The following is a 102,035-nucleotide window of genomic DNA, read 5'->3' as shown; positions in this document are numbered from 1 at the left end:
GGGGAGGGTCCCATGGGTCCCATTTACTGGGGGAAGTTAAACACATTTACTCGGGTTTCAGCCACCGACAATTAAACAATGTTTACCCCATGATTCAGGCACCTTCCCTGGCTTGTAAAGTGCAGTTATGCGCCCTGGAGGTATTGCACAATTTACAAAATGTATACCCAGGATTCAGGCACCTTCCCTGGCTTGTAAAGTGCAGTTATGCGCCCTGGAGGTATTGTACTATTTACAAAATGTATACCCAGGATTCAGGCACCTTCCCTGGCTTGTAAAGTGCAGTTATGCGCCATGGAGGTATTCTGCTATTTTCAAAATGTAGCACTCTGTTTATTTCACAGCTCCAGGAGAGACCAGGGGAAAATCACCTCCCTCTGCCCGCTCACAGAGCCCCCAAGGACGGACTAATGACCTCCAACATGGCCCCCTAACAGTGGGACTCTGTTTATGTCACACCTCCAGGAGAGACCAGGGGAAAATCACCTCTCTCTGCCCGCTCACAGAGCCCCGAAGGACGGACTAGAGACCTCCAGCAGCAGTCCCTAACAGTGGGACTCTGTTTATGTCACACCTCCAGGAGAGACCAGGGGAAAATCACCTCCCTCTGCCCGCTCACAGAGCCCCCAAGGACGGACTAATGACCTCCAGCATGGCCCCCTAACAGTGGGACTCTGTTTATGTCACACCTCCAGGAGAGACCAGGGGAAAATCACCTCTCTCTGCCCGCTCACAGAGCCCCGAAGGACGGACTAGAGACCTCCAGCAGCAGTCCCTAACAGTGGGACTCTGTTTATGTCACACCTCCAGGAGAGACCAGGGGAAAATCACCTCTCTCTGCCCGCTCACAGAGCACTGAAGGACGGACTAATTACCTCCAGCATGTTCCCCTAACAGTGGGACTCTGTGGATGTCACTAATAGGCGCGTTCACACCAAGTACTTTTCCCACAGTAGTTCCTGAGAACTTTAGTTCATGAGAGCTCTTTTAGTTCTGATGAACTAAAGCAGATCGCGTTCACACCAAAATGAGTTCCTGGGGGTGGATTAGGCAAATGAGCCGCTGACGTCACTTCTTCTTCTTCTGCTTAGCTTTTCCTGGCAGGCCGCAAACAACTTCACGGCGAGTACAGTAGGTGGCGGTATGCACCTTAAAGTTGCAATCCGCCAAAAAACCGAGAGAAGAAGAAAAAAAACTTCCGCTTCCGCTGTATGCTTCTGTTTACCTTCCGACCTCAGTCAGACACGCTATGGAGTTGACTGAAGTTGTGGTTTTGGTGCTGAGTTATTTAAGCCAATAACTCAGCCACAAATACAGATCGCGGTTAAGAAGCCTTAACAAAAGGACTGGACGGCGACAAGCACACGCTATGGACATGTTTCGTCGTAGGACAGCTGAGGATGATGACCGTTATCACGCCCAAAGAACAGCAATGGTACGTTCAGTAAATCACATTAATACTATCTAATGTAGGATTTATGGAGTTATGTAGGGCTAATTTGTGTCTTTGTATGTGTTCCAGATATGCGGTGCTTGATGAAGCGAAACTACTGCAACATGGACAATATCAAAATCCAGGTGGCAGCATGTTGCGTATTGCATAACCTGTGTGAGCGTCGTGGTGATGAGTACAGGGAGGAATGGACTGCCTTACCGGCGACCCAGCTTGATGACAACCATTCATATTTGTTTGTTTATTACAAATTAAAGTAAAATATACACAAGTGTCTTGATTAAATGATTGTAGAATAAGGATTTTGGACGTGTGCCCTGCAGCCATGAATTGCATTAAAAGCAGCAAGAAACTTTGAATTGATTTCATTTTATACACATTTATATCTGAGTAGGCAATATCAATATAATCAATTACTGTAGTACATGTCATTCATTTATTTGTGATATAAAGTCTGTGCCTAGGTGGTGCATATTCTGGAAAATCAATTGAGAAACAAAAAGAACAATCTCAAATTGTTTAAATGACTTCTGATTTGTCTGACCATAGGAAAGAGTTAGATAAGAAATAATACCACTAACATGTCTGTAGTATTGCACAGTAAATAGGCTCAGCAGTTAACACCTTTATTATATATCCTCCTATGTTCCCTTACTATAATTAATTAAAATATTGAACTCACAACACTGTTAATTACAAACTTAACCATTTATCTTTCTATAAATAGTGTTTGTGTTGATGGACGCCATTTTGAAATACAATTGAATGATCTTTTTCAAAGACACATATATGGGGTGGGACACAATAAATAAAGCTTCGCCAGTTTCATGGTGTCATGATGGTATCAGAATAATCACTTACATGTGATGTATAGGATGCTACACAGGTCACCATAAAGATAAAGTGTCAGGAGAAATAAGCAAGATACATTTTCTGTTTAATCGCAATGTAGGTTCTCTTTTATTTATCAGCAGCAGATCAATAAGTGTCAGTAGTATCAAAACAATATAATAACAGTGGCAATATATATATATGGCTATATATATATATATATATATATAATAACAATAGATAGGCTCAGCAGCACACACCTTAGTGCAAAGTGAAGTGTCAGTATTAATAACAGTGGCATATATATATATATAATCACAATAATACAAAATTAACTCTCCCAGATGTAGGCAATTTGGGGTGAAGTGTCTTGCCCAGGGACACAACGACATCCTGACTGCAGTGGGGTTTGAACCTGTGCTCCCCTGATCCGAACACCAACGCACCAGACCACTGCACCACACGCCTCCCAACAAGTCATTGTACAGTTTATCAACAACGACAAGTTTTTCTTAATTTTTGTATTGAAGGCCTGTTGGATTTAATCAGCTTGCTTAGCACTGCCAGAAGCCCAGCCTGAAAGGTATTTTGTTGCTCCACCTCGATTCCTGGGCCTTGTGTGAATGCAGCAGCCGTTCGTTGTGCATCTCCTTGGCACGCAGGTCCTCATTCTCCTTGCTGACCATGGCACGGCAGTCCATCGCCATGATGGTGTCAAGGAAGCTGTCATCGCGTGCCCACTTTCCTAAGGTGAAATATGCAAGATACAAGATCAGTTTAATCGCAACAACGACACAACATTGTCCAAATACCAGAAGGGGAGCAGCCCATAACAGAGAGCCCCCCACGTCAGAGTCATCACTGTGGGCGATCTCCACCTCTGAGGCCCAATCCCAAACCACTCCCTCGACCCTACCCCTCCGTGGCGGAGTGAACTCCGTCTGTAGCCACACTCGCAGCTCAACGAGGCTCCCTCCTGTCAGATGGAGGGAGTAAATACAGCGGCAAGCTTTGGGACAAACTCCCCTCTCTCCAGCAGAAACAGGAAATGCCGTAACTGTATGTAACAACGGTTTCAAATCAGCTTCTCTTAGACAAAAAATGTAAATTAATAACTCAAATAAAACTCCAAACATCTTTCATTGTGTTACTTTTTCTGTAAAGCTCTTTTAGTTTTAAACCTGATGTTTATAAGTTTCTTAGTTTTTGCAACAGTCTGTAAATATACATAACTTTATAATAAAATGCACACATTTACCTTTTTCTAGACTAAACACAGGTATGATCCTAAGTTAAAAAAATATGAGGTTATCATGAGGTTGTTAACATCGCAATTTATCAGTGGATGTTTGCTGGAACTACTTTTTAACAGCGTGTTTCCTGACGGACACACACAGCGTGACTCCGGTCAGGTAGAGACCGGTCTCAAGTCAGCACCGATGCAGACTCGCTGTTTGAGGGCTTGATAGCCCACTCCCCCTCCACACCTCTCCACACTCGTTGGTTTGGAACAGCACTTAATGTGGCGGACCCTCCGCGCGAACGCGCAAACGGAGGGGTAGTGTGTAGGGGTAGGGTGTAGCATGTCGTTGTGTCCCTGAGACACTTCACCCCAAAGTGCTCCTGTGGGGATTGCCCACAGTATTGAGTAGGTAAGCTTTGGATAAAAGCGTCTAACAAGTGACATGTAATGATTCAAAAAGCTTTTGGTGGCCATATTGAATAACAAACCAATGTGGTTTACTTGTTATGCACAGTTTAGCTGCTAAATGTTACCTTTACAAAGCTACGCTGAAAACACAGCAAAGTTCATATAACGGTATTAGGTTAGTTGAAACTAATATTTTTATAGTTAAACTCAACACTTTTCTTTGTGCTCCACATATCTAAATGTATAAAGTGTGTTTTCACCTCCGTTCCCTCCTGTTTGCTGCAGTATGGCAGCAGCGGTCAGGATGGGATCCTCTGTGATCAGATAGTGGTCCTGATGGTGTCCGCTGACCGGGCGCAGGCTGCCTACTCTCAGCGGGGGGGAACTGAACGTGGAAACTGTGTTTCTCTGAGGGATCCTCCATGTAGTCTGAGAAGCCTTCTGAGGAAACAAGGTCAAACTATTTAGGATAATACTATGAGAAGGAACAATGTTAAGCCAGTAAATAGAATTTCAATTACATTTCTACTTAAATGTGCAAAAATATTAGAACATCAGTCTATGTGGCATGCAGGTAATCAACTGTTTAAGCTTTTACCATTAACATGTAGAATGAATGTTGCAAATTACTTGAAACTATAGCAACTACAATCTGTTGTTTACCTCTATGCATTAGCCACAGAGGTAGCATTATGTCCAGCTAGCATGCTAATTGCTAACGATATATTATCGTTTTATCCCAGAGGGGAAAACTAGTTTCTAATCCTGAGAGAAACACCTCGCCTGAAACACACGATTAGTGCCATGAGTTAGTGAAGCAAATTACAGAACATTGCACACTTATTCACAAGTCAAAACGTGTTCATAGCGGGCATGGATGAGAATAGCTAGCTAGCTAGATGTTATTAGCCAGCTTGGACCTAACGTTAGCAAGTTCTACCGTGGCTAGCTCGATCTACTGAGCAAATAAAAGTACATCTAAGACCAGTATTGTGCAGATTAAAACAGTGCAGTGCATGTATTTTATTTTACCTTGGTAGTCGTCCCGACATGACTTTGCCAGGTCTGCTAACTTTGCAGAGCCACAGAAACTGCATTCAGTAGAAGCTTCGGAATGTGGCGCTTCGCGTCCTCCGAGTCAATCGCCAGAAGCGCCGACACATCCTCATCACTCCACCGCTCCAATTGATTTATTTAGTGTTGCTATAATAACTGCTTTCACAAAAGGAATCTCTTCGTGTGTGCTGCGAAGCGAGGAAATACAATGGCCGCTTACAACAAAAAATTCAGAGTCAAACGGGCGTGGTTTGCATTCCGCACAGCCAATCAGACGTACGAACTAGTTTCTCCCACGAAAGACCCTGCTCTGTGGCAGGGACTGAAAAGCGAGTCTCGCGAACTAAGTTGAGCTACTTTAGTTCCTGGGGCTTTTTGGTGTGAACGCAAATATATCGTAGTTCTGATGAACTATTGTGGGAAAAGTACACCAAAGTACTCCGGTGTGAACGCACCTATTGACCTACTCCCTGGCACCACTTCCCCAAAAGTCGGCTCTCGCCAAAGTAAATTGATGTACTCAGGGAAATGCAAAACAAAGTCACGCCTGGTTTGTTTTTTACTAGCTTGGGTCACATTAGGGGGGGTTTCCAGAGACTATTGGAAACCATCTTTTTGTGAAGGCAGAGAAATGTGAATTTTGTGTCCCGGAAGTATTTTTATTGGGGGGTTTGTGCTCAAAGGAGGAAGCTTCCAGATGGATCCAGCAAAGGTCAAGGCTGTTGCAGAACGGCCTCAGCCTTCATCCCGCAAACAGAAAGTTATGTTTAATTAGTTTTCCCCTTTTTGTTATTATGCTGGAAAAAACTAAATGGCGGCGCGGGCGCAGACAGCAGCAGTGGCTTTTCGCTCTCCCGAATCTTTAGTGTTTTATAGTGTTTTTAATGATTCTTCAGTATGTTTGTCACGTATGTTGAGCTCACTTCAACTACCCCGGACCGACAGCTCAGTCAGGGGTATACAGTACAGTGGCGAGTTCTTGCTGGACAAGAAAACAACAACAACCCACACACTGGATGCTATGCTTGCAGCGGAACTTAGCGGCCTCGGAATACTCTGCTCGCCCTTGCCCTCGAGTGAGGTGAGGTTTTCACGGATTCATGGCTAAATGACAACATCCCAGACTCTGCCATTCAGCTCGACCGGCTAAGATTTATGTTCGTGAAGTGCAGGCCTTTCCATCTCCCAAGGGAAATCAACACCATTCTGCTAGCAGCTGTTTACATCCTCCCCACCTCTAATGGGTAGTGGTGGTCTAATGGATAGTGAGGTGGGCTGAAGATTGGAAGGTTGTGAGTTCAAATCCCGCCTGGAACACCACCACTAGTGTGCCCTTGAGTAAGGCACTTAGCCCTCAGTTACTCCAGGGAGAATGTCCCTGTAATCGGTAATTGTAAGTGTAAAGCGTCAGTGTTACGGCTGCTTTTTCTGTCTGCTCGTTAACCTGTCTGAGATTGTTTGCAGCTGTGTGTGTGTAATATGTAAATGAGCTGTGTGGTTGCCCCAATGTCGTTGGCTGTCATCTCCTGGTCCTCCTCCGAAGACACTGATTGGAGCACGCCGGGCCCGACGCTCTCCAATCGCCGTGCAATCCCAGAGCACACCTTCCGGAGATGACTACAAACTCGGGAGGCTCTGCTGCGATCAGACGCCTCATACCTTTTGCTCTTGTGTCGTGGACACTACAGACTGTGTTTGGTGTGATTATATATGTGTCGAGTGTTGATATATGTGCTTAGTGTCGAGTGTTGATATATGTGTTTAAAGTGATGTGTTTAGTTTCTTTTGTTAGCTGTGTTTTCCTGCAGCTCCTTCCATTAGTGCTGATTGGAAGTGATCTCAGGTGTGATAACTAGGCTCATGTTTTAGAGTCCTCTTTCTGTTATTAGCAGTAGACCTGCGCCCTTTTGGCTTCTTTGTTTAGCTTAGGTTACCTTTGCTCCCTTTTTGTTGTACACCTTTTGTTGTTATTTCATTAAAACCCTATTATAATTACTTACCAAACCATCTGGTGTGTGTTACCTTACTCATCCCTAGTGGGTTCACAACATAAATGGGGGCTCCTCCGGGATCTTTTCACTTGAATTCTGGGGTTATAAGTGGGTTTAAGTGGTAACACTTTGAGTGCAGTTCACCTGAGTATGGCATCTTTTAATTTGGAGTCCTTTTTTATCTGTCCTTCATTCGAGCAGCTAGATCAGTGTCGTAAGGAAGACCTGGTAGAGATTGCTCAACACTTCAGGCTCACTGGGGCAAGACAATTATTAAAAGCAGATCTAAAGGCTGTCATTGTGGATGAGTTGATGGAAAGGGGTAATCTTGTGCTGCCTGTACCGTCTGATGCTTTGCCTAAAACTGGGAAGACTCAGAAGCTTGAGGCGGAGCCTTCAGCTGCTCAGGCAGAGGGTGGTGACAGTGAGGACGACGGGCGGTTTACACCACCGCTCACGTTGCCTTGCCATGAACCCCTATCCCCTGGTAGCTCCGTAGACTCCCGAGAGGGGGCTAAACTAAAGGTCCATCTCGCACGTCTCCAGTTAGAGGCAAAGGACAGGGAGCAGAATAGACAGGCACAGTTACATCAGTCCTTATGATTCCGGTAGTCCTTCAGAGTCCTTAAGAGTCCTCCAGAGTCCTCCAGAGTCCTTAGTGTCCTTATGGCGCATTTCCACTACACGGTCGGCCTCGGCCACACTCGGTACGGCTCGGTACGGCTTGGCCGCGTTGGGCCTTAACAGGGCCGACTCACTTCATGCTGCGCTTCCATTACAGTTTAGGAACTGGGTAGTAACGCAGTGTAGGCGGAGCCGTGACGTCATCTTCAATGAGAAATCCAGAAACACAACACAGCCGTTAGCTGTGAGCACTCAGAGCTCACAGCTCCTTATATATGTTCAGAAACTCGACAAAAGTTAAACAAGTACACACCACAGACTGCCTGTGTCATGGTGAATACAGTCGCTGCTTAATTTATGTCTGTATAGGCCGTTGTTGTGAGTGTGGACGGTCGGAGCATATACTGCGTTAGCTTAGCCAATCTCCATCTAGAAAAACACGAATTTTAAAAGGTTTTTCGCCTGCCGTCTGTCTGCAGACTTGACAAAGCATTAATTCATGGTTTTTACTAACCGGTATCAGTATGTTGTTACTTCGGCATCATTTTGAAACGTGTATTACAATTAAATCACGGTCAAATATGTCCATCTTGTTGTAGTTCTAGCCCTCTTGCCAGCGCTCCTCTCTCTAGTTTAGCATACTCAGCCCGACTCAGCCCTGTTTGTTGGCCCCGATAGAACCACAATTTTCTAGGGCCAGAAAAGAGGGGAAAAAGTGGCCCCGCGCCGTGCCGCGCCGGAACGAGGCCTAGTGGAAGCACAACCAAAAAAGGGGACGGCACGACACGGCACGCTTAAAGCGAGCTACGCGCTGCAATGGAAATGCGCCATTAGAGTCCTCCAGAGTCCTCCAGAGTCCTCCAGAGTCCTCCGAGTCCTCCAGAGTCCTTCGAGTCCTCCGAGTCCTCCGAGTCCTCCAGAGTCCTTAGAGTCCTCCAGAGTCCTTAGAGTCCTTAGAGTCCTCCAGAGTCCTCCAGAGTCCTCCGAGTCCTTAGAGTGCTCCAGAGTCCTTAGAGTCCTTAGAGTCCTTAGAGTCCTCCAGAGTCCTCCGAGTCCTCCGAGTCCTTAAGAGTCCTCCAGAGTCCTCCAGAGTCCTCCAGAGTCCTCCAGATTCCTGAGAGTCCTCCAGAGTCCTCCAGAGTCCTTAGAGTCCTTAGAGTCCTCCAGAGTCCTCCAGAGTCCTCCGAGTCCTTAGAGTGCTCCAGAGTCCTTAGAGTCCTTAGAGTCTTTAAGAGTCCTCCAGAGTCCTCCAGAGTCCTTAGAGTCCTCCAGAGTCCTCCAGAGTCCTCCAGAGTCCTGAGAGTCCTCAGAGTCCTCCAGAGTCCTCCAGAGTCCTTAGAGTCCTTAGAATCCTTAGAGTCCTTAGAGTCCTTAGAGTCCTTAAGTGTCCTCCAGAGTCCTCCAGAGTCCTTAGAGTCCTTAGAGTCCTCCAGAGTCCTCCAGAGTCCTCCAGAGTCCTTAGAGTCCTCCAGAGTCCTCCAGAGACCTCCAGAGTCCTGAGAGTCCTCCGAGTCCTCCAGAGTCCTCCAGAGTCCTCCAGCGTCCTTAGAGTCCTCCAGAGTCCTCAGAGTCCTCCAGAGTCCTCCAGAGTCCTTAGAGTCCTCCAGAGTCCTCCAGAGTCCTCCAGAGTCCTTAGAGTCCTTAGAGTCCTCCAGAGTCCTCCAGAGTCCTTAGAGTCCTCCAGAGTCCTCCAGAGTCCTCCAGAGTCCTCCGAGTCCTCCAGAGTCCTTAGAGTCCTTAGAGTCCTTTGTGTCTTAAGGGAGGAGGTGTTACAGCTGCTGTTTCTGTCTGCTCGTTAACCTGTCTGAGATTGTTTGCAGCTGTGTGTGTGTGTAATATGTAAATGAGCTGTGTGGTTGCCCCAATGTCGTTGGCTGTCATCTCCTGGTCCTCCTCCGAAGACACTGATTGGAGCACGCCGGGCCCGACGCTCTCCAATCCCCGTGCAATCCCAGAGCACACCTTCCGGAGATGACTACAAAGCCTGGGGACAATTATCACTCTGGAGGCTCTGCTGCGATCAGACGCCTCATACAAAATGCTCTTGTGTCGTGGACACTACAGACTGTGTTTGGTGTGATTATATATGTGTCGAGTGTTGATATATGTGCTTAGTGTCGAGTGTTGATATATGTGCTTAGTGTCGAGTGTTGATATATGTGCTTAGTGTCGAGTGTTGGTATATGTGCTTAGTGTCGAGTGTTGATATATGTGCTTAGTGTCGAGTGTTGGTATATGTGCTTAGTGTCGAGTGTTGATATATGTGCTTAGTGTCGAGTGTTGATATATGTGTTTAAAGTGATGTGTTTAGTTTCTTTTGTTAGCTGTGTTTTCCTGCAGCTCCTTCCATTAGTGCTGATTGGAAGTGATCTCAGGTGTGATAGGCTCATGTTTTAGAGTCCTCTTTCTGTTATTAGCAGTAGACCTGCGCCCTTTTGGCTTCTTTGTTTAGCTTAGGTTACCTTTGCTCCCTTTTTGTTGTACACCTTTTGTTGTTATTTCATTAAAACCCTATTATAATTACTTACCAAAACCATCTGGTGTGTGTTACCTTACTCATCCCTAGTGGGTTCGTAACAGTCAGCTAAATGAAATGCAATGTAATGTAACAACAAAGACAGAGAGGAGGCACTCTGTGAGCTAATCAGCAGACAGCCATCTCATCATCGCTGGGGACTTCAACCATGCAAACCTGAAAACGTTCATGCCAAAGATATATCAACATGTTGATTTCCCAACAAGAGAAAACAGCATCCTGGATCTTGTTTATACCACAATTAAAGGCGCATACAAGGCTCCCCCTTCCCCCACATCGGACTCTCTGACCACCTCACTGTTATGCCAAAACCGGCATACAGACCAGTTTCCAAGGAGAGGGCCACGGGCTGCTGAGGGCCCGCAACATTGCTTCTCCACCTGCCTCTTCATCCTCCATCCCTCCACCTGCCTCTTCATCCTCCTCCTCCCTCTTCATCTTCCATCCCTCCACCTGCCTCTTCATCCTTCACCCTCCCTCTTCATCCTCCATCCCTCCACCTGCCTCTTCATCCTCCACCTCCCTCTTCATCTTCCATCCCTCCACCTGCCTCTTCATCCTCCATCCCTCCACCTGCCTCTTCATCCTCCACCTCCCTCTTCACCCTCCCTCTTCATCTTCCATCCCTCCACCTGCCTCTTCATCCTCCATCCCTCCACCTGCCTCTTCATCCTCCACCTCCCTCTTCACCCTCCCTCTTCATCTTCCATCCCTCCACCTGCCTCTTCATCCTCCATCCCTCCACCTGCCTCTTCATCCTCCACCTCCCTCTTCACCCTCCCTCTTCATCCTCCATCCCTCCACCTGCCTCTTCATCCTCCACCTCCCTCTTCATCTTCCATCCCTCCACCTGCCTCTTCATCCTCCATCCCTCCACCTGCCTCTTCATCCTCCACCTCCCTCTTCACCCTCCCTCTTCATCCTCCATCCCTCTTCACCCTCCTGCCTTCACTAATGTACATTTATTTTAGTAATTTTAGTTTTAGTAAATTGCATAACATTACATTTAGCTGAGGCTAAATGTGCAATCAGCCATGGAGTTACAATCTCAGGAGAGCATGACTCCTGCAAATACGGGATCTACACACAAGCAAAGTGCAAAATGATTTATTTTATTATAATAATATTATTACTAATATTAACTCCTTAAACAAATCTTTGAATGTGTACTGGTTGCACAAGCCTCCAGTTTTCCAGGTGGTGGTGTATGTACCTGTAGCTGTTTGCAAAGAAGAAAAGAAGAAGATAATAAAATCAATGATTGTTATGGAGATACCCGGACATATCATTTATTTCTAGAAGTAAACAAAGACAAGCAAATGGTGTTAAACTTTGGGATCAACATAATGACCGTCACTGCCTGATTGGTGTGTGTTTTGGACTGATGCGGATCCTCATGAATGTAACTGGCTGCAGAGAGTGTTTATGAGCCTCAAGGTGTTGGATTGTTTCAAATAAATGTTCCACTGCAACAGATTGTATTGCAGTGTATTATTTCATAACCTAGCAACTGAGTCCAAAGTTCAGAAGCTCATAAAGCAAGACGCTCAGAGTGAAACTCAGATAACAACACTTTTATTCAATTTTAACTTAACCCTAACTTATTATTCAGCTTTAGCAAGAAATGTTGCTTGCTGTTGGAGAGACATTAGCACACTGACTACTACTCAGAAGTTCAGTGCAGGAAATGAATTAGATGTTATTTTATGAGCCTGATCTATTAATGATTTACAGGCTTTGTCCTTGCAGTCAGAAGAGGCAGAGAGAGAGAACAGGTATGTGGTCTTCGTCGAACATTAAATCCAAAAGAGATTATTTCTTAGAATGGGTCTGCATTTTAAATTAGGGTCTCTCTAAAGCACAAGAAAAAGAAAAGAGAGTATTGTTCACGTGTTTATGTCGGAGGGAAAACTGCGGTCCTAACACTAAAAAGGTAACTGTGTACAGAGAGTCTTTCCTTTATTAACGTCTCCGAGATATTAGACTTTGTAACATGGCATTAAGTGTAACTAAAATATCTTACAAATAGGGAAGCTTCTAAACACATTTAAATTCACTTTTCTAAAGCTACTAAAGTGAAAGTATAATGGTGTTTTTAGTGAACAATGAACAGACAAATACAACTGTGGAAAATTGAAAGTACACTCTTGGTTTATATTTATAAGAGAAGTTCACGAAGAAATACAATTTGAGAAGTGAAGCTGCTCTCACAGGTGTGTTTTAGGATATAATATAAGGAAATATGGTATGTGACTTACAAGTTGAACACAGAAGACGGCAGCAAAGTTTTACTTTTAATTTATTGGAGCTTTCAGCAAAAGTGATATCTTATAAATAACCATTTTAAAGATTTTTCTCCTGTCACTTTACATTTCTCCTGTTCAGTTCCAGCGCTCTATGATGGATTTCCACACAGACGGAAAGCCCCTTAAATCTCATGTCAGAACAATCACTGTTTTGGTTTTTCTTCTTCTCCTAACACACCACTGTAGAGGTAACTAACACAAACATACAATCTTAAAAAGTCACTATTAATTATTAGGGGAGTAAGTTCATATTCATAATTATCGGGCAAGAATTGCTTGATAAGTGTTTCCCCACAATATGTTGTTTTCAGGAAAAGGCTAAATAACCGTAAGAATGAGAGAATACAGTTTATCAATATCATGATTGTTTTCTTTGCAGACTTGTATCTATGTGAAGCTTTTTGTGATGACATAGTGTTATTTGTGGCTCGATACAACTTCGCAAAAATGTTTCAGAGGGGAGATGTTGCTAATCACTTAGCCTGCTTCTAACCACTAAGCTGTAGCGACCTTTATTTAGTCGTGAAGCTTACGTTAGGTCACAAGGCCAGATGCAGTATAACCTGAAAAGTTATTTTGGACTTGTTGACGCCAAAAATATGTTGCCTATAAAGCAATTATATGGGGTAACCACTAGGGCTACCAACATTCCCATCTGTTTCTTCTGTCTTCTATCAAAACGGTTAAATAGAAAGATCCCTGTGCTGACGTTTTATTGGACAAGATAAAACATCCTTTGAATTTCCAGGTCAGACACAGCTGATTGGCTCACCTCAGCCAATAGTAGCAAACCTTGGTGATGACATCATTTTGCCGTGTTATCTGGAGCCGGCGATAAATGTTGCCGATTTGACGTTGGAGTGGACGAGGCCCGACATGGACCCCAGATTCGTTCATGTGATGCGGCTTGGGCATGAACTTGTGGAAATGAAACACAAGTTATTCACGGGAAGAACTTCAATGTTCACCGATGAGCTGAAGAACGGAAACATGTCTTTGAAACTCTCCAACGTACAACTCTCCGATCAGGGGAAATACAGATGTTTCATTCCAAAACTGGACCGGCAAGCTTTTGTTCAACTAGTTTTTGGTAAGTGAGCAATGTATGTCATGATCCATGTTTTGCAAAGTCCTTACTTTTACCTCTAAGAAAGGTTTTTAGTCTTAGTCTTTTCCCTCTAGAGTTCATAGACGAGAGTATCGGAATGCAGTTGAAGTTTTATCGAAAGCCAAATGGGACATACTCTTTTCTCTACTTTATAAAATTATACTTATCTCGGAGTTTCAGGAGACTGTAAAACTGCTGTTTGCAATTTAGGGGTTTCCTGTGTAGCGCATGTTCTTGCTAGAGTTTGAAGATGAGAGCCTTGCAGTAGGAGGGGTATGGAAAGCCAAAAGTGACATAAGTTTTCCCTTCATTACAACGTTTTTTTTCTCCAGCAGGGCATTAAGCCATAACACTGGAAAACTACTATTTTACATTACATTACATCACATGTCACTTGTTAGACGCTTTTATCCAAAGGGACTTACATACTCAATACTGTGGGCAGTCGCCACAGGAGCAATTTGGGGTGAAGTGTCTCAGGGACACAACGACATGCTGACTGCAGTGGGGTTTGAACCCTGATCCGAACACCAACGCACAACCCACTGAACCACACGCCTCCCTATTTGAGGATGAATACTCAAAAAACTATGCTTTTAGAATTTATAACTATAGCAGCAATCTAATGCAAATCCTTTCTCAAAAGCAACTCACAATAGGTGTAATCCTGCAAGTGCATTAGTTGTTTATTTGTAGTTTGATCACTGAAAACAATATACGAATTATAACAACAAATCCAGAGTAACTGTTTCTTTAGATAAGGTGTTTGGGGCAGAGTATTAAACTTCAGTTTTGTCTGTGTCTAACATCCAAAAGTAGTTGGTCATCCAAGCTTGTATGTCCGTAAGGCATCTAGCCTGATCAAAGGAATCAATAGAATGATCACCTGCATTGATAATGGATAGTGGGCTTTCAGTCTGCAAATGGATATATGTAGACTTTCTGCTGTTGTGATATCAATTGGGAGCTTGTTCCACCATTTTGGAGCCAGGTTAGCAAACAGGTGTTTTTATTGAGGGGCACCTGGGTCTCACTCGCTATGAGGGAGTAACAAGCCCATAGACTCTTACATGAATATGTGGGTGGAAATACAACTTAATAACTCAATAACTCTAACACTTCCTGCTTTGTTTTCCACATCAGGTCCTTCCTCTCCGCCTGTCATCAGGTTATCAGGGCTGGACGGTCAGAGTGGAGGAGTGGTGCTGCAGTGTGAGTCTGCAGGCTGGTATCCGGAGCCTGAGGTGTTGTGGCTGGACGCTGAGGGAAAGCTCCTCTCTGCTGGACCTCCAGAGACAGTCAGAGGTCCTGATGACCTCTATACTGTCAGCAGCAGAGTGACAGTGGAGAAGAGACCCAGCAGCAGCTTCACCTGCAGAGTCCAGCACCACAACACCAACCGCACCACACAGACGCTATTCCATGTTCCAGGTAGATATCTGCAGTTTCACCTGCAATGATTCTGTCTCACATGAAGTCTAGTTTTATAAAAGGGTGTTTTGTCTTTTATTGTTTCAGATGATTTCTTCATAGTCCCTTCTAGTTGTTCTGCTTCTGTTGCTGTTAGCGTGTTGTTTGGATTCATGTTTGTGATCGCTGCTGTCCTTTTTGTCTGGAAATGGAGACAACACAAAGTTGGTAAGAAAAAAATACATTGGATTTATAAATAATGGATTCAGCTGATGACAATATACTATGCATATCAATTAGTATTCAGATTATGTTATTCAAATGTTTTTTTTAAAGTGCTATACTTTTAAAGTATGTAGATGATTCTGCTCCTTGTTGGGCTTTAGTAGCATTCTTTAAACTGATCACGTCAGTATTTAACAGGTAAGGTGTTGATCACAAATAAAGAGATTTGTTATGAGACTTGATTTGATACCCAATTTTGGACTGAAATATCTTTCAAGTACCTTCCTAAAATACATTAAAATGTTTATTTTACGGTCAAATTATTTCACACAGAGAAAAAGAGAAACCATTTAGATGAAGTTGATATAGGAGAAAAGAAGAAACTCTCTAAAACTAGAGGTCAGTTTGTGACTGAAGAAGAAGGAGGACAGCTGATGACAGCTGACACTGTACCAATGGAGGATTTGAAGGGAAAAGAGGAAAAGAAGAACAAACAGGTAAGTAAAGAAACAAGACAATACCTTTAGAGACCCTTAAAACAGTTTGGGTGAAAGTAATGAAAGTTATACAAGAAGATAGAGGATCTGCCAGAGATGCAAGGAAAGCATATGTGTGCGTGTGTGTGTGTGTGTGTGTGTGTGTGTGTGTGTGTGTGTGTGTGTGTGTGTGTGTGTGTGTGTGTGTGTGTGTGTGTGTGTGTGTGTGTGTGTGTGTGTGTGTGTGTGTGGTTCACTTAATAACTAACTAATGTTATGAGTAGATTACTGTCAATCCAGCTTTGGTTACCTCTCAGTGTTTGCACATTGAAGGAGTCAGTCTCGCCCTCATGTGTATCCTTCTGAATTTCAGAAGGGACCCAGAAAACAGGGACACGGTCATAGAATAACATGCCAAACAATCATTTTAAAAGTTAAAGGTGGGGTAGGTAATTTTGGAGAAACCGGCTCGAGATCGCTAGAATTTGAAAATACACAGCCGGAAGAAATCTGCTACTTCCTTACAGAGCCCCTCCTCCAACACACACGAACGCGCACATGACCAATGAGGGCACGAGATAAGTTTGTGCACAGATGGAAGGCTGACAGGCAGGTAGGCCATCCAGTTATTTTAGCCGGGCCGGCTCAGATGATTGGTCGTGCTTTTTACAGTACTACGGCTTCCACAGATGACATTTTTTGTCAAAGCACTTAAGATATTCATTGCTATCGGGATGTTAAGAGCATTCCATGGAATATAACAAAAAGTGTATCTCGAGCCGGTTTCTCAAACTTACCTACCCCACCTTTAAGATAATAAAATGTAAAAATAGATTAACATGTCTCTCTTAATCTCTCCTTTTCTCCGCAGTTGGAAAGAAATGAAACTGCTCAAGCCAAGTCTTCTTCCTCTTCTTCGGCAAGTAGTTACTTAGAAGTACAATCATTACTCTCTTAAGGTTTTCTGATGTACATAAAGCTGTTTATGATAAAGGGCTGTAAAGAAGAGCTGCTGAAGACAGAAGCGTACATTTGACCTTTAGAGCTATTTGGTTACTGTACTTGCACATTTCTCAGGAAACCAACCCTAAGATATATGTAATAATGGTCATGTTGTTGTGCATTCAGACACATTCTCTAATACAAAACATTTCTGTCATCGTCTCCTCTCTCTTTCAGTTAAAATGGCCGCTGGTTTCCAGACAGAAGTTTGAGGAGGAGCATCAGAGGAGGGAAGGAGCTGAGAAAGAAGTTCACGTCCTGGAGGAGAAGCTGCTGCAAAACAACAGAGAGGTTTGTGTTGTTTTCTCTTCTGAAAGTCATTCACAATGAACTTACTCCTGCTTGCGATCAATAAGAGGTACTGTGACCGCTGAACCAAAATCATCAGTTCAAATGAAATGAGGAAAAGTAACAGCTGAATGTATATTTTGTTATCATTTATTAAGACTAATGAACAGCTGAAGGAGGCACAGGGTCAACTGGAGAGCAAGGAGAAGGAGGTACACACACACTCACACACACACACTCACACACACACTCTCACACACACACACACTCACACACACACATGCTAACATTTCCACTATAAAACTGTCTAAAGGTATTTAATTGTAATCTGTCTGTATCTCCTCTCATATACTGTATACTTGTTGCTATATAAATATGGCTGCCAGTGTCCAGTAAAACACACACACTGCTCCACTCAGTGTGCTGTTTTCTCTCTAACTGTATTTCTCTGACAGTCATCTCTGTGTTGATGTTTGTTGGTGTAATAGATTACATTTCCTCATGAGTTCATTCTCTCACCTCTCATTAGGCTGAAGCTCTAATCCTACATTACTGTTTCTCTTCTGCTCCCCCACAATGTAACGAGAAGCTCAGAGATATGATGACCAGTAAAGAGAAGGAACTGAAGGACCTAAAGGAAGAGATGGAGAGCAAGGTTTACACACACACACACACACACACACACACACACACACACACACACACACATAAAAACACCATCAATTGACACATTTAGAGGGAAGAAGAAGAAGAAGCTGTGAAATGCTGCTGGTCAAGACCCAGGAGGATAATCTTTAGTTTTCTAACATTTATTTTCAATCTTATCTTTTACATATTACATTACATTACATGTCACTTGTTAGTCTCTTTTATCCAAAGCGACTTACATACATTCAGTACTGTGGACAATCCCCACAGGAGCAATTTGGGGTGAAGTGTCTCAGGGACACAACAACATGCTGACTGCAGTGGGACTTGAACTTGCTATCCCCTGCTTCGAACTCCAGCCCACTATCCACTGAGCCACAGCCTCCCCATAGGATGTCGATTTGTTGCTGAGTCCAAACTGATTAAAATAACCAGTGAAGAAAATCTTAGACACCAGATGGGTTCAACTGGAGTGACACTGTGTCACAGTAAAGTATTTATTTTCCTGTGGGAGAAAATGTGATGCAGAACAGGATAATATGTTCACTAAACAAAGTTCCACTGTCTTTATCTCTCTTTACATCTCAGTTTGAGAAGAAGCTCCAGGAGGAGAAGAGAGGAAGAGAGGAAGCTGAGAGAGAACTGAAGGAGGAGGTGCACACACACACACACACACACACACACACACACACACACACACACACACACACACACACACACACACACACACACACACACACACAACACACACAGACACACACACACACACACACACACACACACACACACACACACACACACACACACACACACACACACACACACACACACACACACACACACACACACACTGGTTGTTCCTCACTCTTCTCCTCTGACTGAAACACAAAGACAGCTCTGTGACTTATCTCCGTCTGAAAGTCCAGCTCTAAAGAGTTTATCTGGAGGTCTCTCTTCTTCTGTCTGTGTCTCCTCTCAGGTGGAGAGACTACAGGCTGATCTGCAGAGAGGAGGAGATGAAGGAGGAGAAGAGGAGGAGGGAAGAGGAGATGAAGGAGGAGGGAAGAGGAGATGAAGAAGGAGATGAAGGAGGGGATGGAGACAAAGAGAAGAGAGGTTCATCTTTTATTAATAATGATAATGATTATTTTAAACCTATTTGTCTGTTTTCACTTTAAATCTCATAATTACTGCTTCATTTAAATGTGGGACAACATCGGCAGCACAAAGAGTCAACATTTAAATATGAAATAAAGCAACTGGGTTTTATCGACTTTTCAACTTTCTGAATATTAAATATTTCATGTTTTATATCCTGCAGGGACATTACTCAGGTTTTGGTATTCAAAAAAAGATGTTATTTTTTTCCAAACTATATCAATGAATTCATGTTTTGATTTTAAACATCTGTGTGTTTGTCAGCTATCGGACCAAAAAGCAGTCGACCAATGGAGGTTTGAGAACCAGCTGAAGGAGACACAGAGTCTACTGGATATCCAGAGAAAGGAGAACAGCAGAGAGAAGACAAAGGTACACACACACACACACACACACACACACACACACACACACACACACACACACACACACACACACACACACACACACACACACACACACACACACACACACACACACACACACACACACTCTCTCTCTCTCTCTCTCACACACACACACACACACACACACACACACACACACACACACACACACACACACACACACACACACACACACACACACACAACACCACACACACACACACACACACACACACACACACACATACAAACACACACACACACAAACCAACACACTCTCACTCCCTAAGCGTCCAGGAGCGACGCTTGGTCAGGGTCCCGAGGCGTGCAGTTGTGACGCTCCGAGGCTCCTTCAGCTTCATAAACGGACGCAAAGAGCTTTCAACTGATTGAAATGTATTCCCATCTGCGGCGGTATTTGACGCTCAGGGAAGCACCGCATTCGTTTATGTCGGCGGTTGTTTAAAGACAATGTGAGCGTCCATTCCCATTGGATAACGGAGGATTGTACACCCGGAAGTAAGTTTTCCCCTTACTGTCGATTGATTTGACAGAGATATCTCCACTACTCATCAACTCAAAAACACCAGATTATCTTGTTAATTACACAACATTGATTGGTTTAAATTGTGTGCAATGCTTTTGTGTTTTTCCCCTTCGATTCGGAGAAACAAATATTTTTTCGGAGTTTAAGATGGCAGAAGACACTACACTACCCAGAATCCCCAGCTATTGTTTAGGACTACACCATGTGCTCTGTTTGACAAACCCCGTGATTAGTTCTCAAACTCTGTGATTGGATGTTGGAGTGGCAGTGCGGCGTCAAACAGCACTTTGAAATGGAATGAAACCCATCGACATCACACGATCCAAATCAAGACTTGAACGTGTCCTACCCCCCCCCCCCCCCCCGTATTTCTCTGACAGTCATCACTGTGTTGATGTTTGCTGGTGTAATAGAGTTAATTCTCTCACCTCTCATCTGGCTGAAGCTCTCATCCTACATTACTGTTCCTCTGCTTCTCTCCTCAGTATAACGAGCTGCTGGTGGAGAAGAGCAGAGGAGAGGAAGCACTGAAGGACCTCAAGAGAGAGATGGAGAGCAAGGTTTACACACACACACACACACACACACACACACACACACACACACACACACACACACACACACACACAACAAACTGAACAACGGATCATCACTTCTTCAACTTACAGACAAAGACACAACTGTGCTCTAAAAATGCTGCTCAAATCTGTCATTTCAAGAGTCTTTTAACTCATACTCTCTTACCTTAATCAGAAAGTTGTCTCATCTTCTCTCTCCTCTCAGGCGGATGAACTATTAGCTAATGTTGAGAAGCTCAAAAAGGAGAAGCAGAGGAGTGAAGACGAGCTGAAGAAGGAGCTGGAGACAAAGACAACAGAGGTTAATCTTTTATTGATGATTTTACCTTTCACCTATTTGTTTGTTAAAAGTTTAAATCTAACAACAACTGCTTTATTTGATCATAAAAACGATATTAGTGTAACTAAAAGGAGCTGTTGATAAAAGGAAAGGGATAAAGAAATGAGCACAGGGCTCTGTAATTAAACTGAATGTGAAATATTTCATGTTTGATGTTCAACAGGGACATTAGTGATTTTTTTGCATTTCTGTTAGAATTGTTATTATTATTTCAAGTCCAAAAAGGCAACATTTCACGTCAATTTAATTGCAAATATTGTGTTTCATTTTAATCAAAGAAAACTGTCTGTTTGTCAGCTAGCGGACCTGTGCTGTTTTCTCTCTAACTGTATTTCTCAGTCATCACTGTGTTGATGTTTGCTGGTGTAATAGATTACTTTTCCTCCTGTGATTACATCCTGTGAACTCAGTGATAAAACTTCAGCCTAAATATCTGAACATCATCAGCTGATTCATCCGGACATTATACACACACACATACACACACACACACACACACACACACACACACACACACACACACACACACACACACACACACACACGCCATACATTGACACATTTAGAGGGAAGAAGAAGAAGCTGTGAAACCCAGGAGGATAATCTTTAGTTTCCTCCTGGGACATTTATTTTCCATCTTATCTTTTACATATGTCCAAACTGATTAAAATAACCAGTGAAGAAAATCTTAGACACCAAATGGGTTCAACTGGAGTGACACTGTGTCACAGTAAAGTATTTATTTTCCTGTGGGATAAAATGTGATGCAGAACAGGATAATATGTTCACTAAACAAAGTTCCACTGTCTTTATCTCTCTTTACATCTCAGTTTGAGAAGAAGCTCCAGGAGGAGAAGAGAGGAAGAGAGGAAGCTGAGAGAGAACTGAAGGAGGAGGTGCACACACACACACACACACACACACACACACACACACACACACACACACACACACACACACACACACACACACACACACACACACACACACACACACAGGTTGTTCCTCACTCTTCTCCTCTGACTGAAACACAAAGACAGCTCTGTGACTTGTCTCCGTCTGAAAGTCCAGCTATAAAGAGTTTATCTGGAGGTCTCTCTTCTTCTGTCTGTGTCTCCTCTCAGGTGGAGAGACTACAGGCTGATCTGCAGAGAGGAGGAGAGGAGGAGAGGAGGAGGAGGGAGGAGGAGAGGGAAGAGGAGCTGATGGAGACACCAGAGGTTCATCTTTCATTGATGATTTTAGTTTCCACCAATTAGTTTGTTAAAGTTTAAAAAACTGCTTAATTTGATCATTACAAATATATAAGTACAAATAAAATGAACTATTGATTAAGATGATGAAATAAAGTAATCAGCACAAAGCTCTGTAGTTACAATTAATAAGGAATAATTCACGTTTGATTTCCAACAGGGACATTACTGATTGTTTAGGTCAAAGCATTTTATAAAGTCCAATAAGACGTACTTTCATATACATTGGAATGCATTTTGTGTCTGATTTAAATCAAAGGAATCTGTTTAAATGAACAGCCAGCTAATAACAAAGGCACACACACACACACACACACACACACACACACACACACACACACACACACACACACACACACACACACACACACACACACACACACACACACACACACACACACACACGGATAAACAGCTTAGTATTTTCAAAGAGTATTGTGTGTATCGTCTCCCTCTCAGGTACAAACTGTGCAGGAGAGCTTCAGCTCGGAGAATCAGACCTCTGACTCAGGATTTAATATGGAGAGCAACTAACATGGTAAATTCATCCGTCTCAGAAACACTTCCACTGAGGTAATGTTGTTTGTGTGGATACATTCTGCAACCCAAGATAATGATCTGTTGATTATCCTAAAATCCATTTTCACTTGTTTTCATGTCATCTACAAACCCAGTGGGTTAAGATATCACATTCATTTTGTTAATCTCTCCCTCCCTCCCCTTATTTAACTTCCTGCAGGACAAGCAGCTGAAACACTGGGTGTTAAATCTGCATGTTAACGACATTAACACATTTATCATGTACAAATGTAATCAATGTTTCAACCTCAAGGCTGGAAAACTGTCACTGTTAGTCTTTTCTTGATTTCTCACTTTATGTTAATTGTTTCCTTTTCTTATTTGTTTCATTCAGAACTGAATTATTTGTTAAAACATAAGAATATATAACAACATACATTATTATTTTCATTATTTCATAATTTAATGATTCTGCTTGTAAATCTGTGATTTTGTATTTTAGAGATGTGGGTTCCAGGTCATGTTCACAATAGTTCTGACACTGAGCTGGAGTGGTGGGACCTGAAGCCCTGGAGCTCTGGAGACAGACTGAAGTTCGTCCTCGAAACCGACACTGGAAAGATGCAATATGAACGCTGTATGACATCCACTTAAACAGAATAATGCACCTCCTCTGTTCTGCTCTGTTGATCTTACTCCACTTTTATTAGAAGTTTCAAATAAACTCTCAATTGCAAAAACACATAAAGCAGGAGTTTCAGGAAGTACCTCAATCTGAGATGAGATGAGTCATGAGAGAAAGTTCCTCATTATAAACATTATAAACAGGAACAGCATGACTTCCTGCTCAAACACAGCTTGCTGTGACGCTCAGTGAAGACGAGGAGATCAACCATTTACAGACACACTTTTATTATTCTGATATTCAACAATTTAAAACATGTTTTGTGGTAAACAGATCTTCCTTTGATTGATGGCCACTGCTTTTATATTTTACTGAAAATCTACTCTTTTCGTAAAAAAATTATAATTTAGAAATCTCAGAAATGGAAATGTTTGAAATTGTGTTTTATATTGATAGGTTCAGAAGCTGATGTGCAGCTTTGATAATGTTCGCTTTGGGAAATACCAACTTCCATGTATGTTTTTGGGGTGCTACTTACAATTTACATATTATTTTTTTTAGCGGTATCTGTGAAATATATGTTTGCTAAATCAGTTGTGTTCATTCAAATGTTTGTTGTTTTTTATTAAAATGAACTGTTAAGATGAGTCTGGTTGTTTTTTTTTTTTTAGCACAGTTATGTTAGCAGCTCAGTGAGGCTGCACAGCTGGAGCTATAGGCTAAATGTAGCATGCTAAAATGCTAAAATGCTAACAGCGACAATGCTACCGTGCTTGCAGGAATTATCATGTTCAACCCACAGAGTTATGTTATATTGTCATATTTTTGTCACTGTTGGGTTCATTTTTGCTATTTTTACAAAGACAACATAATAAAAAGGTGAGGCTGAAGAAGTATTTTGTTTAACTTAATTACAATTGTGTTCCTATATTTCCTAATATATATTACTCAATTTAACCTTTAAGTTACGTCATGAAACTGTGAACGTTTTGCTGTTTCTACAAAGCCTCCTAAAAGCCTCTTCTACATATTCACATACATTTAAATAAAAAAAATGTCTGTGGGTTGTGTCTGAGAAGCTGAAAGTATCTGTAGTCTAAAATAAAACTCAGAACAACATACACTCATCTCGCCTTTTAAAATAAATGCATTCCAGTCAGTATCTCTGTGGTTTTTAACTTTGTCTTGAGTGTGAGAAAGTCTAGCAGCTGCTGCTCGTACCATCATGTGACACAGAGAAGTTACACACCTCACACACAACCTGAGCAGAAGAAGAGATACAACGCTGAAGAAAGTGATAATGTCCTCGGCTCGTGGTGTTCTTTATCTTGATAACCAAACTCTGATCTTTTTACATGAGTTATTTCTGTGTGACCCTGAGTTTCCCACAATGCAGCAGTCCCACCAGCAACAGCAGCAGAGCCACCATCACTACGGTGAACACAGTCCTTAAGACGAGGAGGACATGAAGGGAGTGATCCAAGGAGGGACCCCTTACGCAAAGAAAATATATTTCCCCATATATTAACTGTCAATATATTGCATTATTTTGTTTTCTGATTTACTGGTTAATTGAAAAGATTTAATAAAGGAAATCTTGCTGTTGGCTACACCAAGTGATACTGATTAATAATCAACATGAAAAACATATTTATTCATATCTACAAAATATATTGAAAATATATTGAAGATATATAGAATAATATATTGTGTTAATATATTACAATATATATATATTGAATAATATATTGTGATAATATATTGTAATATATGGGATAATACATCAGTAATTGCCGCTTTCCATATATTGAGTAATATATGTAAATATATATAATATATTGGTTGTGTATATATGTGAACATACATTTACTATATATTAACATTTATATGGGGACATGTACTATATATATTCACAAATATATGGGGATATGTATGTACTATATATTCAGTTTTATATGGGGACATGTATGTAGAATATATTCACAATTATATGGGGACATGTACTATATATATGCACAAATATATGGGGATATGTATGTACTATATATTCAGATTTATATGGGGACATGTATGTAGAATATATTCACAATTATATGGGGACATGTACTATATATATTCACAAATATATGGGGACATGTATGCGCTATATATTCAGATTTATATGGGGACATGTATGCAGAATATATTCACAATTATATGGGGACATGTATGCACTATATATATTCAGATTTATAAAAGACCATGTACGTACCATATATTCTGAACATGAGTGCAATATATGTTCACAATGAGGAGAAATGCATGTTCTGATAAAAAAAATCTTTCATTTAATTTCAAACCTTTATTTATGCAGGTGAATCCCATTGAGATCATTGATCTCTTTTTCAAGGGTGACCTGCTGCAAGTAGGTTCCACATGAATACATATAAACATAACAGAAAAACAAAAAAGGACATCATACAGCATATTTACAGTGACTACAGTTTACATAGCTAGTAACATTTACAGGTTCCAACAGTTTCCGATTGGATAGCATCTATCCTTGCTTTAAAAACATTTAGTGGAACCAAATTGCTCAGACTGTTCCAAGTTAGCGGAGCTGCGCATCTAAATGCTATCTTCCCTAAGACAGTCCTAGCAGTTGGCACATTTAATAAAACCACAGCATTCGATCTCAGGCAGTAGCCACTTACAATTCGCCGTGAGATCAGGGAGCAGATGTAGGAAGGAAGTTTCCCTAACATGGCTTTGTATATAAAAATGTACCAGTGACTGAGCCTCCGTACAGTTAGTGAAGGCAAACCTGCCCTTGCATACAGGGTACAGTGATGGGTTAATACTTTACAGTTTGTCACAAATCTCAGTGCACTGTGATAGGCGGCATCTAACTTGACCAGGCAATTGGCAGGTGCATTCATATAGATCAGATCACCATAGTCCAGCACAGGTCAAAAGGTCACAGTGACTAGCCTTTTTCTGGCCTCAAGTGAGAAACAGGACTTGTTCCTGGAAAAGAAACCTAGCCTAACCCTCAGTTTTTTAAGCAGGTTATTGACATGAAGTTTAAAAGTGAGACAATCATCAAGCCAGATACCAAGGTATTTGTAACAGGTAACCACTTCAAGTTTTATCCCTTGCGTAGTTACAATATCTAAAACAGGCTCTGGTGTCTTTTTAGTTTTTGAAAAGAGCATTACCTTGGTTTTATCAACATTTAAAAGAAGCTTAAGCGCTGAGAGCTGAGTCTGAATAATGAGAAGCTTAATTTGTTTTTTTCTATCAATGTGTAACAGTTATCAAAATACTCATTAAAAGAAGGACAAGGAAAGAATAAAAGAAAAGGCCTATAAACAACACATTATGTAATGACTCAAGAACATTTTCATGTAATTATGTAATAAAACCCACATTTTGTAATAATCTGCTGCATTCTGTAACAGCCTGAACGCAATATAAAATAAATTTCCCTGCATTTTGTAATAAATTATTACATTTTGCAATGGTTATTACAAAATGCGTGAGTTGCCCTTTTAAAAAAACTGTAATATTCATTATGTAACCATAACCAAACTGTAAATATATCCCAAAATTGATGTTGATATACATGTTGGCTAATGAATATGGTAACACTTGATCTAGTTTTGGCCAATGAAAGATATTCTACTGAAATATTTTTAAATTATGAGTAAGGATGATTCATGGTTGAATAAATAAATAAACAGTTGTAATGTTATTGTTTGCAACTCATTTTGTAATAACCACAGCAATATGTAATAATATATTTCAAAATGTGGCGACATGTATTACATATTTGCATTGAACTTGTTTACTACATAATGGGCAAATTATTACAAAAGGAGTTGTTATTACATAATGAAGGGAAAATGTATTACATTTTGTATAGGTATAGTTAATAAATGATGCATTGTTATTTCATACAGGGCCAAAAAGAGCAGTCTGTTATCCTATTTAACAATCTTGTTTTTTGTTTCAACTGGTGACAACTTTAAACATGAGCTGATCACTCATTAAAACAAGGTCCGGAACAGGGCCAAAAAAACAGTCTTGTACCCTATTTGATCGTCAATCTTGTTTTTTTCGTGCCTTTACTCACAAATTCTTGTGTTAATGGATGTTCTTATATCTGATGTCTTGGTCCCTGGATGGTGGTTTACTACAGCATCTGTGGAACAGAACAATTACAAATAATTAGAAGTTCACAAAAGACAGCAGGAATTATAACAATATCCATAATATCTATATTAAAGCATGGGCTGGCTTGGTGAATACTGTGGGAATACAAATAGTGGAAGAATAGGCTTTGTACATTTTCGTCTGAGTGTGGCGCTACTGGTTGGTATATTTTATGGAATTTGGACCAAGCATCTGCATCTGTGACAGTTCTGTTTAAAACTTAAAAAAATGTAATTGCATTCATCTTTAAAGGTGGGGTAGGTAAGTTTGAGAAACCGGCTCGAGATACACTTTTTGTTATATTCCATGGAATACTCTTAACATCCCGATAGCAATGAATATCTTAAGTGCTTTGACAAAAAATCCATAAAAAAATATCATCTGTGGAAGCCGTGGTACTGTAAAAAGCACAACCAATCATTTTAGCCGGCCCGGCTGAAATGACTGGATGGCCTACCTGCCTGTCAGCCTTCCATCTGTGCACAAACTTATCTCGTGCCCTCATTGGTCATGTGCACGTTCGTGTGTGTTGGAGGAGGGGCTCTGTAAGGAAGTGGCACATTTTTTCCGGCTGTGTATTTTCAAATTCTAGCGATCTCGAGCTGGTTTCTCCAAAATTACCTACCCCACCTTTAAAAGACTACTTTTATTGAATGAGAGTTTTACCTAGCACAATGAGCCTGGGGTGGTGGGAAGGGAGAACTGGGCCTCGGCATCGGCATCGGCAGGAGTGGTAGTCGCCTATGAGTATTAGAATTTAGATGAACAAAGGCATAGAAAAACCCTGAAATATGTACTGACACAAAGCTACAACCCTCGATTTTGTAAGTAGTAGTAGTAAATACATACGTATATACAATATACAACAATACGCATAATGCAATTAGCAGTACCAGTAATAAAATAACTGAATAAATAGTAGTAGAACCTTTAATTAGCCAGGAAAATCAATTAAGAACAAATTCTTATTACAATGATGACCTGACAGGAGGAAAAAGGCGTCCTGAGGGGATGGGGTTTGGGAGGAAAAAAATAAAAAGACAGACTCCGGGCACTACAGAACCCAGGAGACAACACAATGACACAGAGCAGAGATGACAGGCATAGCAGTTAAACATATACAATCTCTAAAACAATATTGCTGTGGTTCAATCTGTCATTAAAATAATATAGAACATTCATCCATTCAATCCTTCATGGCAAGGATAACTAAGCTGAATAGTGAATAAAGTGATATGTGAAAAGTTAAATTACAGTGAAATTAAATGACAGTGCGTTCCTTACCACTGCGATCTGGCTCCTCTGTCCTCGTATATTTTGGGTCTGATTCCTCACTACTGATGTCTGCCTCTGCATGGGCCCTCTCTCCTTATTTATTCTGTCTCAGTCACCACTGCTATCTGGCTCCTCTGTCCTCTTGACTTGTGGTTCTGCAGGCTTAGTTCGACCTATGAATTTCAACAATGCTCCTGTAAAATATATAGATATATAGTATTATGGGTCAACATTAAAATAACATACACTGGAGAGCAAAATGTGAAATGCCATTGACTGTAGGCTACATATTATCCACACAATTGTCAGCAGGGGCAATAACAACTAAAATGTGAACTAACTTGAATGCATTAGTCCACAACACATAGCCTAACGTAGAGTAGAGAATGAATGAATGGTTTCTGCAAAATACACAGAAATAGAAATAAGGTTCAAATTACAATAACTAACCAGACGATGGTTATTAATAATAAGCAACAGCAATACTAATTGTTGCTAAAACACATTAGACACGTTGCAAACACACGGCTAATAAAAGCTAAGTTAGCATCTCATCCACACACTATCAGAGCTTAACTTAGCTAACTAGCTAGCATTAGCTCAATTCCTGAACAACATAGAAACTAAAAACGGGACATCAAGACTCATTAACACACTGACTGAGCAGGACACTATGCATACAATCTTATAACATTACCAACACTAAAGATCTGCATATATGCTCACATTCTTCACGAACGCATTCTCTCTGTGACGATGGTAATTATGCATGTGACGATGCCAATAATGTCCTGAACGCACATGTGTAACCAGCTCGAAGACCCGTAGCTGAACTACTTTAGCTGTCCCTAAATGTGCCTGACTAAAACACGAACGATATAATGCAGATCAAGGAGAACAAGGGGAATTTACAAGACATAGACTAACTGTGGTTACATTACTTAACTAGCTCATCGTCGTCACCAGTCAGAAAATGTCCGTTAGCCGTGGGGCTAGTTTTCGCTATGTTAAACTTCATTGACTTATGCTAAAATGTTAGCGATCTAAAGGTCCGCTATTTTTGGCTGTTTTGGGTCGACTTCAGTTGACTGTAAAATCGAAAATCTTCGAAATTGAATGTTCACAAAGCTGCGGACCGGTTATACACTCATACACGAGGGAACTAACATAGCTAATTTAACTAACGTTAGCTAATGTAGCTGGTGTAGTGCCGAGAGACGGGACATACGGATTAAGCAACTAGACTACTTATAGTGTACATGCAGAATTATTTCAATTTAAAATAGTTTTAAATGCTCACACACATACCTGACTCTGGTGCTGTATTTTCCTCTCGTTTCTTTTTAATTTTCCGTTTCGAAGCACCTGATGAATGCTTTCTCTTTGACACTCAGCGACAGAATCAACAGACAGAGGCAGCAACGCAGATTTGAATCTGCCAATCAGATCAATCTATTGCTGGAGAGAGGGGGGGGCTCCCCGAAATCAGCCGGAAGTGGCGCATTCGAATACTGTTTGGGCTGTTCACAACTGTAAAGGAAAGTAAAACTATACTTACCTTCAAAACCTCTCTTAAAGAGCACCTTCGGGGGAAAGCATTGCAAAACTGGCCCCGGTAATGGTACAAATCTCAACCTGTCGTACAATGGACAGCTTCCCCCCCCCATCTATGTATATACTCGCATTTTAGACTCTGTTACTAACTGTATATCTGTAGACTTGGTATGTCTTAAATGTCCGGTTAGGATGTATTAGAACGAAATCTAAAATGAAAATTGTAAATAAGCCATCTGTATGTAAAAAACCACCTGTATGTAAATTGTAAATAAGCCATCTGTATGTCAAATATGTCTTATATGTCTTAAATGATATGATGAATTGGAAATGGGGGACCCTGATGTAAACAAGACGAAAGTCTTTCTCTGGTCTGCATCCCCTTAACAATTGTATGTTTTGAGCTGTACTGTACTGTACCCAATATACAAGCTGTTAATAAACTTTTCAATCAATCAATCAATCTGTCTGCCGTGGATGGGCTGCGTTCCACTCCAAATAGCCGGTCGGCCGTAATATATGCATAGATATATATGCGTGCATATATTCATATATATATGCGTGCATATATGCATATATATATATTTATATATATATATTTATATATATATATATATATATATATATATGAATATATATATGCGTGCATATATGTGTGTGTCTATATATATTTATAAACTGTATATTATTTTCCATCATTCAATGGACAATTTGTACTTTTTTTATATGTAGGCTACCATCAAACATATGTTCATATATAAAGTGGGTAACTATACAAAACGAAGTGAGATAACTGTTTATGAATATCTGTTCAATTTTATGTAAACTCATGAAAGATAAATGAGTGTTTCAATAAAACTATTACATATAAATGTATAGTGCAGTTTTTGTTTTCATTGCAATATATTTTTTTTATATGTATCAATATATAGCCATACATGGTCCATGCATATATTGCAATATATTTAAAAATATAAGGACTACTTTCCCATATATGGAAATGTATGATCCAATATATTGTATTATATTTACCAATATATTACAATATATTTTTGTTTCATAAGGGGCTGCTGGTGGGACTGCTGCATTGTGGGAAACTCAGGGTCACACAGAAATAACTCATGTAAAAAGATTAGAGAGAGTTTGGTCATCAAGATAATGAACACCACGAGCCGAGGACATTATCACTTTGTTCTTAGTCTCTTCTTTTGCTCAGGTTGTGTGTGAGGTGTGTAACGTCTCTGTGTCACATGATGGTACGAGCAGCAGCTGCTAGACTTTCTCACACTCAAGACAAAGTTAAAAACCACTGAGGTACTGACTGACGCATGCATTTATTCTAAAAGGCGAGCTGAGGATATGTTGATCTGAGTTTTATTTTAGACTCCAGTTACTTTCAGCTTCTCAGACACAACCCACAGAACATATTTGTATTTAAATGTATGAGAATATGTAGAAGAGGCTTTCAAGAAGCTTTGTAGAAACAGCAAAACATTCACAGTTTCATGGCGTAACTTGAACGTATATATAACAGAATTCTTTGGGTTGAACATGATAATTCCTGCAAGCATGGTAGCATTGTCGCTGTTAGCATTTTAGCATGCCAAATGTAGCATTATAGCTCAAAGGACAGCTGTGCAGCCTCACTGAGCTGCTAACATAACTGTAGAAACTGTAGACATGTGTTAAAAAGCAACAACAGACTTATCTTTACTGTTTATTTAATAAAAATACCAGGGTTGCCAACTCTCACGCATCTGGCGTGTGACACACGCTTTCACTCTCAACCTCACGCTCTCACGCTGCCCAAACTATTCTCACGCCAAAAACAAGAATACCGAAGACTATAAACGGTTTTGAAAACTTTTGTCACGTAGTGATCGTCTTCTCAATAGAACATCTTTGATAATGTCTTCTGGCCAATCAGAATCACGATAACGGCGTGGTGTTGTTGCAGGAAGTCCCGACGGAGAATACTTTTGCGGTAGTACATCTCTATACATCGATACAACATTACGTGTTAATAGAAATCAACACGTAATGAAATAAGACCCCACGGTTTGATGATTGATAGGTGTGTGGGCTGTCTTTCATTTTGACACACAGAACAATGGGGGCTATCCACCCTTATCCACAATGTAAAGTAATTCACACAGCCTCTTCCCTCTTCTCTCTGTGAGGAGCAGCAGGTTCAGCTTTCAGAACAAAGTCACAAAAAACTAAAATGGCATTAATTTTTTTAAATATGTCGTGTAGTAATAGATTTATTTATTTTTCGTCTCAAGAGAGTACCAGAATGTGTATTTGATGTTAGTATTTAAAAAAATCTCCTGGGGGAGAATCCCCCCAGACCCCCCTGCAGGGGTTGGGTCTTCAGCATGTCAACTCTTTCACCTGTGGGGAAATTGCAGGATTGGCTCCAGGTCGACCTTTTTATTTACTACAAGATAAATGTGCCTTTTTATTTCATACAGTTCAATTTGGATTGAGACAGGGAAATAATCTAAACCTCACGCGTGGCGTTTCACTGTCGGGGGGAGCGTGTATGTAATTTTATTGCAAATACTGACTTGAGCCCCACCACTGTATGGGTTAGCCCTACCATAGATTACCCAACAAAAATACTCTGGAGCCGCAACTGCCGACTCGTATTGCGCATGCGCAGATCTAAGATCCAGTAGAAATGATAAAAAAGTAAAAGTCTGCTGCTTATTGTTCTACTTGGCCAAAATAGAGTCAAAGAGTATATGAGAGTGAGAGTGTGTTAATTAATATATTTGGCAGTTTGGAGTAAGTCTGTAGATGTGTGTGTGTTTCATGTATAGAAGGCCTCTCACGATCATTAATTTTGTTGGATACATTTTCCTGGAAATTATTGCGATAAACGATAATATTGTCGGCACCGTTGTATGACCATTTTAGACCACTGACATAATGATAATATATAATAATAATTCAAGTACATCCTTTCAAACTGCTAGTCACATTCTCATGTAAATGGCAATTTATCGAGGTCAGAAAAGTTATCGAGTTCATTTTTATTTATCGTACGATAAGTCAATTAATTGCTTATCGCGACAGGCACACAATAAAACAGTGGAAACAAACATGTTTGACTTTCATTAGTGAATGAAACTGTGTGCCCTTTATAATCTGTGTCCATTATTGTGTATTTGTATATATTGTATATATATCCTATATATATGCTAAGGTCTCGCTGCTGACACGATAGCAGTCATTTCGTGCGCATATGTGTAATTAAACCGAATTAAACCCATGATATCAAAATCTCACTCCAGCCAGGTACCCAAAGTTGGCAACCCTGAAATACTCAATTATATATATTTTTTGTAAATTGTAAGTAGCACCCCATGTGACATGTATTACAAACATATACAGAAGTTGGTATTTCCCAAAGTGAATATTATCAAAGCGGGACATCAGCTTCTGAACCTATCAATACAAAACACAATTTCAAACATTTCCATATCTGAGATTTCTAAATTATAATTTTTTAACGAAAAGAGTAGATTTTCAGTAAAATATAAAAGCAGTGGCCATCAATCAGAGGAAGATCTGTTTACCACAAAACATGTTTTAAATTGTTGAATATCAGAATAATAAAAGTGTGTCTGTAAATGGTTGATCTCCTCGTCTTCACTGAGCGTCACAGCAACCTGTGTTTGGGCAGGAAGTCATGCTGTTCCTGTTTATGATGTTTATAATGGGAACTTTCTCTCATGACTCATCTCATCTCAGATTGAGGTACTTCCTGAAACTCCTGCTTTATGTGTTTTTGAAATTGAGAGTTAATTTGAAACTTCTAATAAAACTGGAGTAAGATCAACAGAGCAGAACAGAGGAGGTTCATTATTCTGTTTAAGTGGATGTCATACAGAGTTCATATTGCATCCTTCCAGTGTTGCTGTAGAGGGTGAACTTCAGTCTGTCTCCAGAGCTCCAGGGCTTCAGGTCGCTCCACACCAGCTCAGTGTTAGGACGATTGAGATCTTCACCTTGAGCCCACATCTGTAAAATACAAAATCACAGAATTACAAGCAGAATCATTGAATCATGAAATAATTAAAATAATAATGCATTTTTTATATTCTTATGTTTTAATATATAATTCAGTGCTGAATGAAAAACATTTGAAAAGGAAAAATGCAACATAAAGTGAGAAAACTAGAAAGACTCACAGTGACATCTCTTCCAGCCTCAAGTTTGAAAGATTGATCAAATCTGTACATGATGGGATCATTGTTGTTAACCTGCAGATGTAACACCCAGTCTCTCATCTGTTTGTACTGCAGGAGGTTACATAAGGAGAGGGAGAGAGAGAGAGAGACAGAGAGACTGACATTTATGATGATATTTGAACCCACTGTGTTTGTAGATGACATGAAAACAAGAGAAACTGGATTCTAGGCATCTAGTTATTTTTGTCACGATCTGTCTGTGTTGTGTTTTGTCTTGTCTTTTTCTGTCTTTGGTTTCCTGTTTTATTTTGAAAAGAGTTCACCCCCTGTCTTGCCTGTTGCTTTCTGTCTGTTTTCCCTCCTACCTGATTATTCTGATTGTGTTCACCTGTTGCCCTTGTGTTTCTGCCTCCCTTACCCCAGCTGTGTCTTGTCTTGTGATTACCCCTCTCTGTATTTAGTCTTGTCTTCCCCTGTGTGCCTGGTCGGTTCATTGTTGGTTTTTCCTGTCTCCCTCCATGTTGGTCACGGTTAGTCTTTCAGTAAATGTTTTTTCCTTGTGCTTTCGTTTTGTTTCAAGTCATGTCATGTCATCAGCTTTTGTAAAAAAGCTCGTTTTTGTTTATAGACCTGTTACCTCTTTTTGTAGTCTGCAGTTGGGTCCTACCTTTTCCACGCTACCTAACACATTTTGATGGTTTGAACAGCTCATTTGAGATATGGATAAGTTACAATATTCACACTCATAAAGCACTCATGCAGAGTTTATCCACACAAACAACATTACCTTAGTGGATTTGTTTCTGAGCCAGATATATTTGCACCGTCGGTCGACATCGATATTAAATCCTGAGTCTGAGGTCTGATTCTCCGAGCGGACGCCCTCCTGCTGCTCCTCATATCCAACAGCTTGCGCCTGAGGGTCAGACAATACACACAAATACTCAATCCCTGTGTGTGTGTGTGTGTGTGTGTGTGTGTGTGTGTGTGTGTGAAACACTTACCTTGCTCTCCACCTCTTCCTTCAGATCCTTCAGTTCTCTCTCAGCTTCCTCTCTTCCTCTCTTCTCCTCCTGGAGCTTCTTCTCAAACTGAGATGTAAAGAGAGATAAAGACATTTGAACTTGATTTGAAGGAACATAACATCCTGGTCTGGATTCAAACTAGTTCCTGGTCTGCATCATATTTTCTCTCAAAGGAACAATAAATACTTTTCTTCCTCACAGTTGACCTCGAGTCCAGTTTCAGTCGTTCAATGTCTTGCATAGAAATAAAAAGATATTTGTGTGAAAAGATGAACCTCCTTGTTTTGGTCCATCAGCTCCTTCAGATGTTTCCTAGCTTCCTCTTCCCTCTTCTGCTCAGTGAGGAGTTGATCGTTTAACTGGAAGGAGGAGACATTATATTTATTTAACATAACACATAACCATATCACACAAAGTTTAAATCACAGGAGGAAATGTAATATATTACACCAACTAACATCAACACTGTGTGTGTGTGTGTGTGTGTGTGTGTGTGTGTGTGTGTGTGTGTGTGTGTGTGTGTGTGTGTGTGTGTGTGTGTGTGTGTGTGTGTGTGTGTGTGTGTGTGTGTGTGTGTGTGTGTGTGTGTGTACCTCTGTCTTCACTCTGCTGTTCTCTGTTCTCTGGATCTCCAGTTGACTCTGTGTCTCCTTCAGCTCTTCCTCAAACCTCAATAGGTTAGCTAGTTGTTGGTCTGCTTCCTGACAAACACACAGATGTTGATTTTAACAGTTTCATAAAGTAAAAATAATCATAATTCTAACAGAAGTGTTTTGACCATAAACTTCCCTGTAGGACATCAAAGATGACATATTTCATATTCAGTTAAATTAGAGCTTGTACTCATGTCTTTATTCCATCACCTTAATCAACAGCTCATTTAAGTTATACTTTTATATACTTTATACTTTGAAGTCAGAAGAAAAGAATGATCACAGTCGATTAAATCGAGAGTGGCTTCAATTCAATTTTACAATCTTTCAATACTTTGACTCTTTGAGAGATGATGCTATGTGTGGTTATACGTTTTAATACATCTATGATATTTAAAGCAGTTATTATGAGATTTAAACTTGTAACGAACAGATACAGTAGGTGGAAGATGAACCTTTTTTCTCTCTGTCATCTCCTTCTTCATCTCCTCCTTCTTCTCCTCCTTCATCTCCTCCTTCAGCTCCTCCTCCCTCCTCTTCATCTCCTCCTTCATCTCCTCCTTCATCTCCTCCTCCCTCCTCTTCATCTCCTCCTTCAGCTCCTCCTCCCTCCTCTTCATCTCCTCCTCCCTCCTCTTCATCTCCTCCTTCATCTCCTCCTCCCTCCTCCTCTTCTCCATCTCCTCTTCCCTCCTCCTCCTCTCCTCTCCTCCTCTCTGTAGATCAGCCTGTAGTCTCTCCACCTGAGAGGAGACACAGACAGAAGAAGAGAGACCTCCAGATGAACTCTTTATAGCTGGACGTCCAGATGATCAGAGTCAAAGGTGTGTCTGTGTTAGTGAGTCAGCAGAGTGAAGAAAGAGCAGTGAAACCAGGTTTAGATGCATGTTGTTACTTTATCTGAGAAAGGAGGGGAAAGGATTTGATCTAGGACACGAGTAGCTTCCCTGGATATCATACGCTGTCTTTGAATGACTTTGATTGGAGATATCAAACACAAACCTCTCTGGACTCATTCTGCAGCTTCTCCTTCAGGATGGAAACTTCTTCCTCAGCTTCCTCCCTCCTCTTCTTCCTCTTCTCCTCCTGAGACTTGTTTCTGGATAATATCTTCAGTTTAAACTAAAAGACGAGACAGGAGAGATGAAATATCACATTTGACCAAATGCCTCTCAGTAAGTTCATATTCACACGTTTCCTCCCAGCTCTTCTGCAGCCAGAGATTATAAAGGAAGCTTTATGTAGGTCAGGAAACCAGAAGAGAGTATTGATCGTATTGATCTGAACCCACTTACCCGTGAAGAGGAGGAAGAACTGGCTTCAGCAGCTGGGCTTCTTTCCAGCTGGAGAAGTGGAGAGATGAAGACAGACGTGTTCATGTGTTTTTACATGTTATTATCTCAACAACTAAAACTCTCATTTCACATCATTAGTTCCACTGGAAGCTCTGTGGAGAAGTGTCTCTATGATTGGGTCCATGTGTTTGTACAGACTCCTCTCATTGGACATCACATGACAGAGGAGAAGACTGTAAACATGGAGGTAACCAAACCTGGATCTATGGTTATAAACTCATAAAATCTGCTTTGCACATGTTTTTTAATGAAGTGCACATATCTGTGAAACTTCAAGGATAGAAACAATGAGGATTTGAAACAACAACTTCAGCAACAGGATTTCTGATTGAACTCTCAAGTGACCCAGGATGCTCAACACATTTACAAGTTGAAGTGGCTCCTTTGAACTAGAATCAGACTATAGATCTTCATATACAGCATGGTTCATGCAGGAAGTCTAACCTCCATGATGATGGACTCCATCAGGGTCTGCAGGCTGGTCTCCATCCTCTGAACCTCCTCCTGCAGCTGCTGGACTTCAGCTTCCTTCACTTCACACTGAGAGGAGAGAGAGAGACATGTTTTATCATTAACCTTTGTTCGTATGTATATCAGGACTAAAGTGACTCATCAGCATCATCTGTTAGAAACTAAACTAATGTCTAGTTTACACTGCAGGACTTCACCCTGATTTCTGATTAAAAGAGTTAGTCATGGAGTCATGCAAGGTTTTATACTAGGAGCTTTTCTATTAAACATATTAATGCTTCCAAATAAAAAGGAAACACTCCAGAAGTTTCATTTGTATCCAGATGATACTCAATGACCTAAACTTCCAGCATGCCTTGAGGACATGAACTCTTGGATGACCATCAACTTTTTGATGTTAGTCATGAACATTTATTATACTCTGCCCCAAACACCTCCAGAATCTAAATACATCGTTTACCGTTATAATCATGCACCAATCCATATAACTGTATAAACTCTACATACAGAGAAGATCAACTGAAATCTATACTTTTAGTAACATATTCAAACAGTAACCTCTGTGATGTTGGTGTCTGTTTCCTTCTGTCTGCTCTCCAGCTTCTTCTTCAGTGTCTCCACTTCCTGTTCAGCTTCAGCCTTCTTCTTCTTCTGTTCTTTTTCTTTCATAGTCTGGATTTTTTTGAGAAAAGTGACTCAACATACTGTTCAGTCTTTAAAGTGTTGCACAGTTTTATGTGTTAAAGAATCCAGTCTGATTATCTCTTTACAATCTATTAGTGATGCACATTGATATTGAGATAACTGACTCGCTTCCTGTTGGAGGATCAATTCAATAGCCCACTGCGCCACAGCCGTAATGCACTAACATCATGTCCACTTACCGAATCAAGTTTGGACACTTCCTTTATGGTCTTCTGAATTCTCCCCAGCTGGTAGAGAAAGTACATGTAGAGACACATGAGTACTACATCACAGCATGTGATCATTATAGATTCTCATACAGTTAGGTGGATCTATTATGCTCAATGTTACTGAATGGAAGAACATGTATTGAAGTAAACATAGTGTACTACAATTCATTTTGTAAGCCTAACACCTAAGTGTGCATGCTGTGTCACTGCTCCTGCTGACTTGTTTTGGGGTTTTCCTCAAATGCTTTTCTGTTTTACAATAAATGCAGAATATTTAAGATGAAGACGTGAACCTCTCTGTTCTTGTTCAGCAGATCTCCCTTCAGGCTCTGCAGCTGGTTCTGGTTCCTCTGTTTCTCTGCATGGAGATCCTGCAGCTCAGACTCTTTAGATTCAACCTGAAAGAACAGCAGGGAGATTAAGATCATTTATTCACAGTCTAAAAGTAGGACTGTCTGGATGTGGTCTCCACTTGGACCTGCACTGCAGGTTTGACCTTGTCTACACTAAGGACGACATTGAAAGTGACTTCAAACAGGAATCAATGTGTTTCATTATTGAAGTGGAGATGAACCTCTTTCTTCTTGTTCTGCAGCTGCTCTTTCAGAGTCTGGACTTCCTTCTCAGCTTCCTCTCTCCTCCTCTGCTCCTCTTTCAGAGTCTGGACTTCCTTCTCAGCTTCCTCTCTCCTCCTCTGCTCCTCTTTCAGAGTCTGGACTTCCTTCTCAGCTTCCTCTCTCCTCCTCTGCTCCTCAAGCAGCTGCTGCTCAGATTGATTTTTCTATGAGAGGAACAGTCACGTTTCTTTAGTGATTATTTCTTAAGGTGCCACACAATGACACATGTTTTCATGCATTTCTACATCCTGTATCTTGATGTGAAAGTCTTCTGTGCTTCTTGATAAGACTTTACTTTTCATGTTGTTGTTTCTCTACTGACTTGTTTGCTCTGATTGTCTACGTTTCCCTTCAAAGCCTCCATCTGCACAGCGTCAGGTTTCATCAGCTGTCCTCTTTCTCCTTCATTGAGAAACTGATCTTCATCCGAACTCTTTCTCTTTGTCTCTGTGTGAAATGAAACGTGTGTTAAGATGTGTTGAAAGAGAATTAGAGGAACTTTAGGAAGGGATCGAAGCACATCAAACTTTTCAGTCTAAATGTAGCCGAACAGTTGGGTGATTGGTCAACGGCTTAGAGATGTCCCGCCCCTAGTGCTAGCCAATAGAAGCGCAAGTGTTACATAGTGATGTCACCATGCTCAAAACAAAGGAGTCCAATGGAGGCGTTTCAGGCGGGGGGGGGGAGTTTGTGGGAGATATTGTAGCCTTTGCAGACCATTAACATGCACACAAACCTACATAACATACAGCACTCAGCATAATAGGGTCCCTTTAATTAACCAAACTGAGTCAAATCACCAGACTGTTAGTGACTTACTGAATATGTGTTCTCTCCACAAAAAGAAGAAAGAAACTGCCAGCAGTAACAGAATGCAAACAGCCAAACTGACGGCCATACCAATGACGGAAGAAGAACTGGACTGGAGCTTAAAGAAATCATCTGAAATGATAAAACACAGGACATCACAGCATTTATGTAAAACTTGGTCTCTGATATGTAAACTAAAACATGTTAAATGATGAACATGATGTCTACCTGGAAAATGGATTTGCGTCTGTATGGTATGCATGTTGGTGTTGTGGTGCTGGACTCTGCAGGTGAAGCTGTTGCTGGGTCTCTTCTCCACAGTCACTCTGCTGCTGACAGTATAGAGGTCATCAGGACCTCTGACTGTCTCTGGAGGTCCAGCAGAGAGGAGCTTTCCCTCAGCGTCCAGCCACAACACCTCAGGCTCCGGATACCAGCCTGCAGACTCACACTGCAGCACCACTCCTCCACTCTGACCGTCCAGCCCTGATAACGTTACGACTGGTGGGAGAGCAGCAGCTGATACTAGTAAAGAAGAACAGAGTGTAAGAATACTTGAGAATTATTACAGAAATCCTAACCAAAGAGTGCTGGAACAATCTCCTCATTGACTTCAGGACAGCAGAGAGTCTCTGTCCTCTCAGACACTGAAAACCCACCTGTTTTCACGGCACCTTAGTCCATACAATCCAGAACACACAAAGAAGGTGTAGTTCTCTAAATGGTTTAGCTTATTTAAGGCTAATGCATTTGCAGGTAGAATTTAGGCAAACACTGTTAGTTAAGAGTTTATGCAGATGATACCCAATTACATCTATCAATCAAGGTGGATGAAACCATTTGATTAACTTAACCTGAGCATGCCTTTAAGGACACTTGGAATACCAGCTACTATTGGACACAAAACTGAAGTTATTAAACTCTGCCCTAAACACCTTTTCTAATCATATACCTTTCTAGATCCATGTTTTGATTAGTATATTGTTTCCTGCTATCAAACACCAAAGAAACAACCAATGCAACTGCAGGAATTTTGCAGGATTGCACCTATTGTAAGTTGGATAAAAGGATTTGCTTTGGACTACAACTAAAGTTACAATCGGTGGAATAGCAGCACCTGATGCTGTGCTAAAGGAAGCAATGGAAGTTAAAGCTCATATTTGCATCCCAAAAATGATCAGAATGAAGTAAATACACTAAAAGGTTTCTCATAAGACAAATCTTGAGTTCTTAACCTTTAAGAGCATTTGCTTTCTGTGTTTAAACTACGTTCAACCCATTATTAAAAGTTACCCTAACCCTAACCCTAAGAAATATTATTTATCCTGAAATTGAATTGTTTCCCAGTTTTATGGCTTTTTGCTCTGACAATAAAACATGTTTTGTAAAAAGCGGTGACTTATACCATTTCCAAACAACCAACTACAATCTGATACTCTCACCTTTGAGCTCTAGACTAGAGTATTACATTATCAGAGTCTTTTGGAACACAGAGATCTAAATACAGTCCTTTCCTAGAGATAAAAGGCACATGCACCCTGAACACATTCATTGTGAACTTACCACAAACCAGTTGAACAAATGCTTGCCGGCCCAGTTCTGGAATGAAACATCTGTATTTCCCCTGATCGGAGAGTTGTACGTTGGAGAGTTTCAGAGAAATGTTTCCGTTCTTCAGCTCATCGGTGAACATTGATGTTCTTCCCTTGAATAATTTGTGTTTTTTATCCACCATCTCATGACCAGAACGCATCACATGGACGAATCTGGGGTCCATGTCGGGCCTCGTCCACTCCAACGTCAAATTGCCAACATTTATCGCCGGCACCAGATAACACGGCAAAATGATGTCACCGCCAATGTTTGCTACTATTGGCTGAGATGAGCCAATCAGCTGAGACTGACCTGCGAAGATAAAGGAAGTACATTTTAATCTCTTCCAATTTAAACATGTTTGAAATAAACAAAAGACCAAGTAATTATACTAGAATTAAGACATATTTGGATCTTCTTTAATAACATGCGTGATAGTGGAAAGTATAGATGGACATAAATGATGGTAGCTCGAGTGTTCGCTACATAGTATTTACTTATTAGTGACATATCTTTGGCGTCTTTTGGAAAATAAAACCATAACGACCAATATATTGGAATTCAAGGTTCCTGAAAGACTTTTGAACCTCTTGGCTCTGTATTTAGGATTTAGAAAGTCTTGGCAGTAGACAGTAGACTAATCAGAGAGGATTTAACAGAGAGTGGTAATGGGCTCATTGTGGCTGTTCCCTCTGCAGCACAAGGCTCTTAGTCCATGCAGTGTCGAGGGATCTTTAGTTAATTATCACTCCTCAATGTTCTGTGTGAGTGATTAGGACAGAACCTACAAGCTAAACTCAAACTATATTCTGCTGTTAATGTACATTTAAATGCGAGTTTATGCCAACATAAACTTCCTCCTTCCGCTATAACATGTAGTTTTAAAGCTTGTATTTGTGTGTGAATTACCTCTACAGTGGTGTGTCAGGAGAAGAAGGAAAACCAAAGCACTGAGAGCTCTGAGAGGAGTTGTAAGGGGCTTTCCGTCAGTGTGGAGAAGCATCATGGAGAGCTGGAGATGAACAGAGAACAGATAACAGTGTGAACTTCCAGGTGAAAACATATCTTAAATCGTTTTTTATGTAAAACATTAAAAAAGGCTTGTCAGAAAGAAATCTAATAGTCATTTAAATATAAAGTGAAATTCACATTTGGACTTTACTTGTACTGGAAGCTCCAATAAAGGGAAAGTAAAACTTTGCTGCCATCTTCTGTGCTTTACTTATAATTACACACATTCAATGTTTCCTCATATTATGTCCTCTGTATCAAACACACCCTACTTAAGAGAGAACAGCTTCACTTTACCGTCATTTTCACTTCTGTGTTGACAAGTATTCAATAAATATGAACAAAGAGTCATGTTGTGTCTGTCTTTGCGGCGTTCAGAAAAAATCACAGTTTACTTTCACTTTAGTATCTTAAGACTTCAATAGTGTTTTAAAGCTGCCATTATTGTTTAGATATTTTACAATAATCTAAATAAAGACTCTCTGTACACAATTACCAGTTTATTCAATTGTATTGATCTGTACATATGGGAAGATTGAACAATTAAACAAACGTTTCATATATATATGACTATATAACTATAACCAATGTACAGTTGAAACACAGGCTGAGAGAGGCCAAAACTCAAAATGCAGACCCACTTTTTAAAATAAAATGTTAGACGAAGACCACATACCTGTTGAGTGTCGCGCGTCTCTTTCTCTTTGTCTCCTGACTGTCGTACAATCTGTAAATCACAGGCTCATGCAGTGTATCATGTGAACCAAGTAACGCCTAATTCATTTCATTATCATTTTTCTCAGTGTGCACATGTCTCTGTAACAGCAAGAGAAATGTTTTGCAAAAACTGTGTAATATATTCAAGTACAGTTCAAATGTATCCACCCTGTTGTTATCAGAGTTTCACCTTGAATGTCTCTGTTAATCAATTATAAACTTTGGACTCACTCAGGTTATACATTAATACGTTCTAATACAATTGTGGCAACTGTTGAATAGGTAATCTTCATTAAACAAGATTACAGTCCTTATCTTTTACTGCAGGGGGCGGGACTTCTCAGTTTTATAACATCTGTCAGACTTTATTTTATTGTGTGTGTTTGATTGGTAGAGAGACCTGGGAGTTAAATAGATTGACCGGCAGGTCTCCCTTGTAAAAGAGATCGTTGATCTCAATGGGATTTTTTACCTGGATAAATAAAGGCTACAAATTGAGGTTAAGAGAGATTACAAATAAAGATGCAGAGGAACACACACACACACACACACACACACACACACACACACACACACACACACACACACACACACACACACACACACACACACACACACACACACACACACACACACACACACACACACACACAGCCTGAACAGTCTGTGAAACAGCACAACTACCAACTATCATGGTGCACGACTACAGCTCCTGAGGGTGGAGTTCTATAGGAGGTTTCCTAAAGTACATTCAACATCTGAAACCTGGTTTTACTTTAAATATCAGCCTCTACCGACAAGAACAATTTTTCCAGCTGCTTCAGGCTTTGAAAATATTCTTCTGTGTTGTTTTTCAAGGTTGTTGTCAACCAAGACGTCGCCTTGAACATTTAAAAAAACTGAACAGTGCTAAAATCAATAATCAAATGCATAATGAAATTAGTATTAGAAATATCAAAGTTGTTTTGAAGAATTTCCCTTGAACACTGTTGCAAGTAGTTATGACAACTCACAAGACAGTGAGCGGGCATGACACAACCCACTCACCTCACCTAACCCTGAAACTGCTGTGTGCCCCTTCGGGGGTGCACACCGGGAGTTTTTTAGGCTGCTTTTAACTATAATCACCTGAAACCTTTTTATCCCCCCTCTTCTTTTACGCTACTTTTATTCTGACCTCTTTTTTATCTCTCCTTATATTGTTCTTAGTATTTCTTTCCTCTCACTCTTTCTTTTATATTTTATATATTCATTTTGTATACGTTTTTACCTATAACCCTTCTGTTATATATTGTTTTCACCACAGAGTGTCCCATTGCCGCCATTGTTTTTACGCCACCTGGGCCCTCCTCCTGTGCCTCCCGCCGGGCGTACACACTCTCCGCCCTGTGGTTGCAGGAATCAGCTGGGATTCCCTTCCACAGATTCTCTGACTCCGCAGCATCATGAGTATAGCACTAACAGATACACAGCACTGACTCAAGCCCCTAGAGGGGGGAGGCAGCAGAGTTGTAAAAGTAACCCTCCCGCTGCTCTCCCCCTAGGGGCTAACACCCATCCAACACAGCGACACACACCACAACTCCACCTACAAACAAAGAGATACTTCAGATTATGACAGGCCATTCATCACGCAGAAATCCTCAATAACACACTCAGCAAAGGCACCTTTCCACAGGGAATGATGACCAAAGTCAACCGGCTAACAGCTTTCATCAAACCCTCTTCACCTAATGACAATACATTTCATAAAGTCAAACTCAACACAGACACTTGGATGCACAACATGATAATACTACAAACACAGTACGACCAAGTCATTGCTGTGGAGTTGGAGAACTGCCCCCTATTCCACCAGGAAGCTGCTGACAAAGCTGTCCAATGGGGGCGGGTCAGGTACGGACGGAGACTCACCCTCTCCTCCCTTTCAACCTTGAGGGACCTCATTACCAGGGGCCCCTCAACGGAGGGGGGGTCTCCACCGGCCAGGCTCTCCTCCCTGGACTTCCCTCCTCTACCCCAACCATCAGGCAGCCTTCCTAACCCTTACCACCACTCTCCTCACCTGCCTCTCCTCCCTACTCCGACCTCCCCCCTCCTTCCTACTCCCCTTCCTTTACCTACCATCCCACTGCTTCACTCTCCTAACCCTAACCTCCCTCCTTCCTCTCGTCTCCTGTCTCCCCCTTGCCTAACCCTAAACCACCCCTTCCCCTCTCTTCCCTTCCTACCTCTCCTTTCCCCTCCTCTCCTCCCATTGCACTATCCACTCCCTCAAGCCTCTGTACGTCCGTGGGGAGGGATGAGGCGGGGGGGCCCGGAGAAGTGACTCGGACCCCACTACCTCAGCGTAACCCCAGACGGCGAGTACAGGTAGAGATCCATCCACTCTCCCAGAGGGTGCTTGACCATTTGGGGAGAACCCGGGCCGGATCCTTGGCCTGCCCCTCCGTTTCCCCTCCCTCCTCACCCCCTCTTCCCTCTCCTCCCTCCTCACCCACTCCCCAGCCTCCCGACAACCTCTCAGAGCAGACACGGCTTTTCAGCAATGTCGCTCTGCCATGCAGTAACACCATTTCATCCCTTTCACCCTCAGATCCACCACACCACCAGCAGAGGGAGCCAGAGTTGTTTGTCGCAGAGCCCTGTGAAGCCACCAAGAGCATTGAGGTGGATGTTAACTCTACATCAATGATAATAAAGGGCTCTATGGAAGTCAGAATGACCTCAAGCCCAACATCTGAGGCATCCACCTCTCAACCTACCAGGGTCTCTGCGCCAGCACCTGGTTCCCCGGAGCTCAAACAACCACACAGACACCCCAGACTTCCCCGGAAACTACAGGCATGGTCGTTGGTGACACGGAAGAAGACCATCATCCTAGGTGACTCCAACCTCTCCCGCATCCCCAGTTTCTCACACCCAAACCTGGAGATTGATAGTTTCACAGCCATTCTCAACAAACTCTCCCCCTGCCATAACACTACACAGGTCATCATTTCAATAGGACTCAATAACGGACTTTCGGAGACTTCACTAACGACTTCTACCAAACAACTGCAGGCAACGTGGAAGCAAACCACCACCACCTTCCCCAATGCCACCATATACATCCCCATCATCAACTTTTCAGACCAACTTAACCCTCAACAGCAGACTCTACTGACAGCTATCACGACACCAAAGCCCTGAAATATAACTTCATACCGGAAATGAACCCACTTCTCTTTAGAGTCAATAACGAAGATATACACTGGACCACCCAGACGGCTGAGATGTTGCCCAGGTACTGGAAGGAAATATTATTAAAACATTAGGTAACAGCCAACACATAGTCATTTAACCAGCAGACAAGGGGGGCCAAATAGTCATAAAGGACAGGGACAATTATACATACTAGAAGCACATAGACAATTACATAACAACACATATTACAGACCACTGACACACTCACTACAATCAGAAACACAAACACTAGTTAGGAACATTACAGAAACACTATACAGAAACAAATCCATCAACAAAATACAAACTAAATATCTGGATGGTCCGGAGGAGCCCAGGCCCCGCCTCTTCTACCTGCTCCTCAAGATCCACAAGCCTGTGGAGACTTGGATGGTCCCCTCTGTGGTTCCTGTCGGCCGCCCCATCGTCAGTGACTGCCGGTCTGAAACCTACAACATCACAGAATACATAGATCACTTCATGAATCCCCTCTCCAAACTCCACCCCAGCTACATCCAGGACACCTATCATTTTGTAAATAAAATAAAAAACCTCCCCATTCCCAGTCACACCCTTCTATTTTCTTTAGATGTAGACTCATTATACAACAACATAGAAACTCCACTTGGCCTCTCTGCCCTTCAACACACCTTCAATAAATACCCCAACCCAGCCAGACCCGACAGTCACATCATCCAGTTACTCCACCTCACCCTCACCCGGAATGATTTTGTATTTCACAGTAACCATTACCTACAACTGTGCGGCTGTGCTATGGGCCGTAAGTAAGCTCCGGCATATGCTGATATTTACCTGGCCCATAGGGAGGAAACGGCCTTCATCAAACTCACCCTCAAACCCCTCCTTTATGCAACAACTTCAATCAATCAATCTCAACGACTTCAATTGACATCTCAACAGTGCTAATTAACAAATATATGAAACATGTGCCTGTGCCTATCCCCTGTCACCGATAGAACTGAAGGACCTAAAGGAAGAGGTGGAGAGCAAGGCTCAAACACACACACACACATACCATGTATACATCACTTCAGGGGACATTACATTGACTTACATTCATTTCCTGGAGACTTATCCTAACCTTAACCATAACCAACACATGCCTAACCCTAACCCTTACCCTTACCCTAACCCTTACCCTAGCCCTAACCAAGTCTTCACCCTAAAATTAATGATTCCCCTTATGGGGACCACCATTTTGTCCCCATAAGGGAAGCCAGTCCCCACACGTGACTGTGTAAACAGATGTAGGTTCCCACAAGGATAGTAATGCTAGGCCACACACACACACACACACACACACACACACACACACACACACACACACACACACACACACACACACACACACACACACACAGTGGTCTTCAATGGCATTAAAACGATAAAAACGCTGCTGAAGTTAATCCATAGGTTAATCCAATGTGTCTGTGTCACTTTGAAATGATTTCTGATAATCCATAAGCATTAAAACACACACACACACACACACACCGACATCGTGACCACGAATATATCCGTCTCATAGACACTTCCACTGAATTATTATTTTTTATTTTTATTTTTATTTTTAATAAACAAGGTAAATATTATATAATTGGTATCAGTAAAATGTATAATCTACAATAAAATCTCGTTTAAAATTGTGTTACGATGTCTAAAGTTACTGATAAGTCACATGTTTCCTGCCTGGCCTCTCCCGTGTATCATTACCCTCTCTCGTGTGGGCGCTATGCACAGCGCCCAGACGAGAGGGCAGCAAGTGCAGCAGAAGCCAACTGTTGCTATCTTTAAACTATGCCGCCGAAACATAATTTCAGTCAATCAGCGTCGTCAAATCTGATGGTCACAGGGCTCCTACGTCAGTGCCCGGTGCAGTCTGTGAGTTGTTTGGACTCGTATCCAAGGAGACAAAACAGGAAGCTGTCCTACACTCTGGAAGCTACCATTAGCAGCTAATGAAAACTCAGTTTTTGACATAAAAATGGAATTATGGATCATCAATCATTTTTCAAAGTGACAGACACATTGGATTAACCTATGGATTAACCTTCAGCTGCGTTTTTCTCGTTTTTGATCAGAATTGTTATTCTGCAAAAGGTGAGCATATCTCCGTGTTTTGCTACCTAAAGCTACGTCGTGTGATGTCTGTATTTGCTTCCCCTGTCGCGAGTTCTGATCGCTCAGTGATGATACTTATATTTCTAGAATCTGTGGAATCTCAGCTTGTTAGCATAAGCTTGTTTGTGCATATCCGATAAGTATATAGATTGATTTATACCTAGAGTGCGTTAGCATTTTTCCGCTCAGGGCTCATTTAGACGCTTCTTGTGAGACTTGTGTTTTGTTTCGGTAAACATGGTTCATATCATCAGTTAGCTGCGTTTCCTCTGAGTAGGACACATGAATAGTTTATTACATTTTAAGAAGCCCTGAGACACAGTTTCGTGAGAAAAAAAACGGGGGGAAAAAGCCCCTTAACAGGTTAAATGGGAATTAAATCAGTTTTGAGTGTTCCCAAAGCCCGGTGTTCTGCAGTTTGTGTGGGCCTACTGTACTGTTGCACAGTTTATGCTGTAGAAACTATGTCCAGGACAAGGTGTTTGGAAGTTTTGGAAGATTCATAGCTAACCACACTGAAGATTATGGAGGTATTGATCAGTCTTCTCATATTTTTAAGCCTCAAATTGTCCTTCCCCCCCCCCCTCTAACATCACCAGAAGTCATAATTTAGGGGGTCTTTTCTCAAAAAAAATTAACGGGGGAGCATCCCCCCGGACCCCCCTAGTATTGTTTGGTCACCATTTCCACAGCCCCACCTAAAATATTTTCCACCAGCCACCACTGGACCTCTGTATAAGTACTTTAAGTGTGAACAAAATCTAAATGTACTTTTCTCTCTCTTGTTTTCATGTCATCCATTAACATACGCCCAATATTGTTGCAAGATTTTCCCTCTATATTAAAACATTCCAAGTGTAAAAACAAATAGTAATTTATTCCGTCTGATGAGTGTGAACTTGTATTTTACAGATCTGGGTACACATGTGTGAACTCAGTTATCCTCCCACTGACCTGGTGTGGAAGCCCTGGAGCTCTGGAGACATGCTGTGGTTCACCCTCTACAGCGACAAGGGTGTGATACATCATCGAATCTGTATAAAATCCACTGAAAGACAATAACTAACCCCTTCTTTTCTGCTCATATTATTTTCCTTTAGCTGATCTTACACTGCTTTTATTAAAAGTTGCAAATAAACTCCTGCTCATCATCTACATAGCAACAAATGTAGATTTGCGTCTTTTGATGCTCTTGTCCGCTGCCTCGTGAAAAAGATGTGTAACGTCTGAGCAGATTTATCACCAACAGGAAAGAGTCATAAGAGAAGTTATCACATTACACACATTATAAACAATATACATCAGGAACAGCAGGACAGTAGTGATGCTCAATGAAACATTTTACTTTTATTATTCTGGAATATTCAACCATTCAAAACACATTTTTCTTAAAATGTGGTGAACATATCTTTATTTTATATATTGTTATAAAAATATACTTTTCTTCAGTCAAAACATTCTTATGAAAGGCGAGAATATGGAAATTAAAAAAATAAAAGGTTTTGAGTTTACTGGATTTGAAATGTATATACGATCATTACAGATCTTATGAATCGTGTATTGTTGTCATTGTGTACGTTAAAACTATAATACAGCACTATATGTTCTGCTATGAAGATATAATGAATTTTAAATTGTATTTTAAATTGAAAAGTTCAGATGCTGATTTACAGTTTTGATATTTCTTTTGGAAATACCAACTTCCAAATATGTTTCTGTATATATGTCCCGTCAGTTAAATTAACTATATATTAAAAATACCATTTTGTATTTGTAAATTGATTTGTGAGTTGTTGACCCTTTCAGCAACCCAATATAACCATAAACGTTTTGCTGTTTCTACAAAGCCTCTTCCACCTACATTTACTGTACATACAAATATGTTCTGTGGGTTGTGTCTGAGAAGCTGAAAGTATCTGGAGTCTAAAATAAAACTCAGAACAACAAACCCTCAGCTCGCCTTCTAAAATAAATGCATGTGTCAGTCAGTACCTCTGTGGTTTTTAACTTTGTCTTGAGTGTGAGAAAGTCTAACAGCTGCTGCTCGTACCATCATGTGACACAGAGAAGTTACACACCTCACACTCAACCTGAGCAAAAGAAGAGATCCAACGCTGAAGAAAGTGATAATGTCCTCGGCTCGTGGTGTTCATTATCTTGATGACCAAACTCTAACCTTTTTACATTAGTTATTTCTGTGTGACCCTGAGTTTCCCACAATGCAGCAGTCCCACCAGCAGCAGCAGCAGAGCGACCATCACTATGGTGAACACAGTCCTTAAGACGAGGAGGACGTGAAGGGAGTGATCCGAGGAGGGAACAGCTGCAAACACAACACAACGTGAATATATATATATAATCCAGAAACTCCACATATATTCCCCAAATGTTAGATATAATGCATTATCTCACCTCTGACAGTCAGCCAGCTCTCTGGTGATTCTCCACCTTCAGAGATGCTGCACTTGTAGAGTCCTTCATCAGATTTAGAAACCTTGTGGATGGTCATGTTCTCTGTAGAGCTGGTCCTGATGAGGCGGCCATCTTTATAGAAGTCAGCTGACAGGATGGAGGAAGTGGTCGTCTTGTTTCTGCAGCTCAGAGTCACAGATTCTCCCTCCATCACAGGAAGCACAGGACTCTCCAGGATCACAGAGCCACCTGAACAACATCGGGATCAAACATTCAGTTTGAGTTTTGTAGAAGAAGTTATTTACAATATCTTTTTTTTATTTAGACGAAGGCATTGTGAAGATACTGTGATGTAAAGTCAGGTTGCAACATGTTACAGAATGATTGAAAATATCAGAAATAAACTGAACACATAGATGAATAAATCAGAAATTAAATAGTTGTGTATTGCAGTGTATCGTCTGCATAGAGGTTCATAATATGACACTTTTTTGGATATCGTTGCAGCATTGAACGTTGAGTGTGTTATTTATATAATATTTGTAGACAATATTAAAATGACATCAGAGACAGAAGAAAACCACAATTTGGTTTAGATTTGAAACAACTTGAAACATATCTGTTATAGTAGGCTATAGTAGGCTATACTTAATGACTACGCTCAGCTTTGTGCACGCTGTTTGCTTTCATTGCATTTTCTTCATGAATTCTGTTCTTTCTTAACAATATTAAGATATACAAATATTTCGTGCTTAAAAAGTATATGTTTATTATATAGTATATAGTATAACCTTAGCATCATTGCACTTTTTATGTTCTTCTAACAAACATTGTATAGAATCAGGTTTATTGCTAAGTTGTTTTCCACATACAGGGAACTTGTCTTTGTGTTGAATATTTCATAAATACACACAGAAAGAGAGTGTTGCTGAGTTAATGTCAACATACCGGTGATAATGACGTCCACATAGACGCTTTTCTTCCCTCCAGCCTCACACCAGTAATCTCCACTGTCCTCTTTATAAGGAGATTTAATGGTGCATTTATTCTCATTCAATGAGCCCCATTTTGAGCCATCACAAGTTTCCTTTCCTGCTTTGCTCCACCGTAAAATGTTCACATCAGTCAAACCATCGAAGCCCACACATCTTAAAGAGACAGGATCGTATTCAAAGACTTGAAGTCTGGATGGTTCGATCCAAACATCTGTATCTGACACAGAAAAATAAATGTGTTGTTGAGATTAACATATAGCACTTTAAATAAAGGTATGACCTTTATTTTTGTTTTGTTGCATTTTTTTTCTGCTTTCTTTTTGGTAAACAAGCTTCTTACCAGCTTTCTGTTCACAGAGCTGCAGAAACACCGTCATCCCTGCAGAGACAAAAGAGCCAAACATCACATAGATTTCTTATATTAGATTTTATTACCTTGACTTTATTGTTTAAATGTATCTTTGATACATAATACTTTTAAAACAACTCACCATTAAAACAAAATGCACAAAAGAGAATAGTGCAAATGGCCATGCAGCAGCAATAAGTAATATCATCTATATGTGCTCTTCTTTATTATACATATATTTAAATATTTAATAATAAACATAAAATAAATACAAGTTATTTTATAAGAGATCTCACCTAGAAGATCCTCTGCATTAAAATAACGTCTTGTCATGAATTAAAACATTTGAATAATCTTAAAATGTTAATCATTTGTATATATTCATATGGAGGTAGATTTGTCTCAATATCATGTGTTTGGACAGATCAACAACCCGTGTGTAAATGTACAAAAACATCCACAAATTCCCAAAAGGATTTGTAAAATCACAAAAATATGAATGGAAAATGTGTAAAGAATTTATAAAATGCACGTCAAGCAGCAATTACTTTTCAGATTGCATCTAAAAATGCTTGAAACCCCGTCATCGTCCCAAAATGGCAGTGACATGCGTAGACTTTTTTTTACATTTACACACGGGTTAGTGATCTGTTCACACAAATAATATTGACACAAATCTACCTCCATATGTTCCTTTAGCTAATATGATCTAGTAACATCTTTTATATGAAAAACATCAGATAAGGACTCAGTACTCACACAGTGTGATGCAGAGCGCTGTGGCCTCCATGGCGTCTGGCTGCTGACTGAGTGAACCTCACACTGAAATGTAAAAAGAAGAAGAGGGGTGGTCTCTTCCTGTGTGGCTCACTAATGAAACGCCTTGTAGCTCAGACGCGTGTCATGGAAGGAAATACGTGTCAGTGGTGGGGTTAATATTAGAGGCTGAGGCCAAAAACTCACACGTGAGAAAGACAACTTTACGTCTTGATGTTTAAAACAGACAAACAAAAAGCAAAATGACATGACGGAAAAATACATTTTAAATACACAACTACTGACACAGAATTAAACATTGTTATGATGCGTTCTTTCAAATATGGAGTACCACAAGGCTCAATTATTGCCACATCTTTATTGGCAAATTCCCCCGAGAAACATAATTGTCAGTTTTGGTTTGGTTTTAAATCCTTCTTATGCACGTGATACCCACTCAATATATGTGTTTATTCATAATAACAATAATATTAACAATATAATTAAAAGGCCGTTTGAAAAGTTGATTTTAACATAAATAACATCTGGTCAATGACCTGGTCCTTTGTGTGATTTGGTCAGAATAAAGCAACATCTCCAATAGACCTGCATATTAAAGTAAAATCTTTCATTTGAATTTAATTCACATACTTAAATAATAATATTTAACAAACTGCCGCCTCTATTACTTTCATCTGTTATGGAGGTGATTGTAGAACTACATGAGAAAGAAATGCCCATATGTACTAATGCATGAGTCTTGTGATCAGCAGACCCTTTGTTAATAACACAACCTTGATCAGCCCTTCACTTAACCACACGGTACATCAGGCTACCTTAAAGAACTCGGTGTCCAGATACAAATAGTTTTACTGCATGTGTTTGCCGGGTGGTTTTCAGACGCTGGCTGCGCGTGAGCTGAGGGGCCCGTCTACCTGTTTCTGTCTGTGGGTTCCTCGTGTGGTTTTTATTCTGAAAGTGAAAGAAGAAGAAGCTGAAACAGTAACGAGGGGCTAAAGCTACAAGAGCAAGAACAGTGGCCCCCATGTTGGAGAAAAGTCTGCTGAAAGTTCACTATCTGTCGGTGGCTGCTAAGGGAAATGACCCACATGCAAACAAGCTAGTTGCATTTCAGTGTTTGATTATAAAAAGCTTAAAGACACCCAGAGGCTGCAGGATACTTATACTCTGCAGGCTGATGAGGGGAAGTGGAAACAGGTGAGCAGGTGAACCAGGTCATGTGACTGCACTCTGAGAAGTGAGGAGTTCAACATGACTCTGAGAGTGTGGAGACATCTGGTGGACAGAGGGAGGAATACACTGCATCCATTTTTTATTCAGCTGAAATCTGTGAGGCTTTACATCAAAATGTAGTTATTATACCTGAAAGCATGTTTCCAAAAAAAATGAAGTAGGTTTATTGGTTAATATGTAATATTCAAAGGAAGGTTACATGATCAGCAACTCTGTCTCCTGAATAGTCAGTTTACTAAAACACTGCAGATAATTAGATATCATAACAAAAATGATAAAAAAAAATCTTATTTTATCATTTAATAATAGAACTAAAAACAATTTCATAAGCTTCAGTGATACAAAAACATAAACGGTTTTTTTGGAGCCCATCCAGCTAGCTTGCTAAGGACTGTGCTATGTTGGCCACCCTCTAATTAATTGGTGTGAAAATGGAGACAATTGGACAATGTGAAATACTTAGCTGTCTTGAGGACCCTGTAATGTTGGTACAGGGACACGGGCATATCTCGATGATTCCTTCCCACAGGGAGCTGATACTTGGACTGTGCTATGTTGGCCACACCGTGGTGCCCTTGAGCAAGGCACCGGGCATCCCCCTTCCTCCCTCACTCCCATTGCTCCCTGGGCGCTGTCCAATAGCTGCCCACTAGTACTAGGATGGGTTAAATGCAGAGGCCACATTTCACTGTGTGCTGTGTGCTCTGCATGTGTGACCATTAAAGAGTGGTTCATCCCTCCCATTCTATCTATCTAACAGAGTATTCCTACACTCTGGTACTTCTACTTTCACTCAAGTACAAGATCTGACTACTTCTACTTTTACTCAAGTACAAGATCTGACTACTTCTACTTTTACTCAAGTATAAGATCTGAGTACTTCTACTTTTACTCGAGTACAAGATCTGAGTACTTCTACTTTTACTCAAGTATAAGATCTGAGTGCTGTACGACTGACAAAAGTGATATTTGAGCAGAAAATACAAACTTATTTTAAGTGTTTATTTAAACATGTAAGTAAAAAAATGTAGTTGTCACACCTGATTTAGTTTGAACTTATCAAAGAACGTGCACGTATCACAAAAACAAACATTTATCTATCAACTGAAGTTGCAAATCACAGGAAATATAAAAAAGAAACACATTTTGAACTCGTATTTCTAAAAGCAAATATCATCCAAACGTTACACGAGCATATTTAAAAATAAAACCTTATTTAAAACTGTTCATTATCTTGATTACAGAAAAAGGAGTAGTGGATAATATGTTTACAGAAAACATTGATATAAAAAATATATATTTCAAATCCAGTAATCATGCAAAATAACAGTTCTTGAGACAATTACAAAACGTGAGCTAATTTGCATTAGCTCACATATTTAAATGTATTTATTTAACATGTTGTCTTTATATGAGTTCCATATTTGAGATTTCTTAATCATGTAATGCCTACAACTGATGTTCAGTGAAATATAAAAGCAGTGGTTTGAGAAAGGCAGATCTGTTCACCAATAAATATGTTTTGAAAAGTGTAATATACCAGAATGATAAAAGTAAAGTGGGTTTTATATCTATACCATATACAATGTGATCTCTGAGTCATGCTGTTCCTCAATGTTTATATGTTATCTTTCTCTCATGACTTCCTGTTGCTGATAAAGCACCGACTTCTCCAGGAGTATAGACTTTGCAATTCAATGCATTTACTTTTCACGTTATATACTGTGAAGGAGTTTATTTGCAACCTTTGATGAAAGCAGGGTATGATCAACTGAAGGAAAACAATATGAGAGCAGAACAAAAGAGGTTAGTTTTTATCTTTGGATAATAGATTTTTAACTACGATGTGTTGGTCCTCTCCAGTGTTGCTGCTGAGGGAAAACTGCAGTTTGTCTCCAGGATTCCAGAACTGCAGATCCTCCCACACCAGGTCAGCAGGATTGTCTCTGGGATTTTTACATGTTATCTGTAAAATAAAAAGGTCACAGACAAGAACAATCATTAAGTCATGTATTATTTAAATCGTGCATGTTCTGCACCAATATGTCACTGGAACTATTTGAATGTACTATTTTATTTATTTCATGTCTTAATTAGAGTGTAGAGGTTTATCGTATTTAGGTGGAGGATGCACAACAACTTCACTGTAGCTGTTCAAGCCTTTACATCCTATATTATTATTGTTTTTATTTTTTAAAGATGCAAAAGTTGAAACTCACAGTGACATCTCCTCCAGTGTTGAGTTTGAAAGAGTCCTCAAATGTGTACGTGAAGGGTGTTGTCTTGTTCATCTGCAGTTTTAACTCCCAACCTCCCAGCTGTTGGTCCTGCAGGAGGTACATAGGGAGGGCGAGAAACAGAATAACTAAGTTATTAATGTTATAATGTTGAAGTTAAATTCACTGTGTTTATAAATTACATTAAAACAAGACAACATGGATTCTTGGGTAATCAACAGGTCATTCTCTTAGTTTGAACCGCTCATTGGGTTAGGGTTGAGTTACTGTTCTACATATACCTAAAGTTATTCACAAGATTACCGTTACCTCGTGGAACGTGTTTTTCAGACAGAAAGATTGGCGTGTGTGGACCTCAATGATAAATCCTGAATGTGAATCCTGAGTGTAACAGCTGGTCTGGTTTGGCTCCTTAGAGTGAGAAGTGTCAGGTTCTACATCTTTCTTTGTGTGTTCCTGTGGGACAAATAAACACACAGAAGATTCAATAAAGATGAACCGGTTCCCTAGAGTTGTAGATCTTCACCTCCATCAGTGGCGTTTTCTCCCGGAGGCCAAGGGAAGCCAGGCTTCCCCTGTTTTTTCGGATTGTAGTTATAATTTAAATAAATAAATAAAAACACTTTGCTGACCTCCATGGATATGTTTTCCTTTGGTCAGCGTGCAAACTACACAGGGAAGATGGTGCAAGCTAGCAAACATGGGTAACCAGTGCTTGACTCCTACGTTTGACTTCAAGGCGGTGATTAGTGCACTGAACTGATCACAACTTGACTTTGTTTGAAAGAAAGCTCCAAAGGGCAGCTTTCAGGTCTCATTTATTCAACACTTAAAGTCTTAAATGGGTCACAAGATATTAGGAATGAGAATTCAGCAGAATCATTTATGATTTACTTCTTGAATGAACCAGGACACTCACACTTTCACAGGTTCCTTCTTACTAAAACTAGACTAGAAATCTTAATACAGAATATGCATCAGTGTTCATGGAGCTAGTTGAACCTCCATGTTGTTTGACTCCATCAGGGTCTCCATCCTCTGAATCTCCTCCTGGAGCCGCTGGACTTCAGCTTCCTTCACTTCAAACTGAGAGGAAAGACAGGAAAGGTGACATGTTTTTATTATTAATGCATATTTAAATATATATTTGATATTACTTTACTTGACTAGTTGACTTTAACCCAGACAGAAAGTTAAACTGAAAACAAACAAGAAGCCAGCTGAAACTCTCCTGGTAGAATATCAAACAGAAACCTCTCTGATGTTGGTGTCTGTTGTCTCCTGTTGGGTCTCCAGCTTCTTCTTCAGTGTCTCCACTTCCTGCTGAGCTTTCTTCCTCCTCATTACTTTAGATCTAGGATCCTGGATTACATTAAAACATGTTACTCCTTGTCTCGCAACAAAATTATTCATTGCAGAATAAAAAGTGAGAAACCTCAGCTCTTCATATAACAGACATTCTCATGAATGAATGTACATATTCAGATTCTGTGATGCTCTTCTTCTGAAGTCTAATTATCTCTGAATAATCTAACAGCTTTCTAAATGAACATATTGGACTTGCTTTGGCTGTTGCTGTTATCTTGTATATTAGTATCCCTTGTTTATTTTACATATAGATAAAAGATAATAAATCCATATATCTTTTTTTTTTAATTACTTCAATCACTTACCAGCTACCTGGGAACAGGGGGAGCACACAAAGAGACACATGAGTACAACGATTTAACATTAAAGCAGTGATAAATATACAAACATAAATATAGAGTTAGATGGCTCGCTATGATACATGTGAGATGAAGGGAATGTAATAAAGTAAACGTGCTGATTGTCTGAGCATGATCTTACAGAGCAAGGGAGCTGATCTTATACCATCAGTGTGTTGGTGTCCAGTCGGGGTCATGCACTCTTTTTAATGTTTTTCTGTTTCACAATAAATACATAAGGAAAAGATGAAGACATGAACCTCTCTCTTCTTGTTCTCCAGATCTTCCTTCAGGATCTGCAGGTCCTTCTCGTTCCTCTGTTTCTCTGCATGGAGATCCTGAAGCTCAGACTGTTTAGATTCAACCTGAAAGAACAGCAGGAAAATTAAGAACCTAACGAGGAGGAGGGACACATATTTATTAAACATTTCAATGAAAATAAACCTCTCTCTTCTTGGTCTCCAGCTCCTCTTTCAGGGTCTGGACTTTCTTCTCAGCTTCCTCCCTCTTCTGCTCCTCAAAGAGCTGCTGCTCAGATTTGAAAGAGAGGCAGAGAGACACATTATAAGAAGTGACTTTTAATGAAGACACCAAACAAAAACTTGCTGTCATTGCATTTCTGGCAGATCCTGTATCTTGATGTTCAGATGTTCTTTACCTTTCCTAAAGGTAGTGTCATTCCTCACTTAGATGTTTGCTCTTCACTGTTTCCTTTAAAACCTCCTTTTGCATTATTTCATCTCTCGCTATTCTTTTCCTCTTTCTTCTTCAGAGACAAACTCATTTTCAGTTTAGTTGAGTGTTTCTTTAGAGAGTTTCTGCTTATTCACTTACTTTAACAATTTGCACAGTTTCAGGTGTCATCAGCGGTCCTCTTTCTTCTTCAGTGACACACTGATCTTCAGCTTTAGAAAGGTTCTTATTTGTTTCTTTATCAGCTTCATCTGTATGATATCTCTTTGTCTCTTTGAGAAATAAAATAGACATATATTTAACATGTATGTTATAATATCACAAGCTTAATGCCGTATATATAACATAATATATCTTTTTTGCCCACCAATGTTTTTTCTCCATTTCCAGACAAAAAGGACGACAGTGAGAACAAACAGGAATCCAAACAACACGCTAACAGCAATATAAGCAGAATAACTGCATGGGAACCATGGAGAAATCATCTGAAAAAAAAAAAGAGAAAACATGTGAGACAGAATCATTGCAAACTTTTATCTCTTGTTGACATCATGTAACATGTTGTCTACCTGAAATGCTGAAGTGTGTCTGAGTGGTGCGGGTGGTGTTGTGGTGCTGGACTCTGCAGGTGAAGCTGCTGCTGGGTCTCTTCTCCACAGTCACTCTGCTGCTGACAGTATAGAGGTCATCAGGACCTCTGACTGTCTCTGGAGGTCCAGCAGAGAGGAGCTTTCCCTCAGCGTCCAGCCACAACACCTCAGGCTCCGGATACCAGCCTGCAGACTCACACTGCAACACCACTCCTCCACTCTGACCGTCCAGCCCTGATAAACTGATGAGAGGCGGAGAGGAAGGACTGGATGCTGAAAACAAAGCAGGAAGTGTAAGAATTATTCAGTAAATTAGTTGTATTTCTACCCACATACTAACGTAAGAGTGGGCTGGCTACTCCCTCATAGCGAGTGGGACCGAGGCACCCCTCAATAAAAACACCTGTTTGCTAACCCAGCTCCAAAATGGTTGAACAAGCTCCCCATTGATATCAGGACAACTGAAAGTCTACACTTCTCCTGTCGCTCACTGAAAACCCACCTGTTTCCTCTGCTTCTTAGACAATAACATCTAACTTTAAAAAAAGTTCTCATCAACTCTTTTCTTTTTCTAGCACTTACTATGGTTTGTCTGATTTGAAGCTAATGCACTTGCAGAATACTTGCTGTTCTTTGTATCCTCGAGGGTGATTGCACTTATTTAAGCTGATTAGGATAAAAAGGATTTAGTTTGGATCTTTGTTAAATGTACAAGCGAGCTGAAAACAGCACCTGAGGTTGAGCTTAAGGGAGAAGTGGAAGAGAACAGAAAGCTCATAATTGCACCAAAACAATCATCAAAATGTTTTACATTTTCTAAAAATATCCTAGAAAGATAATGTTTTGTCTCTCATCACCTGCAATACAAATCAAAATGCACATGAAATGTGTTAAGGGGACATTTTTAAAGGTGAACAAAGTTAAGTGTTTTATTGTCAGAGTTTCTCCAAAGAAGGAGACATAACTACAATTCTCTTCTCAAGATAAAGACTCAAAACATGCCCACATGAACTTACCAACAACCAGTTGGACAAACGTTTGCCGGCCCAGTTCTGGAATGAAACATCTGTATTTCCCCTGATCGGAGAGTTGTACGTTGGAGAGTTTCAGAGAAATGTTTCCGTTCTTCAGCTCATCGGTGAACAGTGAGGTTCTTCCCTCAAACATGTTGTTTCTTTTATCCTTTAGTGTCTGACCAGTGTGCCAAACATGAACGAATCTGGGTTCGGGTCGGGCCTCGTCCACTCAAACGTCATTTTGGCAGCATTTACCCCCAGCTCCAGATAACACGGCAAAATGATGTCTTCACCAAGGTTTGCTACTATTGGCTGAGAGGAGCCAATCAGCTGAGACTGACCTGAGAAGGTAAAGGACGTACATTTGATCTCCTCCAATTAAACAAGTTTCTTCTTAAGACTTATTAAATAATAAGAGAGCAATATGTGACAGTAGAAAGTAGAGCCAGACAGAAATGATGGTTGCCCTAATAGTCACCACATAGTATTGAGTTATTAGTGACATTATAGTGACTTCTTATTCAGTCACTTACCTCTACAGTAGTGTGTTAGGAGAAGATGGAAAACCAAAACACTGAGAGTTCTGAGATGAGTTTGAAGGTGTTTTCCATCTGTGTGGAGAAGCATCATGGAGCGCTGGAAAAGAACAGAAAACAGATAAAAGCTGTGTTAACTTCCAGGGAAAAGAGAGAAGTGAAACTAAAGGCATGAGTTATAATCGTTTGAACAGTACTCGTGCTGGAAGCTCCAATAAATGAAAAGAAAACTTTGCTGCCATCTTCTGTGCTCTACCAATAATTACACATTAAAAAGACTACACCTGTTCATTTTATTGTTAAGACTAACAGTCTATCTGTAAATGTGGGTTAGGGTTCAATTCAACAATTGTAATACTGTAGAAATTATAAATCAATGCAATTGTAATCAACGTACAGTTGAAATGCAGTTTGAATCTGCACAACGTTTTCACTCTGACACAAAATAAAATGTTGTATCTGTTCTTCTCTAAAGTTGTGGTTGACCGAAACTCATAATGCAGACCCACTTTCAAAAAAAAGTGTACCAATCTTTTCATCTTGTGTTTTAAATGTTAGGCGACGACCACGTACCTGTTGGGTGCTGCTTGTCTCCGTCTCTTCGACTGACTGCGAGGACAACGTCTGTAAATCATTAACAGGCTCTTGCAGTACCACCTCATTTCTTCAATCAAAGTTCTTAGCACCCAACATTTTGATATTCTTTTTTTTTTAAAGTGCAACTGTCTCAGCAAGAGACATGTTTTGCAAATGCAGTATAATACATTAAATTTGAGTCCATGTGTATTCACCATATTGTTGTCTGAGTTTCACTTTGAGCCTCCGTTCATAAACATCTGGACTTTGCGCTCACTTGCCAGGTTATATATTAATACATTGCAATAAAATGTGTTCAGTTGAAAAGCAAATGTTCAATGATGAAGGATGAGAGGCCTGATCTTTTACTGCAGGGGCAGGATATCTCAGGTTTTCTCAGGTCACCCCAACCTGACAGACCAAAGGCTAACGACTAAAGGCAATGAACGAACCGTCCTGAGTATGAAATGCAGATGCAGGAAGGTCTGCAAGAACAGCTGAGGCCTAAAGGTTCAACCAGATCCAGAAGAAGTGTTTGAAGGAGAGGAAGGGGCACAACACAGAGGATCTTTCCTGGTGAGACACAGGAAGAACCAGGACCAGGAACCCCATGAAGTTCCACACAACAGACTCCTTTACAGTGTTGGAGTTCAATCGGCACAGGCCTGCAAGACAACAGTCTGGCATGAGTTTTGACGAGGACGTTGACGAGGTGCTAGTAGCAACTGCTAAGGCAGATTTTGATAGTAGACAACAATCGTTGTCAATCTATCTGAGGAAAGGTTTGGAGCAGAGCCAAGCATGAACAAAAGAGCCGCAAAGATCCACAAGATCCAACAGGAGTCCCTAAAGAAGCACATCAGAGAGGCCAGTGGTGAGCAACGTCCCTCTTGACTGAGCTGCAATGACTGGAGAACCCTCGTCCATGTCAGGGATACTCCAACCACCAATCAGGGCCTTCATGGATGGGCTGACTGTCACCACCATCTCAGTGCATGGAAGCATGTGATCCCTGTCAGGAATAGGAACTGATTGCCTGGGGAAACAGAAGGTTTGAACCTGGAAGGTTAGGGTCACTGGTGTTGAAGATGGGAAAAGTCATGGACAGGTTCCGTCTCTGCATTTAATGGATAACACATGAGTCCAGGAAACCAGGAGCACCAGCTGCACCTGAAGTCCCTGCTTGAGGAGTTCAATGTCACTCGGGCCAGAAAGGTTGTGTTGTACACGGACTGTGGGGAAACCACTCTACAAAGCTCTTGTGCACTGGGCATCACTGACATGAAGAGGAGGAGAGCCATCAAGAACATCACAGAGGCAGCAGAGAAAGAATCAAGAGGGCTCTGGGTCAGGAAAAAGGTCTTTGGGGAGGAGCGAATATCATCTGAACAAGTCAAGTCGTGATCGATCAACAACCGCTGTCGCCTGGGTGAGCGGGTCTTTTTTTGAAAGACCCAAAACACACTAATCACTAATGATGTGTTCGGGAGCACATTCAATTAAATGTACCCACAATTAAATAAGGAGTGATGAGGCTTCAGCTTCAAGAGATCTGAAGAGTCTCAGCCTTAGATTGACCCAATGCAGGAAGCTGATCAGCTGCAGTTTGAGCTTCAATAAAGAAGGTGAATCTGAATGCTAAAGGAAGAATATACATGAGAGAACTGTGCTTCTAAATTGGGTAGTGCTGTCTCAACATGACCATAACTTCATGCACAAAGTGAGTAATGTGTTTTTTTCATGATGTTCTCAGCCTCGTGTTAACTGTTAACGGTTTCATCTAGAGCTCTGAGCTGAAACCACAGAGAGTCTGACCCCAGCCTCAGAAACACTCTGCACAGGAAGAGGAAGTTCTCACTCACATTATATTTCTGTGTCTCACAGTGAGACGCTCAGACAGCAGGAAGACATCATGGAGGTCACAGCGCTCTGCAGCCGACTGCGTGAGTCTCAGCTTTCTTTCAACTTTATGCTTTTATATTCAATGCATATGAGGCTGATTTACAGTTTTCTTTATTTTGATATAGTGACCTGTGTTTTCATTCTGTATGGTGCTCATACTCAGAAGAGCTCTACGCGAAACAACGGTGGGTAGCAGCTACTAAAGATACAAATGCTCATGGTAATAGGAAATACCAGTGTGTCCGTGCATTGTGTGAGAGATACGGAGACATTTACTTAGATTTTTACCATAGTTTTTAAAGTCATTTTTACTCATCAGATGTTCCATTGTTCTGTTTTTCAGACGCAGGTTTGCAAATGATTGCAGAGAGACTGCAGCTCTTTGAATACACACCCTTCTCTTTTCTCTGTGAGGGTCCTGGCTCTGCTCTGAGAGGGTTTAGGAACAACAATGAGTTAATTAAGGATTGTTATAATATTGCTTCATCAACACTGAACTGCACCATTAAATCAGCCTATGATTCAGACAGTGGAGTTTACTGGTGTGAGGATGAGAAAGGAGAGAAGAGCAACTCCGTCAACATCACCGTCGCCGGTATGTTTCTCATATTATATCTTGTATTATACATGTTTTATTTTTATATGTGTAGTTATTTTACATTGTATTGTATTGTAATGTGTTTATGCATGTACTATAATACACCAAAGGAAACTCCTTCTATGTGAAGACCTACTTGTACATCGATTCTGACCAAGTGTGTCATAAATATGCAGGAAGTGTAATGACCCTCAGCTTTTTAAATATGTTGGGATCAGAACACCTTTTTCAAAGTTGAAACAATTTTGTATCTGAACATTTTAAAGAAACAAAAACTGAATTTATCAATTAAATGATCAACTCAGGGAATTTTAAACAATATCAATCTCTATGTAGACGGTACACTACTCTATGTTACTATCTAATTTCTGATTTATTGATCATGTAGTTCTGTTTATTTCTGATATGTTCATTCAGTATGTGTATGATGATACCATATTTTACATTCACTGTATTTTCAGGATGACATTTCTTCCCTCTGTCTAAATCATCTCCTATTCTTTATTATAAATAACCAAGATAAGACTAAACGTTTGATGCCGATGTTGTTCAGGTGGCTCTGTGATCCTGGAGAGTCCTGTGCTTCCTGTGATGGAGGGAGAATCTGTGACTCTGAGCTGCAGAAACAAGACGACCACTTCCTCCATCCTGTCAGCTGACTTCTATAAAGATGGCCGCCTCATCAGGAGCAGCCATACAGGAATCATCACCATCCAACATGTTGATAAATCTGATGAAGGACTCTACAAGTGCAGCATCTCTGAAGGTGGAGAATCACCAGAGAGCTGGCTGACTGTCAGAGGTGAGATATATAAATAAGATGTATGAGATTATCTAATTAAACGACAAAGACGGTAAGAGAGAGCTCAAAGAAGAGATAACTCAAATCTAGAGCCCAGAAACAGAGAAATCATGTGAATCACTTTAATGACAGAAGTTTCTTTGTTCGTATGTTTCTGAGTTAGGATTATCTAGTGAAGTGCAGTGATCTACTTCCTGTCCAGGTGTGTGTGTGTTATGCAGAGGGATTTTTTTTTTCCCCGCTTGAAGCCGTTTTGGATCAGCAGTTCTGTAGAAAACTGTAAAAACCTGGTCTGCCCTGCTTGGACTTCAACCCACCTTTAAACCCAAGAAGCTACGGCACGACCACATCCTGCACAGGCTCTGAACTAGTGTCTTCAGATGTTATGAACATGCTTTAAAACCTTTGTTTCTCAGCTGGCTCTGTGATCCTGGAGAGTCCTCTCCTCCCTGTGAGAGACGGAGAATCTGTGACTCTGAGCTGCAGAAACCAGATCTCCATCCTGTCAGCTGATTTCTATAAAGATGGCCGCCTCATCAGGAGCAGCTCCACAGGAAACATCACCATCCAAAGAGTCTCTAAATCTGATGAAGGACTCTACAAGTGCAGCATCTCTGAAGGTGACTGTCAGATAATGCACTGTAGTTTACATTTGTAGAATATATGTGGAGTTTTTTATTATATATATTCACGTTGTGTTGTGTTTGCAGCTGTTCACAGAGAGACGTGTCCCTCCTCAGATCACTCCCTTCACGTCCTCCTCGTCTTAAGGACTGTGTTCACCGTAGTGATGGTGGTTCTGCTGCTGCTGCTGGTGGGACTGCTGCATTGTGGGAAACTCAGGGTCACACAGAAATAACTCATGTACAAAGATCAGAGTTTGGTCATCAAGACAAAGAACACCACGAGCTGAGGACATAGACTTTCTCACACTCAAGACAAAGTTAAAAACCACAGAGATACTGACTGACGCATGCATTTATTTTAAAAGGCGAGCTGAGGGTATGTTGTTCTGAGTTTTATTTTAGACTCCAGATACTTTCAGCTTCTCAGACACAACCCACCCAACATATTTTTTATATGAATGTATGTGAATATATAGAAGAAGCTTTCAAGAAGCTTTTGTAGAAACAGCAAAACATTCTCAGTTTCATGGCGTAACTTGAACGTATATAACATAATGATGTGGGTTGAACATGATCATTCCTGCAAGCATAGTAGCATTATAGCTCAAAGGACAGCTGTGCAGCCTCACATAGTTGCTAACTTAACTGTAGAAACTGTAGACATTTGTTAAAAAGCAACAACAGACTTATCTTTACTGTTTATTTAATACAAATACTCAACTATATATTTTTTATAAATTGTAAGTAGCACCCCATGTGACATGTATTAAAAACATACATGGAAGTTGGTATTTCCCAAAGTGAATATTATCAAAGCTGCACATCAGCTTCTGAACCTATCAATACAAAACACAATTTCAAACATTTCCATTTCTGAGATTTCTAAATTATAATTTTTTAACGAAAAGAGTAGATTTTCAGTAAAATATAAAAGCAGTGGCCATCAATCAGAGGAAGATCTGTTTACCACAAAACATGTTTTAAATTGTTGAATATCAGAATAATAAAAGTGTGTCTGTAAATGGTTGATCTCCTCGTCTTCACTGAGCGTCACAGCAACCTGTGTTTGGGCAGGAAGTCATGCTGTTCCTGTTTATAATGTTTATAATGAGGAACTTTCTCTCATGACTCATCTCATCTCAATTTGAGCTACTTCCTGAAACTCCTGCTTTATGTGTTTTTTCAATTGAGAGTTTATTTGAAACTTCTAATAAAAGTGGAGTAAGATCAACAGAGCAGAACAGAGGAGGTTCATTATTCTGTTTAAGTGGATTACATACAGCGTTCATATTGCATCTTTCCAGTGTGGCTGAAGAGGACGACCTGCAGTCTGTCTCCAGATCTCCAGGGCTTCAGGTCCCTCCACACCAGGTGAGTGTCAGAACTATTGCGACCTTGACCTTGAACCCACATCTGTAAATAAAATAAAATACAAAATCACAGAATTACAAGCAGAGTCATTAAATCATGAAATAATGAAAGTAATAATGCATTTTTTACATTCTTGTGTTTTAATATATAATTCAGTTCTGAATGAAAAACATTTGAAAAGGAAAAATGCAACATAAAGTGAGAAAACTAGAAAGACTCACATGGACAAATCCTCCAGCCTCGAGTCTCAAAGATTGATCAAATATGTACATGATGGATTTGTTGTCGTTAACCTGCAGATGTAACACCCAGCCTCCCATCTGTTTGTACTGCAGGAGGTTAAATAAGGGGAGAGACGGAGGATGAGACACAGAGTGACTGACAACATGAATGTGATATTTGAACCCACTGTGTTTATAGATGACATGAAAACAAGAGAAACTGGATTCTAGGCATCGAGTCATTTTGATGGTTTGAACAGCTCATTTGAGATATGGATAAGTTACATTATTCACACTCATAAAGCACTCATGCAGAGTTTATCCACTCAAACAACATTACCTCAGTGGAAGTGTTTCTGAGACGGATGAATTTGCGCCGTTGGTCGACCTCAATATGAAATCCTGAGTCTGATGTCTGATTCTCCGAGCGGACGCCCTCCTGCTGCTCCTCATTATTCTCAGGTTCTTTCACTGCTTGTACCTGAGAGGGAGACAATACACACAAGACTCAATCCCTGTGTGTCTGTGGTGTTGTGTGTGTGTGTGATTGTGTGTGTGTGTGTGTGTGTGTGTGTGTGAGTGTGCGTGTGTGTGTGTGAGTGTGTGTGTGTGTGTGTGTGTGTGTGTGAGTGGTGTGTGTGTGTGTGGTGTGGTGTGAGTGTGAGTGTGTGTGTGTGTGTGTGTGAGTGTGTGATGTGTGTGTGTGTGTGCGAGTGTGTGTGAGTGTGTGTGTGTGTGTGTGTGTGTGTGTGTGTGTGTGTGTGTGTAGTGTGGTAGGTGTGTGTGTGGGTGTGTGTTGAGTGTGTGTGTGTGTGTGTGTGAGTGTGTGTGGTGTGTGTGTGTGTGGTGTGTGGTGTGTATGTGGTGTGTGTGTGTGTGTGTGGTGTGTGTGTGTGTGTGTGTGTGTGTGTGTGTGTGTGTGTGTGTGTGTGTACCTCTGTCTTCACTCTGCTGTTCTCTGTTCTCTGGATTTCCAGTTGACTCCATGTCTCCTTCAGCTCTTCCTCAAACCTCAATAGGTTAGCTAGTTGTCTGTCTGCTTCCTGACAAACACACAGATGTTGATTTTAACAGTTTCATAAAGTAAAATAATAATAATAATTCTAACAAAAGTGTTTTGACCAAAACATGTCCCTGTCAAACATCAAAGATGAAATATTTCATATTCAGTTTAATTATACAGCTTATACTCATTTATTTATTCCATCACCTTAATCAACAGCTCATTTAAGTTATACTATTATATACTTTATACTTTTAAGTCAGAAGAAAATAATGATCAAAGTCCATTAAATGGAGAGTGGCTTCAATTCAATTTTACAATCTTTCAATACTTTGACTGTTTGAGAGATGAACCTACAGATGGAGCAGCTTATTTCAGACTCCAGCTTACAGCTTCCTGCCTGCTACCTGCCGGCTACCTGCCGGCTACCTGCCAAAGACCAGTATCTGGGAATGTTAAGCCCTCCCACTATTTTCCAAGAGTGCGTTGCCAGATTTTCAATTTCAGGATTTAACCAGGAGATGGCGCTTCATTCACAAAAACAGGAAGACAACTTTTCATGGACTTTCAGTTTTGTTTAGAAGAGCATTTGAACACATCAATATTTTAGATCAAATAAAGTATATCTAATCTTGTAATTCAATAATATATAGTCTTTATATATTAAAGGGGACCTATCATGCAAAATGCACTTTTGTACGTCTTTTATACATGAATATGTGTCCCCGGTGTTCCAGGGAACTCACCAAGTGTCAGAAAACACAACCCTCTCTATTTTCCTCCATACCCAAATCTCTAAAAAAGGGGCTGCAACGGATCTGATAAAAACTGATCCAGATTTGAACACTGTCCTGACGTCAGGACGGTGGCGCTACGGCTATTGGGCCAACTCCACCAATCAGGAGGAGACAACCACGGCATTGCCGTTCGAAAGCGCTGGAGACGTTGTAGTACATATGCCAGGCCTCTAGATGGTGCTGTTGCTCACATAATCAACCCTTGCTAAAACATCTAAAACATTTCAAATTGAGCAAAATGAGGCATGGCTAAAATGCATGATCTGTTTGGTATTTTGAAAAAAAAAGTATAAATATGCCTTATATAGGTATGGTCCTACACTATATTATTCAAATATAGCATGATAGGTCCACTTTAAATAACTATGGCCAAACTAAGACTTAGTTTTTCAAAAGAGAAAATGCAGATATTATATAAAAAACTAAAGTTAAAATCTTGTTTTTAATGCCCCAAGAGCAATAAAAACACTTGGTAAAAAAATCCTGAGTGAGGCTTTCATAAATTGCATTTAGCTGACGCTTTTATCCAAAGCGACTTACTATTTAATAAATGATAAATGATTATTCATAACAAATATGACTGATGTGTGATTATTATTCATGCTATATACTGATATAGGGCTAAGTAAGCAATCAATCCTGCAAATTAACCCTTAGTTGTTCAATATATTTATTCAGACAATGTGAGTAGAAATACAGAAATTCTGCTCCCACCTAAGGCCAATGTTGCAATATTACAACATTTCCCTAAAAACTTACCAAAACGTAAACATTTTTAAAAATCTTTCATTTCTGCTCCAGAGGCTATACAACAACATCTGAAAGGTCAAAAAAACAAACAGGGCTAGACAGCCATTTGTACCATATGGGAGAATGGTGAAAAGAACCAACTGGACTGGGACCAATGGGAAAATGCCTCTTCCCCTCAATGTGAAGCAAAAGATTGAGTCCTATGTTTCCAATCGGTTCCCAAATGTGAACATTATTTTGTATTTTTATTAAATTTGACAATGTCAATTTCACTTTCCACTATGTACAGGTATCTTGGGTCAGTCTTGTCTTCCAAAAATCAGGAAGTAAAGTCAAGATGTGAACTCAACACGTAGCCACTCAGAGGGGGGTACTAATTATTTTCAAATGAATATAGGCAATGCTTCCATTTACATGTACTGTAGGCTCTTTCAGTCAAGAATTTGAATTTTAATGGGATGGGGGAGACGCTCTGCCAACACTGACCCAATCTTCTGCTCCTTACAACCCACTGCCTGTGTTTTAACATGTTTTAACATGTTCTTTTGTTTTGTTTTATTTGTTTTGTTTTAATGTTCTGTATTTTAAATTGTTTTATTTAATCCCAGTAATGTATGTTGCAGAGGTGTGGACTCGAGTCACATGACTTGGACTCGAGTCAGACTCGAGTCACCAATTTGATGACTTTGGACTCGACTTGACAAAATCATAAAACACTTGCGACTCGACTTGGACTTGAACACCAATGACTCGGGACTTGACTTGGACTTGAGCCTTCTGACTTGAGGTGACTTGATAATTTAATTCAGGGGTCTCCAATACGCCGATCGCAAGATGCCGCTCGAAGAGCAGACTCCCGTCGGGGAGAGCAGAATCTTCAGCCGCTGCAACTCTTGCTGTGAATCCATGCAGGCAGGGGCGGGACTTTATTTTGCTGAGCCACCATGCGGCCAATCATATGCGAGGACACACTAGGATCATACCATTATGTGAAAGAAGGGTGGGGGGCAGACGCTCCAAAGACAGCAGGTGTAGTGGTACAGGCCAGCTACAGAGCCACGGAGAGACGGGGAGCCGGATTTAAATGCAAGCGCGTTGGAAGAAGTCAAGAAATTTGCGAAAACCGAAAAAAGAAGCAGCTTCTGGCTGCATTTCAATGATATTGGAGAAAGCAAAGCTGAGTGCAGGATTTGTAAAATGAAAATAACCTTCAGAGCAGGGGTTTTTTTTTTGGTAACCACTCAGGATTTATTGCCAGAGGTGGGAGAAGTTCAGATCTTGTACTTGAGTAACAGTACCTGAGTGTAGGAATACTCGGTTACAATAAAAAGTCCTGCATTCAAAATGTTACAAGTAAAAGTACAAAAGTATTAGCATCAAAATACAGTTAAAGTACCACCTACAGAGGGATGTAGATTCAGGTGTTCTTTTCCCCATAGAGATGCCTCGCTGTACATTATCCCTTGCATAAAGATAGATTGTGGGTCCCTTATAACATGTTGTACACAGTGGAAATAAACATTCTGGTTACCTTAACATCAGGGATCTTATCCATTAAACTCCTTCTGAATCAAACCGTCACTTACCTTACTGATCCCTCTCAAAATAGAAAAACACGTTACTTTACCAGCAGAGAGAAAATTGATTATTAAATTATTAATGGGACTAATAAAGAGCAGTTTGATTATTAAGTATGATTCTGTTGATCGATGTCATTACATTTGTTGAAAAGCACATAAGGACTTGTTTAAGACTCGTTTTGTCAAAGTTTAGGACTTGGACTTGACTTGAACTTGCCCATCCTGACTTGAGACTTGACTTGGACTTGAGCGCAAAGACTTGAGACTTGACTCGGACTTGAGCGCAAAGACTTGAGACTTGACTCGGACTTGCAAAACAATGACTTGGTCCCACCTCTGGTATGTTGCATGTTTTAAATGTATTGTATTTACTTGTTTAAAATGAAATGTGTTTTAGATTGACTTTTAAAATCTAACTAACTACAGATGAAAAATAGCCTCTTGGCTAACTCTGGCACATTTACAGAAATGTTCATTAATGTGCACTGTCCCTGTTAAATAAATGAATAAATAAATAAAAACACAATAATTGCCACCGGTCATTCCAGTGCCAGTGGTCACTCCAGGGTCGGCGGCTACACCTGATGAACCCACCAGGGCAGTTTCCTCAGAGCGAGAGGAACAGGACAGCTTTTTTAAGGGACAGCATCGCCCTGAGATCTATGCTGCTAATATTTTCTTAACGCCATTTGTAACATATGGGAGAATGGTGAAAAGAACCAACTGGACTGGGACCAATGGGAAAATGCCTCTTTCCCTCAATGTGAAGCGATCTACAGTAACTAAGTTCTATTCATATTCTTGACGGGAAGAGCAGTGTAAATAGTGGCCTATATGCATTTGAAAAGCAATATAAATCACACAGTTAGTATACAATAGGCTTTAAAAGCACCATCGATAACCATTGCCCTTCTCCAATTCAAACCAAAAGAGAAAATGCAGATATTACACTCTGAAAAGAAAGGGTAGACATATCTGTACTCTTATGCCCCTTTCACACCGGCGCTTTTTCAGCTCCGGCTCGGAGCTGGAGCCTGAAAAGTACCGGTTTTTCCTGTTCACACCGCAGCGGCGCCGCCTCATAGCTCCGGAATGCGGTTCACTTCCAGCTCCAAAAAATTGTCGGTCTAGAGGCAAGAGCTTCGGAGCTAAGAGGCGACGTCGCTTACGTCTCTCTTACGTTGAGGCGTGCAGGAAACCAAACCCACCTCCCCTGAACATGGGTCGACTGAAGAGTCTCGTCATGCCTGCCTACAAGCAGTAGCGCTGAGTAAAGGTTCAAGGTTCTTTATTGTCAATCTGACATAGCTACAGAGTAATTATGCAGTTGAAAATCTTATGTCACAGGCTTCTCCAACAATGCAACATAATAACATAACATAATAACAATAAGAGCAAGAGCAATACAAAAATAATAATAGTTATAAAAATGAAATAAAGTTATGATGTGGAATAGTGCAGTATGAGTCTATATACAAGTTATTGGAATGATATATATATATTAGGTATTAGATACATACTACTGAGTAGCAGTTGAATGTTTGATGTTGTTTCAACAGTTCAATTGTTTAACAGTCTCACTGCCCGCGGGAAGAAAGAAACTGTCTCCGAATCTTCTTGTCCTTGCCCGGATGCTGCGGTAACGTCTGCCAGACGGCAAACAGAAAGAACAGTTTGTGGCTGGGGGTGATGGGGGGTCTTGATAATCCGTAGTGATTTATCTTCCTGAGCCGCTGGGAGTAAGGTCCTCCATGGATGGCAGCTCCGTCCTGGTGATGTGCTGTGCAGTTTTCACCACCCTCTGTAAAGCCTTACGATCGAGGTCGTGGTGCAGCTTGCCGTACCAGGCCGTCATGCTGCCAGTGAGGATACTCTCTATCGTGCACCTGTAGAAGTTGCAGAGTATCCTGGAATCCATTTTGAACCTCCTCAGCCTGCGGAGGAAGAAGAGCCGCTGTCGAGCTTTCTTGGTGATGGTGGTGGTGTGAAGAGACCATGTCAGGTCCTCAGTGATGTGGACCCCAAGGAACCTGAAGCTTTTGACTCTCTCCACCGTAGTCCCATTGATGGCGATGGGGGCGTGTCCCTCTCCCTGCCTGCTTCCTGTAATCCACAATCAGCTCCTTTGTTTTGCTGATGTTGAGATGGAGGTTGTTCTCCTGGCACCAAGATGTCAGGTTTTCGACCTCCTCTCTGTATGCCGTCTCGTCATCGTCTGTGATCTGGCCGATGACGGTCGTGTCATCAGCAAACTTCACGAGTAACTACAGATGGGGCATCTTATTTTGGACGCCAGCATACAGCTTCCTGCCTACTGCCAGCCAGTTACCTGCCTAAGACCTGCCAAAGACCAGTATCCAGGAATGTTAGGCCCTCCCACTATTCTCCAATTTCAGGGTTTTAACCAGGAGATGGCCGCTATATATTAAATAACTATGGCCAAACTAAGACTTAGTTTTTCACAATAGGAAATGCAGATATTATATAAAAAACTAAAGTTAAAATCTTGTTTTTAATGCCCCAAGAGCAATAACATCTTGTCACAAGCTTTTGGAAGAAAAAGACTGACCCAAGAGACCTGTAGTTGACTAATTACAGGCCTCAATAAAGTTCTGCCATTGGTTGTGAAAAACAACGGTGGACATAGTGGAAAGTGAAATTGACATTGTCGAATTTAATAAAAATACAAAATAATGTATCGGTGTAGCCTACGTGTTTTACTATGTGATCTGCATGCACTTATCAAACATCTAATTAAAGAATGGTAGCTGTACCTCTCAAACAACCTAAACTAGTTATAAATGTATATTTTAAATAAAGTCTTTATGACTCGGAATATGAATAAAATGGGTCCGTTACAGTTTGTTTTCATCTGATTTCAAATAAACAAAGTCTTGGCTTTCAGAATATTAAACTTGTTTCGGCAAATTTAGATGATAAATACAACTATGAAGCTTGTAACGGCATAATTACTTAAGCGGAGAACGGAGTAAGTAAACGTTACAGCAGGCATAACAACAGCCAGTGTTTATTTTATTATAATATATAGTCGTTTTATTATATAACTATATATGTAGTTTTATAATAATATATAGTTTTATTATAATATATAGTCGTTATTCATTTCCTATAATATATAGTCGTTATTCATTCGTTATTCATTTGTTTTAAAGCTCAATATATAGTTTTATTATAATATATAGTCGTTATTCATTTGTTATAAAGCTCAATAAGGAAGATTGAACTTTAAACTTTTCACACACGTTGACCGGCGAAAAACTCTGCCCGGTTCACCGACCCCCCTCTGAGTGAATACCCAAGATATCTGGTTTGATTTGGAGAAGGCTTTTAAAGTATACTAACTCTAACTCTATTGTATACTAACTCTTCCCGTCAAGAATATGAATAGAACTTAGATAGATCACTTTACATTTCTGCGAATGTAACTTCTCAGTAACTGCTCCCCTTAAATTAAATGTATTCTGAGAAATGTAAACGTTCACCATCCCCCACCCGCCTACTGTATGTTGCTTTTTGACATGTAAATGGATAACTACCCCCCTCTGAGTGGAATACCTGTTGTACCTGTCCGGGGCTAAGCCCATAGGACGATGCCTCTGATGTCATCACCCTCGCACATTGGTCATATGTTTACAAAAAACGATGTTAACACTTTCTCGTTCTTAATATATGCTATATTTAGGGTCGATTTAAGATTCCTCAAGTGAGAATCCAAACATAAATAGTCTTGCAATGGTCTTTGACAGAAGAGATTGACAGCTTCAAAGACTGGCGCATGGCTCCCTCTTTTCTGTCTTTTGAGGCGACTGCAACAAAGGCTCCCCACTGTTGTGTTCGCAACAAAGCATGACTCAGTACACATATTCCAGGAATGTAGCTCCTCAATTTCTATTTCATGTCCACAGTATTAGAAAAGATTATTATTCCACAAATGTATTCTCTCTAGTGATTACCTTGATGCCAAGGAAGTGCTCAGTGTATGTCTTATGACCATTTAAATAGTTAATGTGTTGTCTTGTGTTGACCTGCAACCGCATCTTTACACCTCCATGTTCACATTTCCATTACCTAGAGCAGGGGGTGTCAAACTCAATTTCATCGCGGGCCACATCAGCATTAAGGTTGCACTCAAAGGGCCGGTTGTAACTTTAAGACTATATATATAAATAATGTTTTTATATAACATGTATTGCCTCTGCATTGGATTATTATCGGATAAGGTAATAACTTCATAATTAACTATGTCTGAGAGCAGAAGTTTAGGGCAAATAATTTCAAATAATTGCAAGTCTCTTCAGTGCGCATGTCACAAGATGCATTGTGTGGTACATGTAGTTTATGGACATTGTGCTTCTGTAAAGTGGCATGAAACCGTATAATAAACATATTATATGTTTTGAAGCCTCTTGCGGGCCAAATCAAATGAAGTCGGGGGCCGGATTTGGCCCACAGACCTAGAGAGTACCAAAATACAGTGAGTCCTAAACACAAGTAGTCAGGGTTAATTTATAACGCTTATTTTGATTTATTTTTCTCAAATGATGCTGTATGTTTCACTTTCTGAAAGCGTTAGAATCGCACATGAAAAATATTGAAAGCTGCCAGCTGCCCTCGGCCATGTCTTTGGCGGTGATCCAAGCTTCGGTACCACAGTGGATAAAGTTAGTAATACATTTATACTGATCAAATGTCAATACATTACATAAGTCTTATTCTCATTCATACTTAATTTATTTCTTCTTCTGTCAGTATGAACACAAAAAACCTAACCGGTATTACATTTCATTCTAAAGTTTCCGGTCTAAAAAGGTATTTAAAACAGATAATTTGTCGTTGCTTTTGGCATAAGCAGTCAGAGGAAACATAACGTTCTCAGTAAGATTCCTTGAAGAAACTAGAGCACAAGAACCAAAGTAAGCTTTACTTTCAATGAACCTTCAATATAGACCTAACATGTGAAGAAACATACTTTATTTAAAATAAACATTTATAACTAGTTTAGGTTGTTTGAGAGGTAATTGAAATAGCTAAGGGTGATGATCTGCGAACACAAACCGACAGACGCTGGAGAAGAGATATTCACAGGGGGGGGGGTTGGGACACACACATTCCGATGGCCAATTCGTTTTTAAACAAAGAGTAGGCTATACTCAACATAGTGGGGTGGGGGCTGGTGAACGGTTATGGTCAATGTTTGTAAACACTGTGACATTTTGACTTTATTTGATCATTTCAGTTAAAAACTAACGTTCATATTCATATTTACTGTTTTGCCTGGCTGGACCTGTAATTTACAGGAAAGGAGTGCACGCTACTAAGAGACACGCTACCATGGAACCAAACAATGGGTTTGCTGTATTGAAGTCCGAGTGGAAACAGTCATATTTGGAGCGTTATGTTTAGAATGGAAACAGCCAGTTAGTGTTACTTCACTAACTGTAAGCTTGTCACTCAGAGTAACCTACAGTTAACTTAACTGTTGGGAAAGAAAGATCAGGGGGGGGAGATGAGAGCTGTGGGTGATGGGCCATTAGGTGTGGAAACACACAGCTGAGAGCTGCCGTTTCATTCTGACTGTTTAAAAAACTGGTAACAACGGACTATTTTTCTTGGCGGATGCATGTCGATTTAAATCAATACATACAACTATTTTTTAAATCAATAAAAACATTTTCCTAAATCCATAAAAGCATTTCAATTAATATTGGGAGTCATGTCGTTACTTTGTTGAGAATGTGGCCATGTAATAAGCGGGATAATTTGCAGCGACTTGGTCATTTATGGGGAAAAATAACACCCAGGGATCAAGATTCCCCTCCGCGACGCGACGCGATGTGAGGGATCAGTAATTTTTAGTGAATTACTGAGTTTAGGCACGTTAATAACATTTTAATGAAGTTGAATTACAGTTATATTCATATTTGTCAGTGATTTCATGTCAATTTGCGCGAACATAAACGATTAAATTAGGATTAAAATCGAGAGCCGGCTGCTGTCTGTTTTTTTATCTCGACTAAACAACATTATTTGTTAAATAACAACATGTGATGTTTTGTAAATGATTACATGTCTTATTTAGCACAGACTATGATCCCTATCGTGACATATGGATCTTAACAAAGATCCGCATATACATTAGTACATCCAGACATACTGTACAAGACTCCACACATGACTCCAGTGTGGAACCCCACTGCACCCCCTGGTGGATCAATGATCCATTGCAGCTGGCTTTCACAATAATTACATTATTTATTCACGGGGGCGGGTATCAAGTCAGACTGGGGGCGCCGGCGGCCATCACGGAACAGTGCACGAACCGGATCACGACCCTCGCATTTTAAACTGTCCAAAATAAGACGCTCCATCTGTAGAAGGCAACCACAGACTCTACAAAAAAAACACACTTTATAAGTCAGGCAACACTAACCAGGCTTCGTGTGATTCTGTTTATTTGTACCCTTACTTTGATCATCCGTTCGCTGTTATTGATCATTGTGGAGAGCAGGCAGACGTTTGGTTTGTTATTATAGCAGCTATCGGATGGAATTAATACATGGGCTGCACAGGTTGTCATGTCCGATTATCACAAGTAGAATCATAATGAAAAATACGCCGGTATAAAATGTGCCTGTAGAACACGGCTTAGCAAGTAGTCAAGTTTAGCTTCGGTTGCTATGCTAACATCACCCATGTTATACCAGAGAAACTTTCATAACAGCGTTTGTGTGATGCCAAACAGCGTCAATTCAGACTGACACACATTCACTTAAGGGGAACTGGGGATATGTATCAGCTTGTGTGACAGTCAGACAGTGAATACTTTAGAGCCGTGTGAGCTAACCCGGAGCTAACGGGAGAATAATACTCCCGTGGAAGAGCAGGCAGCACTGCAGCGGTCGGTAAATGCCGCTGAAACACATTAATAAACAATGAACCACGGCCAATCTGGAGAAAAGTATAAGGTTGGAGAAGTCGTTATTTAATTTAATCTAGCTTCGTATGATTAAAGCAACACGATCATCGACCCGACGCAGTCCCCTGTTGATGCTGTGTTGTTGTTGTTGTGAGCTCCGTTGGGGGAGAAAATCAGCGATGTAAACGGTGACGTCATGACGCAGCAGCGGCCAGCTCTGGGCGGGTGCAAAGAGCGGGAGCAGAAAAGGGAAACCGGTGCTGAACCAGAAAAGCTTCTAGCTAGGAGCTAGAAAGGGAAAAGCGCTGGTGTGAAAGCCACATTAGTGCCAAGTAGCTAAGCTATTCATTCGCAGAAATGTAAAGTGATCTAACTATTTCTATTCATATTCTTGACGGAAGAGCGGTGTAAATGGGGGGCCTATATGCATTTTGAAAAGCCAATATAAATCACACAGTTAGTATACAATAGGCTTTAAAAGCACCCATCGATAACCATTGCCCTTCTCCAATTCAAACCAAGGTATCTTGGGTCAGTCTTGTCTTCCAAAATGTTTGTGACAAGATGTGAAGTCAACAGGTATTCATCGTTTTTTTCGACTAAACAACATTATTTTGTTAAATAACAACATTGGTGATGTTTTGTAAATGATTACATGTTCTTATTTAGCACAGGCTATGATCCTATCCGTGACATATGGATCTTAACAAAGATCCGCTATACAGTAGTAACAGACATACTGCTATATCCAGCTTACTGTATCGAAGTTGATTTCACATGAGCTCCAGTGTGGAACCCCACTGCACCCCCTGGTGGATCAATGATCCATTGCAGCTGGCTTCACAATAATTAAATGTATTTATCACGGGGGCTGGGTCTCTCAAGTCAGACTGGGGGCAGGCTCTTCATCACTGGCCTTTCACGGGCCACGACCCTCGCGTTTCAAACTGTCCTAAATAAGCTGCTACATCTGTATGTGTTGTTACACGTTTTAATAAGTTTATGATATTTAATAGCAGTTATTGTGAGATTTTAAACTCTAACCTGTTAAGCAACAGCCTGTTTTTTCATGTTCAGGCTCGGAAAAATGACATGCCCCAAACAAATGACTACAACTTAACTTTCTAAAGGGTTATATGAATAATTATTTTTATCAAAGCAAGGTTCCATCTGTGAGTTGGATATAGAAGTGTCAGAATCAATATAAATGTTTTTTATTTTAAAGAAAATTCAGATTTTTTTACATAGTAAAAAACTGTAATTACTAGTGTCCGTCCAAAAATTATTTTTTTACCAGATAGTGAAAACTACCCTTGGATGATGGGTTAGTAGACTAAAAGCTTAGGAACCAAAGTACAACATATAATAAGTACCCTGTATCAAAGGTTGATGCAAAACAAGTGACAATTTTGACATTTTTGGAGAGGGTTTAGCAAAACCACCCCACCTCTGAGGTGTTATTTTGGGGTGAAAATGGTATTTTTTTTCATATCTTCTGGCCCCCTTGCTCGATTTTTGATGGTTGGCCACCTCTTTCTGACCGTTAGAGCCAATAGAATTGAAGGGGGAGGCCTACACACCACACTCATTGTGAAGAGAAAGGTGGGGGCTGTGCGCATGTAAATGTAGGGCAGAGTGGAGCTGCATTCTAGCTCTGGAATTTGGAAACAAAAAAGCAGTTTTATTGCTTATGGATTATCAGAAATAATTTCAAAGAGGGCACAGATACATTGGATGAACCTATGGATTAACTGCAGCATCGTTTTTTTATTGTTTTAATGCCATTGAAGACCAGTTTTGACCAAGGTAAGCCATGTTTAGCGTTTCTAGCTACTTAGCTCCACATGTTATGATGTACGCTTTTGTTCTATAGCGTCGCAAATGTTTATCACTGAGTGTTGAGGTTTTTTTACCACAGATTCAGTGTCTCCAGGACACCAAAACGAGTGGTTGGCTGTGCATCTAGGATAAGTAATAAGGGAGTTATTTTGAGTTTAAGTGCCGTTTTAGGTTACATTTTTTCGCTCGTGGTTAATTCAGAGGCTGAGTGTTAGCATTGTGGGGTTTTTTTTTGGAGAAAAAAAATTAAAAAGATCAGTTAGCTGAGTTTCTTCCCGTTACATGGATATAAAACATTCATAGTTTTATTTAAATGTTAAGATTCCTTAGACGTTGTTTCCTGCAAATGACGCGGTTATCCGCCGGTACCGAGGGGGCCGCTGCGTAACAGGTTAACAAACAGATACAGTAGGTGGAAGATGAACCTTTTTTTCTCTCTGTCATCTCCTTCTTCAGCTCCTTCTTCAGCTCTCCTTCATACTCCCTCTTCCCTCCTCTTCATCTCCTTCTCCATCTCCTCTCCCTCCTCTTCCTCTCCCTGTGAGTCTCTGGAGATCAGTGTGTAGTCTCTTCACCTGAGAGGAGACACAGACAGAAGAAGAGAGACCTCCAGATGAAACTCTTTATAGCTGGACTTTCAGATGATCAGACTCAAAGGTGCTGTGTCTGTGTTAGTGAGTCAGCCAGAGTGAAGAAAGAGCAGTGGAAACCAGGTTTAGATGCATGTTGTTACTTTATCTGAGAAAGGAGGGGAAAGGATTTGATCTGGGACTCGAGTAGCTTCACTGGATATCATACGCTTGTCTTTGAATGACTTTGATTGGAGATATGAAACACAAACCTTCTCTGGACTCATTCTGCAGCTTCTCCTTCAGGATGCAAACTTCTTCCTCAGCTTCCTCCCTCCTCTTCTTCCTCTTCTCCTCCTGAGACTTGTTTCTGGATAATATCTTCAGTTTTTAAACTAAAAGACGAGTACAGGAGAGATGGAAATATCACATTTGCACCCAATGCCTCTCAATAAGTTCATATTCACACGTTTCCTCCCAGCTTTCTGCAGCCAGAGATTATAAAGGAAGCTTTATTTAGGTCAGGAAACCAGAAGAGAGGTATTGATCGTATTGATCTGAACCCACTTACCCTTGAAGGAGGAAGAACTGCGCTTCAGCAGCTCGGCTTCTTTTCCAGCGGAGAAGTGGAGAGATGAAGACAGACTTGTTCATGGGTTTTTACATTTTCATTATCTCACAACTAAAACTCTAATTTCACATCATGAGTTCCACTGGAAGCTCTGTGGAGAGAGTGTCTCTATGATTGGCTCCATGTGTTTGTACAGACTCCTGCATTGGACATGACCATCACAGAGGAGAAGACTGTAAACATGGAGGTAACCAAACCTGGAATCTATGGTATAAATCGTAAAATTGCTTTACACTTTTTTTTAATCAAGTGCACACATTTGTGAAACTTCAATGATAGAAACAGAGGACGTTTTGAAACCATAAACACATTCAGCAACAGGATTTCTGATTGAACTCTCAAGTGACCAGGATGCTCAACACATTTACAAGTTGATGGCTCCTTTGAACTAGAATCAGAATATAGATCTTCATATATACAGCAAGGTTCATGCAGGCAGTCTACCCTCCATGATGCTGGTCTCCATCCTCTGAATCCTCCTCCTGCAGCTGCTGGACTTCAGCTTCCTTCACTTCACACTGAGAGGAGAGAGAGAGACATGTTTTATCATAAACCTTTGTTCGTATGTATATCAGGACTAAAGTGACTCATCAGCATTCATCTGTTAGAAATCTAAACTCATGTCTAGTCACTGCAGGACTTCACCCTGATTTATGATGAAAGAGTTAGTCATGGAGTCATGCAAGGTTTTATACTAGGAGCTTTTCTTATGAACATATTAATGCTTACTTCAGGTAAAAATAAAAATAAAACACTCCAGAAGTTTCATTTGTATCTACAATTACATATTGTTCGAGCCAGATGATATCAATCAATGACCTAAACTTCCAGCATGCCTTAACCTGTTAAGCACCAAGCCTGTTTTTCATGTTTTCAGGCTCGAAAATGACATGCCCAAAACAAATGACTACAAATTCACTTCTAAAAGGGTTATATGAATAATTTCTTTTATCAAAGCAAGGTTTACATCTGTGAGTTGGCATGTAGACGTGTCAGAATCAATATAGAGTTTTTCATTTTAAAGAAAAATTTCAGATTTTGACATAGTAAAAAACTGTAAATTATAGTGTCCGTCCAAGATTATTTTTTACAGATAGTGAAAAACTACACTTTGGATGATGGGTTAGTAGACCTAAAAGCTTTAGGAATCCAAAGTACAACATATAATAAGCTACCCTGTATCAAGATTGATGCAAAACAAGTGACATTTGACATTTTTAGAGAGGTTTAGCCAAACCCACCCCACCTCTGAGGTGATTTGGGTGAAAATGGTTTTTTTCCCATATTTCTGGCCCCCCTTGGTCGATTGTGATGGTTGACACCTCTTTCTGACCGTTAGAGCCAATAGAATCGAAGGGGGAGTCCCCCACAAACACACGTTGTGAAGAGAAAAGGTGGGGGCTTGCGCGCATGTAAATTTGCAGCAGAGTGGACCTATATCTAGCTCTGGCATTTGTAAACGAAAAAAGCAGTTTTATTGCTTATGGATTATCAGAAATAATTTCAAAGAGGACACAGACACATAGGATGAACCTATGGATTAACTGCAGCATCGTTTTTTTTATCGTTGTAATGCCATTGAAGACCAGTTTTGACCAAGGTAAGCCATGTTAGCGTTTCTAGCTACCTAGCTCCACACGTTATGATGTACGCTTTCATTTATAGCGTCGCAAATGTTTATCACTGAGTGTTGAGGTGGGCACCCCCAGATTCTGTGTCTCCAGCTGATGCAAAACGAGGGGTTGGCTGTGCATCTAGGATAAGTAATAAGGGAGTTAGAGTGAGTTTAGGTGCAGAGATAGGTTACATTTTTTCGCTCGTGGATAATTCAGAGGCTGAGTGTTAGCATTGTGGGGTTTTTTTGGAAAAAAAAATTAAAAAGATCAGTTAGCTGAGTTTCTTCCCGTTACATGGATATAAAACATTCATAGTTTATTAATATTAAGATTCCTTAGACGTTGTTTCCTGCAAATGACGCGTTTATCCGCCCGGAACAGGGGGGGGCCGTGCGTAACAGGTTAAGGACATAAACTCTTGGATGACCATCAACTTTTTGATGTTAGACATGAAAAGGTATCATACTCTGCCCCAAACAACTCTAGAATCTAAATACATCGTTTACCGTTATAATCATGCACCAATCCATATAAACTGTATAAACTCTACATACAGAGAAGATCAACTGAAATCTATATTTTTAGTAACATATTCAAACAGTAACCTCTGTGATGTTGGTGTCTGTTTCCTTCTGTCTGCTCTCCAGCTTCTTCTCCAGTGTCTCCACTTCCTGTTCAGCTTCAGCCTTCTTCTTCTTCTGTTCTTTTTTTCCATTTCTGTATTGTTTGGAGAAAAGTGACTCAACATACTGTTCAATCTTTAAAGTGTTGCACAGTTTTATGTGTTAAAGAATCCAGTCTGAACATCTCTTTACAATCTATTAGTGATGCACATTGATATTAAGATAATTGACTTCCTGTTGTGTCCACATTGTTATTTTTGGTTATCTTCTGTAATAATAATAATAATAATAATAATTCATTACATTGCTCGTAATGTCTTTCACTTCTGTAAAGCACTTTGAATTGCCTTGTGTTGAAATGTGCTATGTAAATAAACTTGCCTTGCCTTGCCTTACATTTATTTAGCACTTTTCCAAATGTTCAAAGCGCTTACATTACATATGACATTTATCAGACATGTAATACATCAATACTGTGGACAATTCCCACAGGAGTGATTTAGGGTGAAGTGCCTTGCTCAAGGACACAACGGCATGTTGACTGCAGTGGGGGTCAAGGCGGGATTGAACCGGCTCCCCAGCTCCCCTGATCTGAGGATCCACAGCCGTAATGCACTAACATCATGTCCACTTACCGGATCCACTTTGGAAATGCTGATTAGGGTCCTCTGAACTGTCCCCAGCTGGTAGAGGGAAATACATGTAGAGACACATGAGTACTACATCACAGCATGTGATCATTATAGATTCTCATACAGTTAGGTGGATCTATTATGCTCAATGTTACTGAATGGAAGAACATGTATTGAAGTAAACATGGTGTTACTACAATTCATTTTGTAAGCCTAACCCCTAAGTGTGGCATGCTGTGTCACTGCTCCTGCTGACTTGTTTGGGTTTCCCTCAAATGCTTTTCTGTTTTACAATAAATGCAGAATATTTAAGATGAAGACGTGAACCTCTCTGTACTTGTTCCACAGATCTCCCTTCAGGCTCTGCAGCTGGTTCTGGTTCCTCTGTTTCTCTGCATGGAGATCCTGCAGCTCAGACTCTTTAGATTCAACCTGAAAGAACAGCAGGAAGATTAAGATCATTTATTCACAGTCTAAAAGTAGGACTGTCTGGATGTGGTCTCCACTTGGACCTGCACTGCAGGTTTGACCTTGTCTACACTAAGGACGACATTGAAAGAGACTTCAAACAGGAATCAATGTGTTTCATTATTGAAGTGGAGATGAACCTCTTTCTTCTTGTTCTGCAGCTGCTCTTTCAGAGTCTGGACTTCCTTCTCAGCTTCCTCTCTCCTCCTCTGCCTGCCTCTTTCAGAGTCTGGACTTCCTTCTCAGCTTCCTCTCTCCTCCTCTGCTCCTCTTTCAGAGTCTGGACTTCCTTCTCAGCTTCCTCTCTCTCCTCCTCTGCTCCCTTTCAGAGTCTGGACTTCCTTCTCAGCTTCCTCTCTCTCCTCTTGCTCCTCAAGCAGCTGCTCCTCAGATTGATTTTTCCTATGAGAGGAACAGTCACGTTTCTTTAGTGATTATTTCTTAAGGGTGCACACACAATGACACAATGTTTTCATGCATCTTCCTGGCAGATCCTGTAATCTTGATGTGAAAGTCTTCTGTGCTTCTTGCTAAGACCTCTACTTTTCATGTTGGTGTAACTGTACTTACCTTTTGGCTCTTCTTTCCTACGTTTCCCTTCAAGCCTCCATATGCACAGCGTCAGGTTTTCATCAGCTGTCCTCTTTCTTCTTCATTGAGAACCGATCATCATCCGAACTCTTCCTCTTTGTCTCTGTGTGAAATGAAACGTGTGTTAAGATGTGTTAAAAGAGAATTAGAGGAACTTTAGGAAGGGATCGAAGCACATGAAACTTTTCAGTCTAAATGTAGCTGAACAGTTGGGTGATTGGTCAACGGCTTAGAGATGTCCCGCCCTAGTGCTACTAGCCAATAGAAGTGCAAGTGTTACATAGTGATGTCACCATGCTCAAAACAAAGGAGTCCAATGGAGGTGTTTCAGGCAGGGGGGGGGGGGGTTGTGGGAGATATTGTAGCCTTTGCAGACCATTAACATGCACACAAACCTACAGAACATACAGCTCTCAGCATAATAGGGTCCCTTTAATTAACCAAACTGAGTCAAATCACCCGACTGCAAGTGACTTACTGAATATGTGTTCTCTCCACAAAAAGAAGAAAGAAACTGCCAACATTAACAGAATGCAAACAGCCAAACTGATGGCCAGACCGATATTGATGGAAGAAGAACTGGACTGGAGCTTAAAGAAATCATCTGAAATGATAAAACACACAACATCACGGCATTTATGTAAAAATAGACCTCAGATATTTGAAACTAAAATATATTAAATTACTATTTGATGTCTTACCTGAAATGCTGAAGTGCGTCTGTGTGGTGCGGGTGGTGTTGTGGTGCTGGACTCTGCAGGTGAAGCTGCTGCTGGGTCTCTTCTCCACAGTCACTCTGCTGCTGACAGTATAGAGGTCATCAGGACCTCTGACTGTCTCTGGAGGTCCAGCAGAGAGGAGCTTTCCCCTCAGGTCCAGCCACAACCGTCAGGCTCCGGATACCAGCCTGCAGACTCACACTGCAGCACCACTCCTCCACTCTGACCGTCCAGCCCTGATAAAACTGATGAGAGGCGGAGAGGAAAGGACTGGATGCTGAAAACAAAAGGAAGAAGAGGAAGTATTTGATATCTGATAGCAGGTGAGGAGATGGCCCAGAAACAGACATTATTGTTACAATCCTTGAGCAATTTACAGCCTCAATTTCTATCCAGATCCTCATGTAAGAGTCGAATGGGCTCGTCACTGCGAGCTGGACCGAGTCACTCTTCACCTGAAACAGTCCTGTAGCTGGCTTCAAAATGGTGGAACAACTTCCACATATCAAAATCAAGAGCGCAGAAAGTCTACACACTTTTGGCTAACACCTAACTACAATCTGATAGTCTGAACTGAAAAAAACAATCTGAAAATCACAGACTTCCTTTGTGACAGGAAGCAGCACGTGGGGCTGGGGAAACACGTCTCTGACCCCCGGACCATCAGCATGGGTTCCCCTCAAGGCTGCATTCTTTCCCCCTGCTCTTCTCCCTGTACACCAACAGCTCCACCTCCAGTCACCAGTCTGTCAAGCTCCTTGAGATGGTTGTGGACTTAGGAAGAACGCAGCCCCACGCACCCCCATCACTCTGTGTGACTCCCCAGTAACTGCTGTGGAGTCTTTCCACTTCCTGGGCACTATCATCGCCCAGGACCTCAAATGGGAGCAGAACATCGGCTCCCTCATAAAAAAAGCACAGCAGAGGGTGTTCTTCCTGAGGCAGCTGAAGAAATTCAACCTGCCAAAGACGATGATGGTGAACTTCTACACCTCCATCATGGAGTCCATCCTCACCTCCTCCATCACCATCTGGTACGCTGCAGCCACAGACAAGGATAAGGGCAGGCTGCAGCGTGTCATCCGCTCTGCAGAGAAGGTGATCAGCTGCAATCTGCCATCCCTCCACGACCTACACGCCTCCAGGACCCTGAGGCGGGCAGGGAAGATAGTGGCCGACCCCTCCCCCCTGGACAAAACTGTTCACCCCCCTCCCCTCTGGCAGGAGGCTGCGCTCCATCAGGACCAGAACCTCTTTCCATCAGGACCAAAACCTCTCTCCATCAGGACCAAAACCTCTCTCCATCAGGACCAGAACCTCTCCATCAGGACCAGAACCTCTCTCCATCAGGACCAAAACCTCTCGCCACCTGAACAGTTCCTTCCCCTCCGCTACCGGCCTCTTAAGCAAGGCCCGGCCCCCCGACTGACACTTTACCTCAGCCACATCATAGACTCTATGCATTACATTAATGCACACATTATTTTGTATTACAGCTGATTTGTATTCCATATTTTATTCCTCTATTTCATTCCATTGCAATGTAAATACTGTTATATTCTACTATATATTTTTTATCATTTTTAATATTTTTCTAGTTCTCTTCCTGTGTTTTTAATTCTTGTTTTTATGCACCATGACACCAAGTCAAATTCCTCGTATGTGTAAACCTACCTGGTAATAAACCTGCTTCTGATTCTGATTCTGATTTGAAATCTCACTAGAACATGCAGTACCCTAAGCAGGAAACTCCTTTAAGGCAAACAAAATAGACTAGAGTATTAAATATTCAGAGTCTCTTGAAACACGGAGATACTATAACTATAATCCTTTCCTAGAGGTAAAAGTACACAGCAACCCATGCACCCTGAACACATACGTACATAACGCACTTACCAAAAACCAGTTTAACAAATGCTTGCCGGTCCAGTTCTGGAATGAAACATCTATATTTCCCATGATCGGAGAATTTCACATTGGAGAGTTTCATGGAAATGTTTCCGTTCTTCAGCTCATCGGTGAACATTGATGTTCTTCCCTTGAATAATTTGTGTTTTTTATCCACCATTTCGCGACCAGAACGCATCACATGGACGAATCTGGGGTCCATGTCGGGCCTCGTCCACTCCAACGTCGAATCAGCAGCATTTACCGCCGGCTCCAGATTTGTCAAAGCACTTAAGATATTCATTGCTATCGGGATGTTAAGAGCATTCCATGGAATACAACAAAAAGTGTATCTCGAGCCGGTTTCTCAAACTTACCTACCCCACCTTTAAGTGGATGTGCCTATACAACCCAGTCTCACATCTAAACGTGTAATAACTACGTTGGTCCACAACTTGGGACGTAGTATTTCTACAAAAACGCCTCTGAAATTGTAGGATCCCTACGTTTTTTTTCACCATTCATTTCCAATGGCTGGCGTCTATGTCACGTGATCTTCAACTTTCTCTCCGCAGAAATAAAATAACATGGCCGACCTTCGTTTTATTCTCAGCAGAAAATGCCTATTTTAAGGTTAGTTTGGCCATTAAAATGCGTTTTGATGTCATTTGATGCGAGAAATATGAGTTGTTATTTCAGATTATGTGTGCAGTGGATGTACATGATCTTTAGTTTGCTAGTTATTATGAAGAATACTACAGGAAATTGTGTAAATACAACGTTTTCATTGTTACCAAGGTGGTTGCTAGGGACGCTGCTATCGATATTAGCAGCATTTACCGCCGGCTCCAGATAACACGGCAAAATGTTGTCACCACCAAGGTTTGCTACTATTGGCTGAGATGAGCCAATCAGCTGAGACTGACCTGGAAATTCAAAGGAAGTATATTATATAATGTAACCCTTGGCTAAGACTTTGGCTGATCGTAGGTTTTTTATATTTTAAGAGGGCTGTTATAGGCTGTTCTCCATATTCCCATTGGCAACAACTGCTTACAAAGCAACTCAAAAAACAGCTCAAGAAAAAAAGGTTTCAAACAAATGTTGCTAATGGTTTAGCTCCTTCGCACAGCTTAGTCTTGCGTTGTAAGCTAACGTTAGCCTCACGGCTAAATTACGGCTAAAGGATTAGCAAGGTTTTTCTATATCTCTGAAAACCTTTTCGATATTGTACCGAGCCTCTATTCCCATAATGTCATGTCAAAATGCTTTATAGTACCAGTTTGCAAAGAAAAAATCACAACATTGATGGACTGTTTTCTGTAATTGTTACAGATATTTAGCGTTTTCCAGTAACAACATATTGGGGTACCACTTGCATGACAATGTGCTTAAAGGTCATTACTGAATTTATGCCTAATATAAACGTCTTCCCAATGCTGTAAGTGTGACTTTTGAAGATTGTATTTGTAACTTACCTCTACAGTGGTGTGTTAGGAGAAGAAGGAAAACCAAACCACTGAGAGTTCTCAGGTGATTTTTAAGGGGCTTTCCGTCAGTGTCTAAAATCATCATGGAGAACTGCAAATGAACAGAAAACAGTGACAGAGTGAACTTCCAGGACAACATGCTTTAAAAAAAATTCTTTAGTTAAAACGTTTTAAAAAGGCTGGACAAAAAGTGGTCAATCCAAAGGTCTGAGTTATACACTGAATGTTACCTTTGGACATTACTTGTACTTGGGGCTCCAACAAATGGAGCACATCTTCTGTGCTCTACTCATAATTTACATATCCATTTCATGATATTATATCCTCTGTTTAAGACATAGAATTATAATTTAGTTACACTCGTAGACTAAATACTCTCAGCACCCAAAACCCAGTAAAGTGTTATGACTATCACCAAGTCTGTACGCAGTTTTCACTCGGACACAAACATATTAAATACATTTAGTTATCTGTTCTAATCTAAAATTGTGGTTCAGCAAAACTCTAAATTCTGACTTTTCATGAAAAAGGTTTTGAATCTATTTTATCTTATGTATTAAACGTTAACAAATTGAAAACACGTACCTGTTGAATGTTGCGTGTCACCGTCTCTGACTGCGAGGACAAAGTCTGTGAATCATTGACAGACTATGCAGAGTATTATGCAAATAAGTAACGGCTAATTCATTTTTCTTCACCAAACGTCTTGATGGTTAATGTTATGCTTAATATTTATTTTCAGTGTGCAAATGTTTCTGCAACAGCAAGAGGCATTTTCTACAAAATCTGTGTAATATATTCAAGTTTAGTGTAATTTTATCCACTGAATTGTTATCTGAGTCTCACTTTGAGTGTCTCAGTTTATGAACACCTGAACTTTGGATTCAGTGTCTTGGTTACGGGTTATAAATTAATACATGGCAATAAAATCAGTTGCGATGGACCATTTGAATTGTTTTATTGTGGCAACGGTTGAAAGACAGTTCTCTATTAAGGCAGAGGACATGTCTGATATTTAACTGCAGGGGGCGGGACTTTCATTACATTACATTACATGTCATTTGTTAGACGCTTTTATCCAAAGTGACTTACATTCAGTACTGTGGACAATCCCCACAGGAGCAATTTGGGGTGAAGTGTCTTGCCCAGGGACATAACGACATGCTGACTGCAGTGGGACTCAAACTTGCTATCCCCTGATTCCAAGTCCAGCACACTATTCACTGAGCCACAGCTTTCAGTTTTTATAACATCTGTCAGACTTTCTACTGGTGTGTGTTGTGTGTGTGTGTGTGTGTGTGTGTGTGTGTGTGTGTGTGTGTGTGTGTGTGTGTGTGTGTGTGTGTGTGTGTGTGTTTGTGTGTGTGTGGGGTGTGTAGGTGTGTGACTGTCAAAGACTGAACAATAAATTCATTGAGATGAAGCACAACAAAAGATAGCAGGATTTGTCAGAAGGGCTAGTTATGATTTCACACCTTGGCCAAAAAAAAAGTTTGTCTTCTGTATGTAGCACCTAGAAAGTTAGAATTATTTAAAGCCTTTGCACGCAGTATCAACTGATTTGGCGTATTACAAGCCAATGTACCTGCTGGATTCTTGCTTTTTTGGGTTTGAATCTTCATGGTGGAATGCACTTATAATAAAGCGCTTTAAATAAAAGTGCCAGAAAATGCCAATAAAAAGTGATGTACTGTCACATAATAAACTCTGATGTACTACTACTGTAATGTGTTCATATCTTCAGCATGTGCATGGCCCTCCTGAATGTGATGCAGAAACCCACCAGCAGAGGTTCACTGTGTGTGTTCGGTTTAAGGATGGTACCCACTTGAATGAATCTTCTTGTTTTGAGTTTGTTTCCTCATGATGTAATGCACTTATTATAAGTCGCTGTGGATAAAATTATCAGCTAAATAACAAAAACGTCCTTGACTGCTGGATGGAAGTGTTTCATTACCACACGAGTGTAATGTTCAGGTGTTAATAAACTTAAAGGTGGGGTAGGTAAGTTTGAGAAACCGGCTCGAGATCGCTAGAATTTGAAAATACACAACCAGAGAAAATCTGCCACTTCCTTATAGAGCCCCTCCTCCAACACACACGAACACGCACATGACCAATGAGGGCACGAGATAAGTTTGTGCACAGATGGAAGGCTGACAGGCAGGTAGGCCATCCAGTTATTTTAGCCGGGCCGGCTCAGATGATTGGTCGTACTTTTACAGTACTACGGCTTCCACAGATGACATTTTGTTATGGATTTTTTGTCAAAGCACTTAAGATATTCATTGCTATCAGGATGTTAAGAGCATTCCATGGAATATAACAACAAGTGTATCTCGAGCCGGTTTCTCAAACTTACCTACCCCACCTTTAAGTGGATGTGCCTATACAACCCAGTCTCACATCTAAACGTGTAATAACTACATTGGTCCACAACTTGGGACGTAGTATTTCTACAAAACGCCTCTGAAATTGTAGGATCCCTACGTTTTTTTTCACCATTCATTTCCAATGGCTGTATATGTCACATGATCTTCAACTTTCTCTCCGCAGAAATAAAATAACATGCCGACCTTCGTTTTATTCTCGGTAGAAAATGCCTATTTTAAGGTTAGTTTGGCCATTAAAATTGGTTTTGATGTCATTTGATGCGAGAAATATGAGTTGTTATTTCAGATTATGTGTGCAGTGGATGTACATGATCTTTAGTTTGCTAGTTATTATGAAGAATACTTCAGGAAATTGTGTAAATACAACGTTTTCATTGTTACCAAGGTGGTTGCTAGGGACGCTGCTATCGATATTATGTCTGTTATGTTGTGTAACTGTTTAATGGTGTTATCTTTATTGCTACCCCCTTCCCCGTCAATTTATAGTGTTGGTCCACAGCGCAAACGTATTAGTTTAACAAAATCCACGGCATAGATTTGTTATTTTCCCCTGTGCAAATCTCCAACCCAGTCTCACATCTCACATCTCACATCACATCGTCCTAAACACCGGAAACAGACGAATGCAAGATCCTCAGCTCGGTGATTGGACGGTTTAGCCGCAATGCACGTTGGAAATGGTGTTTATTATCTGAAAACAGGAAGAACTGCCGCCATAACTGAAAACGTGACGTGGATCATTACATTACATGTCACTTGTTAGACGCTTTTATCCAAAGCGACTTACTTACTCAATCCCCACAGGAGCAATTTGGGGTGAAGTGTCTTGCCTAGGGACACAACGACATGCTGACTGCAGTGGGGTTTGAACCTGTGCTCCCCTGATCCGAACACCAACGCACTATTCCACTGCGCCACACGCCTCCCCGATCATAATTATATCAGCAGTTAAACAACATCTTACATTTATTTTCACACAATACGTCTCCTTGCAGTATCAACACTAATTCGGCTGACTTTTATATTTGATCCAATTGGTAGATAGGCTCCAGCAATGTTAACTATGTTGAAGCACTTATTTTAACTGATATTATACATATGTATTACTCTTATAAGATGTATGTAGATAGTATAAGAAATGTGCAGAATTGACAGTTTAATGGTGGAGGTATACACACATATTGATAGATGTCTTGTAATGCACTGTTGAGGAACCTGTGACCCAAGTTTTTCATTCATTGCATAACTACACCCGTAATTGTGTATAATATGATATGTCAATAAACCTTAGAAAATCTTGAAATCTTGAAAGGGATGTGCAAAATAGTCATTATATACAGTCTTTAATTAACTATTAGTAGAGAATAACGACGAGTAAAGAATATACTTTATAGGGATCCTATTAATATCTAATAATAAAATTATAAAATGCAATAACGTGCTTTAACCGGTAGGTGTCCCTTTCTATCAGCTGTGCACCGTTATGGCGTAAATACAGCCTATCTACCAATTGGATCAAATATGAAAGTCAGCCGAATTAGTGTTGATACTGCAAGGAGACGTATTGTGTGAAAAGAAATGTAAGATGTTGTTTAATTGCTTATATATTTAAGATCCACGTCAAGTTTTCAGTTTTGGCGGCAGTTCCTGTTTGTCTAGAAGTCTTGTCACCAGAGCTCTATAAATAGAGTTAACTACGGCAGATATGTAATATTTAATGCAGCCGAAACGTGTATTACAATGCCGTTATGTGATGACTTTAAAGAGAAAAGCAAGCACACTCGGAATAATGTATTATTTAATTTTTTATACAGTCTATGGTTGCTACAGAGGATTGTGGGTAATGTCCGTTAAACTTCCGGGTTCCTCCATGGGACCTTATTTCGGAAAAAGTATGCATTGAAGTCAATGGAAAGAGAAAGATTATCTTTCGATCCCGTTTGAATTGTGCCACGAATTACATATATGATGTTTGTCAATCTTAAATAATAATTTCCATGTCAAAAAAGTCACAGTTTGTCGTAAAACTGTTGAAATATAAGACTATGAAATGTGTGTGTATGTACAGCTCTCAACATGCCCAGACTTGTAGTGATTTTCACCTCTTTTAATACTTTTAATACCACATTACGTCACACGTTTGATGCGCGCCCGTGATTGAAAATCTCTTTATTTAAAAACTACGGGGAATACGGATCTCGGGGTCTCCCTGCTCCCTGTGCGCAGATGCGACACGTCATATGACGTCACATGTTTGGCATGTCTCGATTGAATATGCTTTATTTAAAACAAAAACAAGGACAATAAACAAAGCAGTCTTCACAACGGCCGGACAAAATACTTTGAGCCGCCCTATAGCCAAAGCCCGAGACACTGTTCAAGCATAATAAAGTCAATATATAGAGAGCATAATGGAAAATAACGTATCAATGCCACAATTTTAGATGCCGGGTAACAATGAAGATAACCATTAAACAGTTACACAACATAACAGACATAATATCGATAGCAGCGTCCCTAGCAACCACCTCGGTAACAATGAAAACGTTGTATTTACACAATTGCCTGAAGTATTCTTCATAATAACTAGCAAACTAAAGATCATGTACATCCACTGCACACATAATCTGAAATACACTCATATTTCTCGCATCAAATGACATCAAAACGCATTTTAATGGCCAAACTAACCTTAAAATAGGCATTTTCTAATGAGAATAAAACGAAGGTCGGCCATGTTATTTATTTCTGCGGAGAAAAGTTGAAGATCACGTGACATAGACGCCAGCCATTGGAAATGAATGGTGAAAAAAAATGTAGGGATCCTACAATTTCAGAGGCGTTTTTGTAGAAATACTACGTCCCAAGTTGTGGACCAACGTAGTTATTACACGTTTAGATGTGAGACTGGGTTGGCCTATACTTACAGGCCCTTGGTATACATGATGCCTCCTGATTACAAAAAAATAAGAAAAACATGATTTGGTCTTTAAAGACAGTTGAACTACCTTTATTTACATTATAATTATTATGTAGTCATGTTAACTGAAGGTTTCCACCAGATCTCTGAGCTGAAACCACAGAGAGTCTGACCCCAGCCTCAGAAACACTCTGCACAGGAAGAGGAAGTTCTCACTCACATTATATTTCTGTGCTCACAGTGAGACGCTCAGACAGCAGGAAGACATCATGGAGGTCACAGCGCTCTGCAGCCGACAGTACTATTTACTTTTATATTTTTCAAAAATACTAAGCATTTTTTTGCTAATAAAACGTTGTCTTTATCTGCAAATCTAGTGATGTGTGTAATCATGCTGTTGGGTGCACATATTCAGAAAAGCTCTTTGCAAAACGATGGTGGCTAGAAACTACTAAAGATTCACATGCTCATGTTAATAGGAAATACCAGTGTGTCCGTACATTGTGTTAGACAAATACAGCGATTATCCATTTTGCTATATTCTTTATATATCAGATGTTTTATTGTGTCTATTTCAGTTTTTCAGACGCAGCTTTGCACATCGTCACTGAGAGACTGCAGCTCTTTGAATACGAGCCCTTCTCTTTTCTCTGCGAGGGTCTTGGCTCTGCTCTGAGAGGGTTTGGGAATAACAATCAGTTAATTGAGGGTTGTTATATTATTGATTCATGAACACTGAACTGCAGCATTAAATCAGCTTATGCACCGGACAGTGGGGTTTATCAGAATCAGAGTCAGGTTTATTAACAGGGTGTCATGGTCCATACATAAAAGTAAAAACTTTTTTTTTTAAAAGAACACAGATAGCTCCTGATGGAGAGAGGTTCTGGTCCTGATGGAGAGAGGTTCTGGTCCTGATGGAGAAAGGTTTTGGTCGTGATGGAGAGAGGTTCTGGTCCTGATGGAGAGATGTTCTGGTCCTGATGGAGAGAGGTTTTGGTCCTGATGGAGAGATGTTCTGGTCCTGATGGAGAGAGGTTTTGGTCCTGATGGAGAGATGTTCTGGTCCTGATGGAGAGAGGTTTTGGTCCTGATGGAGAGAGGTTTTGGTCCTGATGGAGAGATGTTCTGGTCCTGATGGAGAGAGGTTTTGGTCCTGATGGAGAGAGGTTTTGGTCCTGATGGTTTTGGTCCTGATGGAGAGAGGTTCTGGTCCTGATGGAGAGAGTGTTGGTCCTGATGGAGAGAGGTGTTGGTCCTGATGGAGAGAGGTTCTGGTCCTGATGGAGAGAGGTTCTGGTCCTGATGGATGGAGAGAGGTTTTGGTCGTGATGGAGAGAGGTTCTGGTCCTGATGGAGAGATGTTCTGGTCCTGATGGAGAGAGGTTTTGGTCCTGATGGAGAGAGGTTCTGGTCCTGATGGAGAGAGGTGTTGGTCCTGATGGAGAAAGGTTCTGGTCCTGATGGATGGAGAGAGGTTTTTCCCTAATGGGGAGAGGTTCTGATGTAGAGAGGTTCTGGTCCTGATGGAGAGAGGTTCTGGTCCTGATGGATGGAGAGAAGTTTTGGCCCTAATGGAGAGAGGTTTCTGGTCCTGATGGAGCGAGGTTCTGGTCCTGATGGAGCGCAGCCTCCTGCCAGAGGAGAGGGGGTGAACAGTTTGTGTCCAGGGTGGGAGGGGTCGGCCACTCTTGTGAGGATGAAAAAGGAGAGAAGAGCAGTGTACTGTAAACTTCAAATACCTTTCTGCACAAAATGAGGACAGTGAAGTGTACAAGTCATACACCCACAATGAAGCTGATGCTGGGGTATGACTTGTCCACTTCACAGACATCATTTTGTGCAGAAATGTATTTGAAGTGTACAGTGCACTTCAAATACATAACGGCAGGCTCTCAGGTATCTGAAATGTACAGGCTCATATCTCAACAATGCCTTGACACAGGGATCTGATACTTGGACTGTGCTATGTAGGCCACCCTATGATTTATTGGTGTGAAAATTGAGAGAATTGGACAATGTAAAATATTTAGCTTTTTTGAGGACCCTATAATGTTGGTACAGGGACACAGGCATATCTCGGTTATGCCTAGACAGAGGGAGCTGATACTTGGACTGTGCTATAGGCCACCTTATAATGTATTGGTGTGAAAATGGAGACAATAATAATAATAATAACCATTCAAAACATGTTTTCCTTCAAATGTGGTGAACATATCTTTATTTTATATATTTTATAAAAATACACTTCTTCTTCTGTCAAAAAATTATTATGGAAGGCGATAATATATATATATATTAACAGAATGAAAGGTTTTGAGTTTACTGGGATTTGAAATGTATATACGATCATTACAGATCTTATGAATCGTGTATTTTGTCATTGTATACTGTACAATTATACTACGCCACTCTATTTTCTGCTATGAAGATATAAACAATTTCAAATTGTATTTTACTTTGAAAAGTTCAGATGCTCATGTACAGCTTTGACATTTTCTTTGGGAAATTCCCACTTCCAAATATGTTTTTTGTCCTTTCAATTAATTCAACAATATATTAAATACAAATCTAGTATTTGTAAATTGATTTGTGAGTTTTTTTACCACTTCAGTTACCCTATAAAACCATATACATTGTCCGTTTACAAAGCCTCTTAAAAGCCTCTCCTACATATACACATACATTTAAATAAAAATATGTTCTGTGGGTTGTGTCTGAGAAGCTGAAAGTATCTGTGGAGTCTAAAATAAAACTCAGAACAACAAACCCTCAGCTCGCCTTTTAAAATAAATGCATGTGTCAGTCAGTATCTCTGTGGTTTTTAACTTTGTCTTCAGTGTGAGAAAGTCTACAGCTGCTGCACGTACCATCATGTGGCACAGAGAAGTTACACACCTCACACTCAACCTGAGCAGAAGAAGAGATACAACGCTGAAGAAAGTGATAATGTCCTCGGCTCGTGGTGTTCATTATCTTGATGACCAAACTAGCTCTGATCTTTTTGCCTGAGTTATTTCTGTGTGACCCTGAGTTTCCCACAATGCAGCAGTCCCACCAGCAGCAGCAGCAGAGCCACCATCACTACGGTGAACACAGTCCTTAAGACGAGGAGGACGTAAAGGGAGTGATCCGAGGAGGGAACAGCTGCAAACACAACACAACGTGAATATATATAATAAAAAACTCCACATATATTCTCCAAATGTTAACTACATGATCTCACCTCTGACAGTCATCCGGCTCTCTGGTGATTCTCCACGTCAGAGATGCTGCATTTGTAGAGTCCTTCATCAGATTTAGAAACTCTTTGGATGGCGATGTTTCCTGTAGAGCTGCTTCTGATGAGGCGGCCATCTTTATAGAAATCAGCTGAGAGGATGGAGGAAGTGGTCGTCTTGTTTCTGCAGCTCAGAGTCACAGATTCTGCCTCCATCACAGGAAGCACAGGACTCTCCAGGATCACAGAGCCAGCTGAACAACAGTTTGAGTTTTGTAGTAGGAGTTATTTACAATATAAAAACTGTTAATTTAAACGAAGGCATTGTGAAGATACTGTGATGTAAAGTCAGGTTGTAACATGCCCAGAATAATTCAAAATATCAGAAATAAACTGAACACATTGATGAATAAATCAGAAATGAAACAGTTATGTAAAGTAGTGTATCGTCTGCATAGAGGTTCATAATATGAATTGAACGTTGAGTGTGTTATTTACATATATTTTTAGAAAATTATTAAAATGACATCAGAGACAGGAGAAAACCACAATTTGGTTTAGATTTTAGAAACATATTTGTTTGCAATTGTTTGACTTAATCCAATAGGCTTTGCTTAATGACCATGCTCAGCTTTGTGCACGCTGTTTGCTTTTATTGCACTTTCTTGATTATTCTGTTGTTTATTTACAATATTAAGATAGAAAGAAATGTTTTGCTAAAAAAGTATATGTTTATTATATAGTTATAGTATAACCTTAGCATCATTGCACTTGTTTTGTTCTTCTAACAAACATTGTATAGAATCAGGTTTATTGCTAAGTTGTTTTCCACATATACAGGGAACTTGTCTTGGTGTTTAATATTTCATACATACACACAGAAAGAGATTGTGCTGAGTTAATGTCAACATACCGGTGATAATGACGTCACATAGACGCTTTTCTTCCCTCCAGCCTCACACCAGTAATCTCCACTGTCCTCTTTATAAGAGATGTAATGTGCATTTATCTCATTCAATGAGCCCCATTTTGAGCCATCACAAGTTTCCTTTCCTGCTTTGCTCCACCGTAAAATGTTCACATCAGTCAAACCATCGAAGCCCACACATCTTAAAGAGAAGGCTCGTATTCAAAGACTTGAAGTCTGGATGGTTCGATCCAAACATCTGCATCTGAAACTGAGAAATACATTTGTTGTTGATATTAATATATAGCACTAAATAAATTATGATTTTTTATTGTGTTGTTGCTTTCTTTTTGGTAAACAAGCTTCTTACCAACTTTCTGTTCACAGAGCTGCAGAAACACCATCATCCCTGCAGAGAAAAGAGACAAATATCACATAGATTTCTTATATTAGATTTTATTACCTTGACTTTATTGTTTAAATATATCTTTGATAGATAATACTTTTAAAACAACTCACCATTAAAACAAAATGCACAAAAGAGAATAGTGCAAATGGCCATGCAGCAGCAATAAGTAATATCATCTATATGTGCTCTTCTTTATTATACATATATTTAAATATTTAATAATAAACATAAAATAAATATATTATTTTATAAGAGATCTCACCTAGAAGATCCTCTGCATTAAAATAACGTCTTGTCATGAATTAAAACATTTGAAACATCTTAAAATGTTAATCATTTGTATATATTTATATGGAGGTAGATTTGCCTCAATATCATGTGTTTGGACAGATCAACAACCGTGTGTAAATGTACAAAAACATCCAAAAATTCCAAAAGGATTTGTAAAATAACAGAAATATTTACGGAAAATGTGTAAAGAATTTATAAAATGCACGTCAAGCAGCAATTACTTTTCAGACTGCATACTCTGAAAATGCTTGAAACCACGTAATCATCCCAAAATGGCAGTGACACACGTAGACTTTTTTGTACATTTACACACGGGTTAGTGATCTGTTCACACAAATAATATTGACACAAATCTACCTCCATATGTTCCTTTAGCTAATATGATCTAGTATCATCTTTTATATGAAAAACATCAGATGAAGACTCAGTACTCACACAGTGTGATGCAGAGCGCTGTGGCCTCCATGGCGTCTGGCTGCTGACTGAGTGAACCTCACACTGAAATGTAAAAAGAAGAGGGGTGGTCTCTTCCTGTGTGGCTCACTAATGAAACGCCTTGTAGCTCAGACGCGTGTCATGGAAGGAAATACGTGTCAGTGGTGGGGTTAATATTAGAGGCCAGACTCACATGTGAGAAAGACAACTTTACGTCTTGATGTGTAGAACAGACACAAAGCATTATGACATGACGGAAAAATACACTTTAATTCACACACTGCTTACACAGAATTAACATTGTTATGATGTTGTCTTTAAAGTATGGAGTACCACAAGGCAGTATTGCCTGGGGAAACATGAGGTTTAAAAGAGTACAAATTACCAAGAGATGGTCAAAACTGTCACAAGCAGAGCTGGAAGGCAAAGTGTAAGCCCTTTGATGTCACTCTACAAAGCCCTAAGAGCATCACTGACATGAGAGAGCCATCGAGAACATCACAGAGGCAGAGGAGAAAGACTCAAGAGGGCTCTGGGTCAGGGAAAAGGTCTTTGGGGAGGAGCGAATATCATCTGAACAAGTCAAGTCGTGATGTGATCAACAACGTCTGAGTCAGCAGCATCAAAGAGATGTATTCAATCAAATGTACCCACAACTCAATGAGGAGTGATGAGGCTTCAGCTTCAAGAGATCTGAAGAGTCTCAGCCTTAGATTGACCCAATGCAGGAAGCTGATCAGCTGCATGTTGAGCTTCAACAAAGAAGGTGACTCTGAATGCTAAAGCTAAAATACATAAGAGAAGAGTGTGCTTCTAACTTGGGTAGGCCTGTTTCAACATGACATTACCTTTGCTCTGAGCTGAAACCACAGAGAGTCTGACCCCAGCCTCAGAACACTCTGCACAGGAAGAGGAAGTTCTCACTCACATCATATTTCTGTGTCTCACAGTGAGACGCTCAGACAGCAGGAAGACATCATGGAGGTCACAGCGCTCTGCAGCCGACTGCGTGAGTCTCAGCTTTCTTTCAACTTGCATTTATTCTTTTATATAACACATATGAGGCTGATTTACAGTTTTCTTTATTTGTATATCCAGTGATCATTCTGCTGGGTGCACATATTCAGAAGAGCTCTACGCAAAACAATGGTGTAGCAACTACTAAAGATTCACATGCTCATGTTGATAGGAAATACCAGTGTGTGGTACCAGGCTATGATTCAGACAGTGGAGTTTACTGGTGCGAGGATGAGAAAGGAGAGAAGAGCAACTCTGTCACATCAAGGTCACTGGTATGTTTATAGTAATTAAGACTTTTTTTAAACTGCAATGCTCTTTAATTCAGATATACTGCACCTATTTTTCAATGTTACATCAGTACTTGTAAAACATATTGATTCTGACCAAGTGTGTCATAATATGCAGGAAGTGCAATGACCCTTAGCTTTTTAAATATGCAGACGATACACTACTCTATGTTACTATCTAATTCTGATTTATTGATCATGTAGTTCTGTTTATTTCTGATATTTTCATTCAGTATGTGTATGATGATACCACATTTTACATTCACTGTATTTTCAGGATGACAATTCTTCCCTCTGTCTAAATCATCTCCTATTCTTTATTATAAATAACAGATAAGACTAAAGGTTTGATCCTGATGTTGTTCAGGTGGCTCTGTGATCCTGGAGAGTCCTGTGCTTCCTGTGATGGAGGGAGAATCTGTGACTCTGAGCTGCAGAAACAAGACGACCACTTCCTCCATCCTGTCAGCTGATTTCTATAAGATGGCCGCCTCATCAGGAGCAGCCATACAGGAATCATCACCATCCAACATGTTGATACATCTGACAAAGGACTCTACAAGTGCAGTATCTCTGAAGGTGACAATCACCAGAGAGCTGGCTGGCTGCACTGTT

At 40.4% G+C, this 102,035-nt stretch overlaps 6 protein-coding genes, 2 long non-coding RNA genes and 1 pseudogene across 9 annotated transcripts; 2 read left to right on the top strand and 7 right to left on the bottom strand.

Moving 5' to 3' along the window:
- Window positions 1-11,966: 11,966 nt before the first annotated feature.
- On the top strand, window positions 11,967-22,401 carry LOC117469886 (butyrophilin subfamily 3 member A2-like). The gene is made up of 16 exons (XM_034114350.1): window positions 11,967-11,970; window positions 13,197-13,538; window positions 14,700-14,987; window positions 15,075-15,194; window positions 15,525-15,688; window positions 16,539-16,586; window positions 16,847-16,960; window positions 17,116-17,169; window positions 17,487-17,612; window positions 18,194-18,259; window positions 18,668-18,721; window positions 19,028-19,135; window positions 20,182-20,256; window positions 20,480-20,575; window positions 21,445-21,510; window positions 22,327-22,401. The coding sequence occupies exons 1-16, from the start codon at window positions 11,967-11,969 to the stop codon at window positions 22,399-22,401; spliced, it is 1,800 nt and encodes a 599-aa protein (XP_033970241.1).
- Window positions 22,402-33,292: 10,891 nt separating this feature from the next.
- Window positions 33,293-36,469, bottom strand: LOC117469871 (vicilin-like seed storage protein At2g18540). The gene is made up of 7 exons (XM_034114330.1): window positions 36,367-36,469; window positions 35,852-35,959; window positions 35,534-35,617; window positions 35,238-35,324; window positions 35,021-35,149; window positions 34,234-34,341; window positions 33,293-34,063 (listed from the first exon to the last, which is right to left on the bottom strand). The coding sequence occupies exons 1-7, from the start codon at window positions 36,463-36,465 to the stop codon at window positions 33,914-33,916; spliced, it is 765 nt and encodes a 254-aa protein (XP_033970221.1). The 5' UTR covers window positions 36,466-36,469; the 3' UTR covers window positions 33,293-33,913.
- A 665-nt stretch (window positions 36,470-37,134) lies between these two features.
- On the bottom strand, window positions 37,135-43,516 carry LOC117469884 (butyrophilin subfamily 2 member A1-like). Its single transcript, XM_034114349.1, has 12 exons — window positions 43,359-43,516; window positions 42,581-42,683; window positions 41,642-41,983; window positions 40,307-40,603; window positions 40,088-40,210; window positions 39,591-39,715; window positions 39,226-39,432; window positions 38,945-39,049; window positions 38,622-38,669; window positions 38,296-38,409; window positions 37,711-37,806; window positions 37,135-37,254 (listed from the first exon to the last, which is right to left on the bottom strand). The coding sequence occupies exons 2-12, from the start codon at window positions 42,675-42,677 to the stop codon at window positions 37,135-37,137; spliced, it is 1,674 nt and encodes a 557-aa protein (XP_033970240.1). The 5' UTR covers window positions 42,678-42,683; window positions 43,359-43,516.
- A 6,644-nt stretch (window positions 43,517-50,160) lies between these two features.
- On the bottom strand, window positions 50,161-53,333 carry LOC117469872 (low affinity immunoglobulin gamma Fc region receptor II-like). The gene is made up of 5 exons (XM_034114331.1): window positions 53,282-53,333; window positions 52,514-52,552; window positions 52,127-52,390; window positions 51,179-51,427; window positions 50,161-51,089 (listed from the first exon to the last, which is right to left on the bottom strand). Exons 1-5 carry the CDS (start codon window positions 53,310-53,312, stop codon window positions 50,956-50,958), a joined length of 717 nt encoding a protein of 238 aa, XP_033970222.1. The 5' UTR covers window positions 53,313-53,333; the 3' UTR covers window positions 50,161-50,955.
- Window positions 53,334-56,339: 3,006 nt separating this feature from the next.
- LOC117469883 (lamin-A-like) lies at window positions 56,340-58,113 on the bottom strand. The gene is made up of 5 exons (XM_034114348.1): window positions 58,024-58,113; window positions 57,772-57,855; window positions 57,079-57,225; window positions 56,752-56,859; window positions 56,340-56,498 (listed from the first exon to the last, which is right to left on the bottom strand). Exons 1-5 carry the CDS (start codon window positions 58,111-58,113, stop codon window positions 56,340-56,342), a joined length of 588 nt encoding a protein of 195 aa, XP_033970239.1.
- Window positions 58,114-59,686: 1,573 nt separating this feature from the next.
- LOC117469882 lies at window positions 59,687-98,208 on the bottom strand (annotated as a pseudogene).
- On the bottom strand, window positions 60,922-62,007 carry LOC117469875. Its single transcript, XR_004554631.1, has 3 exons — window positions 61,884-62,007; window positions 61,308-61,410; window positions 60,922-61,115 (listed from the first exon to the last, which is right to left on the bottom strand). It is a non-coding gene; the product is annotated as an uncharacterized LOC117469875 (long non-coding RNA).
- Window positions 63,784-67,128, top strand: LOC117469870 (low affinity immunoglobulin gamma Fc region receptor II-like). 2 transcript variants are annotated; one of them, XM_034114328.1, is made up of 6 exons: window positions 63,784-63,829; window positions 63,914-63,973; window positions 64,132-64,383; window positions 64,940-65,188; window positions 65,605-65,808; window positions 65,899-67,128. In XM_034114328.1, exons 1-6 carry the CDS (start codon window positions 63,799-63,801, stop codon window positions 66,045-66,047), a joined length of 945 nt encoding a protein of 314 aa, XP_033970219.1. In that variant the 5' UTR covers window positions 63,784-63,798; the 3' UTR covers window positions 66,048-67,128. The 2 variants fall into 2 exon arrangements, with proteins under 2 accessions (XP_033970219.1, XP_033970220.1); XM_034114329.1 differs by lacking the exon at window positions 63,914-63,973 and having other exon boundaries at window positions 63,787-63,829.
- Window positions 98,209-99,093: 885 nt separating the features above from the next.
- On the bottom strand, window positions 99,094-100,166 carry LOC117469874. Its single transcript, XR_004554630.1, has 3 exons — window positions 100,114-100,166; window positions 99,349-99,387; window positions 99,094-99,249 (listed from the first exon to the last, which is right to left on the bottom strand). It is a non-coding gene; the product is annotated as an uncharacterized LOC117469874 (long non-coding RNA).
- Between the last annotated feature and the right edge of the window lie 1,869 nt (window positions 100,167-102,035).

This window comes from Trematomus bernacchii, unplaced genomic scaffold (genome assembly GCF_902827165.1).
Source record: "Trematomus bernacchii unplaced genomic scaffold, fTreBer1.1, whole genome shotgun sequence".
Taxonomy (NCBI): domain Eukaryota; kingdom Metazoa; phylum Chordata; class Actinopteri; order Perciformes; family Nototheniidae; genus Trematomus; species Trematomus bernacchii.
The sequence above is the reverse complement of the archived record's forward strand: the minus strand, read 5'-3'. Positions and strand labels throughout refer to the sequence as shown.

Excerpts from the sequence above, each read along its gene's own strand:
- LOC117469886 (XM_034114350.1), top strand. Across the intron at positions 15,195-15,524 it reads ATGGAGACAACACAAAGTTG|AGAAAAAGAGAAACCATTTA; the intron begins GTAAGAAAAAAA and ends TATTTCACACAG. Across the intron at positions 21,511-22,326 it reads AGAGAGAACTGAAGGAGGAG|GTACAAACTGTGCAGGAGAG; the intron begins GTGCACACACAC and ends TCTCCCTCTCAG.
- LOC117469871 (XM_034114330.1), bottom strand. The coding sequence starts at position 36,465 with ATGAAGGAGGAGATGAAGAGGAGGGAGGAGGAGCTGAAGGAGGAGATG. Across the intron at positions 35,325-35,533 it reads TGATGGACCAAAACAAGGAG|TTTGAGAAGAAGCTCCAGGA; the intron begins GTTCATCTTTTC and ends TTTACATCTCAG. Across the intron at positions 34,342-35,020 it reads TCAGAAACAAATCCACTAAG|TACAAACAGATGAGAGACTG; the intron begins GTAATGTTGTTT and ends AACCTCCTGCAG.
- LOC117469884 (XM_034114349.1), bottom strand. The coding sequence starts at position 42,677 with ATGATGCTTCTCCACACTGACGGAAAGCCCCTTACAACTCCTCTCAGA. Across the intron at positions 40,604-41,641 it reads ATTTGTTCAACTGGTTTGTG|TATCAGCTGCTGCTCTCCCA; the intron begins GTAAGTTCACAA and ends CTTCTTTACTAG. Across the intron at positions 38,410-38,621 it reads AAGTGTCCAAACTTGATTCG|ACTATGAAAGAAAAAGAACA; the intron begins GTAAGTGGACAT and ends AAAAAAATCCAG.
- LOC117469872 (XM_034114331.1), bottom strand. The coding sequence starts at position 53,312 with ATGGAGGCCACAGCGCTCTGCATCACACTGT. Across the intron at positions 52,553-53,281 it reads AGCGCTCTGCATCACACTGT|GGATGACGGTGTTTCTGCAG; the intron begins GTGAGTACTGAG and ends TTGTCTCTGCAG. Across the intron at positions 51,090-51,178 it reads GAGCTGGCTGACTGTCAGAG|CTGTTCCCTCCTCGGATCAC; the intron begins GTGAGATAATGC and ends TTGTGTTTGCAG.
- LOC117469883 (XM_034114348.1), bottom strand. The coding sequence starts at position 58,113 with ATGAGGAGGAAGAAAGCTCAGCAGGAAGTGGAGACACTGAAGAAGAAG. Across the intron at positions 57,856-58,023 it reads CAGACACCAACATCAGAGAG|TTTGAAGTGAAGGAAGCTGA; the intron begins GTTTCTGTTTGA and ends CTTTCCTCTCAG. Across the intron at positions 57,226-57,771 it reads TGGAGTCAAACAACATGGAG|GAACACACAAAGAAAGATGT; the intron begins GTTCAACTAGCT and ends TTTGTCCCACAG.
- LOC117469870 (XM_034114328.1), top strand. The coding sequence starts at position 63,799 with ATGGAGGTCACAGCGCTCTGCAGCCGACTGC. Across the intron at positions 64,384-64,939 it reads CGTCAACATCACCGTCGCCG|GTGGCTCTGTGATCCTGGAG; the intron begins GTATGTTTCTCA and ends GATGTTGTTCAG. Across the intron at positions 65,809-65,898 it reads CAAGTGCAGCATCTCTGAAG|CTGTTCACAGAGAGACGTGT; the intron begins GTGACTGTCAGA and ends TTGTGTTTGCAG.